Source organism: Cynocephalus volans, chromosome 5, assembly GCF_027409185.1.
Source record: "Cynocephalus volans isolate mCynVol1 chromosome 5, mCynVol1.pri, whole genome shotgun sequence".
NCBI classification, from domain to species: domain Eukaryota; kingdom Metazoa; phylum Chordata; class Mammalia; order Dermoptera; family Cynocephalidae; genus Cynocephalus; species Cynocephalus volans.
The window spans coordinates 24,143,490-24,276,796 of record NC_084464.1 but is presented as its reverse complement, the minus strand read 5'-3'; the positions used below and the strand labels follow the sequence as shown (position 1 = coordinate 24,276,796).

At 42.4% G+C, this 133,307-nt stretch overlaps 2 protein-coding genes and 1 long non-coding RNA gene across 3 annotated transcripts; 2 read left to right on the top strand and 1 right to left on the bottom strand.

Moving 5' to 3' along the window:
* Positions 1–38,460: 38,460 nt before the first annotated feature.
* On the bottom strand, positions 38,461–63,024 carry SMIM13 (small integral membrane protein 13). The gene is made up of 2 exons (XM_063097990.1): positions 62,535–63,024; positions 38,461–42,736 (listed from the first exon to the last, which is right to left on the bottom strand). Exons 1-2 carry the CDS (start codon positions 62,608–62,610, stop codon positions 42,549–42,551), a joined length of 264 nt encoding a protein of 87 aa, XP_062954060.1. The 5' UTR covers positions 62,611–63,024; the 3' UTR covers positions 38,461–42,548.
* A 217-nt stretch (positions 63,025–63,241) lies between these two features.
* LOC134378682 (uncharacterized) lies at positions 63,242–69,835 on the top strand. The gene is made up of 3 exons (XR_010023676.1): positions 63,242–63,444; positions 63,558–63,699; positions 69,677–69,835. It is a non-coding gene; the product is annotated as an uncharacterized LOC134378682 (long non-coding RNA).
* Positions 69,836–80,088: 10,253 nt separating this feature from the next.
* LOC134377997 (cAMP-regulated phosphoprotein 19) lies at positions 80,089–80,561 on the top strand. The gene has a single exon (XM_063096878.1). The coding sequence runs from the start codon at positions 80,204–80,206 to the stop codon at positions 80,540–80,542; it is 339 nt and encodes a 112-aa protein (XP_062952948.1). The 5' UTR covers positions 80,089–80,203; the 3' UTR covers positions 80,543–80,561.
* The last annotated feature ends 52,746 nt before the right edge of the window (positions 80,562–133,307 follow it).

Here is a 133,307-nt window from a genome sequence, read left to right as displayed (position 1 = left end):
ACTTGTCTCATTTTGCCCACACATATAAGCATTAATTGATTTTTGACAAAAATATCAGAGCATTTCAATGTGGAAATGAAAAGTCTTTTTTTTTAAAATGGTGCTAGGAAAACTAGATCTCTATGAAAAAAATGAATACTTATATCCCACACAGAAATTAATTCAAATGGATCATAGACCTAAATGTAGAACTTAAAACTCTAGAACTTTTAGAAAAAAAGTAGGAGAAAATCATTATGATCTTAGGTAGACAAAAGTTCCATAGATAGAATACACACACACAAAAATACATAACTCATAAAAGAAAAAAATTTATAAATTGGACTTCATCAAAATTATAAACTTTTACTGTTTTGAGGAGACCATTAAGAAAACAAAAAGTCAAGCCATACATAGACCAGGAGAAAATATTTCCACCACATATATCAGCCAAGAACTTGGATCAGAATTAGGAGACAAACAACTAAATTTTTTTAACTGAGCACATATTTTGAGCAGAAACTTACAAAAAAAGACATATTAGTGGACAATAAGTAAATGAAATAAAAAACACACCAAATATAATCACTAAAACTAAAAAGACAAGCCATACCAAGTGTTGGCAAGAAATGGGAGCAAATGTAACTTTCATACACTGTGGGTGAGAATGTAAGATGGTACAAAAGATTGACAGTTTCCTAAAAGGTTAAATCCATGCTTACCATATGACCTAACAATTCCTCTCCTAGGTATTCACCCACGAGAAATAAAAACACATACCCATACAAAGACTTCTGTAAGAATATTTACACTAGCTGTATTTGTAATAGCAGAAGTTAGAATCAATCCAAAGGTCCATCTGTGTGAATGAATAAAGCCATGTGGTATATCCACACAATGGAATACTACACAGAAGTAAGAAGGAAAAAAAAAATTAAACAACCAACATGAATGAATTTCAAAATCACTATGATGCTGCAGTGGATCGAATTATGTTGTGTATTCGGAGCCTAATCCCCACTGTAACTGTTGAGGGTAGGAGATCTTATTATGGTAATTGAAAGGTTGTCCCTTGAAGAGGTATTTAGATTGTAGGACCATCCTGTAGTGAATGGATTAAAAATGGTGGTCACGGGCGTGGTTTGGCGGGCTTTAAAAGGAGAGTGAATAAAGAAGCTGGTTTCTTGCTCCCTCTCGCTCTGCCATCTCACATGTTATACCCTGCCATCACCGTCGCCACCACCAAGGCTCTCATCAGATGTGTTCCCTGGTCTGTGGACTTCCCAGCTTCAGAAACTGTAAGCAATAAGTTTCATTTTTTTAATAAATCACCCAATTTCATGTATTTTGTTATAAGCAAAAGAAATGGACTAATACAGATGCTAAAAAGAAGCCAGATTAAAAAGAGTACATATGGTATGTTTCCATTGACACAGAATTTTAGAAAATGCAAACTACTCTATAGTGACAAAGCACATCAGTGCTTGCCTGGGGAGAGGAGTGGTGGAAGGACTGTGTTCCAAAGGAGCCCCGAGAAACGTGGAAATGAGGAAAATGCCTATTTTCTTGATTGTGGTGATGATTTCAGATATGCATGCATATCAAATCTTATCAAATTGTACACTTTAAATGAGTACAGTGGTTCTCCATCAATTATAACTCTTTAGGGTAAATGGTCTACACACTCCTATTAAAAGTCAGAGATTCTCAGACTGAATTTATAAAAACAAGACTAAATTATATGCCCTTTCAAAGACACCTACTTTCAATGAAAACATGCAGATAAGTTAAAAGCAAAGGGATAGAAAGAGATGTGCCATACACACTTTAATTTTTTTAAAAAGCTGGAGCATCTATATTATTGACACAGTAAAATTCAGAACAGAGGCAAAGAGGGGCATTTCATGATAAAGGGATCAATTCATAAAAAAGACAAAATATTCCTAAATGTGTATGCACTCAATCACAAAGTCTCAAAATACATGGAGCAAAAACTGATATAACTGAAAGGAAAATTCAAAATCTGTAATGACAGGTAGAAATATTGACATCCCTCTCTCAGAAATTAATAGATCAAGTAAACAAAAAGTCAGAAATAATTGGCAAGTATGAAATTCTACTACATTGCTGTAGAAGTGTAAAAGAGAACAACCATTTTAGAAAATAGTTGGGAAATGCCTTATGAACATACACTTTGCATTTGACCCAGCAATTCTAATAATTTATATTTACCTAAGAACAATTAAAAATACATCCACATAAAAAGCTAACTGCTTTATTCATATTGTACCAACTGGAAACAACCCCAATGTCATCAATGGGTGTGTGAATAAATTGTAGTCTATTCACACAATGGAATACTATTCAGCAATAAAAAAGAGTGACCTAATTACACATGCACCATGAGTGAATCAACCTCAGAAACTGATGAACAAAATTCAGGCAAATAAAAAGTACATAGAAATGAAGCTCTAGAAGACACAAGTCAAATACGTAATGACAGAAATTAGATCCATGAACTATTCACTTAGATCCCTAAGTGAATTAATGTACTGAATATGCATGTATTCAGACAACACACTGTACCCCACAAATATGTACAAATAAGTGTTAGAACTAAAAAAAAAAAAAAAAAAAAAAAAAAGGGAAAAAAAAAAGAAATTAGATCCATGATTTCCCGAGGCCACAGGTAGGGGTTGGGGATTACCTGGGAAAGAACACAAAGAAGCATTTTGGTGTAATGGACATGTTTTATATCAGCACTGTCTGACATTGCAGAACTTCTGCAGTGATGGAAATATAACTTGTACTGTCCATCATGGTAGGCAATAGTCACATGGCTAGTGAGCATTTGAAATGTGACTAGTACAACTAAGGAACTGTTTTGTATTTTAGTTAATTTCAGTTCATCTGAATTTAAATAGCCACATGTGGTTGGTTCATGGCTCCCGTAGAAGCACAGTGTTCAGATCTTGATTGTTATGGTAATTATGTGAATGAATAAATTTGTCAACACTTATTATAATATACAAGGGTACTTCAAAAAGTTTGTGGAAAAGTAGAATGGAAACATGATACAAATCTCTCCGTGAACTTTTTGAAGTGCCCTTGTACGCATAAAATAGGTACATTTTATTGTCTGTAAACCTTACCTGTTAAAAGTTAATTTTGAAAACAGGCAAAGCATGTCCCTACTAATTCTAATATTCCATTTTCTTTTCAAGTCAGTAGTACCACCAATTCATAGAAACATTGGAGGGCCCATAAAAAAGGTCAAATTAGAAAGTTCAGCTTTTTAAAACCGTAATAGGCTATTGCTTTAGAGTTGATACTGACCTAGTTGAAGACCATCCGGAAAGACAAACTTGCAGTCAGTAAAAGCCTATCTAGACTTCAGATGTTTCCCCATAAACCACGTAGACATTCTTATTTTATTTTATTTTATTATTTTATTGAAACGATTGTACATATCTGTGGGGTACAGCTCTGAATATCAATACCCATGTGCAATATGTGATGCTCAAATCAAGATAATTAGTGTATTCAACATTACACAATGTAATCATTTTTTGTGGCTCTTTGCCAATTTCTTGTTAATTTCCCCCTCTCTCCCCCTTTCCCACCTCTTGTGGCCTCAGTTCTGTTCTCTCCTTTTGAAAGGCCAACATATTATTGTGATTGTTGTACCTTTCTTTATTTTTTTAGCTCCCACTTATGAGTGAGCACATGCAGTACTTGCCTTTCTGTGCCTGGCTTATTTCACTTAACATAATTTTCTCTAAGTTGCATAGACATTTTTCATATTTTCTGAGGAATTATAACAAAAGAAATAATGTCATTCATCAGAGAACATGAAAAACAACAACGATTCATTTATTCACTGAACATTTCCTGCCTGGCCAGCCAGTGCAGGGAATCCACCCTGCCTGTCAACAAGACAACAGCTATCCCAGCCAGAGAGGCCCTCCCAGCCTCCCTGCCAGTGTATCTGTGTGCTCAGCAATGTGCCAGTACCAAAGGACAGGAAAGATCTGCTTTCTGCCTGTTGCGGAGGCAAAAAGTAAACATGTCCTTTAAATAATTTAAGGCAGAGTATAGACAAATGCCTACCTGCAAGTTACAGGCAAAGACTTTAGGGTATAGCAAATGAGAAAAATCAAAGTGATCTGGGTTAGTTAGAAACAGCCACATGCAAAGAGTTGAAAAGATTAATCATAAAGGAAGGGCTAACTGGATGGAAGAGGAAAGCCTGGTAAAGTCTGGCAGGTAGGACTGAACGCTGCAGAGGAGGCATGGCAAGGCAGGTAATGAGAGGCTCCCTAGAATTGCACCACACAGTGACTGCGGCTCTGCATTTTTGTACCTTCAGAGAATTGCTTAACTCAGAAGAAAGAGGCATGCCAAATGTTGGCTTAATGAAACTGAGCATTAGACACAACATCCCATCCTCTCAAAGAAGAGAAAGGAGAGAGCAGGAGGAGGGTGCCAGATGACACAAAGGAGATAATAAAGACAATGAACACTATGAAAGGATAAAATGAGGGGATGGTGAGAGGAGGGGAGACAGGGGTGAGAATGAGTGGAGGCTGAGAGCAGAGGAGACACGGAGAGAGGAGGCAAGAAAGACATCAGAAACAGAGTAGTTAGAAAAGAGTCAGCGAAACCAACAACAGGCTGCAGGAGATACACATTCTAAAGCACTATTTTACATTCTTCGATACTCCAGGTGCTCAGATATTACAAGAAACAAATGGTTAGTGGATATTCCTTGAAAACAGGGTTGCATGGTCATTTTGGAAAATACAGTACTGCATAGTCTATCGCTCCAAGGGGAGAGACGAACATACTCATGAGCGTGTAAAAGGCTCTAAGAAGTCTTACGATAAGGAAACCTGCCTCGTCCACTGTTTCTAAAAATATTTCAACCCTAAGACCTATTATCTCTCTCAACATTTATGGAAACCTGGTCTAGAATATTCCATTCATTTTTCTTAGTTTTTCTCCTCCCACAAATGGGCAAGGCCTGCTAGTGAAACTAATCTCACAGAATCATGGTTGGTGTTACCCATATTAATCCAAGTGAAGTCCTCTGTCCTTAACAGTGTTCTAGAACCAACAACCTAGGGACAACCCTTGTTTTGACCTGTAGCACCCACACTCATACTGAATCTATACAAGGCATCCAAATAAGTACATGAACATACTTACTGTTTCCTCAATTCATTTCCCATCATCTGAATGCTCTTAAAAAAATGGAGAGAACAAACCAATGATTAGTTTGCATGGGCTTCTCCAAATAATCATTAAACACCTTTGGACTAGAATTTTTTTGGAGAAATGCTTTGGAAAGGCCAATTTCAGATGAATGGTTTTAAAATAAGGTACCTTTCAAACAAAAAGCAGGAAAGTGAAAGAAAAATAAAATATATATAGATGAGAAGAGAAACATAGAGACACTTTGGTCTATCCCAGAATTTAGTCTAAGAAGAGGTTCTTGATGCATGAGAAGTCTTCCTGAAGGTGCCAATGATGATACGGACAAATATACACGTTGACTAATGCGGTTAAACCCTGGCTATGTTAAGGCATGAGAGCAATAGACGGATAACATCAATATCCACCATTTATTGGTATTCAGTTTGTGTCAGCAGATACATCAAGCACGTTGTCTCTGTCCTCAACTGTAACCTTCTTAGGTAGTTCTTATTTTCACTTTACAGACGAGGCTGAAGCTAGATGAGATTAAATCACTTCGTCTGAGTCTTGTGGTTGGTAATGGACGTGACCTCTGCCCTACACTGCCCTGAGCACTCCGAGAGCTGCAGGCAGGCAAGTGAACAAACGATACTTCTTGGTAACTGCATTTACAGTCATGACCTAAGGGGGACTTAGTTGGTGGCTTTCTCCAAAATCATGCAAGAGGCAAGGACAAAAGATATGTGCTTGGAATTTTAAATATGACTACACTTGTATGTGATTTTGAATATGGTCCTCTTTGTAATAAATTTTCATGATGATAAAAAATTCCTTTTATTTATCAATTCACACAACCAGTTTCTCCCCACCCCCCCCAAAAAAAGACTAAGCTGCATACAATATTTTTTTAAACAAAGGAAACTGGATAAAAAGAAAATAAGGGCAGAAAACTAAAATAAAGCTGTTAACGTAGTTCACACCCAAAACGCATGCTGTAAAGGCCTGTAAACTCTGGCCTCGAACTTTCTGGACAGCCAGTGAAATAAAGAATATGCGATCAGTTACGTGATTTACAAGTATCCATAAAACGAAAGCTAGCCAACTATTCCGTATACTGAGACCTCAGAAAGCGTTCTTCCAGGTCTTCACAGAAGGTGACCGCATCACAGTGAATTAAGCTGCACATGCTGCTTGTCTTAACAGGGTGAGTGACACCCACGAGCTTGTTCCCAGTAACACTCCTCCACGTGCACCAATGGCATCACTTCCACGCTGTTAATCTTTCTCTAAGTCAAGCACTTTTAAGTCCAGAATGTGAGATTTAAGGCCCACCAAGACATAATCCAAAAGGCTCTGTCACTTTCGTTTCCTACTCTGTGCTTCCATGAATTCTCCACAGCAGCCTCTCTGGACCAGTCGGTCTTTCCTGAGTGCCTTTGATTTTTCTCCTCTTTCTTCCTATTCACTTGCTGTCACTCACCTTAATCTCTGACACTCAAAATAAAGGGCCAGAAAGGCAGAGAATAAGTTACACACACCTGGTCGGTGGTGTTTTTTTGGACAGCCTTCGTTAGTCTTTCCACCAAGCTTGCATTATTGTTAATACAACTTCAATCATGTATTTGTTCTGCAAATACTGACTAAACACCTCTTATGCACCTGGCTCTGAGGGTCCAACAGCGAGCAAAGAAATCTAACACTTTCTTTGCTTTTATGGACCTTAAATCTGGTGAGTGACAAAAAAAATTGGTTTTAAAAATCAAAAATATAAGGAAATTTGCAACTCTATGAAAAGCTATAAAGTAAAGATACCTAGCACTGTAAAAGGGAACACTGGCACGTTGTAACCCAGTGTGGAGAGCAGGACAGCTTCCTTCGGGAAAAAGTGTCATCTGAGATCTGATGAGTGAACAGACTTTGTCTATGCACAGAGGGGCAAGAGGACATTCCAAGCAGAAGGAGGAGTGGGAGCCAAGGCCCTGGGGCCCCTGGGATCCTGCCATGTTTAAGGGCCTGGAAGAGGCGAGTGTGCCTGGAGCACAGCAGGGAAGAGACAGTGACACATGAGGCTGCAGAGGTGGCAGGCCATGCAGGCCTCAGAGGCCAAATCAAAGATATGCGTTTTATCCTGAGAGCAACTAAAGGATTTTAAACAGAAGTGTGACGCAATCATGTTTTTGTTCTGAAAACAGCACTCTGGCTGCAGTCTGGAAGATGGCGAGAAGGAGCCTTAGGAGCCTGGGAGCTCAGGTAGGAGGCCATGGGATCAGTTCTAGCAGAAGCAGTGAAGGTAGCTTGGATCAGAATGGATGGGTGGAGATGGAGAGAAGAGGCTAGACTCTGGGGGTGTGGGGTGGGGGGAAATCATCAGGAGTGTCATGACTGCACATGGGGCATGATGGAGAAGAGCAGGGGAAAGGTTTGTGGCTTGGGCATCTGGATGGATGTGGGTCCGCTCTTGAGCTGGGATGCACCGAACTATAACCATCTCCATGGAACCAGCCTGTGGTGCGGTCCACACCTCCTACACGCTCCCTGCCTGGCACTGAGTGTGGCACTAGGCACAGAACAAGAGGGAGGGGGCAACACTGGGCAAGAAACCCCAAATCATATCAGGAGAAGGCACTACGGTAAGACTTTCTCCTGTGTTGTGAACCTGTAGGCACATGCTTATTTTACGGTTGGGAAAGAAAAAGAAAAAAAGGAAAGAAAAACCCTTTCAAGGTTGTGACAGGGTTTTAATGAGTAGAGACCAGTATGCAGAGGAGACACTCCTAAAAAGGTCAACTGAGAAAATTCAGCACACTGACTTTTATCTCGGGGTTTACTATTAGGAGGCTCTAAAACAAATCCCTCTGCAGCCTGTGGGGAGAAGAACCACCACCATACCTCACAACATGATTTAAGTCGTCTCCCCACAACTATCATTAAGAAAACTGAGTTAACAGAAGGGCACCTTACTTTGTCTCCTGGCGGACAATTTTCCAGGGAGACAAGAGTCAACAAGGGACGTCGGTAAATGAAAACACACCCCTCATTTTCTCTGGCCTGCCCAGCAGTCAAGAGACTATCAGACACTATCTATCCCTCCCCAGCACTCATCATCCAAAAGCAGTTTACGAGTCTCTTTTATAACCCGGGCTGCATGACAAGGGTTTTTCAGACCATCTGGGCCATTTGTGACTTAAATCCCAGTTTAGAAAGTTGAAGTTTCTAAGAACAATGGTTGTGAAGGCAACATTTTAAACATTGGTCAGAGAAGCAACTTATTTCAGAGTCTTGCACAATGCTGAAATACAGGACAAAGGTGTGGGTGTATTTTTAGAAGGATATGAAAATGATGTGAATAGACAACTCAGTTAAGGTCATCCTTGCCTCAGGCAATTATTTCTACCTATCTGTCTAGACAACACATCAACACTAGAAAGAGAATAAAATTTGACAAAAGAAGGTTTGTTGACTAACGGGCCTCCCAATCCTGTTTGCAAGGAAAATCAACAAACAAGAAAACAAAAGATCCACCAGGAGCGTTGAGAAGGGAACTTGCAGGGACCTGTTGTGTGGAGGAAAGCTTTCTAGAGAAGTTATCATGTACTCTGTAGCTTGCAAAGGGCAGTAAACTTGTGGGTGTTTACATGTCCCACCTGTCTGCCCTTGGAAGAGGACCCAAAGAGCCCTTTACTGCCCTGCCATTGCAAATGGCCAGCACCCATTCACCCTGCGTAACAAGGGCTTTGGGCACAACCTAGAATTGTCTGAAGCTTTTCACTAGTGACCAGAATTTTGCTGACGTCTCACACAGGGCCCCCTTGTGGTCTTGTGGGGAAACGAAGGGCTGAGGTCGACAACTGGGTTTTTAAAGTTAATTCCACCATCAACCAGCCTGAGAAATAGGCATTTTAATGCAGACCTGACTCAATGTTGTGAAAATAAGCTTTTAAAATAATCCTTAAGTACTCTGCAAACACACAGCGGTACTATTATTTTCTTGCCTGCACATCTCCCTATCCTACCATATATTTCAGATCTAGGGCATCTGGAACCATAAGTTCATCTTCTCTATCTCATGGCCTAGCTCACATAAGGAGCTCAATTCGGTTTGTTGACTGGCTAACTGACCAAATGAATGAATCCATTCCTAACACCCCTCAGCCCCACATTGGAGAAGCCCTTTAAAGCAAAAAGGACATTGCAGTGTCCTTAAAGATAACAAATGAAAACCGAAATTCTTCCAAACATCAGGATTTAGTGTCCATAAGTTATTGTTGTATTGTTTCCCTTTATATAAGTATTTTTCATCATTTATTTAGTGCCTTCTGTTGTTGGGTGACTACGTGATTTCTCTGTTCTAAGTTCCTGAGGTTGGATTTCACGTTTCATACCTCCTAGTGAGCACAGCCCCAATGCACTCCTTTGCAAAGTCAGTATAACCAGACCAAACCCTGTTCCTGGATCCGTGGCTTTGCATAACAGTGATGTTAATCATCCAACATGCTCTCTCTCCACAGGACTGGACACATTTGTTACATCTTTATGCTGATACTCAGACCTTTTGACCATGGCACCAAGGTCGAAAACAGCAATTGCAGAGAAATTGACAGGAGGTTAAGTGAAAGAAAACTTGGTTACCAATAAGCAAATTATAGGCACACCTATTCTGATTTTAGCATCAGGGAATGTTTCATTTCTTCTGAGTAACTGATAAGCTTTTTCTCATGGAAATGAGATTTTTATACCTAACTGATCACATTTTCCTTTTTGCCTTTACTGCCAAGGTCAGAGAAATCTGATGCCCAATGTCAGCGACTAGTAACCTGTGGCTGGAACATCTGGGTTCTAACTTTTTCCTTCATCTAATCTTTTCTACCTAACTCATTCCCTGTCCTTTCTTTTCGGCCTATTGTCTTAGATCCATGTAATTAGCCACATGTAAGAGTTCGGATGCTCGCTGGGTGTGTAAAGAAACATGGGCTTGCTTCTCCCTAAGCTGAGTCAGGTGTTTGGTAGTAGCATGGGCTGGGCCCCGAGGATTGCAGCTCATAGCCAATTCTCTTCTCTATGCACCCACTACCAGGGTGCTGGGTAGAACAAGTTCCTCTGTTGGCTGTTCCTCACACTCTAAATCAATCTTTCCTTGCAACTTCCCCCAGCCTCTGGTGTGAAACCAACCCAGATTTCCACCTCTGCCACCGTCTGTCTGCCCTCAGGGAACCAACACCCTTTCCTGAAATCCGGCCTTGGACAAGTTTTAATATATTTGACCCTCCAAGATAGCATTAAGGGTTAGGACTCCGTTTCTTTTTCTTTCAGAGGTGCCTTTGCCACTTCATAATTTCTTCAATGCAAGCTTGACTCGTCGGGGCCTGAAAATACACAAGCTCCCAATGCTCTACCTGGAGCAGTGTCCGGGCCCTAACCACAGTGTGCTGTGGCCTCTGCAAGCCTCTGTGACTAGGAGGGGTGCAGTCTTTCCAGTCCCCTCTCTCCTCACATTCCTGTAGGAGGGAAGAGAGCTCTACCTCATGCGCACACACTGCTCCCTGTGACCGGGGCCTCCACGTGGCAGGGAAGCACATCTCAGTCTCCCCACAGACTGCTTGTTAGTTGCAAGGGAAAAGAGTGATTACACAGTGGGGAAATCAGTCAACCCCTCGGTGGGGTGGGGCGATCAAACTCAATGCCCTCAAGGAGGGCAGAGGACACCGTGTGCATCCAGAAGGGAGACACCGAGGCGGTCACAACGTTGCTTATGGAGTGTCTCATTTCCTCACCTAATCATGAGGAAACATCAGACAAACAGGAAAGGATATAAAAGATAAAGAAAGGCTGTGGAAATGTTTCTGATGCAAGGAGGCCAGAGAGACACAACTAGATACAAACACCTTGCCCTAGACTGGATGCTATTCCAGCAGAAATAACAAAGGGCATTATTGGGTCAACTGTCAACATGGAAATGCAGATGGTAAGTGATGGAGTTTGGATGTGTTGTCCCCTCCAAAACTCTTGTGGAAATTTGATCCCCAATGTGGCAGTGCTGGAAACTGATTGAGTCATGGGGGCGGATCTCTCATGAATGGATTAATGCTCTCCCTGGGGGAGGGGGATTAATGAGTGAGTTCTTGCTAGATTAGTTCCCGCGAGAGCTCGTTGCTTAAAAAGACCCTGGCACCTTCTCTCTCTCTCTTGCTTCCTCCCTTGCTTCCTGTCACCATGTGATCTGCTTGTACCCGCCGGCTGCCTGCCACTTTCTGTCATGAGTAGAAGCAGCCTGAGGCCCACGCCAGATGCAGCTGTCCCAGAATCGTAAGCCAAATAAACCTCTTTCCTTTATAAATTACACAGTCTTAGGTATTTCTGTTATAGCAACACAAAATGGACTAAAACTGTAAGTTAAATAAATTAAATCTATGTTAAATTTATTCAGGTGGATAAATACTCTGTGGTTCTGTAAGAGAATATTCCTAATCTTAGTAAAGGTGCACTGAAGTATTTCTAGGCAGAAGGGCCACAATATAGGCGTGTTTGTTTCAGAAGAGCAATTTTATACATGTTAACAATAAGCGAATCACAGTAAAGGGTGTGTGCTATTCTTATTTTTATAACTTTTTGAAAATTTGGGATTATTTCCAAATGAAAAGTAAAAACAACAACAACACTTCGATCTTTCCTGTAAGAGCTGGTCTCTGTAGTAAGATATGGGCTTAAATTCCACCCCTGCCTCTTAGCTACGTGACCTTGAGCTACTTAACTCTCTGCAAGCCTTGATCTCCTCATCACTAACATGGGTATATAATAATAGTAGCTATATCACAGGCTTGTTAGAAGACTTGAAATTGCAAATTAATATTTGTAAAGCATTTAGAATAGGGTCTGGCCCACAGCATCATAAAAATGTTTGATAACTATATTGCTACAATTCTGAAATTGAAAACAAGACAAACATGTAAAAATGTTCTAAATGTACGAATTCTCCCTTAGGTTCCAATGACTCACTAAAATAATACGTCAATGTTCTCATAGATTATCCTCTAATATCACAGAATCTCACTTTGCATTACTCCCGTGGCTGTTCGCTTAATGCCAGTTACCATCATTGTTAGCTGGACAACTGCAAGGAATTCCTCACTGACCTCCCTGATTCCAAGCCCCCTGCATTCAGTGTAGCCATGTCACCCGCAGGGCACCTCAACACCCCTCCTGGTGTGGCATGCGAGGCCCCCCTTGACCAGAGCCTCATCTCCTACATCACATCCTGCCCTGCCTGAAGCCCGTCTTCACACATCAAGCCACTTCATCCCTTCCTAACTTCTCTCCTGCTGTTTCTCCCACCCGGCACACAAACACCATTTTCTCCCTGGCCGAATTTTCCTCGATTGTGAATCACCCCATGCCTCTGTCTGATTCCTAAGCCCAGGCTCTGTCCTGCAGCATATCTCCCCAATACCGCAACACCTGTTCCACACTGCTTGTTGGAGAAATCATTTCTTTCCCCAGATTCCCACAGTCATGCTGGGTTCTTTGCACATGTCCTCGGGGCAGAAGGTCATATTCCCCTCTCCAGCTCCACCCCCCACCTTCTTTTCCATGGTAAGGAGACATTGCATAGTGTCACAGTACATAAGAACTTCTCAAAAGCCCCAATGTTAAGCTCCAGTAACATGTAAACAAACGCACTTAGAGGAATGTCTAAATTGTGAATTATAGGTACAAAAGGAACTATAAACAATTTAAACTAGTGAAGAATTACCCTGCTGTGTGCATCTGTTCTGTGCCAGTATTCATGCACAAGGACCTAGTCACAGAACAATGAAGAATGGTTATTCAGTTCCGTGGTCGGAACCACGAAGGCTAAGGTCATAGACAGACGTTCATTTTATGTCCCCTGTTTTCAATAGTTTATGAAAAATGAGTCTTTCTGTCTGAGGCTTCCTTTGTCTAAGCTCAAATTTCATTTTGGAAATTCCAAACAAGCACTCTTCAATTAAAATGAATCATTTTTCCACATTATAAAAAATTTTAGATGTTTCTGAACAAAGTTGGTTGAACTTAGAGAACTGGTTGGTCAGAAAGGAATGAGGGCTCTCAAATAATTTTAAATAATAAAGATTTTGGTTAAGTGATGTTGGGAAAATGGAAGAATTGGTCAGGCTCCCCTTGCCTCAGAGCCGGTTCAGGGTCCTTTGGTAAACATTGCGTGTGTGGGTGGAGTGAGTGCACCTGCACGGCGCCACTTTGGCTGATGTTTTACTGCCTTGGGCTCCCGCCCTGCACAGCCATGTTTTTCCAGGCCTGCAGCTTCCAAGGATTGTTTGGACGGTTACCTAGCTCAGAGACCTGTGTGAAGGGGTCTGGTGACCCAGCCTGGCATGTGAATGAAGGGTTTGTGACCCAATCTGTGAATGGGCTTGAGGGGTTTGAGAGCTCCAGACCCAGCCCTAGCTCAACCATTGGCCCAGTAGGTTCAGGATTACCAACTGGCGTGGTAGCCTAGCTTTAGGGCATCACGGACAGGATTAAGAGCTAGACAATTGGTGCTGTGAGGATTCCAGACAGTAGCCTTTGTCATAGCCAGACAAGTGGAATGAGGTTTTTAAAGGAAAGATGTTCCTTAGGGAAATGTACCTTTAAATCTAGAACAATACCCAAAAAAACAAATGGAAATTAAGGAAATAAATTAAGTAAACTAATTGTCACTCAAAAGTAAGAAAAAAAACAACAAAAGAAACCAAAAATCAAGTAGAAGGAAGGGAATCCTTTCCCTTACATTGAAGGATTTTGAAAATTATAGGTTTTTTTTTTCAGTTCCTTATTAAAATTATTCCATGAGGGTTGCAATATGATGATTTTCTAGTTCTACTTTTTTTCTGTCTTTATAAGTTTTACTTCCTCTATAATGAATACCTTGTCCCCGTCAACTATTTTGTTACCCCGAAATGCAGTTTGAAAGGAATAATGCTTGATTCATCCGGAATAGTAATTGATGCCCCAGCAATCCACAATGGTAACCAATTTATAATTTAATAAATTTCATGGTAACCAATTTAATTTATAGCATTATTATGCACTCGCAGATTTTTTTTGGGGGGGGGGACTGGTAAGGGGATCGCAATCCTCAGCATGGTGTGGTCTGCGCTCAGCCAGTGAGCGCACTGGCCATCCCTATATAGGATCCGAACCCACAGCCCTGGTGCTAACAGCACCGCACTCTCCGGAGTGAGCCACGGAGCCAGCCCATGGACTCACAGATTTTAAAAGCAGCTTTATTGAGGTATAATTTACATACCATAATGTTCACCATTTAAAGTATAACATTCACAAGTTTTTCCTATATTTACAGAGTTTTGCAACCATCACCATAATCTAATTTTAGAACATTTTCATCATCACCAAAAGAGACCTTGTGTCTATTTATAATCACTCCTACTCTGTCTCCCTCCACCCTAGTCCTAGGCAACCATTAATATACTTTCTTTCTCTGTGGATTTACCTATTCTGGGTATTTTATATAAATGATATCATACAATGTGTGATCTTTTGTGACTGGCTTCTTCTACTCAGAGTCGTGTTTTTGTGACTCATTAATGTTGTAGCATGTTTAAGTACTTCCGTTGTTTTTTTTTTTTTTTTTTTGCTGAATAATATTCTATTGTATGGATACGATATGGTTTGTTTACTCATTCATCAGTTGATGGACATTGGGTTGTGCCCACTTTTTGGCTATTGTGAATAACACTGCTATGAACATTCATGTACAGATCTTTGCATGGACATGTGTTTTCATTTCTCCCAGGTAGATATCCAGGACTGGGTAACTAGGTTATGCTAGGTTATGTGGTAAGTTTATGTTTAACGTTTTGAGGAGCTGCCAAACTCTTTTCCAAAGTGACTACACCTTTTATATTTACACTGGCCATATATGAGGTCCCAGTTTTCTTCACATCCTCACTAATACTTTTTATTATCTGTCTTTTTTATTATAGCCATTCTAGTGCATGTGAAGTGGTCTATCATTGTGGTTTTTATTTGTATTTCCCTAATGACTAATAATGTTGAGCATCTTTTCATGTGTTCATTAGCCATTCCTTATCTTATATGGAAAAATGTCTACCCAAATCCTTTGCCCATTTTTTAACTGGATTATTTGACTTTTATTATTTAGTTGCAAGAATTCTTTATGTATTCTAGATACAAGTCCCTTTTCAGATATATGACTTCAAAATATTTTCTGTGTTTTCTTTTCTTTATTTTAATTTTTTTAACTGACACATAATAATTGCACATATTTATGGGGTACTGAGTGATATTTCAATTCATGTAAACAATGTGTAAAATTAAATCAGGTTAGTTAGCATATCCATCAACTCAAACATTTATCATTCCTTTGTGTTGGGAATGTTCAAAATCTTATCTTCTGTCTAATTAAAAGTATATAATAAATTGTTAATTATAGTCACCCTACGGTGTACAGTGTAGAACACTAGATCTTATTCCTCCTATCTAGCTGTAATTTGTATCTGCTAACTAACCACTCCCTATCCCCTCTTCTCTTACCCACCCAGTCTCTAGGAACTACAGTTCTGCTCTCTACTTCTATGGGATCAACTTAGTTTCCGCATATGAATGAGAGAGCATGTGGTATTTTTCTTTCTGTTTCTGGCTTACTTCACTTAACATCATGTTCCCCAAGCTCATCCATGTTGCCACAAATGTTTCGTTCTTTTTTATAGCTTAATAGTACTCCATTATGTATATGTACCATATTTTTTTTTATCCATTCATCTGCTGATGGGCACTTGGGCTGATTCCATATCTTGGTTATTGTGAATAGTGCTGGAATAAACATAGGAGTGCAACTATATCTCTAAATTTATTTCCTTTCCTTTGGATATATTTGTATACCCAGTAGTGGTAGTTCTATTTTTAGGTTTTTTTGAGGAATCTCCATACTGTTTTTCATAGTGACTGTACTAATTTACATTCACACCAACAGTGTATAAAAGTTCCCCCTTCTCTGCATCCTTGCCAGCATTTGTTATTTTCTGTCTTTTTGGTAATAGCCATCCTAAATGGAGTGAGAAAACATCACATTGTGGTTTTGATTTGCATTTCCCGGATGATTAGAGATGTTGCGGGCAGACGCTGTGGCTCACTCGGGAGAGTGCAGTGCTGGGAGCGCAGCGGCGCTGGGAGTGCTGAGGCCGTGGGTTCGGATCCTATATAGGGATGGCCAGTGCCCTCACTGGCTGAGCGCGGTGCGAGTGACACCAAGCCAAGGGTTACGATCCCCTTACCGGTCACAAAAACGAAAAAAAAAAAAAGAGATGTTGGCATTTTTTCACATATCCATTGGCCATTTGTATATCTTCTTTTGAGAAATGTCTATTTGCCTATTTTTTAATTATGGGTTTGTTTTTGTTTTTGTTTTATTTTGTTTTGTTTTTGCTGTTGAGTTGTTTGAGTTCCTTGTATGTTTTGGACATTAATCCCTTGTCAGATAAATAGTTTGCAAATATTTTCTCCCATTCTGCAGGTTATTTCTTAACTCTGTTGACTGTTTCCTTGGTTGTGCAAGAGATTTTTAGTTTAGTATTGGTCAATTTTTGCTTTTGTTGCCATCTTTTCTCTTTCTTGATATATCCTTTGAAGGACAAAAGTTTTTAATTTTGATAAAGTCCAACTTACCAATCTTTTATCACTTGTGCTTTTGTTACCATAACTAAGAAATTGTTGCCTAATCCAAGATCATAAAGATTTACTGCTGTGTTTTCTTCTAAGAGTTTAATGATTTTAGCTTTTACACATAGGTCTATAATCTACTGTGAGTTAATTAATGTATGAGTATACAATGTGATTTCAGGGTGCAAATTGATTTTTTTGCATGTGGACACTCAGTTCTTCCAGCACTATTTGTTGAAATTTCTACTGAATTGTCTTGACTGCTGAGTCAGAAATCAACTGGCCATAAATATATGGATTTATTTCCGAATTCTCACTTCTACTTCATTTGTGTATATGTCTCTCCTTATGCCAGTTCGATGCTGTCTTGTTTATGGTAGCTTTGCAGCAAGTTTTGAAATCAACAAATGTGAGTCCACCAACTTTGTTCTTTTTCAACATTGTATGGGCTGTTCTGGTTCCCTTGAATATTCATATGAATTTAGGTAGGAATTGTGTTGAATCTGTAGATGAATTGGATCTATTGCCATCCCATCAACATTAAGTCTTTCAATCTGTTAACATGAGATGTCTTCCCATTTATTTAAATCTTCTGTAATTTATTTCAATACTGTTTTGTAGTTTTCAGTGTACAAGTGTTGGAGTTCTTTTGGTAAATTTATTCCTAAATATTTTCTTTTGATGATAACACAAAGGGAATTGTTTTATTAATTTCATTTTCAGATTGTTTATTGTTATTGTATAGAAATACAATTGGTTTTCGAATATCGATCTTACTGAATTTGTTTATTAGTTCTAATAGTTTTTCAGTGGATTCTTTGGCACAATTGTTGAAGCAGCAATTATGGATTTTTATATATTTAATGTATAACAATTGCAGCCATTATTCTCTTTTTGACCACAGATTCTCTCATCTTTGGCCAGTAGAAGCGTTGGGAAAATTCAAAATTAATTCTTTAGTAGCCTGTTTTGCCTTTGAAATGGTACCTGCTTATTGCATCAGCCTCACTGTTAATCAACTGCTCTGCACTCCTGCTTCTGTAAACCGTGCTTGCTTATTGCATTAGCCACATGAGTTCTAAGTTCTAGTAATGCACTAGCCACTGAGAAAGTGAAACTTAAAACCCAGAAGAGTCCACCTATATAAACCCTGTAAAACCTAAGCTCAGGGCTCAGATCTCGGAGTGCTAGCTCATCCAGGCCTGCTGGCGTAATAAAATACCTGACTCTCCAACCCTCTGAGTGCTGACCGCTTCTTCGTCGAGCCCATTCTATAACAGAAGCCTCTTCTACTTAATTCCTATGATATTTCAATATGATCACATTAGTTTTTCACTGCTTCCTCACTTTCTGGTATGATGATATGTCCCAGATCCAACTAGTATTTTCCTGTCCCAAATCTGGAACCATCCAGTTTTCCAAAAACTCATTTCCTTTCAGTGGGAAATGGTACTGAGAGGCCACACTCTGGGTATGAGGAGTGAGTAATTCTTTCTGGAGTAATTATTGAATCTACTCCTTATATTGAACAGATCTGGGAAATAAGGTGGTAGTGCTGTTATTTCATAAAAGAGAAAAGTTACAAGTTTATACTTATATTTTTAATTAAAAAAAATTTTTTTAAGTTGATATAAAAAATTACAGGGTTTTACTTAACTTTGATTTTATACTTTTATCATATTTTTCTTACACTGAAAATCCTGATTTCTTTTAAGAGAAACATAATTATTTATTTGCTTTATCTTACAATATCACATCACAGTTTGAAAGTAATACTAACAATATTACTATGAACAATTAGATACTGAATGTCTTTTGAGATTTTTTGGTAGTTTTCTCTATCATCAAAATATATCCTCTGAGAGATGTATAGTCAAATTACTATATTTTAAATTCACTTGAATTAATACATTTTTCTTTATGATTATGGCACCAACTTGATATAAACTTAGGTTCATTTGCTTCCATTCATTTACAATTTTTATTGATTGCTTTCATCCCTTTTAAACTTCATTTTTGTATTTTAATTATATAAAACATTTATAGGGTTCCATAAGAAGGCATTTTTACAGGGGGTTCACTTCCACTCATGTACCCTCTATCTTATTCCTTCTCTCTCCTATAAGTAACCTTTCTATTAGTTTTTGTTTACTCTTCATTTTTTTTTCTTCTTAAAAACTACCCCTGTATAACATAGAATATAAATGGCCATAGTTGACATGCTTTGGTTGTTTCCATTTTCAAGGTAAAACTTTCAATATTTCACCACCATGTATAGTTTTCTGAATAATGTTTTTGTACACACTCTACAAGATTTTGAAAAATCTCTTTTATTACTGGTTTTCTGAAAGTTTTTTTTTTTTTTTTAACCAAAAACAGGTCTCAAATTTTAGTAAATGTATTTTCTGCATCTGAGATGATCATATGTTTTTTTCCCTTTATTTTTCTTAATGTGGTGAATTACACTGATTAACTTTCACATGTTAAACCAACTTTGTACTCTTATCTCAGCCCAATTTGGTTGTATCATATTATCATTTTCATATAGCACTGAGTTTAATTTGCCAAATTTTTGATTAGAATTTTTGCATCCATGTCCATGAGAGAGACTGACTCAAGATTTCCTCTTTTGTAATTTCCTTGACGGATTATGTCAGCTTCATAAAAAGAGTTGAAGTATTTCCTCCTTGTTATTCCATTAATGTGATGAACTAAACTGCCTAGTTTTTAAATATTAACCAAGCTTTATTCTTGGAATAAGTACCCCAAAAAGCAGCATGTGGTTGCATTTTGTACTTTAACCTAGTCTGACAATATCGATGTTTTAATTGTGGTGTTTAAATATATTTATATTTACTGTAATTACTGACATATTTGAGTTTATTTATACTACTTATTATTTATTGTCTCTGTAGCTCATTTTGTTTATTTTTATTTCCCTTTTTGCCTTCTTTTGGGTTAGATATTATTTACTGTTCTCTCCTTCCAGTAGCTTTTCAGTTACACATTCTTTTACTATTCTTTTAGTTTTTATCTGAGAGATTGCAACATAAGTCCTTGATATATTACTGTTTAATATAAAATATTATTTACACTTCCCCCCAAATGTTCATTTCTTAGAACACTTTTCTCTATTTACCCCGTGCTGTCTTTTGTGCTATGTTTGTCACATATTTTATTCAACGTGAATTTTAAACCACAAGAGACATAATTATTGTTGTACAGTCAACATTCAGTTGTATTTATCCATATATTTACTTTTCCCATTGCTCTTCATTCTTTCCTTCATTTCTAGATTTCCATCTGGGACCACTTCCCTGTGCCTAAGGCACTACAAAAAAAAAAAAAAAAAAAAGTATTGACTTCTCGGGCAGTTCTATGAATTTTAATGCACATATAAATTTTGCAAGCACCACCACAATTGTTATGCAAAACACAAAGAACTCCACTTAACATTTTGTCTAAGATAAGTCTACTGGTGACATATGTAATAGAAATATGTTTATTTTGCCTTCATTTTGGAAGAATATTTTCACCAGATATAGAATTCTAGACTGGCTGTTACTTCCTTTCAGCCTTTTAAAGCTGTTGCTCCTATGGTTTCCACCACTTCTGTTGAGAAGTGAGCTGTTAGTGCTGCTTCTTTGAAAGTAATACATCTTTTTTCTCTACTTGCTTTTATGATTTTCTCTTGTCTGATTTTTATTAATTTGATTATCCTGTGTCAAGTGTACCTTTTGTGTTGTTTTTCCTTTGGTGGCTGGTCTGTACAGGGATCCGAACCCGTGACTTTGGTGTTATCAGCACCACGATCTCCCCATGAGCCAACCATGTACTTTGTGTTACCTTTATCCTTCTGTGGGTTCTTAGTAATTTTTAATTCTGTGACAATAGTTTTTATCCCTTTTGGAAAATTCATGGTTATTATCTCTTCAAATACTGCTTCTGACACATTCCCTCTTTCTACTCCTCTTAAACTCTGATTACACAGGTTAGAACATTCAGATGCTAGACTATGTCCCATATATCTCATATTCTTTTTTGTATTTTGCATGCTTTTTTCTTTCTGTACTTCAATCAAGATATTTTCTACTGAATTAACCCCAGCTCATCAGTCCTTTCTTCAGCAATATCCAACCTGCGGTTAAAATACATTTACTGAGTTCTAATTTTTAGTACTTTATTTTTTCAGTTCCATAATTTCTATTTGCTTTTTTAAAAGTATAGAGTCCAGTTCTCTAATAAAATGCTTTATTTTGTCATTTATTTTCTTAATCTCAGTAATTATAATTATTGTAAAGCCTGTGTCTGAAAACTGTAATAATGTGGGACACGTGAGTATATTTCTATTATGTTTTTTCTCTTGACTGTCTTTCTTGGATCCTAGTAACTTTGGATTAAACACTGATCCCTTTGCCTAAAAGAGCGTAGAGGCTCTGCATGAAGAAAGGATTCACTCTATGGTCTGACAAGTAGCTAGAGTAGGGCTAGTTTACCTCAATCAATCAGGGACTGACATGACTCAGGGTTGAGTTGTAGTAAAGCTTGATCTACCCTAATGCACCCTCTTTCCAAGGGTCCCAACTGAAAGCCTAGGGCATTTACTAAGTTCTACCTCCTTGTCAGTTCCTGAACTCCAGTTTTTATCTCCATGACGACATAAGACTGCCAAAAATTCCACTTTGCTTTCCAGCTATTTTTCTTGGCTTTTTAGTCTTTCATCCTGCGTGACTGAGAATCGCCCAGTACATTAAAGAGAAAACCATCAAATGTCAGGTTCACTTCTCTGCACTTCCCTTCTCTCAGGAACCAAGGCTTCTTGAATCCTGGCTGATTTGGAAACCTCACACTCCAAGTTTATCACCTCAAACCTAGGAGACTGCTGATATCTCTGCTGCTTCTCTGTCCTTAGTAACCACCCTCTTCGAAGTCTCTCAACCTCTTTCTCCACGTCAAGATTTAGCCGTTGCCAAGAGGGGAAAGCAGCTTTCAGAATGTTGGGCTCACTACAGTAAGATTCCCTCCTTGACCCTTCAACTCCAGAGTGTCTCAGTGACTCTCTGAAAACTTCAAATACCTCACTTCCAATAGTTTCCATTTTTTTTCTGTTGTTCTCACTGGGAGCATCAATTTTCTATTAACTACTCCATCAAATATGGAAATGATGCTGCCTCCTTGTTTCTTTTCAAGACTGCACAGTACTTCACGTCATAGATATACTATAGTTTATTCAACCAGTTCTCTACTGAGAAGCATTTGAGTTGTTTTTCAGCCTTTTGCTATAACCAATAAGGCCATGGTGAATAACCCTCTGCATGGCTTCATGTATTGCCACTGAATATTGAGACAGAATTCTGGAGGTATGGTTGTTGGATCAAAGGGTAAATGCATATGTAATTTTGCTCGATATTGCCAAGTTCCCTTCATAAAGATTGCACCATTTTGTGTCCTCACCTGCAGTATATAAAATGCCAGTTTTCCCATAGCCTCACCAAAAATTTACTTCGTCAAATTTTGCAAAATTTGTCAATTTGATAGTGAAGAGACATTTATTTCAGTAGTTTTAACATTCATTTCTCTTATTGTGAATGAGGGTCATTAGCATACTTTTTCTGTGAACTTTCAGTTCATACCTTTGCCTTTTGTGTGTATATGGGCAGGTGTGTCTTTTTTTCTTCTCGATTTTTAGAAAATCCTTATTACATTAAGCACATTAATATTCTATGATAAAAGTTGTGAATATTTTCTTGATTTGTAATTATCTTATGACTTTACTTTTTAAAAATGTTGTCAAATTTATCAATCTTTTATGGAGTCTAGAAATTTTTAGTCATAGTTAGAAATCTCTACTCTTGGGTTATAAAAGTAAGATTCACATATGTTTTCTTCTAGTAGTCATATGTGGTTTTTTGTTGTCTTTGTTTTATTTTGTTTTGTTTAGATCTCCAATACATTTGTAATTTATCCTGGAGTATATTGTAAGAAAAAGATACAATTTTACCTTTTTCGTTACAGCTGTCCAGTTGCCCCTATTTAAAGTCAGCGTTTCCCTCTGACTTTAATGCTTGCTTTGTCGGGTACTGAATTTCCTTTACATATATTTCCGGATGTTCTATTCTAATCCATTGGTCTATAAGTCTTTTCCTGAGCCAATATCTCACTGCTTTAATTTAGAGGATTTAAAATGTTTTGCTGCACTCTAATAGGATTAGCCGCATGCTCCGTCGCTGTTCTTTCCCAAGTATTTCCTGGCTATCCTCACTGTGTTTATTCTTCCATATAAACTTTTTAATCAACTTGTCCAGTTTCAGGGGGGAAATGAGGACGTTTTTCTTGAAGCTGCATTAAATTTATAAATAATTTAGGGAGAAATAACTCATTATGATGTTGAGTTTTCCTATTCAAAAATATAGTAATTTTTGACAATTATTTTTAAGTCTTTCAAGAGTGTTTTACAGTTTTTCTAATATTTTTGCCAATTTCTTACTAGGTTTATGTCTAGGTATTTACGTTTTTGTTGTTTTACACAGGGTCTTCTCTTCAAATTGTTCATTGTTTGTATGTATGACCACTATGGATTTCAGTCGGCTAATTTTATATGCTGCTACTTTGTGATCTTATGGTTTGTAGCAGTTTTTCACTGATTCTTTTGGGTTTTCCAGATATACGATTATATTTTCTGCAAATAAAGATGGTTTCCATCTTCCTTTCGAATTCTTATGCTTTTAATTGTTTTCTCTTGTTTAATTGCATTAGCTAACATTCCAATGTTAAATAATTGTAGAGATAGTGGGTTTCCTTGTCTTATTCCTGACTATAGGAGAATGCCTCTCTAAAGTGTTTGACATTTGAAGATTAAGTTTGAGGCTGGCTTTTGGATTGATACACACATACGTGCACAAATTTTATTTATTTATTTTTTAAAAGATGACCAGCGAGCGGATCTTAAGCCTTGACTTGGTGTTGTTAGCACCACGCTCTCCCAAGTGAGCTACCCCGCCATCCTTATATAGGGATCCGAACCCATGGCCTTGGTGCTATCAGCACCACACTCTCCCAAGTAAGCCACGGGCTGGCCCTTGTGCACATATTTTCTTAGGTTAAAGAAGTAGTGCCATGCTATTTTTTTTTTATTGTGTGCTAGACATTTGTTTTTGAAAAATTACTTGTAGCAATAATTTGAGACCTAGGATGATATATCTTGCTCCAGAGATGTATCATGTTGCTTATGCTATAATCCTGGGGGCACTATTAGTAATCCAGATCCACCCTATTATAACTTCAGAGTTTTAGATTTTCTAGGCCTGCTGAATCACTTGAAGAGAGTCCATGTGAAGGCTCATTCACTTCTAGTCCAAGCTTACTTCTGGGTGGAGGGGGAAGGCAGCTCTTCAGGGTTCCAGTCCCAACATGTGGAGTACATCCCAGGACCTCCAACCTTGGCAGGCCCTGGACTACAGCTTTTTCTCCCTAACCTCAAAGAGTTTTTTAAAGTGCAGCTGAGTCTTTGAGTTGCCCTTTCAAGATCTGCAAATGTGCCCGAAGACAGGAGTAGCTCCAAACACTGGGTTCACGCTCTTGATTTCTGTCTTCATCAGGATCTTGGCCAATAAATCTTCATGACCTTTACAGTTCTTAATGATTTTGAAACTTAATTATGTATTTCATCTAGCTTGACTAATTATCCTTAGCAAGAGAGTTGGTCTGAATTACCTAGTCCTCCATTACCACAAATGGAATTCCTACATGGAGACAACAAATTAAAAGTAACCTTAAAAATCAATAAAGAGAAAAAAGATACAACAATCACAGTGATTCATTGGGCTTTCAGGGGGAGAAGACAGAACTGGGGCCATGGGCAAGAAGGGAGAGTTTGCAGGGGATTGTTGGAGGGCCACAAAACATGATTACATTTTGTAATGATTAATATAGGAATTTTAAAAAAAGGAAAAAAAACAAAACAGACTTTTTGAAATCACATTTTACATTTGAAAGATTTCCAGATGTGTCTGAACTACCTTTCAGAAACAGGTGCTTCTCTACAAACAGCTAACAGCTGAAATTTATGTGACTGAAAAATAATAAAATTTATTTCCGTAAGATACTCCCCAAGTGGCATAACTTTATACACATCTTACATTTTGTCCAATTTACTTATTATCTAGGTTCCCTAGGCTTATCTTCAGACTCAGAAAATCTTACACTTTCTTTAAAAAAAAATTCTGTCCTTAGAAAATGTGAAGCTATTCTTTGATTCTTATCTGTAATCTATATAAATTTCCCCAGGGCGATCTCTCTTCTCATAAGCAAAAATAAATAAAGAAATAAACCGAAAGAAAGAAAAAAAGAAACAACAAAAGCAGCTTAAGGGCTTTTGGCTTTCAGACTTACAGAAGAAAATGCTCCTGCCCTTTTATCGTTCCTCCGGACACTCTACACGTGAGATCCTTTGACTGAACTCTGCACTTCCCTGGTACTCTACCCCCAAGTTTCTCAATCTAATTTCTTTCATGCACTTTAACCTCACTCAAAAGCGTGCCTCATAGGTTTAACGACAGTACTTAAGAATTTGAATCAACCATTTTTGTTCCAGTTTAAAAGGCAACTAACCCGAAGATTATGAGTCCCTTAGGCAGGAGGTTGGCTAATATAAGTGGAACAGGATGTGGCATCCCATGGGAATTGGCCGTGCTGAAAAAGCAACAGAAGGCGGCAACAGCAGAGCACCTTAGGGGTGCCAGGGAAGGGCACCTATTTCATGCAGTGCCCAGAGGTGCTGTATATTTGGTTTCCAGTGTTCAAAAATATATAGCCATCTTTAGGGATCTCTTCCGATGACACCACAGACTAAGGTGGTGCAGACAAGCCTTCCTTCCTACTGCAAACACATAGAAGAATTAAATATGATGGCAGTATTTTAATTGCAGTATTCAAAATCCGGCTGAATAAAGAAAGAATGGGAGGTGAGCAGGAGCCAAGAACAAAGATAGAAATTCAACCCAGAGCAGTAAATGGGAACTGAGGCAGCCCTAGTGCATGGTGGTCCACTAAGGTTGGGGCCTTGATAAAGACCCTAGGGTCTGGAGCATTAAGAGCCCATGGGGATAGGAGACATGGCCTCCAGGCTGCAGGAGGCGGAGGAACTGGAACCAAGCCCTGGCAGGGATCACAGAGCCTCATTTATGAAAAGGAGACTAGAAATTTCTGCACACTGGCTCAGAAAACAGACAAAAAATTTAGTTATCTATGCAGGGACTAGGGTGGGGAAAAATTACCCCCCACCTAAAAAAATATCTCAGGCATCTGCCATATGTGGATGTGAAAGAATATAAACTCAAATCAATATCTTGCATCACATAAAATTAAACTCAAAATGGATTGAAGACTTAATATGAAAATAACATTAAAATTCTTTTTAAAAAAACCTCGGCAACTATGCATTCAGTCTAAGGGTGACAAAGACCTTCTCAGCCAAGACTGAAAATCTAGGAGATATTTAATACATATTAATATATTTGACTCTATAAAAAAATCTTTAAAATTGCTTTATGGCAAAAGATCACAAACAAAACTAATAGACAATATAGATTCAGAAAAATAGTGTCAATGAATAGAACAGAGAAAGGGTTAATATCTGCAATATACAAGCATTCCTTATTAATTGACAAGAAGGGTACGAAAAATAGAAAATTGACAAATAATATTAAAATAATTCACAGATGCCCAAATTCAAATTGCCGACAAATATATGAAAAGATAGGCAAATTTACTAATATTTAAGAAAATGCAAATCAAATTTAGAGGTAGCTATCACTCTAAACCAATCAGACTGGCAAAAATTGAAAATATCCATATCTTTGTTGTTGGGATTTAGGTAAGAGGGTAATTTCAGACATTGCTAAGGGACATTCGAATTATAGCTATTTTGGAAAGCAATCTGGCAATTATTATTACCATTTTCAAAAACATACACTATAATCCCACTTTTGATAATCTATCCATTGGGCTAGCAAACTGTGGCCAAATCCAACCCAGCCTCATTTGTTAACATATTTTCTATGGTCGCTTGGGGGCAACAGCAGAGGTAAGTAAAGACCGCATGACCCACCAAGCCTAAAATATTTACTATCTGGCCCTTTACAGGGAAAGTTTGCTGACCCCTAGCCTATCCCATGGAAATAAAAGCACAGGTCTATGCGAGTATAGCTATTTGTGTGAGAATGTTTATTGCAACATTGCTTGTAGGGACAAGAAAAATGAATGTTCATTGCTAGAATGTGTTCGAATAAATTATAATACGTTCACACTATGGAATGGTAAGCAAGTCTTAAAAGCATTGAGTTAAAGTTTTATGTATTGAATTAGAAGGGTTTCCATGAGGTATCTTTGAGCACTATATCAAAAAGCACATAAATGATTCTACTTTGGGGAAAAAAAAAAAAACACCCTGTTGGGAAAATAGAATTATTTAATCAGGCCGTCTAGCCTCGGGTCCAGTTGGGGGTGGTACAGTGGATTCTTTGTAAATAAGTTGTGTGTGGGTTGAGTTAGTGCACCTGCATGGTGCCGCCACCTTGGCTGGCATCTACTGCTTTGAGCGTCTGCCACACATGGCCATGCTCTTGAACCTATGGCTCTAAGGACCTTTTGGCTGGTTATCTAGCTCATAGACCTGCATGTGAGGGGTCTGGTGACCCAGCCTGGCGTGTGAGGGGTCTGGTGACCCAGCCTGGTGTGTGAAGGGTTTGTGACCCAGTCTGTGAACAGGTTTGAGGGGTCTGTGAGCTCGAAACCCAGCCCTAGTTCGACAATTGGCGTAGTCGTCTAGCCTAAGCACTAAAATAGTTGGAATTGGCAGGATTCCGACATTAGCCTAGCACTACAACCCCTATACGTTATCTCATGTATATTTATAGATAAGGAGTTAGTTTAAGATTATATGAGCAAGATGGAAACATGGAAGAATATATATCTGCTTAACATGAGTTACTTAGGATAAGAAGAATATGTGGGTGGACAGCTGGAAGGAAAAGCCAAGATAAAAGGAAAAGAAAAGATCACACACACACACACACACATATGTTTGACAAGGCCACATTTATTTATTTATATAAATATATAATTGTATGTATGCACATAAACAGATAATAAAATAAAAAATTAAATGGAATTCAATGGAAGAGTTAAGCCGACTGGATATAAGTGAAGAGAGAATTAATGAACCAAATGGTAAAGATGAAGAAATTCAGTGAAAAGCAGCACAGGCAGACAATGAGTTGAAAATACGAAGGGTCCGACATTAATCTAAGAGGCTGAAAACTTTCCAGAATTGGAGGAAGCCCTACCAAGCACTGCAACTCCCAAGCAATATTAATGAAACAAATCTCCTAGAAACATGGTGGTGAAACAGTAACATGGCGGGGTAGCTGGCGTGTGGGGGCAGGTGTGGCAGGAGAGTGGAGGCCGATGGCTTACACGCTTTCCTCATTTCTCATCAGCACGACAGAGGCCAGAAGACAATGGAATGACAACTTCCAGGCACTGAGGGGAAATAACTACCACCTAAAATTCTGTATCTGCTCTTCTCATGAGGGAGGGCAAGGCAAGGACTTGTGCAGACGCAGCCTGAGAGTGCAGCGGGAACACCTGGCCAGGTGCCCTGCAGCAGGGTGCGCTTTGGTGAGAGGGAAACTAAAGGCAGAAGGAAGAACTGGGCAGCAGAGACAACGCAGAGCAGAGGAACCAGGAATGATGCTGGCATAGCTACAGAAGCGTAAACTCTTAAAACTGTAATCATAATGATAACGATGGTGACTAATTAATGACTAATACTAATCACAGCACTTAGTTGAAATTCAGGTGGAACAAAAATATGCAACCCCAATAACGTGAAAGATGGGCAGGATGGAACACCTGCTACCTCCTCAGGTGCTGGGGTTGAGCAGGAAACATTAATGTGTCTTTAGATTTGTTGAACAAGCATCCTTGTTTAAAAATGAAAAACAGAATAGGAAGGCCCACCCATGGCAATCAGGCTTTTTATTTTTTATTTATTTATCTTTAAAAATGTTTTGTTTTGTTTTTATTGGTTATGAATATTCATGGGGTACAGAACAAATTGTTGCCACTTGTGCCTAAGATGTGATGGCCAGATCCATGCTGGTAGTATGTGGATTACCACAAATTGTGATTATACCCTGTGTCTCCCACCCAATTATCCCCAACCTCCCTGCCCCTCCCCCCCCCACTTTGTATCCCTAGGTCTGTTCTCTCCGTCTGCAAGTCCCATGCACCACTGTGGTCTTTCTTTCCTTCCTTCTTTCTCTCTTAGCTCCCACTTGTGTGTACATGTGGTATTTATCCCTCTGTGCTTTGCTTATTTCACTCAACATAAGTTTCTCCAGGCTCATCCGTGTTGTTGCAAATGGGAGAATTGCATTCTTTTTTATGGCAGAGTAGTATTCCATGGTGTATATATACCACAGTTTCCTTATCCAGTCATCCATCGATTGACATTTAGGCTGGTTCCATGTCTTGGCCATTGTAAACAGAGCTGCAATGAACATGGGAGTGCAGGTGTCCCTTCGACATGATGATTTCCATTCCTCTGGGTATATATACCCAGCAGTGGGATTGCTGGATCGTATGGAAGATCTATCTGTAGCTGTTTGAGAAACCTCCATACTGTTTTCCATAGTGGTTGGACTAATTTACAGTCCCACCAACAGTGTAGGAGCGTTCTCTTCCCTCCACACTCTCGCCAGCCTTTGTGATTCTCAGTCTTTTGGATTATAGCCAGTCTGACTGGAGTGAGGTGATCTCTCAATGTGGTTTTAATTTGCATTTCCCCGATGACTAGTGATGTTGAGATGCAGGCAACAGAAAGCAATGTGGCTGATTTAAGCAGGAGGAAGGTTTGTTAAAGGAATATTAAAGGGATCCCAGGAAGGGCTGGGAACCGAGCAGGCCCAACGCCACAGTCAGGTTGCAGAGCTGGCCTGGTGAGCCCGGGTGACCACTGTCCCTACTGCCTGCCACCGCCACTCCGGAACAACTGCGGAGCTGCCTGGGCACCTGAACCACTGTAGGGGGCAGCTCCCTGGGGCCACTAGCCCCCACCCTCAGCCTGGGGTGGAAGTGAGGGTTCATAGGCTATGTGATGTGTTTGTGTGTTTGCTGTTCCGCAGACAAGGATGCAAAGGTCTGGAATTTTCTCACTTCTACTGAGAGAGATGGGCTCAGCCTCCCAAGACACACAATCATCCACTGGAGCACCAAATAAATCGATATATGTTCACTATAACACTGAAATAAGTTAAATAGGAAGTATAACTTCCTAAACAGGAAAAGGGAGAATAAAAGGTAATTTAATCAAGACAATAGAAAGTAGGAAAAGAGCGAGGTGGGGGTGGTATTCATTTCCTAGGGCTGCAGTAACGAAGTACCACAACTTTGGTGCTTAAAACAGCAGAATTTTATTCTCTCACAGTCTGGAGGCCAGAAGTCTGAAACCATGGTGTCACAGGGCCATGCTCCCTATGAGGTTCTAGGGGACAATCTGTCCCACGCCTCCTCCTGGCTTCTGCTGGTTGTGGGTGGTCCTTGGCATTCTTTGGCTTGTGGCTGCATCACTCCAGTCTCTGCCTCCGTCTTCACATGCTGTCACCGCTCTGTGTCTCTGACTTTCCTTCTTCTTATAATGACACTTGTCATTAGACTGGGGCCCACCCTAATCCAATATGACCTCACCCTAATATGGTCACATCTGCAAAGACCCTATTTCCAAGTAAGGTCACATTCATGGGTTCCAGGTGGCCAAGAATTTTGGAGGACACTATTCAATACAGTACGGGGGTAAAGAAAGTAATCACGTTGGGGAAAAGAAGTTAAAAATACAGATTCTTAGTCCTGACCCCCTGAGATTCTGATTCAGTGGGCTGAAAAAACGAAGGGTCAAGACTCTGTGTCTACCAAGCACCCCAGGTGATCCTGCGTGTTGAGAACACTGGTTTGGCAGGAGAGACAAATGGGAAGCACTTTCCTAGAGGTACCAACAAAAGACTGCAGGATCACAGGCACGTGGGGAAGGCTACGTGGAACAGGGGGCCCTGAGTTAAAGGTGAGGGGTGACCCAACGAGGTGATCAGCATTTGCAGTAGCACGGGGCACAGTGTTCAGCAGACTAGACAGGCCAGGGCCCTGACTTCTGTGTTTCATTTTTGGTCTGGGGAGGAGCACTAAGGACTTGTTTTTACATATAACCATTAAGTATGAATTAACTTGACAACACTCAGTGCAGGATTTGTTATGTATTTTGTTTTGTTTTGTTTCTATATCAAATTAAATATGACTCTGAGTCTACTCACAAGGGTTGGTGAGACATTCAATATTAGTCATTACTGGCAAACATATCTCCCTCCCTAAGGAGCCTGAAGGGTCTTACACCATCCAGGAAACTCAGCAAAAGCCTTTCTCTTCAGGCCGTTGGGATGCCGTTGAGATGTTCACCATTTGGCCCTGGGAAGTCTACTTGAAGATGGGCACCTGCCACTCACAGCATCACTCCCTGGCCTGATGTGGCCACAGAAAATATGGCCGCAGTTTCCAAAGCCAGAGCTTAGCATTCAGATCCCAAGCCTCTGCAGGCTCCCCCATCAGACACCTGCCGCCTTCCGGGGCTATGTGGGCACAAGGGCAGGTTGCTGCTATCCGTCCTTGGGAATTCAACTGCATTGCTCACATGCCACTGGGTCACTGTCCTTGAATACACCTTACCTCCCAACCCTTTGCAAGTCCTTGTCCTTGTTGGACAATCCAGATTTAGAACCCGGGTTAGCCCAAACCTGCTGAGTCCCTCCCTCAGGAGTGAGGGAAAGCCAGTGCTACAGGACACAAAGGCTGGGCCCTCTATTAGGGGAGCGGGGAAGAAACAAAAAAAACCACAAACACCATAACTCTCAGCTAGTCTATCCTGCCATGTATGCGCATATAAATTAACGCTTCATCTTGTGTTTGCATTCAAACATGTATTTGTGTTTCTTTGTGCTGAATGACAGGTGGTGATGGGGTACTCCAGTAAAAATGAAGTTGTATTTCCCTTCTCTAAGCAACAAGGAAGGCCCCAGGGTTGGACCCTTATCACGTCCATGGTCAAGCTACTTTACCTCTTTGAACCTCAATTTCTTTACCTGTAAAGAAAGGATAATGCCTTCCCTGCCTCCCTCACCCCTTGCAAAACTGTGGGATTTCATGAAGGCGATATATGAAAAAGGATTTTGCCAATTGAAGACGCTGTTCAACACAAAGCCTTCTTATTTCCATGACATCTCACCTGAGGCAGGGTTTCCCCAACTTAAATAGGTGGGCCTTTGGACCAATCATCCTTCCGTCACTCATTTTCTGAAATCATCTAGTTTTTGGAGTCCTACACTGGGAGGTGAAGTTCAAACACTATTTGGGAACACTCCTTCTCTGACTTCAGCCCCTCATTGGTGGGAGTCAGAGGGACTATAAATATTGTCATCTGGCACACCTTGATTTCAGATGGAGAGAAAAAAATGTCCTCGTGGGGTCAGAACAGCCCTGGTTTGCATCTAACCCCCCTCCCCGACCCCTCCACTTTCAAACGTGTTCCAGTTTGATCAAGGATTTTGTATGCTCACCCTAGCTGCTTTAAGGTAAAGAGGATTAGGTAGAATACCTATGACACAAAACAGGCTGACATATAATTACCAACCTTCCAGCCATCAACGTGTTTTAAAGGAGCACACTCCTGACGACACCAGTGTGGAAACTACTCACCTGCTAACTCTTGAAAACTGTCGCCACCTTGTGGTCAAAGGCTGACATTGTGACAGCAAATGACAGGATACTCTGACCTCTTCAGAGTAAAATAGAGGATGCAGAATTAGGGGCTTGCAAAGTAAGTATCTAATTAACATACACTTTTGTGTTTCTTGATGAAGGAAAATAGCAGCCACTTTGAGGAGACGCTGATAAGGCAGGAATAGGGCCGCTTTGATTTTAGACGCTCAGATTCCAATGAAAACATTGAATATTGGCAGTTTGCAGGCTAAAATGTTATACCTTATATTGAAATATTGATTATTCCAACATAGCGGGGATGATGATGTTCAATCAAATAAATCCACAAACAAAGGCTGAATGCTTGTCTGGGATCAGGGCACTGAAGTGAAGGGAGCATATTCTATGAGAATGCGTCACAAAGGAACGGTCTGGGAAGGGGTGGGGGTGTCAAAGAAGGCTTCCCTGAGACAGTGACTTTGGGCTGAAATCTGAAGAATGCCCTAGTAGGTAAGGAGAGGGAGGCGAGGGTTCGAGTCGGGGGAACAGCTAGGGGAAGAAGCCAGTGATGGGGGCGGTGAGGACTACAGGGACTGAGAGACCCTGGCAGCTGTGAAGTGATCCTAGGAAAATAATGGTAGTTAGGGCGTTTATTATAATAGTGTTAGTATACTCGGCTATGAAGAACAGGGCAGAATGAAGAATAGAAAGAGGACCAGAGGACGCTGTAAGAACAGGATGAGGACCAGAAGGCTCTGGAGGGGCTGGTAAATGCAACCGTGTGGCATGGCACAGGGCATGGAAGGATTTTCAACCTTTTTTTTCTAGGAGCAATGGGAACCTGTTCACGTGTTATAAGCAAGGAGATGACAAATTTGAGTTTTGAAAAGATCATTCTGGTGACATTGAGAAAAGGTAGAGATGGGCTGTAATGATTTGGGACAGCCACTACTGCCATCGTCCAAGTGGGCACTAAAATGGCAGGGAATACTCAGTGTATGGTGGGCATGATTCCAAATGCTTTATGTGTGTTAACTCATTCAACCCTTACAAAAACCCTAGGACATAGGTACTATCACTATGCCCATTTTACAGATGAAAAATGAGGCACCCAGAAGTCTAACTCCAGAGACCACACTCACAAGCATTACACTATATCGCCTACCAGACACTAATAAGAAAACGGAGAAAAGTATGTGGTTTCAAGAGCTAACAAGATGTGATGTGTTGAATACAGGATACCAGAGAAGCATCAAGGATGATAACTAGGTTGACGACTTAATCAACCGCATAGGGACACTGGAAGAACGCCAGGTTTGAAGGGGTCAGATATTTGACCTTGCAGATGTTCAGCTTGGCCAGCGTTCAAGACATCCGAGAGGAGACACTGAGAGCATAATTGGCTCAAGAGATAGAAAGGTGGGCCCCGTTGGTGAAGAAGTGGCAGCTGAAGTCACACGTAGGATTGCCTGAGGAGACAGCACAGAGTAAGGAAAAGGGTACAAGAACTTTCGCCCAGGGAATGCTGACATTTATTTGTGAGATGAGCCTATATATGAGATCAAGACAGACAGGAATAAAATCAATAAACCAGGAGAATTTCGTATCATAAAAGCCAAGGAAAAGAATGATTCAAGGAAGGGATTAGCAGCCATAGCAAATGCTACTGGTGGGTCAGGCGATGTCGAGGACTGAAAAATGTCCTTCAGGTTTTGTCAGGTGTCCCAGAGATAACTACTGAGGGGGGGTCTGCTGTGAAGAGGGGAGGGAAGAGAAGCTGGCGGCTGAGGGGACAGGGAAGGAGGCTAATTCCTCCATTCTTGCAAGATAGTATGTGTTTAATGACTATATTGAAACGTTGAAGTGAATGATCCAGTTGACGGGGAGCGACCGAATATACTCATATAGGAGAAGAAATCACTGATAGTGTCGATTTCCTGAAGAAGTGGAAGGAAACAGGATCCAAAGTGAAAGAGGATTGCATTTGTTTCCTCGAATGCACCAGGAGGGAAGGAGAAGGCAGGAACTGATGCGGACAGGGGGGACCGTTCTGCAGAAGGCCACATGGAGTCCACTGAGGCTTCCGTTTGCTCTGTGAAATAAGATGCCTGGTCCCTGCCCGAGTGGTGCAGAGTCAGGGGTAGAGGGTTACTGTCTTGTGTGCTCACATATTTCTGTTTTCACCAAATGATTTCTATGTTTAACCAAAATTGTTCCCAAACATGCTTATTCCAGTTGTCTCTGATATTGTAATTATATAACTTAATTACATATTACAATGAAATAATAAGGGTGAAAAAGGGGTTTCTATTTTTATAAAAACTTAGTTGAATGCTTTAGGAAAATTTGATAAAAGCAAGATGCTAAAAATCCTGTCCACCTAAGTACAATTGAGGCAACTAAAATATACATACACTTTACTGTTTTTAACTATAAAATATCTGTACTGTATATACTGTAGAATATAGTACTAGATTAATAGTGCTATAGAATGAAACTATAGTATGTATCAAATAAGTGAATTGGTGCTCACTCAATTTAAAATATTTTAGTACTCTATCACATATGGCATGGGTGGGAAATATGAGTGAAAAAAAGTCATTGCCCTGCAAGCTTCTGATCTTGTTCTAATTTTAAGAGAAAAAAGTATAAATCATAGAATTAAGTCTGACTTTTACAAAGAAAATGAGATGCGACTCTAATGGATCTATATTCAGTGAAAAAAGCCTCGGCCTTATCTAGAAATAGTGTAGGATGAATGTATATGTTTTTGTGACTCTATTTCAATGAACTTTTTCAATAAACTAACTCCTGAACCAAGCTGTCATTAAGAAGCCTTCTACAGTCACAAAGGTGGATAAGAAGGGAAGGAGGGTGGTTAAGTTACTGGTTGCCTACTATATATTAGTATACTTAATGAGCATTTAAAAAAATCAGTCCTATGTAAAAGATATTATCATTTACATTTAGCAGACCAAAAAACAGAGAGGTTAAATAAATTGCCAGCTATAGAGTTAAAGCATTTGGATAGGATCTGAAGATCCAGACTGGCCATTTCCACTGTTCTTACAATGCACCCAGGCTGTCCCCTCAAACAAGTTTCACCCCAGTGTCCTCCATCAGTGATCCTCCATTGACTCATCCTTGTCTTTCACCTCCGGCATCTAATCAATCACCAAACCCTGTCAAATCTACTCCCACCGATCTCTCTTCAATGTGTCCCTGCTACCACCGACCCTGCACAGACTCACATCATCTTTTGCGTGGACTACTGCAATAGCTTCCCATTGCCACAATTTCTTAAGAGTCAGCTCTGAGCAACACCATCTCTAATATATATCAGCTGAACACTTGCTCTTCAAGTTTGTTTTGCTTCTACCAAATTACTCTCCTTCAAGTATATCCTGGTTCTCTTACCAGTTCTTCTCAGTGTCCTTCCTTATTGGACTCTTTTTCATTTACCAGCCTCTTAAATACTTATGTTTGTGCTGCTGTAACAGAATAACTGCAACTTGGTAATTTATAAAGAACAAAAATTTATTTTCTCACAGTTCTGGAGGCTGGGAATTCCAAGCAAGATCAAGGTGTGCCAGGAGGTTCAGTCCCTGGATCCCAGATGGTGCCTCCCTGCTCCTCTGCTGCATCCTCCAGACAGGAGGAATGTTGTGTCCTCACATGGCAGGGCAGAAGAGAGAACCCACTTCTGGAAGCACTTTTTACAACAGCATTAATCCGAGAGGCAGAGCCCTCATGATGTAAACACCTCCCAAAAGGCCCGACCACCCAACACTGTTGCATTGGAGATTAAGCTTTTGACACATGAATTTTAAAGGGGACAAAAACATTCAAACCATAGCCACTCCCTGGGATTCTTCTTATTCCACCCTCTCTGCTAGGGGTTCCTATTTTTGCCTACCGCTTCAACTGCATCCACACACTGATGACCACTGAGTGTGTGCTTTCAACCCATGCCCCTCTATTTGTACAATTCGTTATTTCTGTCTACCTAATGGCCCATAAGCACCTCAAATTCAAATAATGCATGCCCCAAACTGGACTCCTATCTTCCATTTCCCTATGCCTAATCTCAAACCTACTTCTTTTATATGCATCCGTCAGTATTATCAACCTCAAATTTCAATGTTGAAATCACCTTTTATTTACCTTTCTCCTTCACAATCTAACCTCAAGTCCAATTGATTCTTCATGGCCTCAAACTTCCCATGGTCATGACTCCTTTCCAGTCTGCCACTATTTCAGTTTTCTTGATGGAACAGTTAAGAGACACCCTGTTTCCATTGTGCCTCCAATCAACCCTCTTCTCTGATGTTAGCATGAGCTTTCTAAGTCATCCACACCTAGGAGTCCTGGAAGAATAGTCACTCCAATATATGTTAAATAAGTGAATCAGTGCTTGCTCAATTTTAAGTATTTCTGTACTATCACATATGGCATGAAGTTCAAAGTCTTTGCCATTGCATACAAGGCCTTTTGTGACCTACATCATCTGTACATCTCTAGTCTCAAACCAGTCCCCCATTTGCACTCTCTATTCCAGGAATAACCAACTAGCTACAGTTCTCCAAACAAGGTGTGTTTCTGTGACTCTGCCCTTGCACGTGCTCTTTCTTATGTCTGGAATCCTCTTCTCATCCTCTATCTGGAAAACTCCTACTCCTCCCTTTAAGATTCTTAGTGAAGCTTTTGCTGTTCTTCTTTCCCCTGCCCCCACAAAGTTCTCCATAAACAGCATCATTTTTATAATACAGTTGAAGTACTTATACTCGATATAATAATACATATACGGGCTTGTAGAATTGCCATGGTGGGGGCCAGGATGAGGAGACAGCATTCTCACAGCTACACCAGAACATTCCCCTTCCATTTTCAGGAAATTCCTTCAAGAGACACCTAACATCCCAGACCTTGAGAGCAGTCTTCCAAGTCCCTGCCTTGGCCCTCAGCTCATGGTCGTCTTCTTCATCCCAACTCCAGCCATCATGCAGAAAGTATTAGGGGCCAGGCTGATGGTTCACACAATACCTACTAGAATGAGTCACGTTCTCAGAGTCTCCTTTTCTATGGCTGTATTTAGCATCACTGCTCAGTATTGCTTCACCTCTAAAATCCTAGTCACCCCAAACTTCCTATTCTATCCATTATACAATGTCACAGTCACTTTATCTTTACCTCTTTCTGTTCACCCAGTTTACCAATGTCTTACTGATCTGACTTGTCTTACTACCCAACCCAAATCCCAGGGTCAATCTCTAGCAATCTCTAACGACCTTGCCTTTCAGACTCAAGGCCCTACAAAGCCCGACTGTGGCGTGACCCACTTTTTCCCATTCTACCTACTTGGCAGCTGAGCACTGCTGGAGAGAAATCACAGCTTGGCCTCCAGCCACTGAAATTCATGGTTCCCTATACTAAACGGGTTCTCAAAGTCATTTCCTCAATCTTCCTGGTGGTTAATACTAAGAAAAATGTGAGACATAATTTATGGTAAACAGATTATCAAAATAATCTTGATGTTGGATATAATACAAGAAGAAAACAAAAGGTTGAATATGATAAGCATAATAATTTAGCCCCAAAGCTATGTGCCCTTTAGGTTCTAAGTCGATTACTTTCACGTCATAAAGGACTACTACTGCTATCCTCTTAATTCTTAGATTTTTTAGAGTTTGAAAAAAATAGGTGAAGTGTGGACCATTAGTAAAAATAACTGCTTTCAAATCCCTTCATGTCCAAGTTACCCTTCATACTTATCCTTTATCAATGAGACATATACTTTTGTCTGTTCCATTTTAATTTATTCTGTGCAGTTTAAAGTGAAAGTTAACATCATACAAACCACAGAAACTCAGATATAGTACTGACCAGTTTTAAGACAAAAAGTGAATAATCATTTACACTTATTCCTCATCTTTAATATACATCTTGTTATACACAAGTACACACAGTTCTAATTCCTTATAAGCCTATTGATCAAGCAGCAAGATGACAAATGCATCATAGTACAACACAGAATGTTTCCTTTAAGAAATCACAGCAGCAGTATTTGGTGAACGGTTATACATAGAACTGACCTGGAGGGTAACGTTAAACATTCCTCACAAAACAGGCGGCGCATGTACATTGACAAATGGAAAATGTAACTCTCATTAACGTAGGATGAAAAGTTACTCTTTATACCTTAAGTTAAAAACTATAGGACACCTTAGAAACAGATAATACAAGGTGCTTTCATTCTAGACTCCATAACAGAACACTATTCCTTTAGTTGCTTGAGCATCTATAACCTTCGAGGACTGCTCACTGGCTTTTTAAATCAATCTCAAATATAAAAGCACTTGAAACTTACCAGTCAAAATCTAGTTACATTAGTTACATTTTACATTAAAACATACCTTTTGAGGAAAACTGACTTTACAAAAGATTGCATTAACTTGAAATAATTTCCAAAATTGTTGCTCTTAGAAGAAAAAATGCACTACTTTCAAATCTTTCAACATGTTTTAGGAGGCCACATTTTGTGAATTTATTACTTTATTTATTACAGACTTACAGCAAATAACATTTTTTAATGGTTTTTAAACCTAATAACATCTAAAGAAATGGTTCAGCACATCTGTGAAATGGCTGTCCACTGCGTAACAATGTATTTGTTTCCACCATGAAAACATCATTACAAAGCCCATTAATTGAATTCTGTATTTAGCTTAATGTAAGTATTAAAAACCTCACTTAACAGTGCTACACAAACATTTAGTGGGTTTTTTTTGGCATTTAAATTTGAACAATGCTACCAATTGGTATAGGCAATTATCACAAAAAGTTTCAGAGGCAAAGTCAGAAAGATTTGGGAATGGTTGGTTGGGAAGGAAATCAAACAACCTACCAGAGTCCTCAATTTTAGGATTAATCTTCAAAAGATGGCATACTCGATCACCATCACTCTTTGTGAGGATTCAGACAAAATTCTAATACTTGTATTTTTAATGCTCATAACCTTTTAAACTTTAAAATTAACCACAGGCTAGTCCATATCCCACTGAGACTGAAAATGCTGTTGTGATATAGTTCTGGTAGGTTCAGCACTAAAAAAGGAAAAAAAGAGCACTAAAAAAGGAAAAAAACAAACACTATACAGCAAATAATTCTGCATTAACAACTATTTCTCTCGCCTTAGTGGCCTTAGAAATACATACTATGGCATGTTGTGGCGTGCAGGAAGAAAAAAAGTTTTCAGGAAAGGGTTTGTAGAATCTTCATATTGGCAGCAGTGATCCTCTAAGTGAAAGTTAAAACATGCTAAATGTGAACTAGTAATATGCTTTTAGGTATGTTTCTCACATAAGTTAAACAGAACTTTACTTAAAATTCTCTCAGATGTGCTTGAAGCATAAATGTCAATAAATAATGCCAACATATATAGCTTTACAGTAATTACTCTGAATTATTTTGGGCATGACCCTTGTAGGTTTGGGGTGAAGGGCTACATCAGCCATCATGCTATAATACTGACACAAAAGGAAGCTTGCCAGCTACTTAAAGTTTTTCAGCAACTATTATCAACTAAACAGATTTCCCATCATAAAGCAGAATCCACAGCTCAAAATGTTAGACTATGAAAAATCTTATTTAAATATTATCTCATTACCAAGAACCTTTTTTGGGCATTAATTTTTTTTCTAACTGATGATCACTTTAATGTGATATTTATCTAGCATGAAGCATTCAAATTAATGCTTGAAACTGTATCACTATTTTATGCCCGACAGTCACATAAATATAGAAAACTGCATTCAATCAGGAAATGACAGAAATATTGTGCCCCACTCTCAGCTGCTGGGAATCTTCCCCTAGCAAATATATAAAACTGAAGTCATGCTCTGTGAAATCCCTTTTAGTATATCCAAAGGGCTACAATATTAGCAAAGACGTGTTCATCAGGAATACAACTTGGGGCAGAGACAGTGAACTATTAATAAACAAAACTACCAACATGAAGCATGAGGTATCAAAATAATTAAACACCATCATAAAATAGAGGTGATATTCTGTTCTTGAGAAACAGGTTAAAAACATAAAAATAACTTGGATTAATAAAATAAGCTGGCTTTGCATTTAATTCTTGTACAAAGCAGGTAACAAAACAGAAAGGTTCTTTAATCAGTATCTCTCTTCACTAGTAAACACTCAGTCCAAAGTTCAATTAAGACAAACATGGAAACCTGGCAAGAGTCATTTTACAGTTAAGCAGGTATTTTCACCCAGTCTATTTTTTTCAATACCCAGTACCTTTGAGGTCTTGTCACTGAGAAGTTGTTTGTGAAGAAGTGTTTTTTCTCCACAACTCATGCCTTGAGCATAAAGTCCTCCCATAGAAAGGGAGTAACTAATCTTACTCTTCCTAAAGTAGAAGATAGTTTTAGATTCCTAAGTTACTACTCTAAAATTTTGAATAGGTTACCCCCAAAAATGTATTTCATAGAAGATAACTATTATAAGAGTCAGAATTAAGTTCTCCAATAATTGCTATCTTAGAAAGAAAAATAAATTTACAAACTATTTTTTATTTAATCTAAGATACCATCAATTGCTAAGATGCACCAAAGTATCACTAAGAAAAAAACACTGCCCATTTAAACTATGACACAATGCTTTCGTATCACAAAAGTTTATTTTGTATTTAGTAAAACAGTGCTTTTAGAGTTAAACAGATTTTTATCATACCAACCTCATACATATGTAAAGAAAATGTGTGAAATAAATTAAGTTTTAACTATAACTTCGAATTTAGAATCCAACCCTTCTGAATCGCTTTTCAAATCACAGTCATCGATGTCTGCGTTTTCCCACACAACATCGCCATGGATGTTATCAGGAGTACTGGTGATGCATCTGTTGAAAGAGTGATCCAGCACTGTTTTCTGTTTCATGTCAGTGGGAAGCTTTGGACAAAAGGATGGTTGATGCCTTAAGGGCAGTCCTGCTCAACGCATGCAGCGGTCACACCAGCCTCTCGTTGCTTTGAATTGTTTCATCAATTCCGAGGGTTTTGGCAATTTCTCCTGCCTTCGATTGCATTGCTTGGCGTGTGATAGGCAATCCTTTTGCACATGTCTCACTGACAAAATGAACTACAGCTTCATCTACCTGTGGGTATCTTCCTTTCTTAGGTCCTGTAAAACATTTTGTTGTTGCTTTGCAAGAGAATATAGAACTGCGGTCATTTCTCCAATGACAAATATTTGCTTCACTGATATCAAATATATGCCCTGCTGCTCTGTTTCCATGCTTTTCTGCATACACAATAACTTTTCGTTTCAATGCGGAATCATAGTGTAATCTTTTTGAAGACATTTTTAAATGCCAATTAAGCCTGACACATTTGATACCAACAATACATACCTCGGTTAAAGTGATGACACTATGACAAGCTGTAAATTCACACATGCAAAAGCTAGGGTAGTTACATGACTATCACCTGGTTGACAGTAATGAGATGCATCCCAATTTCATACAAGTTGAAATGTGAAGAAAAGCATACATTTTAGGACTAATAAAATATGGTTTTTCAAGCCTATAATGTTTATCAGATCTGCACCAGTGCAATAAAATAAGCCCAAGAGCCAAGGAATAAGTGTATAAGTACAAAGCTCACAAAACAAAAGATTACCTTTAAGATGAAATTTGTAGTGGTCCAATTTGGTTTTAATTCCCTTTATTTTTATATGGCTTCAATGTAAATATTTTTTTGAATTGGATTTAAAAATCCAAGTACAAATGTTCTTCAGTCATTTAGTAAACCTCAAAGCCAAGACACGGAAGACAGAAGCTTGCCATTGCCTCCATCATTCACTAACACAGGGCTATGTCCGGCGTCAGTGGCCTTCATCAGCAGGCGCCCTCCTTTGGCGAGCAAATCTGATCCTGTGTGGGGAGGATGAAGGGTCTTCTTCAGTTTCAGACCCTGAAGGCTCATGATCTCCCTCCTGGGATCCCGTGTCTCCCACCAGTTCCCGCAGAAACTTGAATTTAGATAAGAAAAGATGCCATACAAAATACCAACCTAAAGAAAAACAAAAACATCAAAAATTATTACACACAACGTTATCAATTTGGGACGTTACAGTTAATTGGGGAGTGGGAGATATGTTACAAAACATTCTATATAATATAAATATATGTGATTACAAACATGTATTTATATAACATTCATTGAGCATTCATGGTTTACAAGGCATAAGGATAAACTCCAGGATTATAGAGGAAAAGTTTCAGCCCTCATGGAATTTAGAATCCAGGCTTTGTCCATCTACATTAAAATTATAAAGAGATTATGATACCAAAGTAAAAGTGTTTATTAAAAGCAAATTTGAGAACATTTGTCTGGCTCTGACCTGGAATCCTGCTCACAGCACCAATCGTCTAGCTCTTAATCCTGTTTGTGACGCCAACTGCAAAGCTAGGCGACCACACTACTTGTCGGGCTCTTTTACCTGCCAGTAATCCTGCACCTACTGGGCTGATTGTTGAGCTAGGGCTGGGTCTGGAGCTCACAGACCCCTCAAGCCTGTTCACAGACTGTGTCACAAACCCTTCACATGCGAGGCTGGGTCCCCAGACCCCTCGCACGCCAGGCTAGGTCACCAGACCCCTTCATGCAGGTCTATGAGCTAGGTAACTGGCCAAAAGGTCCTTGGAGCCATAGGTTGGAAAGCATGGCTGCACAGGGCGGACACCCGAGGCCAACGCATGCCTACCTGCTTCACCAAACTCCTCTCTCTTCCTCTTTCTCTCTCTCAAGAACACAAGAATAGCAACAAAACTAAAAAGATACATTGGCGTGCATGCACACTAACTCCACACACACACGCACACACGCACACACGCACGCATGCACACACAGTTATAACGGATGTGCTAAACCACTCCCAACGGGACCCAAGGTGAGAGCCCTGACCAAACTATTTTCCCACCAACATTTTTCTGGGGAAGAAAGAATACCCTTTGCTAGTTACTTGGACATTCATATCTCAGTGCTGTCTACTAACAGCAAGTTTGCTTCAGGCATAATGTGGAAGACATTAAATAGCAGGAATCAACTGTATTACAGTAAAATCTTCTCAGTCAACACCAAGTTGTAAGTTTCTAGAATTAATTTTCACACAAAATGAATAAATTTTCTTTAATTACATGATGAAAGAATAAAGCCAGAGCACCAGTATCTTAGGATCGAGATTTTAAAAATACAGATTTAAAAAAAATATGGCATTTTCATGTCAAAGTCATTAAAAAGTATGAATAACCCCTTTAAAAACTAACCAAGTTCTGTTTATTTTTGCAAGGAGTTTTAAGCTAAATAAGTTTTTCAGACATCTACTAATAAGAAGCAAACATTAATCAATGTAGGAATGCTTAAGGATAAAAAGCTCTCAACCCATTCTTGGTTGCTCTGAAACACTGAGAATAAAATAAAACTAACCTTTGTAACAAAGTTTATATTTTCTTGATGCCTTCTACTTTAAACACTCTGGTTTCACAGAATAGCAATGTACCATAATATATTCTGATGACTAGTATTTTGTGAAAACAAAATCCAACCAGCTTTTCTACCCCAGTGTTAAACCAGGACAAGATGAATGCCCACTTTAGAGAGATTTCTAATTTTTTTTTTTTTTTTACTTGTTTCTTTCTTATAATCTCTGGGGAGGAGGAAAAAAAGAGAATTAAACTCCTTGATACTAAAACATTAACTTCAGAGATTTAATCCATTTCTCAAGTTTTTGCTTTCCTTCAAGCTTGATTACTGAGTACTATGTGAACCATACCAATGTTTTAGGGTCAACTGTGTATTTGAGTAAAGCACCTAACTTTGTAAAATAGTATTTTAATGATATTCCAAATTAGCATGCTCTCCCTTCATCCAAAATTCTTTATAAAATAGCTACAGCAAATCAGTGGAAAGAGTACTGGGAAGGGGTCAGGAGTCCCAGTTCTGACAGAAGATTCACAACGGTACTGTGAGGAATAAATGACGAGGTATCTATCTAAAGGGCTTACATGCCTGGCACTGAGTAAGCATTCTGTAAAATGCTCAACTTGGGCAGTGAGAGCTGAGTGACTTCTATTCTGTTGCTGTTTTTTTTAAAAATTCACATATCATAAAAATCATCCTTTGAAAGTGTACAATTCAGCAGTTTTCAGTACAAATTCACATGGTTGTGCAAACATCACCACTACTGAACCCCATAACATTTTCATCAACCCCAAAAGAAACTCCATAGCCTCTGGCCACCAATAATCTATTTTCTGTCAGTACGGATTTACCTACTCCGAACATGTCATATAAATGAAATCATATAATATGTGGCTTTTGTGTCTGGCTTCTTTCACTTGGCCTATGTTTTCAAGGTTCACCCATAGTTACATTCCTTTTTATTGCTTTATTCCATTGTATGGATATATCACATTTTGTTTAACCATTTGCCAACTGATAGACATTTAGGTAGTTTCCACTTTTTTGGCTATTATAAAAAAATTTTCTACTTTTGGGCTGCAATGAACATTTGTGGACAAGTTTTTACATGGACATATATTTTCATTTCTCTTGGGTATGTACTTAGGAGTGAAATTTCCTGGGTCAGATGGTAACTCTGTTTAACCACTCATGAAATTGCTAAACTGCCTTCCACGGCAGTAGCACCACTTCCCATTCTCACCAGCAATGTGTGAGGTTCCAACTTCTCCACATTCTCACCATTCTTACTGCCCATCTTTTAAATTATAGTCATCTGAGCAGGCAGGTATGTGGCTTTGACTTACATTTCCCTAATGACTAATGATACTGAGCATCTTTTTATGTGCTTGCTAGCCATTTGTCTATCTTTGCAGAAATGTCTATTCAATTCCTTTGCCCATGTTTAAATCGGTTGTCTTTGTATTATTCAGTCATAAGAGTTCTTTATATAATTTGGACACTAGATGTTTATCAGAAATATGATTTGCAAATATTTTCTCTCATTCTGTGAACTGTCTTTTCACTGTCTTGATAATGTCCTTTGAAGCACAAACGTTTTTAATCTTGAGTAAGCCCAATTTATCATTTTTTCTTTGATTGCTTGTGCTTTTGGTGTCGTATCTCGGAAACCACTGACTCATCCAAGGTCATGAAGATTTACACCTACATATTCTAAGAATTTCATAGTTTTAGCTCTTACATGTAAGTCTTTGATCCATTTTAGTTAATTGTGGTGGGAGAGAGGGGTCCAAATTCATTCTTTTGCATATGGATGTCAAGTTGTCCCAGAACTATTAGTGGAAAAGACTATTCTTCCCATCAATACACTGTCTTGGCATCTTTGTCAAAAATCAATTGACTATAAATGTTATGGTCTATTTCTGGACTCTCAATTCTATTCCATTGACTTCTATGCCTATCCTTATGCTAATACTACACCATCTTCGTTACGGTAGCTTATATTAAGTTTTGAAATCAAGAAGTATATGTCCGCCAATTAGGTTGTTTTTCAAGATTGTCTTGGCTATTCTAAGTCCCTTGCATTTCCATGTGAATTTCAGAGTCTTGTCAATTTCAGCACAAAAGGCAAAGAAAATTTTGGTAGGGATTGCATTGAATCTGTAGATCAATTTGGGGACCTATACTGTTTTGTTTTTGTTTTTTAAAGCTATGCTGATTCTACCCCTCCAGCAGGACCACGAACAACAGCAAGGACAAGAGCAGAAACCAGACTTTGCACCTGAGACCCTGCAGGAAGCCCTGGCTGCTCACATGCCCCTCCCTCCTGCTTTTCATTTCTCATCTGCTCTTTAAAAAACCCTCAGTAAACCTGAGTCTTTACGATGGCTTTAGCCTGGCCAGCCACTTCAGGTTTACCATGGGAGATGGGTTAGCCTAACATCTCTCCTCAGGTCACCAGTATTCATGAATAAAAAATGACTTCCGTTTTCACCAACATCTTTGTCTGGGGGCAGGCAGCCAGACCTGAGTTTAGTTTCAGTTTGTGCCCTGTAACAACAGCAGCTACAAAGTGTAAAATGACCATAAGTAAGAGTGAGGGAGGTAAATAGAAGTCCTTTGACTGAAAAGAGACTGGAAGGGCTATCACCACTGGGGTTCCCACCATAAAATACTATACTGCCCTTGGGATGGTTAAGAGAAAGCAAAGGATCCCAGCACAGAAATCTACAAAATAAGGAACAGAGAAAACTACAGTTGTCAGAGTCTTGGGATATAAGAGTGTTCAGATGGATTACATAATCTCTCTTTGCAGATTTTAATAAAATGAACCCCCAAAATGTTTTTTTTTTTAATCATTGCTAGCAACTAAACAATGTAAGGGATTCAATCTCAAGTCAAAATTTAGAATGTGGTGCCAATGAGAAGAACTCCAGAGTTTGAAGCAACAAGTTATGGCTACTACAACCACACTTGCCACTCCCCTTCCCACCCACACCAGCTGAACCACTGGCTCCATGCCTCTGTAATTTTTATCCCAAATCTGGAGATAAACAAACTTGAAAAGTGTGCTTGCTTATTTCTGCCTATTCTGCCTGGACGCAGGATATGGGGGGGGGGGGGATGGGTTATGTGGGTAATGACACTGCTTCCCACAAAAAATCATGAGTTAGAGAATTCCCCTAATGTAAATAAGGAGTTCATCTGCTGGGCAAAGAGAACAGATATCCACTGTGCTTGGTTTTTTACAATGACTACTGTAAAGGACAGGGTGGGAATGCAAAGGAAAGAGATACACTGCAGTGCTGATAAGAATTGCACTGGTATTCACTAAACTGAGGAAGTTCAATGAGTTGTCCTCCAAGTAAACTAAGTTCTTACAGAGCTGTAACTGTGGGGAGAAAGATGGGAGGAGGACTGGGGGGAGGGGGATCTCCATATCACAGTACTAGTAAAATCTGATGCCTCTACAACAGACTGTTTATCAAAGAATGTTAACAGTTTGAACAAAGGATGATACTAAAAATGCCAGGCAGTTTGAGGAGAAAAACAACTACACATGACATACTTATTTCAGAAAAAGAAACGCTACTGCAATGGGTATATATCAGGAAAAGCATGACTTAGCAAAGAAGAACTTAAAAGAGGTCCTGCTGTGCCAGATAAAACTACTAATAAGATATTCATTCAATGGCTATGTTAGTTAGACCTGGAAATAATAATAGCTAACTTTTTAAAACTATAGGACAGGTACCGTGAGAAAATGCTTTGCATGTATCATCTAATGGCCAAATTGTTATTCAATTTAACTAAACTGTCCCATCACATACTTCTGGTGTTTCTCACTCCTTGTAGCTGACTAATAAATAGGGCTCTGATCTATTTATCTACAGGATTTTATTTGTACTGATCTTACAACAAATATAACACAAAGAAGAAAATCACATACACAGTTCATCTCCTGTTATTTTAATAAAGCAGCTTTTCATTCAAATAACAGAAACCCTAAGACTTAACAATCAAAAATGGAGAATTTGTTGTAAGCTTACATGGGTGTCTCAGAGGCCATGGGAGGAAGTGCCCTTACCAGGAACAGAACTAGGAGAAGATTCTCGTGAACTGAGGTCATTGTCTCAGCATTATCTGTTTCTCTCTGCACACTTGCTCCATTGGCCTCTCTTTGTACACTGCCGCTCCTTCCCAGCTATACCTTTCTTGGTTCATGTCCTCAAAAACAAACAAACAAACCACACACAGACACAGCCTAGAATCTCTGCCCCAAATTGGGTCAAGTTTAGCCCAGGACCAGTCTGTATTACCTGGGGGCAGGGTCAGGTATTGTGAACACGGATGTAGGGCCTACCCCTGAGAGGACAAAAGTAGTTTTAGAGACTGGAGGACAGTGGATTGGATAGCCTGGACAAACATCCCCAGTAAAGATGCCTCCCCACCTTTTTAGGCAATAGGCTCCTGGAAGATGGTCTCCACGACAGGAACCATTAAAACCCAGGTAGGCAACTCTTTTGTTGGATAAAGTCTAACCAAAACCTTCAATCTTCTTGGGATCTGCTTCAGTTCCCTTAAAATTTCAACACCATATGACCTTTGATCAATGTCCACACTGTAAGAGGTTCTCAACATGTGGAACAGAGAAACTACTTGGAATGTGGGCAAGGTGGGGTCAAATGAGCCTGGGAATCATATTTCTCTTTTTAGGGAAAAGAAGACTTGTAAATGTAAGGCAAGTTCAAAAGCATTTATTATCCAATGGAATAGTTGAAGATATGTAATTACCACATTAAAGCCATTCACAAGAGGGATCACTCAAACTGACTAGTCACCAAAATCTGGTAGGGAATTTTTGGAAACTACAGACTCCCAAGGGCTCAGCCCAGATAGCCCAAATCGATCTCCAGCGACTGTGCTTACTCATTTTTCTTAAAGCTCCCTAGATGATTCTGATGCACATGTAGGTTTGGAAAAGAGAAATGGGATGAAGAACATAAGTGCTGTTGCCATCAATTATGGAGAATGGCCAAGGAAAATGAGAAAGGGATTAGCAATGGAGTGCCTGTGGAGAAGAAATGGAACACTTGACCAGATAGCCTGCCTGAGAAGACTCCACTTGACAAGTAGCAACAGAAGACATTAGTATTTACTAACGAGACAGTGTTGAGTATATAAGAGGGGCTATAAAGAAACTGCCCCGGCATGGCTGACGAATAGGGCAGTGCTGCAGGAGGACCATGAATATGATGAACGGCATAACAGAAAGTCAGAAATTGAACATAAAGAGTGATTATATCTTTGCTCCAAGTAGAACTGTATTGTGTCTGGCTAACAGAATGGTTAATTTAACACATATGTACTTGGAGCTCATTCTCTTGTACACTTAAACCTAATATGGACTCTGAACCCTAGGGACTAACTTCACCTGGGTGTGCATTCTCCCAGGTATGCATATATTCTGGAGGAAGAATAACCACTAAAACCCAGGCTACCTTTTACTGAAAAGGACTTACCTCTTGTACGCTGCATGCCTACAGCAGACAGGACCTCTTACAGCTCATATGATTCCTCCCACCCAAATCTGATACACATGCACCAGAATCTTACCGATGCATATCCTATGGGCATGTGTCTTGTACAATATCCTGGGACTTAGTAAAAGAAAAACAGGAGAGAGAAAGGACAGGTGGTGGGGGGCGGGGAATGACTGTCCACAATTATATGTACCTACAATCAGAAATTTATGCTGATTTTTAAAACAGTACTGCAGTTTTTCACAGTTTAAAAAGCAAGTCTGTGCCTTGCTCTGGTCTCACATTGTTAAGCACTGTTTGTCAGAAACACTGGCAAGCAGTACAGGGTGTATATTCTGGGATAATAAAGGAGCACTCACTTGTTTATACCAATAACTTAGTTCAAAGTTACTGAACTTTGAATTTGTTCAAAGGATGAATTTCATGAAATACACTGTGCATTGTTTTTCTACGTAAGATAAACATGCTGGCGGCAGAAGGGTAAGATGGCAGATAAGCCAGGGTGATGAATCATCACCATAATTACCCCACATACCCAGGAGATAACTATAATTTCACCTTCAATTATACAAGAGTGCTTCGAAAAGTTTATGAAACAACAGAATAATACAAAATCTGTCCATGAACTTTTTGAATACCCTTATAACTGTCTATCCTTATGTCAATTGTGTAGGTTGTGCAAATCCTTCCATGAACTTTTTGAAGTACCCCCATAGGTCAATGGAACAGAATACAGTCCAGAATAAACCCGTACATACAGGATAAACTGATTTTCAACAAAGGTATCAAGGTAATTCGTTGAGGAAAGGACAGCCTTTTCAATCAATGATACTAGAACAGTTGGATATCCTTATGTTCAAAACAAACAAACAAAAAAACCTAAAAAACCAACAAAAAAACCCAACCTTGATCCTTAACTCAAACCATACACAAAACTACCTCAAAGTGGATCACAGACCTAAAGGTGAAACCTAAAATGTAAAACTACTAGAATACAGGAGAAAATCTTTGTGACGTTGGGGTAGGAAACAATTTCTTACATAGGACTCCAAAAGCATGAAACAAAAGAAAAAACCATTGATCTCACCACAAAAAATAAGTATGTGAGGTAAGGCATATGTTAATTAGCTCAATTTAGCCATTCCACAATATATAGTATTTCAAAACATCATGTTGTACACCATAAATACATACAATTTTTATGTCTATTAAAAACACAAATTTAAAAATTTTTTAAATAAAAATGTCATACTTTTAAAAAATTGATAAATGGAACTTATCAAATTTAACCAAAATATAAAACGAATGACAATTCGAAGTGAAAAGGCAGGCCACAGATTAGAAGAAAATATTTTCAAAACATATATCTGATAAAGGACTTGTACCAAGAATACATAAAAATTGTTACAACTTGATTTAAAAAAAACTTATTTTTTCTTTTTGTTAAGATGGTGAGAGAGTTTGGATGTCCCCACCAAGACTCATGTGGAAATCTGTTCTCCAGTGTGGCAGTGTTGGGAGCTTTTGGACCCAGGGGGGCAGATCCCTCATGAATGGATTAATGCTCTCCCTAGGTTGGGGGATTAATGAGTGAGATCTTGCTCTGTTAGTTCCCACAAGAGCTGGTTGTTTAAAAGACCCTGGCACCTCCCCTTCCCTCCATTCCTCCCTCCCCCGCCCTCGTTTCCTCTCACCATGTGATCTGCTTGTACCTGCTTGCTCCCCACCACTTTCCACCATGAGTAGAAGCAGCCCGAGGCCTGTGCCAGATGCAGCTGTCCCAGAATCGTAAGCCAAATAAACCTCTGTTCTTTATAAAATTACTCAGTCTCAGGTATTTCTGTTACAGCAACACAAATGGACTAATACAGATGGGCAAAAATATTTGAATAGATTCTTTACCATGGAAGACAGAAAGAATGGCAAATGACACATGAAAAGATGCTCAAAAGCATTAGTTATTAAGGAAATGCAAATCAAAACCGTAACAGGTCACTACCCATCCTGTGGAATGCCTAAAATTAAGCATGGACAACACCAAATGTTAGTGATTAATGTGAAGAAACTGGAACTCTTGCACATGGCTGTCTGGCACTTTCTTGTAAAGTTACCCAAAAGAAATGAAAGCATATGTCCACACCAAGATTTGTAACTGAATGTTAATAGTAGTGTTAACAGGTAAGATCTGGAAACAACCCTAATGTCTATCAATAAGTAAATGTATAAACAAATGGTATATTCATGCAAGAAAATACTCTCCAAAAAGAATGAATCACTTATTTACATGACACAGATGGATTTCAAAAGCATTCTGTGAGGTGAAAGAAGTCAAACACAAAAAGTATACTGTATGATTCCATTTACCTCAAATTCTAGAAAGGTAAAATTATGGCTGGAAAGTAGTTCAGTTGCTACCAGGGGCTTAAGGAGTGACTACAAAGGGACATGAGGGAATTTTCTGGACAGATAAAAATGTTCTGTATTCTGATTGTGGTGGTAGTCACACTACTGTATATATTTGCCAAAACTCAAATTGTGTACATAAAATTTACATTTCAATAAAGCTGAATAACATCAGAAATCAGAATCAATTATCTCTCAAACCCTGAGGCACCTGTTAAAATAATTAATTGGGAGGCCATTACGTTGAGACCACTCCAACGCCTTGGGTTTCTGCGCAAGAAATCGAAACCCATCTCACTGTAAACATTAAAACAAAGCTAAACCCATTCAAAACTATGAACTAACCTTTCACTAGGAACTTTCCATTTTAACCAAACAAATACTTTCTTTGCCTTGCTCCAGTGAGCACCTCATAGAAGTTTCCTCTTCACATCCCTTTGGTGGAGGCCCAACCACTTGGGATTTGGCTCTGCCCAACTCATGAATCACTGTTTGCTCAAATAAATTCTTTAAAACATTAATATGTGTGAGTTTATCTTTTAACACACCTTTGCAGATGGTATGAAAACCAATGAACTACATGATCTATAAAATTTGTCCACACTTTTCCACAATCAACACATTTTATCTTATTCCACCATTATCTTTGAAATGTACAGTATCCTAAGGAAAACCATATTAAATTAAAGATAGCTTAAGTTCTTAAAACCAGATTTAATCGTTGAAAACCTATTTTTCAAATATGAGTTAATTCATATTTATTTATCTGTACCGCAATGTGAGATAGGCAGAAACATAGCTGGTCCTTGGTATTCCTTGATTCCATGATTTGTGAATTTGCTGACTCACTAGAATTAGAAGTTGAGCGTATTCCTCAAGTCTCACAGCTAGTAACTGGCAGTGCCAGCTCTGTGAGTTGACCACACAGTCACAGACTGGCCTGAGTCCAACTCCATTCACTAACTCCTTGACTTGCTGGGAACAGCAGAAACCAGGGACTCGGTACTAGAGCAGGCCTGCAAATTACAGTCTTCCCAGAGTCTGTCAAGCCAGGTTGAACTAGGGAGCATAACCAAGCCAACCTCTGGAGATGGGTCTGATGCCAGATAAATAACTACTCCCCTCTCCTCATGTAGGCCCACACTCTGATATCCTCCTAGCACCTATGTTGACTGGGTTCTGATTCTGTCTAAAGACTTCAACTCTCATATGCTCTTTAGACACAGCGGCAGGCAGAACAGACAGAAGTGGCATCACTGTTGCTTAGTCACCCAATAATCAGAAGGCCACCACCACTCCCAGCCTCTACTATATTGTTGGGGTGAAGCCATGTTGGGACCTAAAACTGTATGGGCTGCAGGCAAATTTTAAAAGGACACGGTTTTCTTCTTGGCATCCATTTCTGTGAGTCCCTCTTTTCCCATGGTTATTTGATATTTTAAACCTTGGTTATGGGACAAGATGACATTATTTGCATAAATCTAAAGATGTTTTCCAGCAAGCCTGAAACTATAAACTTGCAAACCCTGGGAAACTAAGGAACACATCAATAAAGCCATGCTGATCCCACCCCTCCAGCAGGACCAAGAGATAACATCAACAGGAACAGAAACCAGACAGAAGTCTTGGCGAGACCTTGTACCTGGCTCCTTACAGAGCCCCATGGCTCATGTCTTTCTCCTTCCTGCTTTTCATTTCCCACATTCCATTCCCTCAGCCTCCTCTTTAAAAACCCCTCAGTAAATCTCAGCCTTTGAGATGGCTTTAGTCTGGCCGTTCTCCTTCAGGTTTACTGGAGAGATGGGTTAGCCTAACATCTCTCCTCGGGTCACTGGTATTCCTGAATAAAAGGTGACTTCCGTTTTCGCCATTTGACTTTTGAGTGGCTTGTTTTTGAAAGGGGTCAGGCAGTCCGACCTGTGTCCAGTAACACTATTGCCACCTTAGTTCAAACTTCTATCAGTACTTTATGCTAACCTCCTAACTGGTTTCTTTCCTTCTAGCCTCCCACTCTCCACACATTGTAGCTAGAGAAGCCCATAAAATTTTTAAGTTCCTTCTATAAACGCTTGGATCCCCATTGCCTATAAGAAAATGTAAACTCTGCAGGCGATCCTTATAAAGTGCCACAATCTAGATGCCTCTTGTTCCCATCTATAACCTCATCCTAGCCAATTATTCAAGGGCTAAAAATGCATTCATTCAAATATTCAAACACCTACTATGTTCCAAATACTATCCTTATGAAACCAGGGAACAGACCCCCTGATTTTCCCCTGGCTGTTCCCCTGACCCCCCTCAGAGCAGACTTTGGCTGAGGGAAAGGGGGAAATAGTTGCTTGACCAGGCAGGATGGGCTGGATTCCCAGGAGTAGCAATACGAGTAGAGTTGATTAAACATAAATTTCCTTAGGCTAAGACTTGATCTGGAGGTTAGGATGTTTGCTCCTTAAGCTAAGACTTGATTTGAAGGTCAGAATGTTTGTTCCCTAAATGAATTCCTTATGGCTTAGGATAATATCTGTAATGCCAATCACAAGTTATTTCTGCAGACTGCCTGCAACTACAAGCCTGCTTTGAAGCACACACACCCTGGACCCTAAGGCACCAGGGAAAATATCAGTCAAGATGCCAGGAATAGTTGTGTTGACTTCGCGCTGAACCAATCAGCTTCCTACACAACTTCTGGGACCCTCCACCTCATGATTCTGCCTTATAAATCTTGTCATTCTAAGCTATCGGGGAGTCTGAGATCTTAAATCTCCTTTAGCTACATGGGTTCCTTTGAATGGTGATCCAAATAAACGCTAATCTTTAACACTGCAAACATTGGTGTGAGACTTCTTTATCTTTTGGGCAGTGGATGAGGAAGCCCTCTCAGTTTGTAACACTTATTACAACACACCTGTCCAATGATAATGGAGTAGTAGTATAGGAAGAAATAAAGGAGAGTCAGGGTAAAGAGGCCATGTGTGTTCCTGGAAACATGGTATCTTCCAGAGAGGTTAGGGAGGCCTCACTGACAACTGAAATGAAAAAGTTGCCATTTACTGAGATGAGGAAGGCTGCAAGAAGAACAAGATCTGGAATGCGGTTTTACATATGCTAAGTTTAAAACGCTTACTATACTTGATGTTCAAAAGTTTTTATAACCTAATCTCCAGCCTCCTTGCCCTCCCTGGACATCAGGGGATGGGGCTGAAACTTCCCACCCTCTCATCATATGTTTGGTCTTTCTGATGACTAGCCCCCATCCTAAAATTTTCTAGGGGCTCCACCCTGAGTCACCTCATTAGCATAAACTCAGGTGTGGTCCAAAGGGGCCTGAATAACGAAAGACACTTCTACCACTCAAGAAATTCAAAGAGTTTTGGGGGGTCAAGGGTTTTGTGCCAGAAACCAGGGACAAAGACCAAATGTATTTTTTATTATATGCCACAAAGATGAATGTTCTTGGAGCCTTAGACAAAGGAAAAGTTTGTTTCTGTTTGAAAGGATGGGAGATAACCGGGAATGAGCATACACAGCCAAATGGGTGAATTTCATGTAAAAGCACAATGTATCAACATTAATAGACCCTTCCAGACTCTTACAATTTGTTGTTGAATGACTAAGCTGTTATCCCCTGTAAACCACTGAACTTGTGGTTTAGTGGTAGAACCAGATTTTAGTTACTGCTGTATCTCAGAACCATGCTTACAAGAAATGCTCAAATATTTGGGAGATGAATTGGGTGTATGACAAGTGTCTCAATGAATGAGAATGAATGAGGAAGGTAAAATAATCCCAAAGGTTTTGTGCATTAACTGAAAAGAAGAAGAGTGAGTTTTAGGGGAAGGTTCTGAGCTCCATGAGACAACCAGAAAAAGGAGTAGAAACCTAGGTTTTACCAGTTACCTGTTGTACAAGTTTCTTCCCTATTGGAGTATAAGGTCCTAAAGGGCAGAGATTATACTTATTAATTTTTGGATACCCATGACCATCACCCACAGCAAATAAATATAAGATTCAATAAAACATACTTATTGAACTAACATAAGGATTATCCATCTTGAGGCAATCCTGGTCTATACCACACTTAAGACTTGCATGTAATGGGAATTTAATAATTCATTCTGAGGAATCTTTCCTCATTTATTCTTCAAACACATGAGGGCCTACTATGTGCCAGGCACTATTCTAGGATCTAGGGATAGAGAAGTGAACAAGCCAGATGAGGTCACTGATTTCATAGAGCTTATACTCTAAAAAATTGGGGGAAACAGACTCATGAATTAGCTCATTGCAGATAGTGCTAAATACTCTGAAAACTAAGGGCAAATGAGATAAAGAGTGACTGGATGGACTACCGTGGGTCGTCAGGAAAGGTCTCTCTGAGATGACATTTGATATGAAATCTGAATGAGGAACTAGCCATATGAAGAGCCAGAGGAAGACCGAGGACAAGGGCCCTGCAAAAGGTACAAGGTTGGCCTGTTCCTGGAATGTTGTAGTGGGGAGAGTGCAGACATGAGGTCGAAGAAATAGGTGGGGGATACATCATGCAGATCTTTAGGCCACAGTAAGAAATCTGGATTGTACTGAAATCAGCTGCTGACCATCCCAGATAATTAGCTAAGCTAAATGACAAATGGTGGACTGAAACTAGCTGTTGGCCATCCCAGATAATTGGCTGAGCTAAATAATTGCCAGAAGTTCCTTCTAAGATAACAAAATGCCTCCCAAGTTTCCTGTAATAAGATGATTGTTAATCACTATGGCCTCAGTTGTTTTGCAGAAACGTCAGAGCCCTTGAAGTGAGACAGATGTGAATAGAGGAACCAGAATGCCATACACAATTAAAAAGTGAGGGGTCCGTCACCATTTATTGCAAGACAAGCAGAAAAAAAGGAGCAAGACTGGAATGTGCTTATCTGCCACTAATCAGCTCCTGCCAACTTGCAGTTTTTTTAACTTTACCTATACTTCGCTATACTTCCATCTTCCTATAAAAATAAGTCACACTTCTCGGTCGAGGAGACAGATTTGAGCACAGTCTCTTGTTTCCTTGCTTGGTTGGTCAAGCAATTAAAGCTTTTTCTTTCCACAAAAGTGGGTGCCGTAGTGTTTGGCCTTCTGTGCACATCAGGCAGCAAGCCCATTGCTCGGTAACAATATTTCAAGGGAAACGGGAAGCCCCTGGAAGTGAGGTTTTAAGCAAGCGAGGACATTTTTAAAGATTACTCTGAGGACAAGTGGTAAGTGGTCTAGCAAAGCAAAGGAAATAAAAATCTGGATGCCAGGAGAGAAGGGTACCAATTGGAGCCAAAATGCAATGATAAACCATGGAAAAGATCAGGACTATGGGTGAAAAGAGGGTAAAGAAGGAAAGAAAGAAGGATTGTTTGAAAGTCCACTTATGATGACAGCCAAATTGACAATACAAGGGGTCTTCAAAAAGTTCGCGGAAAGATTCGTATTATCTTTCAATTCCATTTTTCCACGAACTTTTGGAAGTATTCTCGTATCCCACTGGGAAATGAGAGAATTCCTCTCTGGAGAAATGGAATAATACATACAGAGAATAGGTTTTCAGATACTAACTGGGGATACTGCTAGAGAAGAGGTCAAGTCACTACCCAAACAGCCTCCAGCAAGCCCAGAGCTGAAACAGAATTTATCATTTTTTACCACCTCACCCTTAAATATGAATGGAGAACAAGATCACTAGACATTTACAGAAAACCTTCTATCAAGAAAAGAGTCCAAAGTAAACAAGTAGAAATTTTAAAAAATGGAACAAACAAAGACAATGCAAGAGAGAAGAAAAACACTTTATTAAAAAAAAAAAACCAAACCTATAACTAAGGGTTCAATCTCTCTACTGGCCAGCTGCCAAAAACAAAAAAACTGTAACTAATATGTTTAGGGAGATAAGATATTGCATACATGTAACAAGAACAGGTGCTACAGAAGAGAAATAATCAAAGAACAAGAAAGCTGTGAAATTAAAAACTGGATAGCTAAAATAAAAATTCAATAGAAGAAACAGAAGACAACAGCCAGAAGAACGTGGGAAGACAAGTGAGACAGAAAACAGGAGATAAAAAGACACAATTAAAGAATCAGCCCAGCAGTTCCAACATCCAACTAACATCAGTTTTGGAAAGAAAAAAAACAAAAAAATGGGAGAGAGAAAATTATCAAAGATCTAGTAAACAAAATTCTCCCAAAAATGAAGAAAATATCTGAATTGAAAGGGCCCAGAGATGGGCCGAGCCCGTGGCGCACTCGGGAGAGTGCGGCACTGGGAACGCGGCGACACTCCCGCTGCGGGTTCGGATCCTGTATAGGAATGGCCGGTGCACTCACCGGCTGAGTGCCGGTCACGAAAGAGACAAAAAAAAAAAATAAAAAAAAAGAAAGGGCCCAGAGAAATGAAAGACACATACCAAGGTATATCATAACAATATTTCAGAAAGAAATGATAAAAAGCCTACCCAAAAAGCTTCTATAAAGGGAAATGAAGTCATCTATCAGGACAAGGAAACAGAAGGCATTAAGTTTTTCAACATCAGACCTGGAAGCTAGAAATCCATGAAGTAATAATTTTAAAATTCTGGATGAAAATTATTTGCAACCCGAATCTATTCAAATTACCAATCAAGTATAAGGCTAGAAAATAAAATAAAAAGACATTTTCAGCCACGCATTTGCTCAAATTATTTTACATGCATTCTTTCTCAGAAAGCTCCTAGAAGATGCGCCCCAATAGAATAAGTGTGTAAACCAAGACAATGACATGAGAGCCAGAAAACAGGGGACAGAACAGGGTAGCAGAGAAAGTATAGACTTCTATACAACAATGACAGCCGTTGAGAAGGAAGGTGGGGGATTGGGTGGGGGAAGGAGGGGAAGACCAATTCCTTTGAACATATGGGAAATATCACTGATGGGTGTGTGTAAGAGTTCATGGAACATTTGTGGGAGAACAAATAACAATGTGTGCATATAAAAAAAGTAATACCAGGTAAATTTAAAATGCAATTAGTAACTTCAAGGAAAATAGAGAACCATATAAGAAAGGAGGTATGATCATATTACTCTATTTGACCAGCAGGGAATATTTACACAGTCAAAATATAAATCCTTACTCTTAAGTTAGACAAAAACTGTTATTAATGGCAAGCAAGGAAAGAAATGGGGAATCTACCACGGTTAATAAATAATGTCTAAAACTGCAAACTCAAGAAATAGCAATGAAAATGTTATTTAGAAATATAGAAGTAAATAACTAGTAGAATAGTGAAACTGAGGGTTAAAAGGAACTACTTTTTTTTAGAAGTACTATTGACTTTTGAAACTATGTTTCTTCTGTTAAAAACTTTTTATAAATAGTGGGGGAGGGGAGAAGAGGGGGAAGGAACGGGTAAAGGGTCACGAAAATCAACTACAATGTATATTGAGAAGTTAAAATAAAAAAAAGATTACAGAAAGGGGAAAAAAAACTTTTGATAAAATATTTTCTCAATAAAACAGTCTGGCTAGTACGTGAAAAGTGGATTATAAAGAAAAGATGGGTTGAAAAAAAGACTAGTTAGGAAACAAAGGCAAACCAAAAATGATGATTGTGGTGGTGGTGATAGTCATGGAGAAGAGAACATATTCCAGATTTTTTTTTAAAGAGATCAAAGTGAGAAGACTTGCATACTTGATCTGCTTAAAGGAAAGGACAAAATCAAGGATGATATCTAATTCCTTGGCTTGAACCACTGAATGGAAGCAGATAACATTTCAGCTGGGAAAGACTGGGGGGTGGGGGTGGGGGTGCGGGGTTGGAACCAGTGGCAGAAATCAAGAGCTGAGTGTTCGGTGTATTAAATTTGAGATGCTTATTAGATCTCCAAGTGGGGATATCAATAAAAAAAGTCTGATCCATGAGCCTAGGGCTCAGGAAAGAAGTGAGAGTTGGAGATATAAATTTTAGAATCATTATCTATAGTTGGTATTTAAATCTCTAGGATTGGATAAGATACCATAGGGAGAGAATAGGCAGAAGAAAAAGAGAAAATGAAAACATATTTGTATAATATTATAGAAATATAATAGAATAGGAAATAGCATGCATCTCACACGGAAGTACTAGCTCATAAACTTTATTTCTGAGACAGATGATAGGTAGATGTACATATAAACAGACACATGTAATTTATTCATTTATGAATTTACTGTGAATAATGTACTTCCTATTGTAGGCTGTGGTCAAAAAGAAATCAAATTCTAGAGAAGAAGCAGCCAGGAAAAGCTAAACAATTAGCTACCGTGCTAGGAAGAACACCATGGAAGGACAGTGTACAAAAGTCAAAAGAAATGCTTCTTGAAGAGAATGCTTAACTGTACAGGATGAGTGTGATGGGTTAAGTTCAGTTAGGACTGATAAGCACCCACCAGCTTGGTAATATGGAGGCCATTTGTTACTGACCTTGACAAGGGCAGCTTCAGTGAATGATGGGGGTAGGCAACAATTGAGAATGAATGAGAGGTGAGAAAGCAGAGACAACCAGTAGAGACAGAAGAAGGAAAACCTCCCTAGGAACCTGAATTTACTATGTGAAAAAGCTTGTCCAACTTTTAAAACAAACTAAGCTTTGAGAATTCCTTAGGGCAGACCCCCGTCATAAATTCTGTGTTCCTGGTGCCCAGTAGGCACTCAACATTCAGTTTGCTGAACTGAATGAAATCAGAAAACAGGAGACCTAAGCCTAAAAGGCAGAGGCTCTTAATCTGAACTCCACGTTGGGGTTTAAGGGAGGGGAGTCCATGAAATCTCTGAAATAGAAAAGTAAGAAAATTGTTTTAAGGGCACATGACTAAACTATCCAGCAACTCCCTACCTTTCAGCCAGTGCTGATGACATAGTGCTTGTTATGGACTGAATTGTGTCCCTCCCCTAAAATTCATAGGTTGAAGTCCTAACCCTCAATGTGACTGTATTTGAAGATAAGGCCTTTAAAGAGGTAATTAAGGTTAAATGAGGTCATAAGGGCAAGGGCCCTAATCCAATACGACTAGTGTTCTTAGAAGAGGACATTAGGACACAGACACAGAGGAAAGACCACATGAAGACATAGAACACCTCGATCTAGAAGTCAAGGAGAGAGGCCTCAGGAGAAAATAAACCTTCTGATGCCCCAAATGTAAGTCTGGCAAACATTCTATCCAAGGTGTGGTATGGTCTATATGTCACATCCTCATGTCCAGGTAGCTTGCATGTCCCAATTAGAAAGGATGACATAAGCATTCCTCCTTCCCCATGTCCAAACAAATCACAAGGATCTGGTTTTCCTTACTTGAAGGACCTTAAACATCTACAATCATCCCGAAATGTTGACATGACAAGCAGAAAATTGAGAAAGATTGTTCAACTATATCTCATCAGAAAAAAAGGCTATAAGTTAGAACATTTAACTGTAGTGTCACAGTAAAGCAAAACCAAACATTAAATATACATACAAGTATATAAGTACAAGTACATATAAACGCAGATGCACAAGCACACCCTATATCTTCTGCAAGCACAGCTCTAATACCAAGCATTAATTAGTACATTAACTGTGTAATGAATAAGCCCTATAGTATTTATTATGAATTCTGACCAATTATTGCATCAACTTGAACCCATACCTCAGTCTTGTAAAAACGAATTAACTCACTGACATCTCCTCTAAACACTTTTTACATTTTCACAGTTGCTCAGCCACGTTGCTAATAGATCTGCGGTCATCGGTTACTGTGTATAAAGAATCAAAAAGATCTAAAACTGCCTTAAGAAAGTTTAACGTCCTCTCCTTCCAAGACGGAAAATACCCACCATACACAAAACAGCACCATTATTGCGAACTAAGAGCTAGGTTACCTGGCCCTGGAAGTTAAGATAGCCGGTGTCTGTAGTTCTGCCTGATCTCAGCAACTCTGCTTGGAATTTAGTTTAAGCCTGAACTCGAAATAAACAATTTCACGTGTGCTGAAAACCCAACTGTGCCCTAATCCCTGATTAAATGAAGGTAGTGAAACCTCTCATTATCATTAGGGTCAGAACCTGTGAAAAAGAAAAAACGGGAGTAACCCATCACTTCACCTTCGAATACAGGCCACGGTTCAAATCTGGGCGACTGGCACGAATAGCAAGAGGAGACGCTGCCGGCGAAGCAACGTCTGGTTTAGCCCCGAGTCAAGATGCCCAGGCCTGGATCCTGTCCTATGCCTGTCCAGGGTGCCCGCGGGCCTGCCATCGGTCAGGGGCACATCTCCTCTGAGCTCAGTCCCGCGAGGTAAGGGGACAACAGACAAGAGCCCTGTCCATCCATCCCTCTTTCTTTTTTTGAAGCGGACAAAACAAGCAAGTGAGCAACCCGAGTCGCGCGGGCGTGTGGAGGTGCCCCACGGCGGATGCCCTGACTCACCGCACACCATCAGCAGCAGGACGATCAGCAGCGTGGCCACGAACACGAGCAGGGTCAGCCCGACGTTCTGCCACATCTTGGGGGGCGCAGGGCGCGGGCGGGCGGCGCGTCCCGGGCTTCAGCGGCCGGGAGGGCGCCCCTCGGCAGCGCCCCCAGGGGGCGGGGCGGGCACGGCGGCGCTGACCGACCGCCCACCCGACCCTCCTTCTCTCCGGGGCGGCCGGAGCGCGGGAGGCCGGCGGGCCGCGGGGCGCCCCTACCCCCTCATCGCTCCGGGGAGCCGAGGCCCCGGCGCCCGGAGACCTCGGAGGCGGCCGGATGCGCTTCCATGGCGGACGCCGCGCGCCTATGGCGAGGACAGAGGACGAGCACAGGGACAAGCAGCGGCCACACGGTTCTCGTTGCCGTCCGCCCGAGGGTCCCTCGGCCCCTAGGGACGCCAGATGTCAGCGTCTCCAGGCGCCGGCCGCAGCTGCTTCTCGGTCTCGACCCCTCCCCCTTCGGCAACTCATCACCCAGCGCCCCCTCCGCTCGCCTCCTCCGCGGCGCGGGGGCGGCTGGGAGATGGAGTGCAGCGCCCGGTAGGGGCGGGAGGGCGTTGCCCCGCAGGGACTACAACTCCCAGAATGCACCGCCGGCCTAGGGCCTGGGGCTTTGCCTCTCCCGCCCTCTCGCCCCTTTGGTCTCTCTCCAGCCTCCGCCTCTGCCTCGGTACCTCGGGCTGGTGTTCTCAGAAACGGTGGAGTTGGCTTCGCCTCCTGTGCTGGGCCGAGGCGCCAGTGAGACTTCAGCCATTGCCCCCCACACAAAGTCGTTTTTAGAGTCGCGATTGACGCAGAGGGAGGAGAGGGGAGGTGGCTGCCTGAAAAACTGGTTGCACGTGAACCCAGCCCTGTCGCCGGGGGCAGAGGTGGGATACTTGGACTTTTGAGCGAGTACTCACGTCCCTGCCAAGGAAAGTGGTCAGGGGCACGGAATATCATTTTTTCTTTGCAATAGATGTTACATTCTATGTTTTCATAGGTGATTTTGGAAATAGCCCGCGAGTGGCTTAAGGACGTCCGCTGTGCCCTTAATTCACAGTAAATTTGATTCAGCTGCTTTCTTGAGGCCACGCGACAGATAATCCACAGCTGAAGATTTTGCTGCACTACCTTGAACACAGGTCTGTGAAACAAGACACTTCAATAATCTCAAATACTGTCTGAAATTATGTGGGGTTTTGGTTTGGTGGTTTTTTGCGCAGCTGGCCGGTACAGGGATCCAAACCCGTGACCTTGCTGTTACCAAGTGCCTGAAATTGAAACTGCCTAGTTCTGCCAGACTGTTCATTTGTTAAACAGGTGCCCCCGGAAGAGTTGAGGATAAATGTCTCTCCGTTAGAAGGAATCAGTCTTCACGGTTTTTTTGTGATTCTTTTGCTCCCTGCCGCACCTTTCCTGCTTTTCTACGAATTCCTCTTCTCTGTTTCCTGTCTCCAAAACTAAATCTAAGCCGCAGTCCCTTGACTTAAGTGTATTCCAGTCATATCTAGCTGCCCTACTATGAGTTGTTGTCTGTCTGGGGCAACTGTCGGAATCCTGCCAATGTAGCCAATTGTACTGTCGGGTTGGGGCTCACAGATCCTTCAAAGCCATTGTACAGACTGGGTCACCAGACCCCTTACATGCAGGTCCACGCTAGATAATTGGAGGAGATCCTGGGAGCTGTTAGACGACTTGAGCTCAATCCTCAGCTTCCTCAGCAGCAGCAGTAGTGGTTGTGGCCTCCTGGAGGGTCCCAGGGACCCTGGCAGCAACAGCTTGCAGCCACAACAGCAGCAGCAGCAGTAGCGGTGTAGGGAAAATATAGATAAATATTCTTTTTTTTTTTTAAGATGACTGGTAAGGGGATCTCAACCCTTGGCTTGGTGTTGTCAGCACCACACTCAGCCAGTGAGCCAACCGGCCATACCTACATAGGATCCGAACCCATGGCCTTGGTGTTCTCAGTACCGCACTCTCCTGAGTGAGCCACGGGCCGGCCCAGATGTCCAGTATCTTGCCGAGCATTTGATATAAATATGCATGTGTGCCCAGGTCTTCCTTGGTTATTGTCTAATGTAATTGTGCATGTGTACCCAGGTGTCCTGGGTTATGGACTTAAGTATAAAGGATGAGTGGCTCTGATCCATGGTGCCCCCTGCCCCAGGGATACCCCCCATGGGAGCCATGGGGAGGCTGCTACTGCTGCCAGAAGCTGTTGCTGCCAATGTCCCTGGGATGCCCCAAAAGGCCACGGCTGCTGCTGCTTCTGTTGCTACTGCTGCTGCTGTAAGCTGCTGCTGCTACAGCTGAGGACTAAGCTCGTGTGGTCTGCCAATAGTTCCTGCTCTCTCCCTATTACCTAGTGTGGACCTGCGTATAAGGGGTCTGTGACGCAGTCTGTATGATGGGTTTGAAGGGTCTGTGGGCCCTAACCCCTAGCCCTGACAATATAAATGGAAAACTTAGTGTAACTAAAATAATGAAACATTTTGGCTTTAGTTATGAATTGCTTTAACAATACAATTGGTGTAGCCATACAATTGGTGTACTCACCTAGCAATACAAGTGGCCTCCTTGTTGCCCACCCCCCTCCAGGCTTCCCAGGGGTGGGGGGTGCTGTGCATCAGGGCCACTCATCCTTTATACTTAAGTCCAATAGCCCAGCACACCTGGGTGCAAGTCAGACAAGCCAGGAACACCTACGCACTGATGCGCATCTACATCAGACAATAGCCAAGGAAGACCTGGGTGCGCAGGCATATTTACATCAAATGCTCAGCAAGGTTCTGAACATCTGAGGGGCCTTGACCATTTATATTTCATTTTCCCTACAGCTGTATTCCCTATGAAGCACCATTATGAGCAAATATATATAATAATACATTAAGGGATTGTATTAGTCCATTTCTGTTGCTTTTAACAGAAATATCTGGAACTGGGTAATTTATGAAGAAATAGAAATTTCTTAGTTTCAGAGGCTGGGAAGTCCAAAGTCCAGGGAACACGTCTGATGAGGGCTTTGGTGGTGGCTCTACAATGATGTAGGGTATCACATAGCAAATATGGCAGGAACAGAGAGAGAAGTTCTCACATGCTGTCCTTTTAAAGCTGTCAGAACCACTGTTGGAACCATCATGTAGTTGACCACTAAACTACCAATAGATCCAGTTACTAAGGCATGTTCCCACAATCCAATCACTTCAAGGCCTCACCTTTCAATTATCATAATAGGACTTCCCACCCTCTTAACACTATCACAGTGGGGACCAAGCTTCAGTGAGTTTGGGGAGACATCCAACCCACAGCAGGGATAACCACTTGCTTTGCAGAAGGTTTAATATAGGGTTCCTGTGAAGAAAGGATGAGCTAGTGAAATGAAGATATATTTACTGATAGAGTCTGGACGTGTTTTCCCCACCAAAACTCATGTGGAAATCTGGTCCCCAATGTGGCAGTGCTGGAAGCTGTTTGAGTCATGGGGGTGGATTCCTCATGAATGGATTAATGAGTAGAATTGGGTAGAAGCAGCCTGAGGCCTGTGCCAGATGCAGCTGTCCCAGATTTGTAAGCCAAATCTCTGTACTTTATCAATTACCCAGTTTCAGGTAATTCTGTTATAGCAACACAAAACAGACTAATACATTAACCAAAAGTAAATTTATGCTTTTTTCACAGATGGCTCAATTCTATTGCATAAATAAAACATTTTACTAAAATCCAGTTGCAAAGAACACCAAAGAACTGAAAGAACTTAAGGGTATTTTTCTTTTCTTCACATATATTGAATGCATCTAGGTGCCAGGCAATGATCTAAGTGCTGGGGATGCAACAGGGAATAAGGAAAAGGTGCTCGTGCTCAAGATGCTTATGTTATAGTTAGAAGATATAGAATATAAGCATTAATGGGGAAACCTCAGAAACAAATCCCTATAATGAAAACAAGCAAGATCATGTGATAAAATTAGTTATTTTAGATTTGGGGAATCAGGGAAGGCTTACCTGAGGAGGTGACATTTAATCTGAGTCCTGAATGACAAGAAGGATCCAGCCGTGGAAAGACCTAGAGGAAGAGCATACCAAGTAGTAGGAGCAGCTAGTGCGAAAGCCACAAGGAGCAAACAAACTTGGCCATTCCTCTAAGCCTTGCCACTTTCTCAACCCTCAGTGCACATTTTGAGCCACCTAGGGAGATTTAACAATTACAAATGGCCAGACCTCATCTCTATACCAGATGGGTCAGAATCTGTGGAGGCAGAAGCCAAGCACAGTGGTCTTTAAAGCTCCCAGCTGATTCTGATGTGCACTCATGGTCGAGAACGTTGCTCTAAAGCAGTGGTTCTCAAAGAATGGTCTCTGGACCAGCAGCGTCAGCATCACCTGGGAACGTGTTATAAATGAAAGTCCTCAGGCCCTATTGCAGACCTATTGAACCCCAAAACTCTGGTAATCTAAGTAAAAGGTAGTGGCTTGGTTTAGGGTAATAATCAATGAAGTGAAGTGGGTGAAAAGTGGACAGATTTGGAAAAGATTTTAGAAGGTGAATCATCAGGATTAGCAGACGGGTTAGATGTGGGGCAGATGAGGAAAAGAAAGGAATCAAAAATGACTCCCAGGTTTTTAGCCTGACCTTCTAGGTGAATGGTGTGCCATTTCTGGAAATGGGGAACACTGTGCAGACATCTCCTCAGAATGCTTTAGGAACTCCGATCTTCACAAACTGATCTGTAGAAGAGATCCTTAAATACCTGCCTGTCTTGTCGGGCTAGGGCTCACAGACCCTTCAAAACCCGTTGTACAGGCTGGGTCACCAGATCCCTCACATGCAGGTCCATGAGCTAGGTAATTGGGAAAGATCCTGGGAGCTATTGGCAGGTGACACAAGCTCAGTCCTCAGCTGCAGCAGCAGCAGTGGTGGCCTCTTGGAGCATCTCGGGGACCCTGGCAGCAACAGCCTCCAGCAGCCGTAACAGCCTCCCTTTGGCCCCCGGGGGCATCCCAGGAGCAGGGGGCCCTGCGGATCAAAGCCACTCACCCTTTATACTTAAGTCCATAACCCAGGACACCTGGGTACACATGTGCAATTACATTAGACAATAACCAAGGAACACCTGGGCGCACATGCATATTTACATCAAATGTTCAGCAAGATTCTGAACATGTAAGGGGCCCTGGCCACTTTCCTTCACTTTCCCTACACTGCCTTTGAGGAAACTAAGGGTAAAAGATACTGTGACTGGGGCAAAGTCACACAGTCAGGAACCAAAGTCCCCTAACTCTTGAAAGTCCAAGATCTTTTCTGCTAAACCGTCTTGTCATGTCTTCTTGTTCACTCTATTAGCATAGGTCATTTGTCCATGGATATATCCTGTGAGGGTTTTCAAGAATAAGGTCTTGAGGTTATTCTTGAGCCACGGTTATTTCTGGAGTCCTGCTACTTACTACTGTTCTCTTCCCTGTATACTGTTCTGCTCCCTCCTTTCTGACTACCTCAGTCCTATATACCCTGTAACGTCTGCCCACTTTCCTTCTCAGTAAGACTTTCCTGACTGATGTCCATGTGTCTGTCTAGCTCCTCTGAGCCAGTGGTTTTCAGCCTTACCTGTACATTGTAGCTGTCCTGGGAGCTTTAAATACAGATTTGCAGGTTTCACGCCAGGCGTACTGAAGGTGGGGAAGGGATATAGATGAACTTTAATTTATTAATGTCCTCCAGGTTTTGATACACAGACTTGAGAAACACTAGCATAAAGTACATTTAGCAATTAATTACGTACCTTTCTAATGATGTTCCTTGGATTATTTTTGTTACTTAGTACTTCATATATACATCCAAGGGGTCTTCAAAAAGTTAATGGAAAGATTCATATTATCTTTTAATTCCATTTTTTAAATGAACTTTTTGAAATACCCTCATATATGTAAATATCTTCGTCTGTTTGGGCTGCAGTAACAAAATACCGTAGGCTGGGTCATTTATAAACCACAGACATTTACTGCTCATAGTTCTGGAGGCTGGGAAGTCCGAGATCAAGGTGCCAGCATGTTCAGTGTCTGGTGCCAGCTCTCTGCTTCACAGATGGTGACTTGTTGCTGTGTCCTCACGCAGTGGAAGAGGCAAATGAGCTCGCTCGATCCTCTTTTAAGTCATGGAACCTTCACGACTTAATCACTTCCCAAAAGATCCCAGCTCTAAATACTATGACATTGGGCATTAGGTTCTGACATATGAATTTGGGGAGGACACCAATTCAGACCATAGCAGTATGTCTACATACATATAAATGTAAATATGCATATATGTCTTGTTTCCCATATGCTATGGTTTGAACGTCCCCCCAAAGCTCACTGAAGCTTGATCTCTATTGTAACAGTGTTAAGGGGGTGGGAAGTCAGAGTATGGTATTTAAAAGGTAGAGACTTTGGGAGGTGATTGAATTGTGAGGACTCTGTCCTTGTGAATGGATTAATCTGTTATGAAGACAGAGCTTTATAAGGACAGAAAGAAAGCATATGGAAATGTTCTCTTGCTCAGCCCTCGCCATTGATATTCTGCACTGCGTTGGGACTCTGTAGAGAGTCCCATCAATAAGAGGACCTTCAATGTGCCTCCCCAGGCCTTGGACTTTCCAGCCTCCAAAATTGTGAGAAATAAATTTTGTTTCTTATAAATTACCCAGTTTCAGGTACTTTGTTACAAGCAACAGAAAACAGACTAATACACCATATCGATTTATAGGGGGGACACTTACTCCCCCTGTTATTTCCCTCCACGAGGGAGGAAGCTCATCCGGTATAATATGTCTGGTCTCTCTCTGCTCTTTCATCACGTATCCCTCTGTCCCTGGTCAGGTGAGGAGTGACTTATCTAATTGGTACATTTAGGAAAACTAAGCTGGATTTTCTGAGCTCCACTCCTCCCATGTTCCACATAGGCCTTTGGTATAGGGAGGTCCACCCTACTTGCTTCAACTTAGGGTTTAATTAACAGTCCTGGCTGGCTCAAACATTATGATATATTTTCTTACATAACCTTTATTATTAATAAATGTGATATTTTGGCCTCCAAATGTCTTACTCTTTTTTTTTTTTTTTTTTTTTGCCTGCTGGCCAGTACAGGGACCGAACTCAGGACCTTGGTATTATCAGCACCCGGCTCTAACCAACTGAGCTAACTGGCCAGCCCTAACTCCTATTTTTAATTTCTTCGTTGGACAACATAACTTATTGTTCCTTCTCAGCAATCCCATACTGCTTTTAAGATAATTAAGGGAAGAAGCCATGATTCAGCATTTATGTATCACCACTGCAATGGATTGAATTGTGTCCCCCCAAAGTTTAATGTGTTGGAGGCTTGGTCCCAACTGTAACAGTGTTAAGAGGGTGGGAAATCCTATTATGGTAATTGAAAGGTGGGGCCTTGAAGAGGTGATTAAGTTGATGTTTTAATGGTGGCTGTGGTCACAGTTCTGAGGGCTTTAAAAGGGGAGCATGTGAGAGTCTCTCTCTGCTCTGCCATTTTCCACCATATGAGGCCCCTGCATTGTTGTAAAGCCACCACCAAAGAAGACCCCCACTAGATGTGTTCCCTGGACTTTGGATTTCCCAGCTTCTAAAACTGTAAGCAATAAATTTTGTTTTCTTTATAAAATACCCAGTTCTATGTATTTTCTTATAAGCAACAGAAATGGACTAATACAGCCACATAGTAGGTGCTTTCAGATTCTGATCCAAATGTCTGATGTCTAAATCCTGACAAGAGGCTTGAATTTTAGCCATTTGATCTCTAACTATTGTGGGACAAATTATGCTGAATGTGGTGTGCATGCAAAGTAGGTAAGGCAAGATTCCTGCTCTCAAGAAAAATCCAGTCCTATGGCAAATATTTACCAAAACACTCAAGACACTGTGCCTGCCAGTACCAATTCAAAAATAAATAAAATATGCTCCCTGATGTAAAATTGCCCAATCTTTCTCAGTATTTTTCAATGATGAACCATTTGTGCATCATGAAATCAATTTAATGAAGAGTCATGACCAGTGCTTTATTTTAAGGAATAGAATAGAAAACGTCGATGTGTATCACAAGTAATAAGGGCAAGTACTATTCATTGAGCTTTTATTTCAGTTATCTATGTATGTGGGTGTGAATTGAGCTGCAGTGCAAAACATATTCCTACTTTGGGTTATAGTTTTTAAAAAGTTGAAAATCTGTGGTCTAGCAGGAGGAACAAGACATGTATATAAGTGACTATATTAAATATTTTATATGTGTTATATAGGATTTTACAGAGGAGATTGAGGCTTAGAAATTCTAAAAATATTGGTAGTAGGTAATGAATAAAAATGACATCCAAACTCAGGTCAGTCTGACTTAAAAGAAAATTTTGTTTCTGTTGTATCACAAGACAGGGGGTGACATTGGGAAAGATCCTGGGAAAAAATGGGAGATGAAAGGAAAAAGTATGAGCAAAGTCTTGAGGTGCATTTTGGAGGGGAGGAGGCAGTTAGAGTCCTTAAGATCTCATGGAAAAGACACAATCCCTTTCAGTTCTAAGGAATCTGGAGTAGAAGTATAATACAATGGTTGAAAATTCCTGTTTTGCAATTCGTATCTAGTTTCGAATTCTGACTTGGTTAAATCACTTCATCTCTTTAAGCCTCTCTTACGTACGTTTGTAAAATAGGCATAAAAGTACCTTCTCTGTAGGATTGTTTTGAGGATTTAATGAGATGCTGTACATAAAGAGCTTACTTAGCAAAACACCATGCACTTAGGAGATCTTCAACAAATGCTAGCTATTAATCTTAATAACCTAATATATTCTATTCTAATACCATATGATGGAAGGAACAGAATTGGTTTCATTCAATTCATTTCTACTTAATTTGGAAAACAATTTGTGAAGGTGTGAGTAGAGAAGCAGAACCACGTGTGGTCTGGAATGAGGAATTAATCATAGCAGTTGTCTTACACAATTGTGGGAGCTGGCGGGGCAGCCTCTGTGTCTAGGGTTTAGCCTGCAGTTGCTATACCAGCAGCTGGGAAGGAAAGTTGAATATGGACAAGGGCAAAGGCAGATTGGAAACCACAAGGGCAAATTAGGACCAATGAAGACAACTGACCCTGCAAAGACTAATCAGAACCGATGTCTGCCTCTCTCTACTTCCAACGTCAATGCCATAGGTCAGGTGTAGAAGTTGGCACCCTTCACTAGAACTGAACATGCACTCAGTGGAGGAGTTGCAGAAACTGATGGAGGGGCTCTGACACGAGCTGCAGTGTATTAGTTTCCTAAGGCTTCCATAACAAAATACCACAAACTTGGTGGTTTAAACAACAGAAATTTATTTTCTCATACTTCTGGAGGCTGGAAGTCCAAAATCAAGGTGCTGGCAGAGCCATGCACCTTCTGAAAGCTCTAGGGGAGGATCCTTTCTAGCTTCCATTGGTTGCTGGCAATCCCTACAATTCTTCGGCCAAGCTGCATCACTCTGATCTCTGCCTCTGCCTTCATGTGGCATTCTTCCCTGTGTGTCTGTGTCACTGTGTCTTCACATGGCCTTCTTATAAGGACATAAGTCATTAGACTTAGGCCTCACCCTAATCCAGTATGACCTCATCTTCATTTAGCTAATTACATTTGCAAAGACCCTGTTTCCAAATAAGGTCACATTCTGAGGTTGCTGGTGGCTATGAATCTTGGAGGGACAACATTGTTTGACCCAGTACATGGTATTACTATGGTTTTGGGTGCTTTCCCATGCCAGGTAGATAGGTGTAGAGTGACAATGTGCCTGGCATCCACCACCAGCCATCAAAACATTTTTTAAACATTTGCACCTGCTTTATTCCTATCTCCCAAATATCATCCAGCATGGCTCTTTTTGCCAACATTGATCTGGAAACATACAGGAAATAAAATTCTGGGAAATTCCAGCTTAGCTAAATTGACATAGTACAGAGCGATCACACAGTGAGAGTTATTGAGGATTTTTTTTTTTTTTTTTTTTTTTTTTGAGCAGGGAAATGACTTGATGGGAATGTCGTTTTAAAAATATTGATCCGGCAGCAAAGTGGAGGAGAGATTGAGGGTGGGAAAAGATTGGAGATTAGTTAAGAGATCCTTGGCATCATCAGGATGGTGGTCTCTAAATGTTTTTTGATTATGCTTTTGGTAATGGTATACCAGATAAATTGGGCCAACCCTCTAGCCGAATACAATGAAAAAATCAGAATTTAAAAAACCCTTATCCTACAAGTATCAAAAAGCTAATAAGACAATGAGAAATAACTGGGTCAAGATGGGGGGGTGCGGAAGATAGAAATGGAAATTCAGAAATGAGAGCCAGGCATTTGGAGGCGCTTTTACCGAGGGGGACATCAGAAGGCCCTAAGACAAGGCTGAACAGTGCAGCTCTGGGGCAGGGGGTGAAGTTAGAGTCCTGGGCTTGGGGCACTGGGAGACCACCAGGCACACAGGGCTGAGACACCAAAAGGCCACACCAGCAGAATAAGGGGAGGCCAAAAATAAACCTAAAGCCTGCTTCAGCTTTGGCTGATCTGGCTGACCCAGAAAAGTTCAAATTCTGAAAGTGGATTAAAGGATTCCTGGATTAGTACAGCCCCAAGGCCTGGCAGAAACAAATGTAGAAGCTAGTTATCCTAGGCCTTAAATTATTTCCACAAATAACTTCAAACACAGTTTTCAGCACACACCCAAACATTTTTTTTTTTTATTGTAGGCCGTTCTTAAGTTAAAACAATTTTGAGCACACACCTTTAGTACATGTTTGTTTACAAATTATCACATTTGTTACTTTACATTATAAAATGAACAGGAAAAGAAGAAAGGATATGATGAAAAGAAATAAAATCTTTTTAATTTTTGTTTTTAATGGTAGGGAAAAATTTCAATATCAGTGTTTTAGTTTGTTAGAACCACAAAGTACCAAGTACCACAAACTGAGTGGCTTAAACAATAGAAATTTATTCTCTCGTAATTCTAGAGCCTAGAAATCCAAAAATGAAGGTGCTAGCAGGGCCCTGCTCCCTCTCAGGGCTCTAGGGGAGAATCCTTCCTTGTCCCTACCAGCTTCTAGTAGCCCCAGGTGTTCCTTGGTTTGTGGCAACATAAATCCAGTGTCTGCCTCCTCTTCTCCTGGATCTTTTCCTGGGTGTCTCTGTCTTCTCCTCTTATAAGGACACCAGTCATATAAAATTAGGTAAGAGCCCACTCTTTTTTTAAAAAATGGTTATGAATATTCATGAGATACAAAACTGTCACCCCTCGTACCCATGATGTGGGAACTAGATTCATACTGGCTGGATACCCATTACCACAAATTGCACTTGTACCCTGTGTCCCCCACCCAATTATCCCCAACCTCCCTTCTCCTCCCCCCCTCCCCCACACTCCATTTTGTAGCCCATAGAATGTTCTCTCCCTCTGCAAGTCCAATGCACCACTGTGGACTTTCTTTCCTTCCTTCTTTCTCTCTTAGCTCCCACATATGAGTGAGCACATGCAGTATTTAGCCCTCTGTGCTTTGCTTATTTCACTCAGGTTTCTCCAGGCTCATCCATGTTGTTGCAAATGGGAGAATTTCATTCTTTTTTATGGCAAGAGTAGTATTCCATGGTGTATATATACCACAGTTTCCTTATCCAACCATCCATCGATGGACATTTAGGCTGGTTCCATGTCTTGGCTATTGTAAACAGAGCTGCAGTGAACATGGGAGTGCAGGTGTCCCTTCGAAGTGATGATTTCCATTCCTCTGGGTGAGATTGCTGGATTGTATGGAAGATCTATCTGTAGTTGTTTGAGAAAGCTCCATACTGTTTTCCATAGTGGTTGTACTAATTTACAGTCCCACCAACAGTGTAGGAGCGTTCCCTTCACCTCAGACCCTCACCAGCATTTGTTATTCACTGTCTTTTTGATCATAGCCAGTCTAATTGGGGTGAGGTGGTATCTCAGTGTAGTTTTAATTTGCATTTCCCTGATGACTAGTGATGTTGAGCATTTTTCATGTACCTGTTGGCCATTTGTATGTCTTCCTTTGAAAAATGTCTATTAAGCTCCTTTGTCCATTTTTTGATTGGGTTATTTGGTTTTTTTACTATATAATTGTTTGAGTTCCTTAGAAATCACCCCTCAGGCTTATAGCCATCTAATATTGGACAAAGGCAGCAAAAATCTACATTGGGAAAAAGATTGCCTCTTCAACAAGTGGTGCTGGGAAAACTGGATATCCATATGCAGAAGAATGAAACCAGATATGCATCTGTCATCATACACTAAAATCAACTCAAAGTGGATTAAAGACTTACATATAAGACCGATAACTGTAAAATTACTGAGGGAAAATATAGGTGAAACACTCCAGCAGTTAGGTCAGAGCACAGACTTTATGAACAAGTAGCCCAAAAGCACAAGCAGCAAAAGAAAAAAAAATAAACAAATGGGACGATATCAAACTAAAAGGCTTCTGCACAGCAAAGGTAACAATCAACAGAGTGAAACAACAACCTAGAGAGTTAGGGGCCGGCCCGTGGCTCACTCGGGAGAGTGCGGTGCTGATAACACCAAGGCCCTGGGTTCGGATCCCATATACGGATGGCCGGTTCGCTCACTGGCTGAGCATGGTGCTGACAACACCAAGTCAAGGGTTAAGATCCCCTTACCGGTCATCTTTAAAAAAAAAAAAAAAAAAAAAAAAAGAGTGGGAGAAAATTTTTGCCAACTATGCATCTGACAAGTGATTAATATCCATAATATACAAGGGCCCACTCCTTTGATCTCCTTTTAATTTAACTAATTATATCTGCAATGACCCTATTTCCAAATAAGTTCATCCTGAGAAACTGGGGGTGAGGATATCAATTTATATCTTTGTGGGACACAATTCAACCCATAACAATAACCAAATAAAATAAAAATAAATAGAGACAGTTTTATTTAAAAAAAATTTTTTTTAAATCAGTTTAAAAAACAAACAATCGCCAAATAGTCTTCATGACTTTAAAAAATCTTTTGAAAATAATTAACACAGTCATGCACTGCCTAATGATGTTTTGGTCAACAACAGTCAACATATTTCATGGTGTTCCCATAACGTTATAATGGAGCCAAAAAATGTCTATTGCCTAGTGACATCATAGCTGTTGTAATGCCTTAGCATAAGTACTTTATTTTTTTAAAATTTAGTGTAGTCTAAGTGCACAGTGTGTATAAAGTCTGCAGTCATGCACAATCATGTCCTAGACCTTCACACTCACTCACCACTCACTGGCTCATCCAGAGCAAGGTCCAGTCCCGCAAGCTCCATTCATACCCTGTACAGATGCAACATTTTTTATCTCTTTTTTTTTTCTTTTTTTGACAGTTGGGAGGTACAGGGATTCAAACCCTTGACCTTGGTGTCATCAATACCTATTTTTGTCTTTTATACCGAGTTTTCACTGTACCCTTTCTACATTTAGATATACAAATACTTACCATTGTGTTGCAGTTGCCTACAGTATTCAGTACAATGACATGCTGAACAGGTTTGTAGCCTCAGAGCCACAGGCTATATACCATATAGCCTAGGCCTGTAGTAGGCATACCACCTCATTTTGGATAAATACACTCTGATGTTTTCACAGCAACAAAATCGCCTAACAACGTATTTCTCAGGATGTATCCCCATCCTTAAGCAACACATGACTGTATTTAATTTTAATGTCTGTCATAATTTAAAACAAGTCTGTGACCTAAGAAATATATATTTGGTCTCTGCCTTAAGTTCCTGACACAGAGCTTCTGAAACCTTATGGTTTTCTGAGCAATAGGGCACTGGGTGCATCTTTTGTTCTAATATTTGGTCTTTGTCCCAGCACCTGCCACAGAGATCCTGATTCCTGATTGGGATTTTCTTGGTGATAGGAGCATCTTTTGTTCTAATGAGGTGAACCTTGGTGGGCTCTGGGACAGAGGCTGTTCACCCAAAAGACCAAGCCATGAGTAGAAGCTTGGAACTTTCAGCCCACTCCCATCCTCTGGGGAGGAGAGAGGACAAGAGACTGAATGAATAATCAATCATGCCTATGTGGTGGAGCCTCCATGAAAATCCCTAAACTGCTGGGTTTGGAGAGCATCTGGGTGGGTGGATACATCCACAGGCTGGGAGAGTGGCGATTCCCAACACCACAGGCACAGGAGCTCCTGTGCTCGAGACCCTTCCAGACCTTGCTCTGTGCACCTCTACGTCTGGCTGTTCATTTGTATCCTTTGTCATATCCTTTATAATAAACCAGTAAATGAAAGTAAAATGTTTCCCTGAGTTCTGTGAGCCTTTTGAACAAATTATCAATCCTGAGGAGGGGATCATGGGAACCCCCTGTGGTTAACCAGTTGGTCAAAAGTACAGGAGGTCCAGACTTTGCGACTGGATTCAGACTGGCATCTGAAGTGAGGACAGTTGTGGGACTGAGCCCTTGACTCATGGGGTCTGCACTAACTCTGGGTAGTTAGTGTCAGAACTGAATTGTAGAACATCCGTTGGTATCTAGAGAAGTTAGAGAATTGGTTGGTGTGGACATCACTCCCACAATACACATACACATTTGGTGTCAGCAATGTGGTGAGTGGAGGGAGAGTTTTTCTTCAATACTTCAGAAAGATGCAGACACCCAAATGAAAGCATGCATGGCTGACTGACTTTTGAATTGTGACACATTTTTCAGTCTCATCTACTTATTGTACAAAGATTTTTGTGGAGATTCAGTTAGCAAATTTCCATCTTTTCTATGTTAATCGGTTGTTCTTGAACACTAAATAGAAGATGTTGCATTTTGTTGTTTTTATAAGCAGGTAAAAAATCAACAGAAACTCTTTGTTTAGAAAAATTCTAAGTAAGTGAAACAATTCTGTGTCCATGCTTGTGTGCAAATAGGTGACAGTGTTGTATAGTCTTTAACAATTAAATCATATAATAGTGGAAATATTTTCATTCTTTTTCAAAATACTCTTTCTATAGGGTGAATTTTTTATTAAAGCAATGGCTTTATCATTTATTGTTAAGACATTCTTTTTATTTTGAGGAAACTAATTAAATGTGGTTATTTTTCCCAAAATATCTGCTACATGGAATGCTATAGACTGTCACTTTATCTTTTCATTGCAGAAAAGCTCAGTGTCTTACTCTAGGCTGCTATAACAAAATATTATAGACTGGGTGGTTTATAAACAACAGAGATGGATTTCTCACAGTTATGGATGCTGGAAAGTCTAAGCTCAAGGTGGTGGCAGATTTAGTGTCTGGGGAGGGCCTGCTTTCTGGTTCATAAATGGTGCCATCTTGCTTTGTCCTCTGGTGGAAGGGGAAGGGCAGCTCTCTGGATCTTCTTTTATAAGGACTCTAATCCCATTCAAGAGGGCTCCACCCTCATGACCTAATCACCTCCCAAAGGCTCCATTTGCAAATACCATCACATTGGGGATTAGGTTTCAACATATGAATTTGGTGGGAGGGGGACACAAACACTCCGACCATAGCAGTCAGTAAACTTTGTATTTTTGTCTTCTGGGATGAACACTGTGATCCACCAACTAGATGCATCCCCCTTTGAGCTCTTGGTCCTCTAGCTGTAGAGAGTGCTGGTGGCACCTTAGGGGATGCTGGTAGCACTTCAGGGTCTGCCTTGCCCACACTCCTTTCAGGGGTGACCCATATCCAGTGATATGCAAGAATATAAAGATCTAGCCATCTCAGCCCAACTCAAGACAACTCTGAAGGGCCATTCTAGCAGCAGGATGCCCATGGGGTCAGCCAAGGAATCTCTGGCCTGAAATACATCTCGACTTCTTCCTCTCCCCAGTCTGCTTCCCTCTTCCCCTTCCTTCTATTGGTGTTGAAACCACAGATGCCCTAATACAGTAGTTCCCCCATATCTGTGGGGGATACGTTCTGAGAGCCCCAGTGGGTGCCTGAAACCATGGATAGTGCTGAACTGTGTATACACTATGTTTTTTCCTATATGTACAAATCTATGATAAAGTTTATAAATTAGGCACAGTAAGATATTAACAATAACTACCAATAAAGGAGAACATTATAACAACATACTGTAATGAGAGTTGTGTGAATATGGTCTCAAAATATCTTATTGTTCTGTAATCACCCTTCTCTTTGTAATGATGTGAGATGATAAAATGCCTATGTGATGAGATGAAGTCAAGTGAATGACACAGGCATTGTGATATAGCATTTAACACTTATGAATTGTTTATTTCTGGAATTTTCCATGAGTATTTTTGGATCACGATTGACCGCGAGTAATGGAAACCGTGGAAAGCAAAACCATGGGTAAGGTGACTACTATAATCATCCTGCAGAGTGTGTCTCAGAGTTTTCTCCCCAAGAACCCAACCTATGACCCTTTCATATAAAAGAAAAAACAATGTGTAGCTTGTCTTTAAATAGTTTGCCAAGAGAAAACCAGAAAACTCCTGTGTGGTACAAAATGTCTGGCCATTCTAGTAATGACCTCTTATTTTCAGTCTTGCTTTGACAAAATTAGGCCCATTGAAAAAAAACTCATCACAAAGAAACCGCAATTCATAGTGATAGCTGAAAGCAGAATCCTACTGTGTCCTCAGAATACTTCCTACTACCCTATTTGACACACGACCATGTGACATGAGGACCAAGTGAGGTCCCCAGTGTCAATCTTTATAGCGAATATTAGGAAAGCTTAATCTCTTACTTTTTAACATAAAAACATGCTTTCTCATATTCTCTTTTTATGTTCTCACCGTATTATATTGTACATTCCACTCATTTGGGCAAAAAGCCACAGGAACTGAACTTAGGGAAGGAAAGGCAGGCGGGAGCAACACCATGGAGACATGGCCCAGGAGTTGTCTGTGCTTCCGAGGACACAGTCATCGATAGTTTCCAGATTGCTAGCCTGAGTGACTGAATGGAAGTTTTTGACTTGGGGAGGGGAACAAGGTGACATTGGCCATGCAGGACATCTGGATAAAGGAGCTCAACAGGAAGATTCCAGTTTGTGTGCAGGGATTTCAAGAGAACTGGCAGGACTCAAGCAGTCATCTGCAAATTTGGGAAAGTTAACGCCAAACGAGTGATAAGAGTATGAGACGAGAAGATGACGAGAAAAAAGTAGTATTTTTTAAAAATTCAGGCCTGGCAGTGGTATTGAGGACATGTTCGGAGGACTTTGGATCTCAAGGCAACCTAAAAGAAGGTTGTAGGGTTGTAAACTTGGGCAAATGAAGTCCTGGGCAAGGGCGTGGGGGAGGGTGAAGGGGTGGGAAGGAGAGGGTGGGTCCCAGAGGCATCACCAAAAAGGGCGAGCTTTGTGTCCAACACGCCAGCTTCCCCACGGCGATCAGAACAGCTAACTATAGAGGTAGGGGTGCGGCGCGGCGCGGGCGGGCCTCCGCGGGTTGGGACCGCCCCGGGCCGAGCGCCTCGGGGCTCCGTGTCGTCATAAGGCGGCGGCCATTTTAGCGGGCGGAGGGGCCCCGGCGGGCGCTGGGCGAGCTGGGGTGGGCGGCGGCGGCGGCCGGGCGGCCTCGGCCACCCGGTAATCGCATCTTTTCTCGGCGTCTGGTCTGCAGAGGGAGCAGTATGTCCGCGGAAGTCCCCGAGGCAGCCTCCGCGGAGGAGCAGAAGGAAATGGAAGATAAAGTGACTAGTCCAGAGAAAGCTGAAGAAGCAAAATTAAAAGCAAGGTATCCTCATCTGGGACAAAAGCCTGGAGGTTCAGATTTCTTAAGGAAACGATTACAGAAAGGGCAAAAATATTTTGATTCTGGGGATTACAACATGGCTAAAGCAAAAATGAAGAACAAGCAACTTCCTGCTGCAGCCCCAGATAAGACGGAGGTCACTGGTGACCACATTCCCACTCCACAGGACCTTCCTCAACGAAAACCATCCCTTGTTGCTAGCAAGCTGGCTGGCTGATTAAAAGAACTGAACTGCATGAATCTTCTAATTCCCATTATTTCTCCTTAATATGTTACTTATTCATTTTTTATTTTCTTTCATTCACTAAATCATTTGAGACTGAGAGCTTTGCAGGTAGTGGTAGTGTGTGCTGCTATTGTAAGGGAATATACATGTGTAGAGTTTTGATTAGTTTAACAGTGCACTGATGAAAAGGACATGTTACAGCAACATAAGTAATCTACTTGAAAATAATTGTATATATTACCTAACTCCTAGTGTCGGACTGGTTTCAACAAGTAACAAGCAAGATTTACAATTTTAATGTTTTGGCTTTCCTTCCTTCATCTTAATTATAGCTTTGTATGTTATTATTTAATATAACCTCTATTGTATTGATTTCTTCTGTATTTTCCTTTTGGATTTTGTAAAACGGAAGTTTAAGACCACAAGTTGGAAGAAAGATCATATATTTCAAACACAAATACATGGGCTCTGCAAGATTTGAATCTCTGTGCTTGAACTTGAATGGCCTTAAACCTGTTTCAGCTTTAACAGTAGAATTTTACTTGGGCAATATTTGCCCATTCTGGTGTAACTTACGTGATTCTAGTGCTTGACCGCTGCCATTGAAGCTAGAATACTTATTCAGTTCTGTAGTGTTAGAATACCTTTTGTTGTTGAAGATGTGAATGAAGTGTGCATGTGCATTGACTGTTGAATTCACTTTTGGGCCATTTTTGTAAATACAATAGTTTTGCACAACCTCACAAATGTCTGTATTAATTTCACATATTGAAAAATAATGTGCCAACCAGAAGCACAAGAGTTCCTACACAAAACTCTGTCCTTACAGCTTTTATATAACAGTAGTAGTTTACAATCTTGGGCTTAACACTATACCAAACTAAAATCTTTGCTCAGTCTGCCGTAGACTCAAGCTTTTCATTTGTTACTAATGTCCATGATATTCAGTGGCCTTGTGCAAATACGATATGTTGCTTAGGCATATCTTTTCATCCTATGCAGAACATTTCATTTTGACTTTTATGAAAATTTCAATTCATATAATTTATATAAACTTTTTAAATGTAGAAACTTTTTACTTCCACACTCAACTTTGGGGACTCTGCCTTCTGTTCTCCAGCCCCTCCCCCACTCTGTCTTCTTTTTGTTTGATTTTTTTTTTTTTTTTTTTTTTTTGCTTCAAATGGTATCTGGCTGTTTGGTCTATGTGGAAGCATAGGAGTCTATATCGTTACTCTAAATTTGCTCTGCTGAATGCTGTATTTTATAATGCAATAATGGTGTTTTTCTTCTAATTTCTCAGTTAACCACTCTTAATCCTTTATAATTACTAATATTTGACAATTGTTTAAATAAAAGGAACTTAATAATGAAACAAATAGTTGACAAAACTGGCCCAGGGAAGCTGGCATGTTAGCTACCTGGGAGAGCATGGTACTAATATTACCAAGGTCAAGGGTTCGTATCCCCTTATTGGCCAGCTGCCAAAAAAAAGATTGGCCCAGTGACAAGCTGTCAAGATGAGCTGAATTCTGGTAAATAATTTTAAGTAATTATGATGAGCTCAGTGAATTAGGCTTTATGACAATTAGAATAATTTACATGATGGGTAAAACTTATATGAAAATTTCGATATTTGCTTCTATAGATGTCACTTTAATAAAATCAATTTTATCTAGTTAGTAAGAACTTTAACAGACTTTATTGGGACAAATTTACTGCTCTTTTAAAGAATTTTTCCTACAAGTCGTAATGCTATAACATGATAATTATCAATAGCCTGAGATGATACTATTTTTCTCTTCGTCTTTGACTTGCACAGAGCCTCCCCTCTTTTTGATTCAGGAATCCTTTCTGAATCTTGCTTCCATTTGTATACCTGCTTTCCTATGATCCCAAATCATAGTAGATGGTGCCTTGAACATAGCACCTGCACTTTAAAGGCTGCCTAGCACTCTGAGGAAAGCTTGCTGATTACCTTCCTTCTCCACCCACCCCAAAAGACAGAAGAGCAACAAAATCAGTAATGTGTTCATTTGTAATTTTGAGGATTAGTTATATACAAATCTATTTGTAATGAGGGCAAGTAGGCTATTCCACAATATGTATGCTCATTGTAGGATTGATTTAAGAATTTTTTTTAAATCCCAAAGTAGAATATTATAGCTAGTCTTTTGTTTTTTTCATGACTATTTGCAAACTATCACCATTAAATTCATACATCAAAATTAATCTGAAAGATCAGAGACCATGTTATTCCTGACCATGATAGGACTCCTCCTGTAGTTTGGGACAAGTGACATAACATTTGCTTGAGTTTCAGTTTGTAAAATATAATGTTAATATTTAACCTACCTCAAAACTTGTTGAGGATTTGTGAAATGCTGAGGAAGTGCTCAAAATAAAATATTGTTGTCTTTTTTTAAAAAGTAAATTTCCTCATTTAAGCCAACCTGCCTTTTGTAAAATCAGTGCTTAAAAATCTCAGGATTTTCCATTAGGAAAGACCTGTCATTAAGGATTTGTAGATATAATTGCTTAGCCTCCATTCTTGGTGCTTGGGATAGAGAGGTTTTAGATTTTGCCTCAAAGCTCAGTTTATTGAAAACGTTTTGCAGGCTGTTTGATCATTGCTTGAATAAAGATTTTAAGATCATTTAAAAAAAAAAAAAAAGAACAGCTAACTATAGTAACAGAGTTTCACCTACACAGACAGCAACAAGTTGTGCTGAGCAAGAAGGCGCAGGTGGCTGGTACTTGTTTCCTTTCTTGCGCTAAGAATTCCCATGACAGGTAGAATATTCAGTTCTAGACCACATGTATAAAAGTTTGTATTGTAGCTGTTTAGATTCATTTACTAGTTTTTTAGGAAAAAGTTATCCAGTTCAGAACTTTAAAAAGATAGCTATCCTATTATTTTCACAATTTAATAAGGAGAATGTCTGAAAAATGGATATCATATTTCTTTCCTTTAGCTGCTCAATCTATCTTATTTCTAAACATCCATAAACAATTTCCCCTGCCAAAAATTGGGTTAACAATAGAGGGGGGAGAAGAGACCACCGAGCAAAAAGAAACAAATTCCCAAAACATGTCATGTTTTCTTCAACAATACACAGAGGAAGCCTGCATCCTTCCATTTGAACAACAAAGCCCTGATTCTTTCATTTCCAGAGAAATGTGACATTTTATTGGATCTTTATTTTCTAGTACAAAAACTTAAATGTCTGGGGGAGTCTCTTTTCTTCCAGTACAGTTTTAGGATATTAATAAGTTGGATAACTAAGTTATTACAGGCCCATTTGAATCAGGACTGGGGGAAAATTGCATCTGGGGATTACCAAAAATACTTTTATTGGATTTAATATTATAGCTCAAGGCACTATTTTAAAGCCACTGTTTTTTTTTTTTTTTTTTTTTTTTTTTTTTTTTTTTTTTTTTTGTCGTTTTTTCGTGACCGGCACTCAGCCAGTGAGTGCACTGGTCATTCTTATATAGGATCCGAACCCGCGGCGGGAGCGTCACCGCGCTCCCAGCGCAGCACTCTACCGAGTGCGCCACGGGCTCGGCCCTAAAGCCACTGTTTTAAAAGTACTTATCCATACAGTACTTTTCTAGTTTATCATGAAAATTGGAGTTATGCTCAAACTTTAGATTGTACTTAATTGAATTCTAGTTAAGAGAAACTAATAACATTCCCGTAGTACTTGTCTACTTCGTTACTTCATTTAATGTTCATTTCAATTCTATTAGGTGGGAACTATTATTATTCCCATTTTATAGACGAGAAAACGGAGGCACGTGAGGTTAAGTAACTAGACCAAAGGTACATAGCTAATAAGTGGGAGGGTCACAATGCAGAACAGACAGCTCTACTTCCTGTTTAAGTCAGAGTTAAGTGGTTGAGGGGTAAAAATGTACTCCAGCTTGCCTCCATAAAATTCCAAAAATCAAACATGTAGTCATGCTGTAGATTGGTGAAAAAAATCAAATAATTGGTACTGCTATAGTTTGAATGTTCCCCCAAAATTCATCTTAAAACTTAATTCTCAGTGTGGCAGTATTGAGAGGTGGGGCCTTTGGGAGATGATTGGATCATGAGGGCAAAGCCCTGGTGAATAGATTAATGGGTTAGTAGATAAATGGGTTATCACAAGAGTGGCACTGGTGGCTTTGTAAGGATAGAAAGTGAGCATATTAGCGTGCCCTTACGCCCTGTCACCATGTGGTGCCCCGCACCACCTCAGGACTCCACAGAATCTCCATCAAAAAGAAGGCCCTCGTCAGATACTCTCCCTTGACCTTGGATTTTCCAGTAAGAAATAAATTCCATTTCTTTATAAATTACCCAGTTTCAGGTATTCTAAGTGACAGGAAACTGACTAATACAAGTACCTATAATATAAACTTCCTGGAAGACGTGGCAGGTCTTTTCTGCCATCCAGCCTACCTGGAATCCCAACTTCCCACATTCCATCTCATACAATAAGAAACACAAATGCATGTTTTAGGAACCTAATGGCAACACAACCTTATGACATTTTACAGATGAAGAGTAATTTAAAAAAAAGAAAAAGGAAGAATGCTGGAAAGGTCATCTAGTTCAGTTTTTTCAAACTTGTTAGGGTATTGTTTTATTTATGTATAGAATCACAACTGAAAATATATTTATTGTGAGTCACAAACAAATCTTTAATATCTACTGATCTAGTCCATATCTTCTTTCCTGCAAGAGAGACGAGGACCAAACCTTCACTCAGCAATGGCTGTTCATTTGATTTTTAAGCACACCCTTAAAAATTCAGGCCTGGCACTTACCACTTACTTTGAAAGTTTTTATCACCTTAAGAAAAACTCTGGATTATATTTAAGACTGTTACTTAACTTTTTAAATCCTTGCCTTGCAATGTTTTCTCCAGAAACTACATAGATTAAGCTATAAGTGATTTATAGGTGAATATCTCCAAAAAGTAGAGAGATTTTCCAACAAAACAAATGTAAAAGAACTGGAAAGGATTACGAGAGACCCTCCAGTCCCTTGCTATTCAAAGTGTGGGCCACACAGCAACAACCACCGAGCCACTGCAGGAAGCTCCCCGGGGTCGCCTGAACCAGGGCAGTGGGGGGCCAAGGGCCTTGGCCATGCTCCCCCAACACCCGCAACCAGCCCAGCAATGACCAAGACACCACTGGAAGCCCCCTGGTCTCTGCAGGAATGAGGGGGTGCTACAGGCCTCAACCCTGCCCCAACTTCCTCCTTCTCCCACCCTATTTCCGTCTCTCTTCCTCTCTCCCCCACCCCACCAACTGCTCTGCAAAAACATCATAGAATGTAAAAAAATAACAAACAAATAAATTTTTAAAAAAATCATCCACCCCTTTTAGGCAAACAAGATGTTAGAATCCAAATTTTAAAAAAAGCGTGGGCCACAGAGCAGCAGAATTGGCGTCACCTAAAGAAGAGTCTCAGGCCCCACCCAAGGCCTAGTCAAGCAGATCTGTATTTTCATGAGATCCCCAGCTGATATTTATGCACTGATTGCTGCCTTGGCCTCCCTACAAGTCAAGACTTTTAGCACTGGCCAGGCAAACAACATTTGTCAACTTAGTTTTAATAGAGCTTCTCCCCAAACTAGAAAATGGCAGAGGAGAAAATAGTAAGGACACATTATGTCTTGTCTCACACTTGGAGAGACACACATACATAAACACACACACACATCAACTAATTTATATGTTTGTGTCTATTGCATGTGTTTTCCCAACACTTAGCATAAGTGTGTGAGAATGACGGAAGTGGCCTGAAGCCAGCCTTCAGCGTCAGGTCAGCATGGTTACGTATGTGCTCATCCTCTGGTCACCTCACTCACTACTCAGCCTCTCACCTTCTTGCCCACCCGCTCTAACTCAGCTTCACTCCCACCTGCTCTCCCTTTATCTTCTTTCTGCTGTGTTCTCTCTCAACCCAAGTACAACATTAACCTCTTGCCCATTCTGCTATGAGGAGAGCGCATCTAAGTGTGTTTACGCATGTGAATGTATCCTTATTGGTCTGTATCTATGGGAGATTTAGAAAAATTTATGGGATATAATGAAATGTACAATGAAATCTCACTTCAAACTGCAATAATTGAGTTTAAGGCAATAATCTAGGAAATTTGGGGGGTGGGGGGGGTGGGGGAAGGTTATAAAGCTGAAGAGGAAATTGTCCCTGTTACATTTTTTACAATCTCACAGCAGAGAGAAGAGTGAAATGTCTTTTGTAGAAATGCAGATCCTGTGTTACAAAAATGTAGAGGAGGCCGAAGTAGAATTCATTTTGAGTGGGGAGTCATAGAAAGCTTTCCAAAGGAGGTGCTTTTGCATTGGTCTTTTAACGATGAATGGCATTTCCATAGATGGAGAAAGGAGAGGGGATAAACAAAAAGAGCATTTCAAGTGAGCATGGTGTGTGTCCTCGGGCAACAGTCATCATAGACAGAGCACGAAGAAATTAGAAAAATAGACAGAGCCTAGTCAGAGAGCCCTAAATGTCATGCTTGGGCACTAGGTTCAATTATAAAGTCAAAAGGAACCCAGTCTTGTTAAATCCAATCAGTCATTCTTTCTCCAAAACACAACAAAAGTGATTTTGTTTTGAAACACAGAGCTGATGGTGTCCTACCTTACCCCCCTACACCCCCTTTGTACCAGCTTCAATCATTCTTAAGCCAAAGTGCAGACCTCCCTACCATGCCCTACAAGCCCCCTTGACCTGGCCCTGCCTCACCCCCGTCCTTCTCCCTGGGTCTCTTTACTTCGAAAACTTTTATGGCATCATGTGGACTGAGATTTGGCAAATAAATCAGAAGACGTTGCAGAGAGACTGGAGGCTGATAAACGTGTACGTGTGCTTGCTTAGGAGAGAGAGCATAGTATTACAAATTTCTCATTTTCACTAAGTATATTTTACCTTTTGAATGTGGAAATTATAGATACTTTAAATGACTATGCCTGCATCTGTATTTCTTTTGCTATGGGATCTGCAGGAGACAAATATGATTGGTGCATGAACAGTTTGTCAGAAGGGTGTCTGTTTAAAGGAGAAACTTCTTTTAGTACAGATTCTAAATAGTACGTTCTTCAGAGCCTAAACTTAAAAGGCAGAAGTTGGGGGCTGGCTAGTTAGAGTGTGATGCTGATAACACCAAGGTCCAGGGTTTGATCCTTGTACTCAGCAGGCACCAAAAAAAAAAAAAAAAAAGAAAAAAAAAAAGACAAATGTTGAAAAGATCACATTGGCAGGAATCACCTATTTATCAGAGGTGTACATAATTTCTCCAGCAGAGGGTGGTAAAATATAAATTTGGCACAGTGCAGCTTTGTACAAGTTTGAGTAATAGATTTGCCAGTTCAATCCTGATGGTCAGGTTCTTGCAGCAAATATATCCAAAAAGCGCCAGTCTTGTAGAATACCAGCATAGGAGGTCTTAAAACTAAAGTTTTAAAAATGTGGCTTTTTAATATTAAATCTCCACGTGGGCTTGCCACTTTGTAAAATTTTCAGTTAATGTTCTTGGAAAGGAAAAAAAACGTTGTTGGGGGCTATATCGTGCCATATAATGTAAGTGACCAGAGGATTGGAAAATGAGCCTTTTTAGAAAGTATGGCACAATTGTCCTTAATCCCTCCAATTTGTAGAAGGTGTTTTATCACACTCATAAAGCCAAAATCTTTTCCGAAGTTGTTTTCTTAAAAATTATCCAGAGGCTCCTTTTAATCCTCAGAAGTTTTTAAGAAACGCTGCGTATCAGCCAAATGAGGCTAGGTAATGCTGCGGTAACAAACAACCTCAAAGTTTCAGTAACTTACAACATCAAAGATTTATTTCTAGCTCACACTGCACGTCCATCATATAGTTGGCTTGGGGCTCTGCCCAGTGTCATCATTATGGAAACCAGATCGAAGGAGCAACCCCCACCTGGAAGGTCACCAGTCACCACGGCAGAGGGAAAGCAAAGCAGCTGCCATCACACATGGGCTTTAAAAGCTTGTGTGCAGGTGTCACCACTTCCTTCACACACACTATCCTAAAGAAAGTAAATCACATGGCCACACCTAACTTCTAGAGCCCAGGAAATTCTATCGTGCATTTGGGAGGAAAAGCAGAAATATTTGATGGATAGCATTAATACCACACACTACAAATGTAATAATAAAAAAACTATAAATGTAAAAAAAATTAAAATTTATAGGAAATAATATAGCAACATTGATTTTGAATTTATCCTTATATCTTCTTCCTTTTTTAAAAACATTGTTTTGTTTTGTTTTTATTTTTTTGCAGTTGACCAGTACAAAGATCAATGGACCTTGGTGTTATCAGCACCACACTCTAACCAACCGAGCTAACTGGCCAGCCCCTAATTATTAATGTTTATGGGGTTCAGTGTGTTGTTTAAATACATGCATTATTGTATAGTGATCCCCTCCAGCTAGTTAGCATATCCATCAACTAAATATTTATCATTTCTTTGTGGTGGTAAATTCAAATCCTCTATTCTAGCTATTTTGAGATATGCAAGACACCACTGTTAGCTATAGTCATCCTAAAACACCAGCACATTATTCTTCCTATCTAACTGTAACTTTGTACCCATTGGCCAACGTCTTCCCCACCCCCTCCCCTTCCAGCCTCTGGCAACCACCATTTTACTCCCCACTTCTATGAGAACCACTGTTTTTAGATTCCACATATGAGTGAGATCATGTGGTGTTTGTCTTTTCACCTGGCTTATTTCCCTTAACATAATTGTCTCCAGTTCCATCCATGTTGCCATGAATGACAGGATTTCATTCTTTTTTTATAGCTGAATAGTATTCCATTTTGTATATATACCACATTTCGTAAATCCACTCATTTATTGATTGACGTTTAGGTTGATCTAAGGATATAAGAATATATTTTTAAAATCCTTATATCTTCAAAGCAAAGGTCTGTAAGCTACATTAACTCAGCTTACTTCCTTAATGACAAGAACTGCTAGCATAGGTAATTAAAATATTTTGCTTTTGGCTTTTGAATTCATAGCGGCTTATGGGATGGAGGGGAGGAGTAGGCAGTGGATTTACTTCTCTAGTTAGGTTTTGCTTGGACTGGTGTTAAAACCAATTTGACTTTCCTGAGAACAAGACAACTGCTGGGTGTGTAAGGAGGTGTGAAGGGGGACACTAGGCTTGGGGAATAAGGTCAGGCAGCCTGAGGCTAAGCTTCTGCCAGTGGCAGGTGACAAAATAGAAATGCAAACTTTGCTGCTCAGCATATCCTTTTTGCTTAGCCTCCTAAAGCCAGAGAAGCAGATTTCTCCAATCAAGATGTAAAATGAAGTAGTCCTTCCAGAAGGAGAGCTTCGTTTCTTAATGTAGCAGACCTACAAGAAATTTCAGATGCATCTGCCTGGTCAAGCCCAGGGTTTGACAGCTTCCTGTGGTGATAGCTCTCACTGCTCACCAAGAACAATCCAGGGTTGTCATCGGGTTGTAATCAGAGAGGCACAAAACTGGTTATCTTGGGAACCGAGGCTCTCCGGCCAAGGTAGAGCTGGCAAGCTGCCTGACCTAAACAAAGATGAAAGATGCGTTACATCAGAAGGCAGGCTGGTGAGATAAACGGCAGCAGGGAGCATGGGGACCACAGCCACTAGTGATCCAAAGACAATCCTGGGCTTTTTAAAGTTGATCAGCAAAGAGATAATGGCAGTTAATACAGATAGACAACGTGCCCTGCGTATCACCTTCCCAACCTGGATCCTGCATGGACAGGCAGTGAAGGCAGGGTCAGGGCTTAGTTCCCATCTGCCTACGTCCCAAGTCGTGACATCCTGGAGAAAGCTGCAGTGACTGCTTTGCGCATTTCCACACAATCAACAGGCGAAACAGAAGCCCCAAATGAACTTCATTACAATGTGGTATCATACTTCAGTATCATCATCTTCAGTCCCCATCCACCTAAACTTTGTCTTCTAATGTCATTCAAGGGCCTTGCAGCTCCCACATTCTCCAAAAGGTGTTTCCTAACCACTCGAATTAGAGTCACCTTTCTGCCTCCATCACTTTTTTTCTGTAGCTCTACCGTAGGACCCACCCCGCCAGTGCACCTTTTCCTGGTCTGCTGTGGATCTGTCTGTCTGCCTCCACCCAACCTCTGGATTGTGAGCATTTGGAAGGCAGAGATCAATATCCTTTATCTGCTGATTTTGTCCAGCTCCCATCCAGTTCCACATACACAGAAGGTCTGTTGATTTAGATTGACTAGATGGCCATTTTATGATGACATCCAATTTTCTTTGTTAAACTTCTTAGATTAATTTATACAGGTCAAACACCCTTAAAAATTACCAAGAATAATATACCACTCACTCAGCGTGGCATTAATTTCTCTTGATGAGTTTACTCAGGCAGTATGGCCTAGAGGTTAAAAACATAGACTTTGGAGTCAGAATAATGTGGTTTTCAATTTCAGCTGTTTCTTATTAACTATCTATCCCCAGGCCAGTGACTTCATCTCTCTCTCTCATCTTTCTGTTTCTAAAAAGGGGCTGATAATGCCTAGCTTACTGGGTTGTTATGAGGATTAAATGAGATAATATACACAAAGCACTTACCCCGTTGCCTGGCTCATAAAAATGCCTCAGAAGGCAGCTACTGTTAGTATCACACGTGTTACTGTAAGCTCTTAGGACTGAACCTCCAAGCACAGTAATCATAAAAGTTAAAAAGTATAATGTTCAAAAACTGATTAGAAAGAACTAAAGATCAAAAGAGAATTAAAGGTCATATCAATCAATTGCAATGTATGGGACCTTATATAGATCCTGATTCAAACTAAACACTGACTTTTTTTATGGTATTGGGAATTATTGTTAACTTCTAAAGGTGTAGTAATGGTATTGCAGTTATGGTTTTTAAAAAGAAGATTCCTTATCTTTTAGAGATATATCCTGCTATATTTACAGATTAAAATTTATAACATCTGGGATTTGCTTCAAAATAATATAGGGAGGAATGGGAGTAGGGAAAAGAAGTAGGGGGTTAGATGAATCTAGATGAGCTGTAGAGTTGGTGTCTTCATCCGTTCAGGCAGCTATAACAAAAGACCATAGACTGGGTGGCTTATAAACAACAGAAATTTATTTCTCACAGTTCTGGAGGCTGAGAAGTCCAAGAACAAGACACCTGCAGATTTGGTGTCTGCTGAGGGCCTGCTTCCCAGTTCAAAGATGGCATCTCCTACCTGTGTCCTCACAAGGTGGAAGGGGTGAGCTAGCTCCTTGGGATAACCCCAGTCCTGAGAGAAGAGCCCTGTTACCTTGTCATCTACAAAAGACCTCACCTCCCTAAAGCCATTACCTTGGGGTTGGTTAGGATTTTATATGTGAATTTGGTGGCTGATACCTACCTGAAAATATTCCTTTGGGAAGCAGACTTTGAGATGGAGAACATTTACTGGAGAGTGCTCTTGGGATCAACACATGTGAGGGACGAGGAGGAAGGACTGCGCAGTGGGAGAGGGACTCACTCCATCCTATGAGGTGCTCTAGAAGTGGCGTGGCCCTTCAGAGTCACCTGACCTAGGGCAAGAGAGCTGGCTGGGCCTTTCTTCCCCAACTCAACCAGTCACTAGGTGAGGTTCAGCCTGCAAAAAAGGGGGGTGCAACTTTGATCAAGACACCGAGGCTTTCCTTCAGCCAGGGGCAAGTCCAGAAACACACTCAGCTGTCTAAAGTCGAGACTCACAACCACTGGGGAATACTGGACATGAATAATAATGAATATAAGGGTAGTTCAAAAAGCTAGTGGAAAAATAGATGTAAAAGATAATACGAACTGTTTGAAGTACTCTCATATTGGTCAGTAGCAAAAACCTTTATTTCATCTGAAGTGCAATGAATATATTTTTCACATCCTTAATAAAGGCTGCTTGACAACAGGCATTTTATTTTTGCATGTACTTCAGGAGGTCATCTTTCTCTTCATTACTCTACCCACCAGTTACTAGCTTGAGGAAAACGTTTCTACCATTCTGCAAAATATGTGCAAGCAAGTGAGCCATGCGTGATCATATGCTTCTACAGGCTGATGATGAGTAGCTTTCTCTTGAAACCTTCTTTGAGAGGAAGCTAGAGGAAGTAAGTAAAAACATTGAAAATTACTGGATAGCCACATTAATTAACTCATTACCTCAGCCAATTTTGTTTTGTCTGAAGGCTGACTGGCAGGCTTCTGATTCCATCTCACAAGACGGTCTCATCTTGCTAAGCCCAGAAACAGTGCTTTGGCCATCTGTGTGCATCACCAGATAAAGGCTTGCAGCCAAGGAGTAATGATTCGGTTTCAACTGGGGATAAAACAACATTTACTGTTTTGTCACAATACATGATACACCTTAAAATTTGAATGAAGAAAATATATAAGATTTTTTTTCAATGAATAAAAATGCTAGTAGACCCTCATTATCTGAAGTCTTAGTAAGACTAGTTGAAGAGAAGTTGTAGTCTATATTTAATAAAAATCTGTTAATTGAATATATATAAAAATTAGTACATATATAAAAATTTATACATATATAAATATATATATAATATATAATATATATATATAATTATTATTGCTAGTCCACACAATCAGCTAGTGGAGACCTAATAATCCTGAATTATTAGAAAATAGAAGAACTAGATTCCTGTAATTTCAAGTTTTTAATTTTTATCTAGTGGCATATCACTGGAGGGTGGGCAGGCAGTTCAATCTGGGCAGGCCAAGGGGGTACACTGTCTGTAAAGAATCTAAAAAAACATTTTGAAAAATGGACTAAGCATTTATCTGACTTTTCTTATCACTATGTGAAGGGGTCAGGAATCTGGGCCGGGGTCAGCTGGGTAGTTCTTCTGCTCTGAATGAATTCAGCTAAGGTCATTCCCTCAACTGAATTTAGCAGGTAGCTGGGCTGTGATGGAAGGTCTAAAAAGGCTTCCCTCATGTGTCTTATGCCTGGTTTTCCTTCATGTGGCTCTTCTCTCTTCATATTATTTCTCATAATTCAGTTGGATGCTTAAGTTTCTTTATATCAAAGTGGCTGGCTTCCTCAAGCAAAAGCAGAAACTGCCAAATCTCTTAAAGGCCAAAATCAGAACTGGCACATAATTACTTCTGCCATATTTATTAGTCATAGCAAGTCACAAGATCAGTCCAGGTTTAAGGGGAGGGGGAGTAGACTCCAGCTCCTGATGTGCTTATAGGAAAAAAAGGAACTGATGGCATTCATCTTTAGAGACTTATGTACCTTCGGTAAAATATCTGACATCTCACATAAATATGAGACAAACAAAAACTGAAAGAATTCATTACTTGAAGACCTGTACTAATGACTTCCTAAGCTGGAATGGTCAAGGAAACTCTACAGGCAGAAAGTTGGATCTACACAAGAAATAAAGATTTCCAGAAATGGTTAAACTGAGTATAAAATATGAGACATTTTGTATTTAATTGCTCTCAAGGAGAACTGATTATCTAAAGCAAGACTAGAAGCAATGAATTGTAGCATTGTGGCACATATAAGAGTAAAACGCATGCCAATAGTAGCACAAAAGATAGAGGCAGAGAATCAGGAATGTATTGTAAGGTTCTCATACTCTACGAGAAGCAGTATAATATTATTTAGAAGCAGACTGTGACTAGAGATTAAGGCAACCTAAGTATATAGATGACCTAATACTATGAACAAATTTGACTTAAATCAGATGAAACCAACATTCCACCCAAGAGCAGCAGCATACACATTCTTGTCAAGTACACATAGAACAATCACCAGGTTAGGTCATATTCTGGGCTAAATGAATATTTCATATTCTGAAATACTTCCACAAATTTTAAAGAACTAAAATCATACAAAGTTTGTTCTCCAATCATAACAAAATTAAACTATAAATCAACAACAGAGATCTGGAAAACCCCCAAATCTTTGGAAACAAAAAGGCACACTTCAAAATAATACATAGGTCAAAGAGGAAATCACAGGGAAAGTAGAAAATATTTTGAAGTGAATGAAAATGAAATTACAACCTACCAAAATGTGTGAGATGTAGCTAAAGCAATGCTTAGAGGAAAATTTATAACATTATATACTGACATCAGAAAAGAAGCTCAATCAATAATTGCTATGGTCTGAATGTGTCCCCCATAATCCATATGTTGAAACCTAATTATCAATGTGATGGCATTAGAAGATGGGGCCTTTGGCAGGTAATTAGGTCTTAAAAGTGGAGCCATCCTAAATAGGATTAGGACCCTTGTAAAAGAGATCCCAAAGAGCTAGCTCCCCTCTTCCACCATGTGAGGACACAGCTAAAAGGTGCCACCTATAAACCAGAAAGTAGGCCCTCACCAGACACTGAATCTACAGGTATCTTGCGCTTGGATTTCTCAGACTCCAAAACTGTGAGAAATAAATTTATGTTGTTTATAAGCCACCCAGTTTAAAGTATTTTTGTTATAGCAGCCTGAATGGACTAAGGCAATAATCTAGGTTTCTACCTTAAGAAATTGGAAAAAGAAAAACAAACTAATCCAAAGCAAGAGAAAGAGGGAAATAAAAAAAGGAAGAGCTCAAATCAATGAAATTGAAAACAGAAAAACGGTTGATAAAAATAAAGAAACTAAAGCTGGTTCTTTGAAAAGATGAATAAAATTGATAAGCCTTTAGCCAGAATAATCATGGATACAAGAGGACTCAAGCAAGAGGAATGAAAGAAGCAGCATCACCACAGATCCTACAGACATTTAACGCACAGTCAGGGGGCTGGCCCGTGTGCTCCGTTGTTAGAGCGTGGTGTTATAACACTGAGCTCAAGACTTTGGATCCCTGTACCAGCCAGTCACAAAAACAAATGGAAAACAAAACACAACAAAAACACTGAAAACAAAAATAAAGGACAATAAGGGAATATGATGAACAACTTTATGCCAACGAATTTGATAATTTAGATAAAATGGACAAATTATTTGAAAAACATGAATTTACCAAAGCTCACTGAAAAAGAAATAAATGACCTGAATGATTCTATGTGTATTAAAGAAATTGAATTCATATTTTAAATTTTTCTAAGAAAGAAAACTTCTAGCTCATTTGAGTTTAATGGTATGCATGACCGAATATTTTAAAGAAAAAATAATACCAGTTCTACACAAACCCCTCCAGAAGATAGAAGACGAGGGAGGACTACCCAACTCACTTATTGAGGCCAGCTTTATCCTAATACCAAAATCAGACAAAGTCATTTTCAAAAAATCACAAAACAACTCTCAAGAACAGAGATGCAAAAAATTCTCAACAAAATATTAGCAAACGGCAACTAGCAATATATAAGAATGATAATGTATCATGATCAAATGACCTTTATCCAGGAAATGAAAGCTCAATTTAACATTCAAAAATTAATCAACAGGGCCGGCCCGTGGCTCACTCGGGAGAGTGCGGTGCTGATAACACCAAGGCCCCGGGATCGGATCCCATATACGGATGGCCGGTTCACTCACTGGCTGAGCGTGGTGCTCACAACACCAAGTCAAGGGTTAAGATCCCCTTACCGGTCATCTTTAAAAAAAAAAAAAAAAATTAATCAACAAAATTGACCACATCCACAAACTAAAAAAGAAAAAAAGTATGACTACCTCAATAGACACAGTAGAAGCACTTGACCAAATTCAACATCCATTTATAACAACAGAACAAAACCTCTCAGCAAACTAGAAAGAGATGGGATCTTCCTCAACCTGATAAATGACACCTACAAAATAAACAAATAAAAACCTGTAATCATCATTATATTTAATGGTGAAAGACTGAAAACTTTCCTCCTAAAGTAAGAAACAGACTCAATGTCTGCTCTCACTACTCCTATTCAACATATTGGAGGTCCTAGTCAGTATGAGTCAAGAGGAGCAAATAAAAGGCATGCAGACAGGAAAGGAAGAAATATAATTATTCACAGATAATTTGATTATCTATGTTGAAAATCTCAAAGAATCTACAAAAATCTTCTAGAACTAATAAGTTTAGCAATATCACAAGATACAATATCAATATACAAAAATCCATTGTAATTCCATATGCTAGCAACAATCATAAACTGATATTAAAATATACAGTACCATTTACAATAGCACCAAAGACATTAAATACTTAGGTATAAATCTAACATAATATATGCAAGAAATGCTCAAAACTATAAGACAGTGATGACAGAAGTCAAAAAAGATCTAAACAAATGGAGAGATATACCAGTACATGGATTAGAAAACTCAATACTGTTTAGATTTCAGTTCTTCCCAGATTGACCTACAGATTCAACACTGTAGAGCTAGGGCTGGGGTCTGGAGCTCACAGACCCCTTGAGCCCGTTCACAAGCTCTTCACACGCAGGTCTATGAGCTAGGTAACTGGCAAAAAGGTCCTTGGAGCCTTGGCTGAAGCAGGAATAGTCTTTATTCAGCACACAGACGTCTAATCCCTAGGCAGTCCAAAGAGAAACTCAGAAACTCAACTGCTACCAGTAAAGTCCAAAGAGAAACTGAAACTGAGCAGCTGCCAGCAGAGTAAAGATGCTGTTTTTAGACACGAGCTCTCTGCTGGTCAGCTCTGCTTCACAAACTGCAGAACACACAATAGCCATTAACTAATAAGGTACATTGGCGCACATGCACACCAACTCCACCTACACAACTTGTGTACAAAGAAATGTGCTGCATGACCCCAACCAGACCTAACTGAGAGAGCCTCAGTGAACTATCCAATTTTCCCCATAGACACAATCTCAAAATCAAACTTTCTGTAAGATTTTTTGTGAAATGTTGACAAGCTGAATTTAAAATTTATACAGGAAAGCAAAGGAGCTAGAATACCCAACACAATTTTGGAAAAGAAAGCGGAAAACTCACAAAACTTGATTTTAAGACTTACTGTAAAGAATAATCAAGACAGTGTGGTATTGGTGAAAAGACAGACACATAGATCATTGGAACAGAAGAGAAAATCCAGAAATAGACCAACACATACACAGTCAATTGATTTTTGAGAAACATACAAAGGCAACTAAAAAAAAAAAAAAAGCAATAGCTTTTTCAACAAATGGTATTGGAATAATTAGACACACATATGCAAACAAACAAACAAACAAAAAACAAAAGAAAGAATTTTGAGTCATCTTTTGCACCATATGCAAAAACTGAAATCAAATCACATAGACCTAAATGTAAAACATAACACTCAAGAAAACGTATGAAAATCTTTGTGGCCTTGGGAAGGAAAATATTTCTCATATACAACAGCAAAAGCACAACTCATTAAAAAAATTGTTTGCATTTCACCAGAATTAAGAACTTCTTGAAGACAGGGGCAGTGGGCCCTAGCCCTGCCCCCACTGCCATCACTGCCGCACATCCAGGCCAGTAATGGAAGCCAGCCCAACGCTGGGGATCCTGACAGATGGGGGCTGGGACAGCCCTGACCCTGCCTGCAACCAGATCCTAGAAGATACTTATTAACCACATGTATTTCTTTGGGTGTGTGACTTATCTGCTTATGTCTTCACCAAATTTCAGTTTAAATTTTTCTAATTCTTTTTTAAGAGTTCTTTTTGCAATAAGGATGTTAATTTTTGTATGTTTAAAAGAAAAAAAGAATTAAAAACTTCTCTCTGAAAGGCACTCTGAAGAGAAAGAAAAAAACTGGCCATAGATTAGAAGGACACATCGGTACCACTCTTATCTAACAAAGGACTTGTATCCAGAATTCAGTATATGAAGAACTCTCAAAACTCAACAATAAGAAACAGCCCAGTAAAAAATGGGCAAAGGATTTGAAGAAACTCTTCACTACAGAAAACATACTGGTGGCAAGTATACACATAAAACAAGGCTCAGGAATACCTGTTAAATGAATGAATGAATACATGAATAAGTGAGTTTTGGCCTATCCTGAAGGGATCCCACTACTTGGTTAACCCTTTAGAATTCATTTGGATGATTACTATAGTAACTGGACCAAGTGAAAATTATTCTAGTACAAACATATATACTAAAGCCAGCTAAAAATAAGTTGTAAGTTTTTTTATCTTAGGTCCCTTCTAGTAGGGCAAATAATAAAATAAGTTAACTACATTAAGATAAAAACAATAAAATCTTTTATAGGGCTGTTTCTTATGGTATTTCTTAATATAAAATGATGGTATCATGCAAAGTTCAACAGTCAAACAATTGAGGGGGGGCCAATTGGCTTTGGTCCATGTCTTCAGCTTTCTAAAGATCAGGCTTATAGCAGGAATAGATTTAGACTATTTAGATAAGACTGTAAAAATGAAAAGTCCCATAAAAATATTCCTCTCTCAACTAGGCTTTTGATAGAAACTCAGTATCAGTGGGTTCAAGATAATGCTACCAGAGAAATACTCAGAGTGCAAATGGACATCTATCAGTGACCCTAAAAAGGACATGTGTCTAAGTAGAAGACCACCCACCAGCACAACTTGGCAATAGTAGGCGTTTCTGTTTTGTTTCAATGCTAACAATCTGTTTCCTTAGCTCTCTTCATTTGCAGAAAGAAGGTAAGAATTAAAAGTTGCTATTTCTTTTTCATTCTTGGACATTTTACCAGATAACCTTTAGAGGCCTCTGAGAGTATACACTTGATGTCTTATTTCCTATTTCACTCCCTTGGTCTCTATTATTCATATTTTTAATTTTAATTTGCAATCTGTCTTCTGGCAGAATAAGGATCTTAGCTAGTCTCACTAAAACATGAGTTGTTTTATTTTTTTTCTTTTTCCTGAAGTGGGGTAAAGGCTATTGACCTGTTCCGCAGTCAGTTCCAAAGAATATCAATTTGTTTTAAAATGCTTAAATTAAAAAGGTGGTCAGACCTTTCTATTTATGAGTATGATCTGAGTACTGTAATGAGACAACATGCTAAAGTTCCAAGACAAAGTCCGGCCACTGAACATAGCTTAGTCTGGGAGATAAAAGTATGTGTAAACAGCAGCAGAAGTTCATTTAGCAAGGTCCAAAGCTGTGCGATATTTGCTAAAGAGTGTGGGGTGCAATGAAGGATGAGAGAGCAAGGTGAGTCCAAAGTTGCATGGTGAAAGAGGTCATCCCCCAAATGTGGGGTGTTTAATGACTTCTGTGTATCAAAGGTCAGGAATTTAGTGACTTTAGCTTAGTAGAAATTGCTGCACCACAACTTCTACCTATTGTACATTGCGTTTTAAAGCTGCAGACATTAATGTAGAAGAGCAGGTGAGCACAAATTCTACTGGAAGCTTCACCAAGCTTCATTCAGTTTCACTACAGGGAGAATGATCAGCACAGGTACATATTAATTGTAGTTTGTGTCTTTTTAAGGACAAAAGATAGAGAAAAAAGCAAACGAGCTGAATCTCACTTTTCCACTGGTAATGAGAAATAACTTACTCATTCCCACACTTGCTAGATAATCCAACTCAGACTCTAACATATGTAAGTTTCCTAGATGTGAATGCCCAGGCCACTGAATTGCAGCTATGACTGGAATTCAACAGACCCTGTGGGATGAGTCAGATGGCAGTTTCTTCACTTCTAGTACCATGTTTGGTACCATTATCAGAAACATGGAGAAAATGCTAGAACCCACAAAACACAAATTCCAAATGCAGCCATTGTGTGTAATAAATGTGACTGTTGTTTTTGTGTTATTTAACTGTTTTCTGCGTATGTGTTTTATCTCTGTAAGAGATGGACCTGTGTGCTAAAAGTTTTTTGTAAACAACTCAGTGCTGGCATGGTGGAGGCCTTGAAAGAGTAATGACCACATTTACTTCATATATTGCTTATGTAAATGGTATCATTAAACTAGCATTTATTCAGGCACTACATTTCCATGAACTAATAAAATCAACACACTTTTCAAAACCTTTGGGTCTAATGAAATTCTCTTTAGAATGTCACAGCAACCTTAGGTGGCATGGGGGTTAAAAAAAAAAAACAGGGTCAGTTTCAAATATTAGTTGAATGTCTACTATGTAACAGAATCTATAAAGGCAGAATTAACATTTTAAGTTAAATGCTGAACTCGGCTGAAGTACTTATAGAATTAAATTATTTACAAATTTACCTTTTACAGAAGTAGTTATAGACTGGTGGTAGACTGTTACCCTAAGATTACTGTCATCTGTACTTTTCCATCCAAGTAGTTTACTGAGGTCACCAAACCAGATTTTACTAAAAAATTCTTGATGACTCATTCTTCTGAGCTCTGACCTATACGCTTGAAAAGGGCCAATCACGTTAAAGCAGTCAATTTTTTTTCCTTTTCAGAGCTTATATAAATTTTTTTTAAAAGTTCTTTGAAAGAGTCACTATTTTCAGATAGAATATGAAAGATGTAAAAACAAGTTGGGCAACAACAGTTCATGTGGCATTATTGAATTGGCAGCTGGCATTAGTATTTCCAAATCCTATTTATTCTTAACCTTGTTCTCTGCATTTTACACTGTTAGTGAACCAACTCTTCACTTTACAACTGGCACTTATCCTGTCTTTCCTAGAGGAACTGTATCCCTGGTAACCAAACAGTATATGAAGGAGAAGTTTCTCTCTAAAGTATTCCAACTGATAAATAAAAAAGGAGCGCAGAGCTAGAATATCACAATTCTGCAGTCCCTAGTGAATCCGTGGACGTAGGCACTGGGCATCAACTGTTGCCTAAACATCATAAGAGGAGCGACAACCAGATACTGTGCACCTCCTGATAGAAAGGCGCACCACCACCTATGAAGTGTTCCTGCCAACACAGTTCTAACCTGAATGTGACAAAGCCTCTGAGAGCCAGTTACAATTACAAGTCACAGAAATACAGAGGTCAGACGCAAACGTTAAACTGCGTCGTGGGCATGCAATCAACAAAATCCAGACTTGGAAATTCTACAGTACAAACAGGTAAAGTGCAAGAAAATAAAAACAGATGAATGCGGGCGATTTAGAGATTAAAAGACACTTAAAAGATGAATCAAGAATCAACCAATTGCGATGTTAAAAAGAAAGACAAAAATAATTGGAGAGTTGTACATTCATTGTGTATATTTAATGACATTAAAAATTATGGTTAATTTTAAGGTGTTTTAATGGTATTGTGATTATGTTTTTTAAAAATAATTCTTTAGAGATACATTCTAAAATATTTAGAGATAAAATATATCTGGGGTTTGCTTCAAAATAACAGAATGAAGTAAAGCAGGTAGAGATACAGAGAAAACAAGATTGATCATGAGTTGATCATTTCTGAAGACGGACAATGGATTGGGGTTCAATATCATTCTGTCTACTTTTGTATATGCTTGAAATTTTCCATAATTAAGAAGGCTCACACTTCATCTGCTTTTCTAGACTTTAATACTAATAGCTGAGGGAGAACCAGTGACATGAGCTTACATTTTGGATCCTTCATCAAGCATTGCAGAAGTCCCATTTCAGTGTAACTACAGAATTAATCTACAGATCCCTGAAGGTCGTCTTTAAGCCGTTTGAATAGAGCTTGTCCATCTTCCTTCAACCTTACCCTTGTACCGATGCTGTGGCACTCTCCTAGAGTCACTGTGGACCTGTGTCATATACGCAATTGACCCCCAATAGGTGAAGAAATGAACAGCAGAAAGTGAGTTTCTCTGCCAAGTGTATAAGGATTTTTAAAGACAGAATTATTCAAAACAACATGGTGTTATGGAAAGAATCCAACAGGCCTCAGATTGAATCCTGGCTCCCCCACTTTCCAAATGCTTAACTATGTGATCCTGTGTATGTTACTTAACCTCTCTGATCTGCAGGTTCCTGATCTAAACAATGGGCCCGTCACAGAACTGTTGTGAGGATTAAATGAGCTACTGTTGTAAGTCAACTAGCATAGTTTTGGGCTTATATTAGATTCTCAATAGTTACCTGTAAATATCACATTTGAGCTAAAAGAATGATGCAGTTATAAACTGAGGCTATCTGCTGTGACTTCTGGATTACTTTTAGGATCCCCTTAATCTCTGTTTTCCAGACATTGAAAAAGTTGCTTGTACCAATGCACATGGTTGTAACAATGCTGAATATCATTTAAGTTCATCTTCTCTATCTTCTCTAGAAGGTTCATTCGCCAATTTCCTGTAAAAATAAAACGTTAACTACATTGTGACTTCTTATTTTGTACCACCTCATTGAATACCAATTAGAACAAATGAAATAATGCACTAGCTATTTTCTAGTAGTCTGATGTCTTCGTAATTATATTTAAATTCCTCACTTTCATTTAGGTGAAGTTGACAAAATTTTTGAGTAGAGTTTCGTTTGGCCTATATGATTTTAATATAAATGGCTTTTCTTTCTTGATGAGAATAGAAAGAAAATGCAGGATAAATCAGCCTAAGGTGAAGCAAAAAGTCTACTAAATTTTACACATCCATGTAACTTTACCACCACCTACATTCACGGTAACATCCTAAATAGTTTACAATAATATAAACATCATTTTTTATAGATCAGCTATTTCTTTTTTTGTGTGTGTGTGACTGGTAAGGGGATCGTAACCCTTGGCTTGGTGTTACTTGCACCGCACTCAGCCAGTGAGTGCACCGACCACCCCTATATAGGATCCGAGCTCGCTGCCTCGGCGCTCCCAGTGCCACACTCTCCCGAGTGAGCCACGGGGTCGGCCCTATAGATCAGCTATTTCTGACCAAGTTTTGACTATAGGCCAGAAAAACATAAACTTCAAAATGATTGATTAGGAGGTGCTAGTCAAGCCTCTTATTTATACCACCCTCATCCCAGCATGAATATTGCCAGCAAGAAAGGATGTGCAGCTAGACCACATGCCCCCAACACTCACACTCACACCCTCACACACACCTTCACACACATACACACCCCCACTCACACCCTCACTCACACACACACCCACTCACACCCTCACACCTCCCACTCCATCACACACCCCCTTACACCCTCACTCACACACACACCCACTCACACCCTCACACCTCCCACTCACACACACACACACCTCCCCTCACACCCTCACTCACACACACCCTCACATCTCCTACTCACACCCACCCACCCACCCACACACACACTCACACTTCCAATGGAGAATGGAAATGGCAAGTTCGTGCAATGAGCCCTCCTTGAGACCTGAGTGGTTGGGCTTCATCAGCACTTTCTCTCTTTCCTCAGTTGATTTCTAGGCTCCAGGTTAGGTGTAGAGTAGGTATGCAACAAAAACAGGCTGGGGGACTGATAGGGGAGGTGCTGTTTCCCTGGACTCAGGTTTCAGGACATGCCTCTGGGTTCCCAGCCACTCCCTGATGTCTCAGGCCCACTCCTCTGGGTCTTCCACTAGAGAAAACCTACTGTTGCCATTTAGAACTATTTTTAGCACCAAATGGGGAAAAAGAGACCAGGGGGCTGGTTTATTCAATCCAGTGGCTGGGGATGCTCAATAGAGAGCACAGAACATTCTGGTGCATATAACTGGGGACCACTCCCTTAACTGAATATTCATTAGATAAACTATAAGAACCTAATCCCAGGCAAAGGCAGGGTTATTGCTCACTATCCTGGAGGCAACCTGTACGTCTCTGGCTGAGGTATGTATATTTTACTTTGTATTGAACTTATTTTCAGCAGGCAGCTGCTCATTCTCTTGAGACAGCCTGCAGTTTGTACTGAACATTAGGTATATTTTTCTTGCTTTTGTGTTAGACTTGATGTCTGTACTGAACTTACTTTTGTGTTAAACTTGGTATGGGCCTCGCTCAATCTCTGGAGCATGCCGCAGTCTCCCTGTGGAACCTGTATTTCTTATCTATTATATTAAACTTGTTCTCACTTTCTACTGTGACTCTGCCCCTGAATTCTTTCCTGTGGTGGAGACAAGAACCTGGTAAGAGGACTGGGTGGGTTGAGGCCAACTATTGGGCCCCTGGACCCTACTTCCAACATCAGGACTACTGTCTAGGGTTAATCTCAGAGGGTCTACCTGAGAAAGGAACAGCTGCTCTGTGGTGTGGGTTGGAAAGGCACATACAAGTCATGCTTAGGGATTATGGCAATTCGCTGCTGTAGACTGGATGGCCCCCAACCTCACTGAAGCTTAAATCCCCACTGTGACTGTTAAGAGGGTGGGAAATCCTATTATTATAATTGAAAGGTGGGGCCGTGAAGAGGCGATTGGACTTTAAGACCTGCAGTAGTGAACGGATTAATAATGGTGGGCATGGGTGTGGTTCTGAGGGCTTTAAAAGGAGAGCCTGTGTGAGTCTCTCTCTGCTCCACCACTTTCTGCCACGTGAGACTCCTGTATTGCTGTAAAGCCACCACCAAAGAAGACCCTCACCAGATGTGTTCCCTGGACTTCGGACTTCTCAGCTTCTTAAAATGTAAGCAGTAAATTTCATTTTCTTTATAAATTACCCAGTTGCAGGTATTTTGTTAGAAGCAACAGAAACGGACTAATACACTCACCTTCCTTATGAAATAGCCTTTCTCACTTTATGCCTGTGCTACTTGGCATGTGTGGGGAAAATAGAATCGTTTAGTCAGGCTCCCTCGACTCAGGCCTGGTTGGGGGTGGTACAGCACATTCCTTGTAAACAAGTTGTGTGTGGGTGGGCATGTGCACCCATGTATCTTTTTAGTTTGTTGCTATTGTGTGTTCTTCAGTTTGTGAAGCAGAGCTGGCTGGCAGAGCTTGCATCTAAAAATAGAGCATGTTTACTTTGCTGGCAGCTGCTCCAGTTTTTCTTTGGACTTCGCCAAGTAGCATCCCAGTTTTTGAGTTTCTCTTTGTACTGCCTAACTCTAAATGTGTGTGTGCTGAATAAAGACTGTTCTTACTTCAACCAAGGCTCCAAGGACCTTTTTGCCAGTTACCTAGCTCATAGACCTGTGTGTGAAGGGTTTGTGAATGGGCTCGAGGGGTATGTGAGTTCCAGACCCAGCCCTAGCTCTACAGCATGTATAAAAGAATTTTTTAGAAAATATAAAAAGGAGATTAATAAATACAATTTAAGTAAAATAGCATGTAAAAGGACAAGATGGTAAAGTGAATGTATAGAGTAAGTAAAATCCATTAAATGAGCATAACAAAAAGATGAAAGGTAAAGTCAAAGGGCTATCAGAGTACAAAGTAACAGTTCTACTACGGGTTTTTGAACTGGATGATTGCAGCTGACCAGTAAACATTATGTGAGAATGTCCTGGCAGGCCCAGGTTCCCTAGGGCTGAGGTCCTCAAAGGTAGGGCTTCAGGGCAGAAGCTGATGGCCACGGTGTTAACAAACACATGAATCTCTACCTACAAGAGTTGTTCAGGGGGATTAGACACATGCATTCTCACTATGACCCCTGACTCACACTCCTAGACATGCTGGCCACCTGCCCGTTCTTCAAAGAAGCCAAATTTTTCTGTCTTAGAGTGTTTTCATTTGGTACTTTCTCTTCCTGGAAGGATTCCCCCTGGATCTTTCCATGTCTTCATGGCTGGCTTGTTTTCATCATTGGGATCTCACCTTGGATATGATCTGTTTACAGAGGCCTTTCCTGACCATTCTATTTAAAGGGTTCCGCCCAAGTCACTCTCTATCATAATATTATTTCTTCACGACGCTTCTCTATCTAGAATTATTTTTATTGTCTTCTTCCTTCCCATTAAAATATAAGCTTCATAAATGAAAGGGATTTGTCTATCTTGTTCAATGCCATATTCATGTTACCTAATTTCTACAGGGATTGGCACACTTTTTTTGTAAAGTGTTAAATAGTAGATATTTGAGGATTTGCAGATCGTCTACTTAACTTTGTCACTGCCACTCAACTAGGCTGTTGTAGTGTGAAAGCAGCCATAGACAATAAGTAAAGATATGGGCATAGCTGTTCTAATTAAAAAAAACAGGCAACTGGGTGGGTTTGTCCTGCAGCCACAGAATGTTGTACTAGAACATAGTGCTCAGTATATAGTATTTTTGAATGTATGAAAGAACATGTCTTTTTTACTTGGATTGATACAAGGTCATGATTACCTATTTGTTACTCCATTCCAAACAAATGAGCAATGTATACATATATTGCTTTGTCATAAATCCTTAGCCCTGAAAACATCTAGTAAAATATGCACTAAATTTGTTGGAGGTTACTCAGTTGCGTCACTGTGCCTTTGTCTAGGCTCATTCTTCATCTTGTTATTTCTCATTTCTACACTCATAGATGCAGAGCTTTCTTTACATGAAGCCGGGTATATGACCAAGGAAAGGATGTGATTTCCAGAGACTGTTTCTACCATTACCCTAAACATAAAATACTCTGAAGAGAAGTAGTAGATTGATTTGAAGTCAATAACAAACGAAATTCTGGAAACTATACAAACACATGGAAATTAAACAGCATTCTACTTAATGACATATGGGTCCAAGAAGAAATCAAGCAGGAAATCAAAAAATTTATTGAAACTAATGAAAATAATGAAACATCATACCAAAACCTGTGGGATACTGCAAAAGCAGTACTAAGAGGGAAATTTATTGCATTAAATGCTCACCTCAGAAGAATGGAAAGATGGCAAGTGAACAAATAGTTTCAAAGCCTTTAAAGAAAAAAATTCATTGTTCTGCACTTTGGATACTCCAGACGGATCATCTGGGACTTTCATAATTTAAAAACAAATGTCTCATAAAGTATATCTTGGGAATTGAGACTCTGTCTGACCAACTCTGAGGTGATTTTGTTGCCATGAGGAACAGTGATAAAGAAATGAGACAAACCTTACGTCTCCATGAAAACTCTCTTCCATGTATAAGGCGAGAGCAGGACATCTGGAAGCTTCCCACCTCACTGTCACTGTGGGTCGGGGCACTGCCAGACTGCTGCCCGTCTGGCCTTGGACTCAGGAGTAGCTGACCCATCACTGAACCCGGGCCTGTCAGGTGGGACTAGGCAGAGAGGCGGGGAGAGCCCGAGGGCCTGCCCTGCCCCAGGGCTTCTGGCCATCAGAGGGTGTTATGGGGATCCCGGCAGCTTTCACTGCCAGCAGAATCCCAGTAGGACTTCCCGAGGATCCCAGCAAAGAGAGGGGGTGAGAGATGAACAACAACAGATGTTCCAGGAGGTCCCTATAACCAGGCACCGAATTCTCAGATGGGAGACAGTAAAGAGACAGCACCAACCAGGCCCCAAAGACACAGCACCATCATCCCCTGGTGCCCCAGACGGGCCAGGGCAGCCCAGAGGAGGCCACCAAGACTCCATGCCCCTGCCACAGGCTCTCTACACAGAGACGGTGCTGGGGGCCACATACAGCCAAATACGGGTGTGTGGAAGCAGGGAGGGGCCTCCCACCTGATTTCATACAGTCCTACAGGGTGGCAGCCTTGGAATCCTAAAGCACTAGAGCAGGATCTTGGGTCACCCAGGCCAAGACTTCCCAGCCAGTGTGCCCCACACAGGTGGGCGATATGTGTCCCAGATATGGACCCCCCAGCCACAGGGCAGCCAGGCAGGGGGCCTGTGCTGGCCTGAGCTCCAAGCTGGTTTGCTCGCCCTACCATATCACCATTTTCCACGTGCCTTGATGGGACCAAGGTTGAGGAACACTGCTCTAATCTCATGACTTCATTCTCCAGAAAAGAAACACGTGGTCTGGAGGGTGGAAGGGACCTGCCTGAGGCCCCACAGGCTGCAGTGGAATCCAGCCTCCCACTCCCGATCCCGCCTTCTCCTGCTCCCCACTAAGGCCACTTGGTTTCTTGCTGGCAGGGCCAGGGCCTCCCCTCCAGCTATGTGTCCAAGTTTCCCCAGACAGAGCCGCCCACTCACCCAGCTCTAGGGCTGCTCTTGGTGGAGCAGAGTCAACAGGGGTGATGAGAAGGGACCATCACAGTCCCCAAAGCCTGGCCCTCACTTTGGGATGTGGGCCCCGGAGCACAGAGGCTGTGTGGGGCCCAGTTATCCCCAGGCAGCAGGGAACAGGGAGCCGATTCCTTGAGCTGCAGACCCAGTAATTTCCTCATTTGTCTTGTCAACATCCTTGTCCCACAAAGTGTCAAGTCCATTACATAAAGATTTTCTGCTAGGAAGATACTTAACTGTGAGTCCAGGATCAAGCAAGGGCCTGGCCTAAGGAAAGGCCCTCCAAGCCTCGGCATTCAGGAGCAAGCCAATGTTATCTATTTACTGGAGTAAACCTGCAGCACCTGTCGACGCAGTGGTACTTAGCTGGTACCTGAGCTACTGGTGGGGTGGAACATGGGTGCTTTTGGGGCCACCAGGGCATCCCCACCATAGAATCCACATGTGAACAGTGCCCTACCCCTCCATCTGAGCCCCAGGGCAGTGTCTCAAAAGAAACGGTCCACGGCCAATTTCTATTCAAAATTAATCAAGAAATGTGAGCATCAATGTCTGTGTTAGAATGTGGGAATCAAAGTCTATGTTAGGAAGGACCTCGGTCAGCCCACCATTAGTCCAGCCCCGTCGATGGATCTCACAGAGCTACCCCAGTGCCCACAGGCAGAACCAGCGTGGGGGCCTGCTCTGTGCCCAGTGCCTCTGCCATGCCCCCACAGGGCTGAACTGGAGAGAGCCGGGCAGGATGCTTAACCCAAGTGATCGTCTTTGAGGTTTCCGTTCCATCCACCCCCACCCAACAGCCACCCCAGCCCATGCCTCCTTTCTCACAGCATCCGGGCTTTCTCCCGCCAGGGATGTGAGTGTCATCCCCTCCCCACTCTCTGGGACCTGCATTCTCCATGGTGGGGAGGGTCACCAACGGGAGCAAAAGTTGGTTCTTGGGTGGGCAACGTAGGTATTACAATGGTTTGCAGCCCCCCAAAACTTGACCCTTTGTGATGAAAATTTATTCCGTGGTATTTAATATCTCTAGTTAGGGAGAATTAATTTTTCTCCTTAGGGAGCAATAACTGAGAAAAAAACAGTTGAGAAACATTGTCCTAGAGAATTCTTCATTGGAAAGGGCTCGGGGTCTCCCTGAAAAGTCTCTCGGTTCACACTGTAGAGCAGCTAATGTCAACTGTCAGGGACTGCGACCCCCAGACGAAAAGCAATGCCTGGAGACATTTTTGGTTGTCATGACTTGGGGGTGTGCTACTGACATTCATTGGGTAGTGGCTAGGGATGGTGCTAAACGTCCTATAACACACAGGACGATTCTTCCCACAAGAACGAATGAGCCAGGTCAGAACGTCAATAGAGCTGCTGTTGAGAAACCCTGGTTTCAAAAGACTTCAAACACTGCCACAAAACTGCCTGTCTCAGCCTGGGGCCTGTAAGCCAGATCCCTGTCCTCAGAGACCCCTGAGAACAGGACCTGCTCTGGCCACCCCTGAGTACCAGTGTTGACTCCTGGAAGAGCAGTCCCACCCCTCACGGAGCAATCCCAAGACCGGGACGCCTCTCCACACTGCCAAGCAGGAGCAGGCTGCCCTGGGCCCAGGGTCCCCCAGCCAGAGGAACAGGCCAAGAAGAAAGAACCACAAAGCTCATCTGGCTTCTGCGCATGGGCCCTGGCAAGCAAAGCTGGAGCTCAACATGGTCCTCCTCAGTCCCCAGGGCAGGCTGGGGTGGGGAGAGGCTTGGGGACCAGACATTCATCCCTGGGAAGCTGCCTTCAGGGCATTCAAGAGCAGAGCCCTCGGGAGCAGAGCCCTCGGGGGAGTGTGGTAGCGCTAACACCGACAGCCACGGCCAGCTGCACACTCACAGGTGCCCGCAGCACGCTGAGGGCTCTACCACCCATGGGCTCCTTCAGAGCTCACACCAATCCCATGAGGTCAGGACGGTTACTTCCCCCGTTCACAGCTGAGGAAACTGAGGCACGGAGAGGTTAAGCAAGCTGACCAAGTAGAAAAGCCTCGAGTAGAAGAGCCAGGGGCAGGAAAGAGGGAACAACATCAAGAGGGACATCAGGTTCAGATTCAAGACCTGCTCCATGACACCATCATGCACAGTCATTTCCACAAATGCTTTATTCCATAAACCACCAAGGGAGGGGGTTTTTATGGTCTCCCTCACCCACAAGGAACTGAGGCTTGGAAACATTAAGCCAATGCAGGGCAGAACCAACAGAAGCCCAGGATGCCTGAGTCCAAGCCCAGGGACAAGGGGTAACTGGCCAAGTCCCAGCACAAACCCACTCACCTGAGAAGATTGAAGCAAACCTGAAGATGTCCGAGAGGCGGGACGTCACCGGCTCGTAGGGTGAGGCTTCGTAAAACTCCTCCCCTGGAAGAGAGAATTGGTGTCAGACACAGGCTCCCCTGTCCAGAACTCTCCCTGGCACTTGGCAAATCTACCCGAGGAATGTTCTGCCACTGGGGCTGGTGCTATCAGGAGGTGGAGATGGGCAGCCCTGCCCGAAGTGAAAAGTGCTACCCTAGGGCAAGTTAGGAGTGAAAAGTTTAACGTTTCATGTGGGCAAGCTATTTCTCTCCAGCCAGAGGACGAGCTCCCCAGAGCAGGTCGGAAAAGTGCTACCCTAGGGCAAGTTAGGAGTGAAAAGTTTAACGTTTCATGTGGGCAAGCTATTTCTCTCCAGCCAGAGGACGAGCTCCCCAGAGCAGGTCGGAATCGCCTAATACTTTCTCTCATGACCTCCCTGCATGAACAACCTTCTTCAAAGGACTCCCGAATACTCTAGAAAAAAGACTCAGGGGAGGAGGAACAGTGAGAGCCCGTGAAAGGCCAGGTACAAAGCACAGGATCAGCCAAAGGGCCCCTCACGAGTGTTCAGCACAACGTCCTCATTTCACAAGAAAGGGCTCTGAGGTGGCCCAGAGAGGTGAAGCAACCTGCCTGAGATCACACAGCTACTTCTAGAAGAGCTAGAGCTGACCTCCGGTGTCCTGGCCCTCAGACCACTACTTTTCCCATCACACCACCCTGGCTCTGACCAGATCACTAAGGAGGACAGAATTTCCTCATTGCTTCCTGTCATGTCACCAGAAGACTCTGGCTGGAGAGGCTAACGATCCAGAGAGTGGGAGGCCTGGTCCCCAGCTCCTGCCTGCCTGACCCCCCTCCTGCAGGCCCTACCAGTCCTCCCCACCACCTGCCGGCTGCTCAGACCTCTCTTGGAGGCTCTGGTTGCGTGGAAACGTGAACAGCAAGAGATAACGGGCACAGGGCTGACCTGGAGACCCCGACCACCTCATCGGGAATCTTGGCCCCTGCCAGTGCCTCTACAGGAAGGGAAATATCCTCCCAAGATGTTAATGGTGAGGACAGTCACTCAGACTGTACATGTGTGAGGGGCAGGGGTGCCGGGGATGACCCCCAGCCTTGCACACTGATTTCCCATGCACTGGGGCCCAGAGCCAGGGCAGGCTGCCTCAGGGCCAGCAGCGGTGGGCAGCATCCACAGGAGCACTTACAGGAAGGCACCACTCATCCAGGAGAGCAGCTTGCAATCGTCCTGTAAGGGGATGCTTATGGATTGAATTGTGTCCCTCCCAAAAGTTTGATGTGTTGTGTCATGTGTTGAACACCATGACAGTGTTAAAAGGGTGAGAAATCCTATTATGGTAATTGAAAGGTGGGGCCTTGAAGAGATGATTAGATTGTAGGACCATGCCGTAGTGAATGGATTAATGACAGTCAGGGGTGTGGTTCTGAGGGCTTTAAAAGGAGAGCATGTAAGAGTCTCTCTCTGCTCCACCATTTTCTGCCATTGAGACCCCTGGATCACAGTCGCCATCACCAAGACCCTCACCAAATGTGTTCTCTGGACTTTGGACTTCCCAGCCTCTGAAACTGTAAGCAATACATTTTGCTTTCTTGCAAATTGTCCAGGTCCATGTATTTTGTTATAAGCAACAGAAACAGACTAATACAGAGTCCATGGGGTTACCCAGAGGCTAGCACTGAAGACTCAACTAACCCCCCAGCTGGCTGACAGAGCAGGGAGTTTGCTATGCCCAGCACACCCCCAGGAAAGGGTACAGACTCCCCAAAGACTAGGAGGCACATCCCCTCCTAAAAAAATGGCCTCCAGCCTTCACCTCACCCCTTATGCCTGCGACACCCAGCCCACACAGTGGCAGCCCAACTGGCATTTGCCAACTGACCTAAGCAAATGCTGCTCCCTCTTTATGGCCTGGGTCTAATCCCACCTTCTCCCTAGGAAGCTTCAGGGCCCATCGCCAGCCTGTATGAGCTCAGTGTCCCCCACTCCACCCACTGGCACTTGATTTATATTCCCTGGAGAAACAACTTGTGGCGAGGTTACCAGCCATTGCTAGTTATTGGGGCCAAACAAGATAAGAGCTCAGGAATCACTTTCATGATAAAAATAGGTCATACTGTGCTTTCTGTGTGCAGGCACTACTGAAAGTGCCTTAGATACATTAATTCCTATTCATTCTTGTAACTACTCTATGGGGTAGGCACCATTATTCTCCTTAGCTTGCTGAGAAGAAACCAAGGACACAGAGACACTGAGTGAGTGACTTGGCCAAGGTCACACACCTGGTGAGCAGCAGAGCCAGAGTTTAAACCCAGGCGATTTGCTCCAGAGCCCTAGTGCTTCAACACTACGAAAACTGTCCCCTGACATACAAAACATGATTGAAACCAAATCATTCTTAAATAAGTATTGTCATCGTTTCACTCTTCCCAGGATCAGTCTTCTCTTGCTAGCCAGACTGAGCCCCCAGAGTGGGGCCTGTCCTGCCCTTCTACCTCTGGTGCGGCTGTGCTCCCGGGTATGGATCAGCAAGGATGATCGACTAAAGGCATCTCTAGGGGGAAACAGCCTCTTCCAGGACTGGTTTAGAGGGGCCCATACTCTCTAAGTCAATGCATGTCACCTGTCCCTGCAACAGAATCTACCAGTGGGAAATCCCAAGGCATGGACTGCAGAAGCCAGATCCAGGATGTCAGATTCTGGGAATGGACATGGGGGAGAGGCCTTTGCTCTTCACATTTGAGGAATGAGAAGACTCTAAATTTCAGTGTCACCTTTGGAGAAGGCAAGAGACCTGGTCTTAAGGCCCCCATGCAGCCAACAGTGACAGTCCCACTGTACAAACACGGGTGGTGGTAATGACAGAGGACAGAAACAGCCCCAGGCCACAGGATCTCTGCCAAGGCAGTAGTAAGGAGCCTGGATAAAGAGTTGGGGGCCCTGGGTTCCAGCCTGGGTTCTGCCACCAGGTCGTTGTGTGTCCCGGGGAGCCATCCCACCTCTCTATGCCTCAGCTTCCCAGCCAAAAGGGGGCTGGGCCCAAATGATCTCCAGGTCCTCCAGACTCTAGGAGCTCAGCAGCCACACCTTCAGAGGCCACGCTCCTGCCACCGTCAGCTCTCCGTACATGCCACGGCCCCCACTATGCATGGTGAGAGGGTGGAGCAGAGCCCCACGGTGAATCACACCCACCAGCAGCGGCCAAAGAAAAGCCAGGCAGCAGTAGGAAAGTCCAAACCCATGCACATCCCTCCTCTCAGTGATTCTTGCCCCCCCTTCATCCCCGGCCCAAGCCCATTTATTAACTGTAATTAAGGAACAGGGAGGAAGGACTTAGAGCTTCCCCCAGGGAAACTGCTCAACCCCAGCCATGAGAGCTCAACTCTCAGGTAGACCCTGTCATTCATGGGAACGTTACTGGCTGTTCAAAGGCCTCCTGGCTTCTCCTGGTCAGAAACTACCTCCAGCCCCCAAGACTCAGCAGAAAGTGTAATTCCCTGGGGAGAAGAGACAGGCTTCTGCAGGAGGAGACAAGCAGGGGTGGACTCTTCCAGATCAGGCCTGGAGAAAAGTCTCCTGGACTGCATGCTGGCTGTCACCCTCTGAGGCACACAGTAGGTGCTTAACAGACGTTTGTTGAAGAAATGAACAAATAAACCATCTCAAGACCCTGAACCAGAGACAGATGTCCATAGTGCACACAGCAGCGGGCAGCTAAATGCACACAGCATTGCTGTCGCAAATGAGAAATGCCTCCCTTGTCTTGCGTGCTCTGATGCGGTGATGCCAGAGCCAGCCGCTGGGACACTGAAGGCTGTTTGCGCCAAAAGGCCCAGCCTGCTCTGCTTGCTGGCTCTTCTTCTGTCCTCCCTCTTCTTGGTCCCCTCTGTAGCCTGCAGCAGGCCCACCCCCACCTGTTGCTTTGAAACTGAAGGCTGCCAGAAACAAAACGGGAAACACAACTCCCCAGCTCAGGAATCAGGAACTTTCATCTTTTGTACACTACAGAGTCAGGCTCTGGGTGAAGACAGCTCCTGGTCTCTTGCAGAACAAAATGCATGTGCTTGCTGACAGTACTGCCCTCTTTGCTAGCTCTAGGAATCGACGCTGCTAGGAGATGAGGCTGCCCGAGTCATAAAGAACTACTTTGTCATGAGTGGTGGTCACACTAATAATGACATGCACTGCTCATTCCTATATTCAGAGTGCATTTGAGCCATCTCAGCGACAGGGCAGGAGTCCCTCTCTACCCAGACTCCACACTCGCAGTGGGTCTCTTTCCTCCTTTCCTTCCAGCACCCTGGAGGGAGTGTTCTTCCTCCGCTCTGAGGATAATCTGCCATCCCTACCCCATGCCCTGGGCCCACCCCTCGCCTCTCCCAAGGGCACCATTCCACAGAGAACCCCTCTCTCGTCACCTCAACATCTCCATCACTACTGTCCTACCTTAGAATATAAACTACCCAATCCTCTCCCATTGTTACACCAAAATTCTGGAGAGAGGTGTCCTCACTCACCCTCCCATCCCCCCGCTGCCATGCACTCCCTAACCAGGCTCCTGCCCCCAGCAGCCACATGTCAGTCCTTCTGCTTGACCCACAGCACTTGGTGCTGCTGACAGCCCTGACTTCTGAGAATCAGCCCCTCCCTTGCTCTTCTGCTGGTCCTCCCACCTCTCCCCCAGGGCCTTCTCAGTCACCCTCACAGGCTTCCCTTCCCTCTCCCATCCCTCAATGTCCGTGGTCCCGGGGGCCCCCATCACTGCCCTCCTCTCCATGTGACGGCACTACTGCCTTGGCTCCGGTGATCACCTACAGGCTGACGTCCACTCCTGAACCTCTCTCTCCAGCCCACTTCTTCACCTGAGCTCCACACCTGCAGGTCTGCAGGGTATGGCCAACAAGAGGCACATGCCCCCAAATGAGCTCACCATCACCCACCCTCCCCCTCAAAGCCTTCCCTGTTTTTCTGAACGGCCCGAGCATCCATTCAGTGGCCCAAGACAGGAAACAGGGTGCCCTCCATGACTCCTCTCTCTCCTCACGCTCTTACTTCACTAGTCACCAAGACCTGTTGCTTCTACCTTCTGAACAGCTCTTAGAGCGTCTCCTCCTTTCCTGCCACTGTCCTGGTTCCACCACCATTATCCCTAGCCTGTATCTCTGCAGTGGCTTCTCAACAGTCCCTCCACTCTAGTCTCTGCACAGAAACCACGTTAACATTTTTTGGAAGCATAGGTCTGACCATCTCCCTTAAAGCCTTTCAGGGCTCCCTACAGCCCACCAGATGTCATACCCACCCCGCTGCTCTGTCCCCTACTTCTCCTCCCTGCTCCCAACTCCACTCTCTGCCACATCGAGTTACTTTCAGTTCCGCAGGCAGGTTCCCTCTCTCACATCTGGGCCTCACCCATGCTGTTCCCTCCACTGCCCACACTCTTCCCACATCCCCTACACAATTCTGGCTCACTCTTCCATCTCGGCTTGGAGGCCGCCTCTTCCAGGAAGACTCTTTAGATTTTGTAACAAGGGGTTTCTAGATGCCCCTCCAAGGTGCCACCACAGTGCCCTGTGCTTTCCCATCACAGCCCCCACGCCCTCAGATGACACACACCCCCTTTCTTAACCTGCACCCCACCCCAGACTACAAGCTCCCTGCAGACGAAGGCTGCGCCACTTGTTCTCGACTGTTCCTGCAATGCCTAGCAGACACTGAGTGCACGCCCAATAAACAGCTGTTAAATTAATAAATGAATGTCTCCTAAAGAATATCCAGTTTGGAGAGGGAGGAAATGGAGGGTGTTGGGGAGGGGTTCACAGGTTCTACCTTGCACTTGGAGGCAGGCTTGCCAAGGGATGTGGGACCTGCTACCCACACACCAGCTACAGAAGGCTCCTCGGCCAGCCATAGGGTCCAGAGCCACGTGAAGGGCGGGCCTCCTGGAGCAAGGAGGCAGGAGCAGAAAGGATGGATGAGGCAGCCAGCTCTGGGCTCAGCTGCCTGGCAGGACAGGGCAGGGGAGAGCCAGGGGCTGGCTGCTCTGGGCATCAGTGCTCTGCGTGCACACGGCCTGCCCTTCTCTCTCCTCCCTCCTACTTCTCCACCCACCTGGTGACTCTCGCCTTCTCTGGGACCACCTCACACCGTCCTTGCATAAATCCCACGGTCCTGCTCTTTCCCCACCCTGCTCATCTCCCCTTCCTCCAGCCTTAGCTCTCCTGGCCTTCTCCCACACCACCCTCCTAGGTGGGGTGGCTACGTCCTCTGGGCTCTAGATTCCCCTGGTGGATAGACACAGAAAGCTGGCCAGTCACCCCATTACCAAGTCCTCCCTCCTGAACCCCGGGCCCATCACCGCCACCTCCCGGGCTTACCCTCGGTCAGCCCCAGGTGGATGCTCCAGTAGATCTGCAAACACTGAAGCTCCTTCTTCATGCCCCGCTTGCAGCGGCAGTCATAAAGCGGTTTCTCCTGCAGGACGTTCAGGGCCGCCTGGCACTCCTTGTTGGCCAGCATGGTGTTGCCATCGCTGCCTGCCAGGCACTGCCGCAGCGTGCGGTAGCGGGAGCTGCAGTTGGATTCGGCCGCACAGTTCATTGGCCGGGACACAGTCCACCGGGGGGCACCAGCCGTGGAGCTCGGGGCCCTGCACGGAGGAAGGGCTGGCTAAAGAGCGGAGGGTCTCGTCTGGGTGGTGGGGAGGGAAGACAAGCATCAACGAGGACCCCAGAGGCCGGCCCAGGGACGGGGCCCTTCTGGGAACTTCATGCCCATTTTACACCAAAGCACACCAAGGCCAACACAGTGGAGTAGTCCTCCTCAAACCCAACGAGAACTCAGCCGTCGTTCTCCCCTGGCTCCACCAGGGTGGCTTCCTCGGCACCGGCACTAGGGCTAGGAGCACAGCACAGGAAAGCCAAGAAGTCCCTTGCTTGAGACTACAGACAGTCTAAGACACCAGGAGTCCAGAGAAGAATGTCACAGCCTCAGCCCAGAGCTGGGAGCTGCAGGGCTTGCTGGGGTGCAGAGGGGGACTCTCAGATCAACACCACCCCAGGCCTCCTGCAAACCCTACTCCAGCCAGAGGCCCTTGCAAGGCACTGTGTGAAGCCGTGAAAGCAGCAGAAAGTCACTGAACTTGCACAGTCTGTTAGGACCTTAGAGAGACACGCAGTCCGGCCCCCACATTCTACTCTTGGGAGACTGAGGCCCAGAGAACAGAGATGACAACTCAAGATCACCCACAGAAGCAGAAAAGCCCCTCCGACCCCTACTCTACTCATTCTGAGTTGCTAGACTGTAAGAGAAGACAGGGAGAGAGAAGCCAAACTCTACGGTCCAGGCGTGTCCAGCAAGGAGGGGCTGCCTCATTCCCTTCCAGCCCAGCCAGACTCTGCACCAGATGGAGACCTGAACTCTGCCTTCCATGGGACAAGTTCCACCCCAGCTCTCCCAGAAGCAAGTGCTTTAGGCAAGCCTGTAGAGCAAGTCCCATTCCTGCCTCTCCTGTCTCTGCCTCTCACGCCTCTCCTGCCACCTCACAGGGGGTGTGATTCTCCACCACCTTTTATCCGTTCTCCTTGACGGGCTCTCTCTCTCTCCTCCTCTCTTTCTCATTTTCTTTCCTCTCCTCCCCACCCATCCCCTGAAACCCTCTCTCCTTGCCTCTCTTTCTTTTCTGCCTTCCAAAAGCCAAATAAATCAATTGCAAATGGGAATTTTTTCCCCAGACCTCCTTCAGACTCTGGCCTGGAAGACCGACCCTCGCTTCTCCGCAAATGAGCAAGCACCCATCAGCCAGCCCTCTCCATCCTTTGCCCCTGGTGTCCAAACCCATGGTGCTTCAGAAGGGAGGGCACTGGGGGAGAAGATTATACAGAGGTGAAGGGCAGGGAGAGGCCAGCCTGATGCCTTCAAGGCCAAGCTCCCAAAATGGTTTCTTTCAGACATAGACATCCTCTTCCCAGCCCCCCTGTCCTCTCCTAAGGCCCTGATTCCATATCCTGCCACAGAAAAAGCCCATCCCATGTCCCAGAGCCATGACTGCTTTTTCTAAGATGCAAATAGTGACTTGGGAGACTTCCTCCACTCCGTCCCACCCCAACGCATAATAAAATCGTAGGCCACAAGTCTCCCCCTCATAATACCGCAGAATCCCCTTGTCCTACCCAGAAGGGCCACTCCTTCCCTCAGGAGGCCCTGCTCAGGGGGGAGCTACTGCAGGGAGACAGCGACACCTAGAGGCAGAGCACAGCACCGCAAGCCTGTCCCTCCCCAGAGCCCGGAGGGAAAAGGAACCCACACCACAAGGAGACCACATGGAGAGAGTGCTGGGGTGGGCCTGGGGTGGAGAAGACCTCAGCGCCACAGCAAAAGACCTTTCCTTCTCTCAGTGACCATACCTCTGCCCCAGAACAAGAAGAGCTAAAGGCAGTGGCCATACTGAACTGGACCAGAGAAAAAATCACAGAGAGTGGAGTGTGAGGCCCAGGCAGGGCAGCGGGGCATCTGCCCAAGCGCGGGCTGGAGAGGTGTCCTGCAACAAGCTGAGGCAGCATCTTTCTTTCTTGGCTTCAGCAGATTCCAACATCCCTGAACAGGACCTGGGTGCATCTGGGCCACTCAGGAGCAGCTGAGCCGACACGGCCACTGGCACCTGCTACCCCGGCCCAGTGTTCTGGCAGGCTTCTCCCCTCCCACCTTGACTGAGTCAAAGCCTGCACAGCCAGAGGAGGTCTGGGAATGGGACATCCTCTCATCCTCGGCCTTCTGTAGGCTCAGGCCCTTGCTCCTGGAAAGACACTTCACCATTCCCCCAGCCAAGACTGCCTACCAAAACTCCAGGAAAACCTCTCCCGCACGTGGAATTTCCAACCAACTCCCAACTATGGGCTCCTTGCCAGGAAAAAGGCCTTAAGGCTAAAGTTGCCACCAACCTATCCCTTTCTTTTGGCTGGCCTGACCCAGAGCCTCTCAAGATCCTGCAGCCACTCAGCTAAGCCCTCAGCCCGGCTTTGGAAAAAGACTTCTCAAAGGAAAGAGAACTAAAGGGCTGTGCCCCGAGGGGATGCTGCCCCTGCGCCTCTCCTGCTCCCGCCACCACCACTACTCAGCACTCAAGTCACAGACACCAGGTGGGAGCCTCCGACCAACCCCCCATGCACACACTTCCACACACAAACATACACACCCACTGTGAGCAGGATCCCCAATGCCACTTCTGGGAAGGACAGGAGAGTCGACTCCTCAGCTGGGGAAAGCCTGACTACAGCATGGGGGTCTGGTCTGGAGGGGGCTAAGGGGCCCACACTGCTCTCCTCCAGCCCCAGCCCTCAGAAGGCGCCCCCACCAGGGAGCCCTGCAGGCAAGGGGGTGGGGGGGTGTGCAGCTCAGCATCGGGCAATCTGGCCGCTTTTCCTGAAATAAGATTTTCTTTTCTTATTGGCCCTGATCATTCTCAGACCCAGAAAGCTGGGTTTTCAAATCAGCAGTGGGAGAAAAGGTCAGGTTTTATAATAGCCCCTTCAGAATGCGAGGCCACTTCCCCAGGGCTGCTTGGAAGGGCTGGGGGATCACAGTGGGCCCAGAGCATCTTCCAGCTTCCCTACTCACCCTCCCACCCCAGAGAGAAGCTGCCTGCCGCCTGGGAGGTGGGAAAGGCCACACCCCAGAGCCCGGCCATGCCCCCTGGGAACTCATGCCAAGGGCCTGGGGCCTGACCAAAGTCCACCCTCGCTGACTCCGAATCCCCTGTCCAGTCTGGAGAGTTCTTCTTAGACAGCATACCTCTTCCTGTATCCAGCACCTACCGCCGCCCACCCCTGCCTTCCCAGGGCCCCTCCTGCAGGAAAGAAATGGTGCCGGGCTCACAGCGGGCTCACAGCGGGCCACACAGCCAGGCAGGGCGGCTGGGGCAGCACCGGCACTGAAGCACATGTGCCTCTTTGACACACACCGAGTAGTGCCCGGGCTCCCCTTATGGGGCACCTACCCGGTGGCAGCAGCGTGCCTGGGACTCCTGTCAGCACACAGCCTGGCACACACTCTTCCGCACTCAGCTGGGCGACTGCTTTCTCTAGACCCCTCTTCCTAAGCAGCTATTGCACACAGGATAATAGGGGGCGAGGGCTTGAGAGTTCCGTGTGGGAAAGAAGCTGCTGTGGGGATCGGGGGCACCGGGCAGCCCCTCCTCCCTGCCCTGGAGGAAGGGGGCTTTACAGAGGGGCAGCGGTCTTTGCTCGGATCCGTTTCCCCCCCACCTTCTTCACTCTAGGAAGCAAACTTTGGCCTCCCTGCCTCTTCTTCCCACCAACTACGGGTCGCTGGTCCCCAGAGGTGGGCGAGGGAAGGCCAGTACCGCTGCTCGCAGCGCTCCACTCCCGCCCACCCATCTGGCTCCGGTCGCGGTGGGTGGGAGGGAGGGAAACGGCGGGGAGACACTTGAAAAGTGTTCCAGGGGGTGGAGCCGCTGGGAAGGGGCTCCGGGAGGGAGGAAACGGGGTGCATTTTCCAGAGGTTGATTGGCAGGTGATGCCCGCGCTCCCCCGCTGATGTCCAACCAGGAGCTCCTGGACAAACCCATGCCCTGCACCGCGACCGACCGCGACCGGGAGCCGACCGCGACCGGTGGGCCTGGCACGACTTTTCCCTGCCAGTCTCTGAGCCCCTCCTCTCCTTCCCCTGTTCCAGATCAAGAGTTGGATTTTTTTTCTTAAGTTGCCGCAATGTGAACCCATTAATTCGGGGGAAATATGTGCGATCGCGGCGTGTGAACGAGCCAGGCTGTCTGTGCGCGGGGATGGTTGGACGTTGAAGTCTCCTTCCCAGGCCCCCGCGCAGCCAGCCAGACGCGACTCCCGTCGCTCCGCCCGCGTCCTCGCCGCCCGGCCCCGCTCGCTGCGCGGCGCGCGGTCCCCGCCGGTCCCCCGCCGTCGCCCCGCACGCCCCCGCGACCCCGCGACCCCGCTTCTCCACGCCCGCAGGTACTCACCTAAAAAGGAGGCAGAAGGCGTTTGCCAAGATCATGTTAAATAAATCCCACAGTTTTTTTTGTCTTTCTCCCTTGGGTAAAAAAAATAACAACAATAGTAGAAACAGCCAAGCAGTGATAATCAGACTGTTCTGTGCTCTCTCTTGAGCACGCCCAGCCACCGGATTGCACAAGCCAGGCCCCTGTGGTCTCATTTTCCCGTTGGTGCTAAAAATAGGTCTAACTGGCAACAGTTACTTTCCTGCAGGGGAGAGCTCAGAGGAGGGGGCCTGAGACCTCAGGGAGTGGCTGGAAACGCAGAGGCCTGTCCTGAAACCCCAGCCCAGGGAAACCGAGCACCTCCTGTATCAACCTGGCAGTGTTTGTCCACTTTCTCACTTAAAGGTCCTCCCCCCACTCCCTACTTTCCACACTGTCCTCTTTTGAAGGAAGTCACTCTGCAGAGCCCATACCTGGTAAGATGCTGTGAAAAAGAACAGAAAACAGTAAAAGTAAGAAAAGTGTGAGACATTAGAACACGGACGTTTAAAGGAGGAGGCTACTTGGAGCTCCCCTCATGAAAATGATTTAACACAAATGTAATGGTCTAATAGCATTATTTTTTCTTTTATCCAAATTATTCTCATGTTAACCCCTAACCGAGGACAAGCACTGAGGATCTGAGAGGTAGAAAGCAATGGAAGCAATTCTGAAAAAGGACATATTGCTTGAGAAAGGAATGGGCGAGGAAGCTGCCCCCAGTAACATGCTGGGGGTGACAGGGGTTGTTTGTTATCTAGGAAGCTGGAACAGAAAATCAGAGGTAAGAAGGTGCCAGAAACAATCAGGTGAATTTACCATGCCTAAAGTGCCTTGTGGGTCTGGTGGTAAATACACTGAGCAGATCACATGATCGTCCCTCTTCTTTTTTGCTTTGGCTTTGACCATGTGGTGAAGAACAGGACTTCGAAGCAACAGATTTCATGATAGGTTGTCTGGATTTCTTCCTGACCAGGATGATGCTGAAAGTTCACCTGCTCTGCGACAGGATCCAGACATTTGCTAGTAAATTACCCCAAAAGAATTGCCCTAAAAAATGGTTCCATTTGATGACTTTTTGTTAAAATCAGATTTTTTTTTTATTAACTCAATTCAGAAATGTTAAATGTCCTGACAGTCTTGCTAATGAAAATAAATGGCTAAGAAATGTTTGTTTGTAGTTTTGTTTTTGCTGGCCAGAAAAGATCATACCTCTCTTTCACCTACTAAGAACCTGGGTTTTGTTCTCCCCCAAAAAGATTATAAGCAGAGCATATGGCTAGTGAAGTAAGGTTAGAAAACATTATAGATATAACCTCATATCGATGCCACTACACCTGTGAGAATTGTGCATTTGTTTGTAAAATATAAATTTCCCTAGGCTTGCAATGATTTTATAGTTTCTCAGTTGGTAGAGAACATGTCATTTACTGAAACTGAACTGAAGAACGTGTGATTTGTGCTGGGTCACACAGCTAATTAATGGCCTGCAGCAAGACATGTTCCCAGGAGTCTTGATTCCGGACCAAGTGTTCCTCTAAAGGCCAACATGTCTGACAGAACAGAAAGTTTCTTTGCTTTTGTAAATTCACCATTAGCATCAGGAATAAAATATAGATGCAAATGTCTGCCTTGCTTAAACAATATGTCATACCACCATCAAAATATTCTGACTGGATGCCTGTTAATTGACTCTCTTATCATATGATGTTGTCTAATTTTTATGACTATAACTAAAGTCCTAAGAAGCTCAGTCTATAACAACAGTGGGCATGTCCTTATTCAGTAATATCCACAAAATGTTAGAAGTGATCTGAATACATTTTGTAAATGCCAATAGCGTCTCTCCACTACCTTTACCTGCAGCACCACTTTTCTTGTCTAGGATGGAAAACACAGAACCAAGCTCTCCTCCAAACCCTCCATTCTGCACCTACCCCCAAGCCCACCTCCAAAGCCATGGGAGACACTCGTCAGCCTCGGCCCTCTCTCCTGCTGGCTACAGCTCCACACTCCTTAGCAACACAGTGCTCCAGGAAGCCCCTAAAACTGAAATGGATTTGGCAAATGAAGGGAAAGTTGTTTAAACGTCCTAGTACTAAGCCCCTTTGCTGACATCCTGACACTTACTCTTTTCTTCTTCATACCTCACCCTCTTTATCCAGAAAGGCAGTGAAGCATTTATTTTCATAGCTTGGTACTTTCTTAATTAGAGTGTACAGAAGCAAATTAACTATTTTTTGACAGAAAAATTTTACACACAGCCATCATGGTACTTTGTGACAATAGAATGTTGAGTTTCTAGGTTTCTTTTCCTCTGTCCATTGTTATGACTTCATTTCTTCTGCTACCAACAGCCTCCTGTTCCCTCCATGTCTACCCCTCATCCTCCAAGTCTTTGCATCTAGTGTCCCATTTTATATGCTGAAAGCTATAAAGCGGTGGACTAAACTCATCAAGGGTGTACATGTAAAGTTAGTATCTGTAAAGCTGTACAGGCTCCAGGTGGAAAGAATGTGGGACTGCTGTGGTTGAAGCTCATAGTCCCTTTTGTTAAGATCTGGGTGTGGCTGGATTGTGACACCTAGCACCAAAGACTGGGGCAGATTAAACGGAACCACTTAGCTCTGCTTCTTTCCTGCCTATGTCTGTTACATTTCAAACATCGATTCCCCTGATGCAGGGGTTGGTTTTCTTTTTGCGATGTTAGGTGAGAGCTGCTCAGACCAGAGGTGCAGCCGATAAGTAGGTTGCTCCTGAAGTGTACAGAGTGACTACTGTGGACAAATCGAGTCTCCAACCTATTTTCAGAAGGAGAAGCCCAACTTTGGTAGAGTCAGGAGCTGGATGAAAGGGGTGGGGGACAGATAGGGGCTGGGGGGTGTGGCCTCAAGTGGAAGCAGAGTCCAGGTGTCGTAGAGAAGATCTCTCAGCAATCAGAGGACTTCAAGGGTGGAGGTCTGGTATGAAGGGGTTGTCTCTGAATGTTCACATTGGGCTCTATTTATTTTATCAGCTGAGTCTGTTTCCCAGTTAGTTTGGAATTCTGCTGTGATTTTCCCAAGTGTTGAGTAGGCCTCATGGAGCATCTGTCAACACAAGTCCAACATTGCACCCTCCCCAGCACCTGACTAGGAGTAAGAGGTGGGTTGTCCTGTCCCGGGCTGGGTTGAGAACCCTCAGTCCTTCTGCACAGCTGTACCCCACTTTCCTCTGCTGAAGGTGAGCTCGTTATTGGGCTTGACTTTCCCTTCTTGGTTCCATTCTTGTTTAAAGTTAGGCTCCATTTCAAACTCATTAAAGAGTGTAATGACACAGCCACTCAAGACATCTCCCTGGAAAGTCATCAGAGCTGACCACGGCTGGTAAACGTGCTGACCTCCTGTCACTCCTCATCCAGCGTGAGGAAGCTCACCACCTCCTCCTCTTTGCTGGTTGTCACTAGATCCATGGACGTTCGCTGGTTTTACTGAGAAAATCCTGACAGTTATTGAGATTTTCCAACCCTCTCCTGAGAACAGTCATGGACACAAGAATCACGTTGTCCGTCTTGTGAAAGTTGAGAACATCGATTGTGGCTCCTAGAGATGGTTCTGGTGCCTTTAAGAGTTGGTGTGGACGAGGAGACTGAAGCCTCTTTTATTGCCGTGAGTCAAGTCAGGGGCTCGTTTGGAAGTGCAGTGTCTTCTGGACGCATCCAGAGAGTTCTTTGCTTCCTGTTTTAGGTATCAAGGAAAATGTCAACAATATTGGGGAAGGTTCTGGAATGATTCTGAGTAGAAAATGGCTGTCTCCCTGGTGTGTGCACGGAGGGTGTCCTTGAGGCTCCCTCAGGTTGAGGGCATCTCGTACTCCAGGGCTTCATGTGTTTGGCCTCATGGCAAGTACTTTGCTTCCATAGCCAGACGGACACCATGGACCATGTAGGACCTGCTACGACAGGCTGTGGTCACGGACCACTGGAAAGTGGTGAACTGGCTCATAGTGGAGTGAACAGCAGTTCAGTGCTAGGATAGGATGCCCATCAGTAGGGGGCAGGCACAGAATTTTCATCGTTTTTATAATTACGTCTTCCAGGAACCCCCATCTGCAATTTTAAAGTGTCAGCCAAGGTGAAAGGCCCCCATCCCTCCTCTCCACAGGCTATTTGCTCACTGCAGATGTTTCTTATTCCAGTCTTACCACAGCTGCCAGACAACAGAACAAAGAACTTAGACAAGTAGGTCTTAGATCACGTGGTGTACTTGGGTTGCCAAACCCAGAATCGACTCCTCAGTGTGGTTTGCAATCTTGGCAAACCCTGTCTTATCTTAAAATGGAAAGTATATTCTTCAGGAGGAGAAAGATAAATGATAAAACAGAGAGGAATTCAGGGAAGCATTGTTCTTAGACACCCACCCCGGCCCCTTGTGCTCAGGAGGTAGAATGTTGTCTTCTGCACGAGTCCAGCTCCGGCCCAACGGGCCCCTCTCTCCAGGGCTCCAAGCCCTTCCCTTCCCAGATGTCCAGGCTGGGGAGAAGCAGTTCTTGCTGAGCAGGGATGTGCAGCAATACACTTCACAAAGACACGAGGTAATTACTGGCCAGAGCTCTGCATTTTGACAGACTTTTCTCTTCCCGGACTGAACATCTGGATGTGGCTGCTCCTCTTCACCTTCCAGCTCCCTGGAACTGCAGCCCTCAGGCCCTCCTCGACTCTCTCCTGTGCTTCTCATGGGGAAAAGCATCCAGGGCAGCAAGGTGGCAGGCCCCCACTATGCTGGGCATTTTTGACTTCAATGCAAGTGGCAGCATGGGGCAGCCACACCTGGAGGCATCAGCAGCTGGATTGGAACGATGCTGTGTCACTGCAGCCCTGTCACTGTGGAGAAGTCTCTTCCTCAGTGTGATCTTAGGGCTCCTTGTTTATAATGCTGGGGACACCCCGTGATGGCCACCTCCTCCCAGGCTGGTCTGAGTGTGATCACATGGTGCAGAGCAGGCTGGGAGCTACCAAGGATTGTGCAGAGGAAGCGGTACTTTGACTGAAGAAGTTGGCCTGGCAAGTGGTGCAAAGGGTCCTGGCCTTGGATACAGGACACCAGGGTGGTAAAACTGCTGATGGCACATGCATGTGCCCTCAGCATGCCTGAGTTCACCTGACACTGGGGCAGCAGGTCCTCTGCAGGCCTACAGCACCTTCTCCCCAGACAAGTGCACACACACACACATGCACACACACATGCATACACATCTCTGCACACCCTCACCTATGTGCACATGCACACGACTGTACATACACACCTACAAACACACAACCCTGCACACACACACACACACCCAAATACACAAACCTCCACATGCCTCCACACACTCACACCGGCAGACAGACGCCTGCCCACACACATCTGCACACACACACCTCCACACACACACACACACACACACACACACACGTGCCTGCGCACAGGGCAAGAACAGGAAAGAAGAACACCACAGTGGACACCCACTGGGCATCTGGGTGGAAGGACTGTGTTTTTAATGTTATTGTTCTTTCATATTGAACTACTGATTTACTTATAATCATTATTGTCTTTGTAATAAGTGCCTACAAAAATTGAAACCGGGTAATGTACTTTACTTAGTAGGTGAGTGTTTAGTGGATAGTATTTAATGTGATGTTAATGTTTATATAAACATAAAATAATGTGCATAATAAAAATATTCGCATATCACGTAAAGGAGAATAAAAGGTTTTGAAAGTCCCACCCAGCAGAGCTGGTCCTCATTCATGGCTTGGTCACGTCTCCCAGCCTGTCTCTCCCATTTGACTTCCTCTGTCCTGTGTCTGTCTGTCTCACTCTCTCACCTAAACAGTCATTTACATACAGGTGTGTATGCATGTTGACATCACATAGATGTTTTTCAACCTGAGACCCTCAATACAGACTGGCCTTCATGACATGTTTACATGACAATTTCTGTGTGCAGCTCAGCAGCTGCTCAATTTAACACCCAGCCCCTCTAGAAGATGTTAGAGATGTGGCCAGCCACTTGCTACCTCCACCAGTGCTGTGATGAAAACACTTCAACAGAAATCTTGAAAACCTGGGCCGTTGTGGTTGTGGAATAACCTCCCCAGATTACCACTACTTGGCAGATGGACACGCGTGTTCACTTTGATAGAAGTTGCTGAGTGGTTCCTGAGATGGGGTATCTATGCACATGTCTCCCAGGACATCCGCTGGGACCTCTTCTCCCACATTCTCACCAGAGCTGGTCATCACCAGACATAAAGACCTGCCCATCTGATGGGGCAATGACATCTCAATAATGTGTAAATTGTTGTGTGTCATCATAAGGGATGTCGTGGATGTCTGACATTTACTGGCCATATGAATTGCTTCCCTTTGGAACTGCAGGAATATATCCTTTGTCCCCTTAAAAACATGGATAAATGAAAACTCTTTGTACCACTAGGATGCATATTACCCTTTCTCTGTCCATGAAGAATTTTCCAATCTGGGGTTTGTCTTTTAAGCTTTTGACATTATTCTTGTTTTGTTTTGACCAGGAAAAGTCAGTCTTTTCCTCTGTGGTGTCTGGCTCTCCAGTCATTCAAAAGTAGTTCCTATTTCAAGAGTATGACAATAATAACTATCGCGGCTCTGTGTTTCTATGTATAGTCTTTGATTTTTCTGTAATTTTCCTCTTACTAAAAACATAAAATAAAAATTAATCAGTTCCTTCTCATATTATGTGGCCAGACACAAAAGGCCACATAACATATAACTGTACTGATAGGAACAATCCACGATAGGTAAATTCACACACAGAGAAAATGGAGTGGTTGTCAGGGACTAGGAGAGGCAGGATGGGGAGTGACAGCTTAATGGCTACAGAGTTGAGGAAGCTGTCCTGTCACTAGACAGAGGTGAGGGTTGCACCACATGAGAAATGTACTTGATGCCACTGAATTGTAATTTTGAAAATATTAAAACACTTTATTTTATACAAGGGATATAAGTGAAGAGAAAAGATGATAAAATTTGAGGAGAGGCAGGACAAAGACAAAAACGAGGACAAGCACAGTGGCAGGGAAGGGGAAGGACAGCTCTGGAGTGGGGACTGGTGAGGGTGTTTGTGGGAGCTCTGGAGCCGGGGCTCGCCTGGATGCTGGTGTTTCCTCTACTCTGGCTCGGGCTCTGGATCTTGCTCAGGCTCTGGCTCTTCCTTGGGCTCTGGCTCTAGCTCAGGATCTTGCTCGTGCTCCAGATCTAGCCCTGGATTGGCCTCTGGATCTTTCTCCTGCTCTTTCTCTGGCTTGGGCTCTGGCTCTTGCTCTGAGTTAGACTCTGGCTCTTGCTCTGTATCTGGATCTAGCTCTTGCTCTTTCTCTGGCTTGGGCTCTGGATCTTGCTCAGGCTCTGGCTCTGGAAGTGGAGGTGGAGCTGGAGCTGGAGCTGAAGATGTCTTTAGCCCTTGGGGCAGTTGTTCAGCCTGGGCAGAAGCTGGAACTGGAGGGACAACAATTGAAAATATCAACATGAGTTTCTATGTCTCTTCCAATGACACTGTCTTTCTGAGAAGCCCAAGTCCAGAGACCCAGCCTCAGGAAGTCTTTCCATACTGCAGAACACTGCATGATTGTTCTGAGTACTCAGTGCCCCTGTCCCCAGCCTGCTTCTGGAAACTCTGCTCTGTGTGGCCCAGCCCAGCCCCCTCCCCAAACCCTCACAGGCACCCACCCTCTTCCTCCTCACCCTCAGTCTCCGCCTCACTGGGCTCCAGGTGCTCCAGCTTCTCCAGCTGGGCCAGAAGAAGATCAGCCTTGCGCTCCACCTCGGAGCCTGGCAGATTGATGTGTACATATGCCAACAGAAACTTCAAAGAAGGACATTCAGGAGGCTCGTGGAAGTCAATGGAATAGAATTCCAGCCAGATCTTTAGGATGGAGGACATGGCGCTGGGAGGAGACAGGTGGGCAGCAGCATCAGAGGCCTGGCCTATCCCTCTATGCTGCCCTCCCAGGGCTCCCCTGAGTGAGCTGCCGTCTTGTACCCTCTGCCCCTGCCTGTCCATAGACCAGCCCCTCCAATGTCCAGTATGACAGCCCTGGCAGAGATGGGCCTGGCAACCAAGGAGGGGCTGGGAAAAGCCTCCATGGGGGGAGCCTTCAATTTCCCTGCAGGGAAATCCTGAGCCCTCAGCCCTGTAGCAGGAATCATAAGATGTGTGGGAGCCAGAGATCTGCCAGCTCCCCCATCTACAGGCTCCCATACACCACACACAGTTCTGTGGAGATGGGAGCCCCTCCATCTGGACCCAAACCCTACTTACGCTTTTAGCTGCTCCAGGGGTCCGTCATCCCCATGATAATCCAAAAGGATGCTTCTGTACCTAGAGGAGACCAGGGCGGTGTCACATCTACCATATGGTGGCACTACCTGCTCCTCACGTATGTTGTGGTTGACTGACCTCTTACTAGAATGGAAACCCAGGAGGGCAGGGAATGTAGTCTCCTCGGTTCATTGGAATATAGTCAGTGCCCAGAAAGTCACTGCGCATAGTGTGACTTCAAATATGTTTGTTGAAGGAATGAACCCCAACCGACTCCTCCCAAGATATCTGGGTGCACCTGAAGCCCCTCTGCCAGCCCCCGGTCTCCCTGCTTTGAATGCTCCTAGAAGCCTACAGATAGGATCTCAAATGTGAAAACAGTGAAGCCCAAGTCAACGAGGTCAGTGAGGGTGTGACAGAGACTTCCTCGTGGGGGGGCAGGAATCCTGAATGAGGACGACCGTGGCCCCTCCAGCAGAACTTTCCACAGGGCTGGACTCAGGAGCAGCACTTTCCATGGGGGACCCACTGGAGCTTGTTCCTGTTACCACCCACCGAACACAGGTGGAAGCTGAGGCTCAGAGGGGTGTGGTGACAGTCCCAAGACTCACAGCTGGGAGGCGGCTGAGTGACACTGTGTGATCGAGAGACAGAGTGCTCACCTGAGGAAAAGCAGATCCAGCGCCTGCTGGGGAGTGGCGAAGTTTCTGTAGTTTAGCAGAAACGTGTGCACATAGGCGTCATTGCCACGCATCACAGTGGGCACCAGGTACTCCACCCACATTTGCAGGGTGCCTGCCGGAAGAGGCCACAACATGTGGGTGGCATCTGGGCTTAGGGACGACTTCTCTTCACTCTAGGATAGGACAGGGAAGAGATACACAGTGACAGCACCGTGAACACCCAGGACGGAAGGGGCTGGAGGCCAGTCTTAACCCCAGGGAGGACATGAGAAGTGAGCCTGAGGGTCCAGGGTTAATGTACAGGGTGGTGGTTGCCACCCCGGCAGTCCCCTTTCACCCTCTGGCCATGACCTGAGGTGTGAACACACCAGGACCAGCAGGTTTATAAACACCCCACCCTCTGCCTCTGCCCAGGGAGGTTGTCCCATGTCCCCATTCCCCCCACACGCAGGAGGAAGGTGTGCGGTCACCCAGGGAGGCTCACAGTGCTGGCCTGGCCTGGCCCGCCCTCCCCTGGGACACCTGACATTACCTTTGGGGACCTCCTGCCAAACGGCCACCGGAGTCCAGGGCGAGGGCTGACCCAGCGCCGGAAGCAGCGGACAAGCCTCTCAGCACAGGGCTGCCTGGGGCTACTGCCCCGGGACCTCGGGATACAGCACAACATCTCACTCTGCCTGTGGCCAAGTGAGCTGGGGAAGGGGCTGTGTATAGAATGTGGGTGCCAGGTTACCGAGTTCGGAGTTCTGTTGGGGTCTGTTCTCAAGGAAGTGAGGTCACTTCCTGGTACCTCATTTCCTGAACCCCTCCTCTGTGTACAAGACTGCAAGTGCCCCTCTGGGTACCTGACTGCTGACCCTCCTTCCCCATGACCTCTCTCTGTTGCCCACACTTCCACCAACACTGCCTGACTGCACCCCTGTGCAAGGCCTGGGTGCAGCCAGCTTCACAGCTTGGAGGAGATTCATGTAGGTTCAGCCCCAGCACCTCCTTCTTATCACTTATGTGACCCTGGACAAGCCACTGTGATTCTCAGGACCTCCCCAGTCTCCCCTTCGGCACAGTCATGATCATTCTAGCATCTCCTTCCTAAGGATGTCATCAGGGATGTGTGAGCAAACATCCGTGAAACCTATGACCGGTGTCACATGTAGCTAATGAACAAAACTAGAGATAAAAATCCATGATGGTGTGGAAGGTAGCATGGAATACGACTGACCGGTCTGGTTTCTGCCACTGTGGTTAACATAAAATGTTTGATATTTACTAAAGAAATCTGTTTACCTTCATAACTGTATAATAGGGTCATTAAAGACAATAGATACAGTCGTTTAAAAGTAATAAAATTTAAAACAAAGTGTATTTAATTTAAAATTGAATTGCCAGCAAACGGGTGTCCTAATGAACACTTGTGCCAACATAAGCTCTAACCAAATTAAGAGACATCATTTGTATCACAGGAAACTAAATCAGCAGTGAGACCCCAAAAGGCACTTCCTCTGGTGGGGATACAGTCATTGTCACAGATGACCTGGCTGATGGAATTAAGTCAGGACAAGTGAGATTCAAGATTCTTCTTAACTTAAATGAATATGGAAAAGCAGGCGAATGCTGTCAAGATTTGAGAAGTTGGAAAAAAAAAAAGAGTCAACAATAAAAAGGAACCTCCAATGAAGTCAGCAAGTTAAAAGGAAGAAAAGAGTCTGGGGAGCATTTTGAGGGTAGAAATAGATCTTGATCTCTGGTCATTGTAAAGAATAAGAACGTTTATGTCCTATCAGCTATCCATCTATTTAAATGATTTTTTTTCTCAAAGTTTCTCTACCAATTTATAAGATTGAAGTGGGGGAGGTGATAGAAAATGAAGTGGGAAAAAGTCTTATCACATGTTTGATCTGGTCATTTCTGAAACAAGTGACATTTTAATTGTTGGGAGATCAGTAGCTAATATAGTGAGTCGTATTTTATGGGGCCACACTTCAAAAGCCACTCACCTCTGTGAATTTAATCAGCCAGAGCATGTGTAATATGGTGTCCATCTAACTCCTAGTTAATCTGACAAAATGTTTAAGGAAAACATCAAATTGTGTTGTGGTTCCAAAGGCAAACCTTTTCATTATACCTCGTTGTCAATTTCTCTTTTATCTTCCCTCATTCTCGTGAGTGCTGTAGAGCTCCAAGCCAACCCTTCATTGCAGACCTAAATGTCTGTAAAAAGGACAACAGAGCTAAGCCTGGTACCCACAGAAGTAACTAAGGACTTCAAGGGAGCAGCCGGGTCTTGCTGCAAGGTAAGGCTCTTGCATCTGGCTTTTCCTCTGATGTAAAATGTTAAATGATGACATCAATTGTATTGCCCCACTCGCCTGGTGGGGTTTTTCTCCTGTGGGACTCTTGAGAGAAACAGTTTTAGCAGGTCTTAATAAATAATTTTGTCGAGAATCCTATG

What these genes read in the sequence shown, in the direction of transcription:
- SMIM13 (XM_063097990.1), bottom strand. Translation starts at nt 62,610, where the DNA reads ATGTGGCAGAACGTCGGGCTGACCCTGCTCGTGTTCGTGGCCACGCTG. An exon ending in CCTGCTGCTGATGGTGTGCG is followed by an intron (nt 42,737 to 62,534) that starts GTGAGTCAGGGC and finishes GTTTTTCTTTAG; the next exon opens with GTTGGTATTTTGTATGGCAT.
- LOC134377997 (XM_063096878.1), top strand. Translation starts at nt 80,204, where the DNA reads ATGTCCGCGGAAGTCCCCGAGGCAGCCTCCGCGGAGGAGCAGAAGGAA.